We start from the raw sequence: 144179 nt of genomic DNA, 5'->3' as shown, positions 1-144179 counted from the left end.
TCTGTATCTAGCAAAATCTTATTGATAAATGTGAAGCCTGGCAGCTCACTTTCTCTGTTAAAAAACAAGTAGCTGGAGTGTCTCCTCTTGTATACGCAGATCTACTGGCAGTAAATGAAAGATTGCTGCTATGCTTATTATTATATCATAATATATTTAATATATTGTCTACTATATATTATATTTAATATATATGATATATAATCATTTGTACTTACATATCACTTTTCATCTAAGATTTTTAAGCTTTTTATAATTCTAACTCCATTTTACTGCATTGGTTCAAAAGCAATTATTAATAATATACTATTTTATAGACTGACAAGAGGAGAAACAGATAAGTTAAATGACTTGTGAAAAAATTCTCAGAATTCATCAGTCTTTAATATTGATTTAACTTAAGAGAGAAAAACAAAACCAAAAAAAGCAAACAACATATTTTGCAGTATTTAAATCTTTTAAACTTAGTTGCACTGTGAGAGGGGAAGACAACACTTTCTAAAAGTTTAGATCTTATCTACTTTGCACTGCCTATTTCAATTACAAAGACCAAATACTCACCTTTCCAAAGGTAATAAAATGCCCATCAAAGCCCTATCATCCGTGTTTATCAGAAAATCTATAGCTTTATAATTTACACAAAAATAAACCACAGTTTATGACGCTGTACTATCTGTAGTATCACTTATATTCTTATATCATGTACTTTATCTCAATTATTTTTTCATGGGATGTTTACATGGACAGAGGAAATATAGCTTATTCTAAAAAAGGTTGAATGTAACTCTTGTAATATCATTCTGAAAGTGGTGAGGAAGTGTAAGAATATGGCAATTTACCAAATTAATGTAACATAAATTCCAGATGCTTGTCATACGAAGAATCTTTTATGTCAACACACGTGTGACATTTTCCCTGGTTCACACAGATTCCACACTCTAGCTTGCATTTTTGGTTTTAAAATCAAAGACACAATTTAATGTGACCACAAATCTTTTGATGATGAATCAAATTAATAATTATTACCAGACCTGTTAAATGAGCAAATGGGCTAATAATACTGCTGTGCACAAGCATATGTAATTTTCTCAGATATTGTAAGAGTTATTTATGGTAAACCAAAAGCCAATTCCTGCTAAAAGATTTGACAAGTTAACTGATTAAGTGCACACAAAAGAAAAGCATGGAAAAAGCTTTCTACTGTATGTTTCCCAATAGAAAATTCACCTTTCCTTTGGACTTGTCTGATGGTTATACTTTCCTACTAATTTGGTTCTGTCCTAGAAAACCTCATCTCCACCATCGTATCAGCAACATCTCCATTCTTACGCTACAGAATCCCATTTTTATGGTCACAGAATCAAATACTAAGTTGTTGTTAATGGAGGTTTTGTCTAAGTGGGACCTCAGTGAGGCCAGGACTTTGGATATGGCCCAGTTTCTTTCAGTAATTAATAAAGTACTATAGCTACAATACTTATTTACAAAAAAAGTCAGCAGGCGTCAGCAGGCAGCTGTGTGGAAAAGAGGATGGGGGAGAATCAGTACTGGCAGTACTCATTTTCCATCTCTCTGGCCCTGATTCAGCAGAGCACTTAACCACATGTTTAATTTTAGGCACATGAGTAATCCCATCTCTGCAGAGCAAAGCGTGTGTTTTGTTCTCATTGACTTTAATGGGGCTGCTCATAGACCTGTCAAACCTCGCGTGCTGTGCGTGACACTTTCACAACTGCTTCCACCTTGCTCACCCCTGCAGCGTGGCCTTTGGTCTGAATCTTTGCAAAATGCCAGAGCGCCTCTTACTTTGCGAGCCCGTGAGCCTTAGGACCTTGGTCCACCTGATTGTGGTCTCGTAGCTGTATCTGGCACATGGGAAAACAGACTAGTAGTAACTGGGAACCATGTTATTTATGCAGAGCATTCCCAGAGCAACACCAACCACATATTATGATCCAGATTGTGGAGACACTTTGCTGAGTCAGGCTCCATCATCCTCATCAGCTGAGAGGATTTATAGCAAGAATATTCCTTCATCCATTAACTATCCCAAGGCTGAATATAAATATACAACATGTATTGCTGATGGACAGGATATCCCCTACTCAGGAAGGATCCTCAGAGCAAAATAGGTGGAACACCTAAGGGCCGGCTCCACAGATCTGTGAGTCCTATTTAAGAGTCTGATTCTGCACTCATGGAAGCTGGTGGATGCTTCCAATAAAAATGGGATCAAGGCAGTAGGCCCTCATTCAGCTAAACATTTAAGCAGATGCTTACTTTAAGCACAAGATTAAGTCTCTTTGAACTCACTGGGAATGAAGCACATGCTTAAGTACTTCAATGAGTCAGGGACCTATTCCAGCTTTGGATCTACAGCACTGGAAGGTACCAGCAGAAGTAGTCCAGAAAATTCCTATTGCTGCCTACATCTCTGCCTGTAGCTATGTTCTGCTTATTTTGATAAATACAGTAGTCTTCCCACTTCAGTAATTATTTTTTTCTTTAACATGCAGGGCACTATAAATATGTAATTTTTGCTGGACCAGTCATGTTTTGAATTGATTGTGTGCATGGAACCTGAAGCTGTTTTATTCTACTGCAGTCCTTCTTTAGATTTTTGCTCTGGCCCATTGATTGAATCATGACAAATGATTTCTTGAGCATGCTGACTGCATTCAGCTCCATTGACATTTCCAAAAGCCTGCCTGTGATGGCTGATTTCATTTTCAAAACTTGCAGGGGTTATTTATGGGAAAACAAAAGCCCTTTAACAGATACCTAACAATGCATTTGGCTAGTTAGTTCATTTACTGTGCAAAAGGGAAAAACACTCAGCAGCTCTTCCTGCGAATGTTCTCTTGTGAAATACTACATTTGGTTTTGAGTCATCTGCTTATCAATCTTTCATGCCAAATTGGCTTTAGAGGTAAAGACTAAAATCTTTACCACAGCTATTATGCAGTGCCAGTCAGGAAAGAGCCAGCATGGGATGCATAATTTGGCAGTCTGCTGCCACAGAAGGAAGCACTTTTCTCTCATCAGAATCAAAAGTAGACTTTTTGACTAGAGTCTGGGGGGCCCTTGAAATGTCCAGGATCAACAGTCACAAAAGCCACTCGCTGTTGGATCAAGCCCAGTGTGCATTATTCTAATGTCAGATGTATAGGAGTGCAAAACTGTACATAGTACATTGAAAAACTTTTCCTTGTGCACAGTGGGAGAATAGCCTGACATTGAAATTAGACCTCTTGATCAACATAAAAAATACTTGACATTTTGTTTGGAAAGTTATTGTGCATGGACATACACAAGAGACAATTGCTTAAAGTAAATACAAGTGACTTAAAGTCAATAACCAGTATTTTCAAGGCTGACAAGTCTCAAGTTTTGTAAGAGTAAAGCTGTCTACTAGGCATAGAAAAGGCACTAAAAATTAGGGATGGATGAGATCATTCTGTTTCATTTCAAGCACTGCATTTTTGGTTTGAAAGTTACAGTCTTCACAGGATTTCTCTTTCAGCTTATTAAAGTTTGTGGGTATAAAAGGAGCAGAGACTGGGAGAGATTAAGAAAATTACCCAAAAAAGTACATTGTGTACTGTATGTGCAGCCATACACTCATTCATGCCAGCCTAGCCAGGGCATATGGCCTCCTTTTAACACAACAGAAGTACATTTTATATAATGAAAGGGAGTTTTTCAGTAGAAACTTTCTTCCCCCCTAGAAAAATGTTTCAGCTCTGAGAGGAAAGTTTTATAAATGTAAACAAATTCTGCAAGCCTAATAATCCATCTGTGAGATTAGTTACAGTAAGAACAAACAAAACTATTCAAAATGCTTAAACATAAAAAAAGTTAACAACTGGTGGACAAACTTTTGGTAAATACAGGCAGTCTGTGAAAAAAAAGTTCACAACAACAAAACCAAGAGCCAAAACAGTATTTTCAGAACTAATATAAATTTGAGAACTTATTCACAAATTGCAGATATGCTTGTGTGTCTCATAGTCTGTGATATTAAAGGGCATTAGGCATCTGAACACTTCTAAAATATCATATAACATTTAAAGAGTCAGTGATATTGAAATGGCATTTAAATTATATTATATGGATGCTTCAAAATAAGAATTTCAGGTTCCTCTCTTATTCATTTAGGTGCCTTTTAATACAGTGTCTGATTAGTATTTTTATCCAAGGCATGTATTCTCACATAGATTTTATTCACTTTAACTGACTCGTATCTTCAATAAATACAGATGTTATCCTTTGTAAAGGTGCAAAAATGCCACATTTGTCCTTGTGAGATTCAGGGCCAGCTTTGGATATAAACAAAAAAGTCAGGTCCCTACTGCAATATTCACCCCTATTGTACCTTTGCTAGAGGGCATGCACTGGCTCTTCCAGAGGCACATGCAGCTCAGACCACCAGCCCACGCAGAATCTCTTTCTGCTTTTCCCTCCTCACCCCATTCCTCTGGGTCAGCAGTGGGAATAGGAAACCTAGTTGTCCAGGTACTTTGTTTCACAGTATCACAGTATGTTTGGGATTGGAAGGGACCTCAAAAGATCATCTAGTCCAATCCCCCTGCTGGAGCAGGAACGCCTAGGTGAGGTCACACAGGAATGTGTCCAGGTGGGTTTTGAATGTCTCCAGAGTAGGAGACTCCACAACCTCCCTGGGCAGCCTGTTCCAGTGCTCTGTCACCCTCACGGAGAAGAAGTTTTTTCTCAAATTTAAGTGGAACCTCTTGTGTTCCAACTTGATCCCATTACCCCTTGTCCTATCATTGTTTGCCACCGAGGAGAGCCTGGCTCCATCCTCGTGGCACTCACCCTTTATGTATTTATAAGCATTAATAAGGTCACCCCTCAGTCTCCTCCAAAGAGACCCAGCTCCCTCAGCCTTTCTTCTTCAGTGTTTTATTTGGGGCCAGAGAAGGCCGATGGTCTGAGGGTGAAAGTGTACTGTTGAAATGAATGGAGAAGGAAGAAATATCCCTGAAGGAAGGCCAGCTGGAGGACAGGGAGAGATCCACAGTTGTCCCCAAAGTGTCCTAGGATATCCCAAATCACCCTAACTGCTCCCCTCCCATGTCACTGCATATGCATGTCTGTGTCACTACACGTCATACATATGCTGAGCTCATTCTCAACTCACAGGCTTTGTTTAGAGAAAGCTGGCAGGACTGGGAATATCTTATTTTAAATTGTCTTGTGGTGGAGGATGATATAGTGTGAATACCAGAGGAGAGGGCTTTCCAAAAGTGCACTGAGTCAAGAGACACAGACATGTTGTCAAATACAAAGTTTTTTACTGTCTTGTTACAAAAAAAAAGCTGTTGGCAATATGCAGGACCTGAAAGCCGGACCAAAAATAACAATAATACATAGACCCTCTGGCCACAGAATACTCTGTGAAATATAGAGAATATAAATACCAGCATTCCAGCTTGGGCTAGTCGAAAAGCTGAAGGATATACAGGGAACATAAAGACAGCCCCTTTTGTTTTGCTCTTTAAAGTAACATGACAAATAAAAAGTGTGCTTAAAGCACTAGGATTTGTTTGGAAACAAAACAAGACTTAGTATGTGAATTTAGTTCACTGTGTCCTCTAGGGCAGGAATGAAGATTTAGGAATGAAGGCTGAACACCCTCTAAAACTTAGCCTTCAAAATCTAGGGCTTCAACTTCAGATTTTCAAACAATGGATACTTCCACACTTACCCCATCACTGTGGTGTGGGGCCCCTCAGTTTGGACATGCTTGCAGGAGCACAATATATGTGGCTGTTTAGAGTCTGTAGGTGCTGGATGGTGAGAATCTAGGGAGATGAGAAGAAAGCTAAGGAGTAATCCATCAGCACATGGAGGAGGTGTTGCAGGCCCTGTAGGAAGGACAGAAAGATGTAGTTCTAAAGATGCAGATATTCACAGTGTTAGTTGATCATTAACCTCTTGTGACAAGAACACGTGATGATCCTTGGTGAAATATACAGTACAGCAACTTGGCCCCTCCATCACAGAGTCTGCGTCCCATGGTGAAAGTTCTTAGAGCTCTCCCTCACTGCAGAATCTGGCATTTTCTGTCCTTCCTCTGAGACGTGGAGACAGATCCAGAGCAGGACTAAGAGGGGATCCCATGTGGAGCAGATTCTGAACAGCAAGTAAAGAACATGAGTCCACATTTGTAGACTCTTTAGAACTCCTAGTCTTTATAGAATATAGTCTGCTATCTGCTTCCCTTGAAGCCCTTCTTCTGGACAAGTTCCATTAATTGATATCCCTATTCTGAACACATTCATCCAGGAATTTGAAATCCAGCATTTGAAAGAAACATTTGTTTCCCGTGCAGATCTCTGCACATGCTGACTAGACAAGAAGAGTGGTGAGTTCTGATAAGAAGGGGCAGTGAATGATCTGTAGAATTTAGTACTTTGTCTGATGAAGGTGGTGTTGGATATTGATGGAAGTGGGAGAAGAAAGAAATATCAGGCTTTGTGCATACGGAGGAGTCATCCAGGCTGTCTCATTGCCATACTACTGATTGCTTATGGCCTCCATCATACTCCTGTGTCCAGAGCATGCAGCCAAGCAGGGCTTTGCCATATTTCTTAATTGTTGTAGTGCCAGAACAGCTATGGCACCTGCTTTTCCAGACCAGGCTGGGCGTACTCTCCTCATTCACAGTAAAGCTGCTCTGGCATTTTATGCCTTCAGCTCCCATGGTGTGAGAGCTGGGTGTGTTTTAATGAGTCTCAGTCTCGTTACAAGCTTTCAGGAACGTGCAGGAGCTAAAGTTCCTCCTACATGAAATATTTTCCTATGTCCCTGCCCAGGAGTGGGCGAACATCTGGATAGTGAAAGACAGTCTGTTCAATCAGATGTTGGGCTCTTGGGTCCTGTAATGAAGGGTGGAGAAAAAGGACCCTTCCAGCGTTGGCATAGAGCAATGATGGGAACTGACATTTTAGGGCATTTACATACTCAGTAAGGCCTTTCCCGGTCTCTTTTAGGCAGCTTCTTGTCAAGACTTCGTCCTTAGCTAGGCTGTCAGCTTCTCACAGAAGATGCTAGCATCTGTGCACCATCCTCCCATAGGAGAAACCTTCCTATCGGCTAAAAGACATGGAAGAAACCAATTAGGACAGGCCTGTGAGGGAACTAAGCAGGTGGACAGGTATGAGAGTCTGCCCTGGAGCCTGGGGATGAACATCTGCATGTCCAAGTTCTGTTAGATCTGAGGAAATAGCACAGGACTGCTATTGGTGCTGAGGATTGCATTACAGACTGAAAGTGTGAGACCAGCTGCTTCAACACATCACTTCTGCCTTACCACTGCAAGCACTCCAACTTGGCAGCAGCAAGGGCAGTGAAAGATGAAGCGGAGCTTTAGAGACAAGGAGCCCTATGGCAGTTTGCTCAGAGATAGTTCTAAAAACGTGCTCTAAAAAAATTCTACAATAAATTAAAAACCTTACAAAGTATTCCTATACTGACAATCCTGACTGGTAACAGAAGAATATCACTGGTTCTTCCAGTGAGATTCTTGCAGAACTGGGAAAGAGGATGAATCTGGTGGCCCTAACAGAAATGGCTGTAGGTAATGGCAGAGAAAGAAAATCCATGTCACTGCAGCTGGGGAAGGACAATACTCTAAAGGGTCAAGGACATTCCGGGTTCATCTGCAGGTGATTACTAGGCAGATATTTTTCATCCAGTAAATACAAATAATTGCTCAAGAAGGTGAATCCGCCTCAGGAGCTCACAGAAAGAGGCGAGGAGAGTCTTTAACTGTGCAAAAATTAGGCTGAGGCCTAATCACTGCAAGATACCTCCATCTGTACCCTTGCCTAAATAAGTCCACAAATAAGACCCTACAATAGAAATCCCTGTAAAACTAATGGTGGGTTTTAGGGGTAGGGAAAATGAATTAATCAGAAGTATTTTACTGATAGATTAAGCCTTTATATGATGCCAACCAACACCGTTGCCAATCAAGTAGGAATGTTATTAATTTGCTGTGTTTCATGATATAATGTGTAAGGTGTTATTGGTGTGACTTCAGAAGGCTGCAAGTGAGAAACACAGCCTAAATCCAGTAATGTGCAAACTAAAGTATAGAAAGGTATGCATTCAAAATGCTAATCAGGAGGCTCTGAGAACAGGGGACAAGGAAGAAAAGTCAAATGGAAAAGGAATAGTGTAATCCTTTACAATCTCACAGTGTACCATCAAGTCTAATACCCGCCAGGGACAGAAACAGCAAATAGCTGCAAGCCATGTGGAAGAGAGCTATATGAAATCATCTACCCTCCTAGAGTGAAACTGTCTGAAATAGCTCCCCACTAATTCACACAGGGCCTACAATGGTCACAGGTGCTCACATAGCATTTTCTTTGTCCAAACTGGTTTTGAGCTGGTTTTGACGGCAGCACCAAGAGCCTTTAGCAGCAAGCCTGAAGGCATGTTCTACAAATCCCCTTCAGCACTCAGTTGGTTTCCTGATGATCATGCCCCTAATCGGCCAAAATCAATAGATGCACAAAGCCAGTGCTTAACAGAAGTGCAGTTGGACACCTGTCTCCCTTTCCCCCCAGCCAAAGATGTTCAAATCACTGAAAAAGGAAGGCCAAAGTCCCCCAAGAGCAAAAAGACTTGAAGCTGAAACAGAAGAAGGGCTACAGCTACTATTATGGCTAGAAAACATGCAGGTAATGGATCATTATATGCTCAAATCCATTCTCAAGTTCTGAGGTTTCAGTACAGATATGATTCTGGGCCTGTGTCCTTCCTGAATAGCCTGGACACATACTCAGTGTATAATATGGAGGTTTCCTCACAGAGGTGTAACTGTGGCTTTGCAATATCTGGATAATGGGGAGTTTTGTAATGCCTCTGTGAAGCACTGACTTTCTAATGCTCTCTGAAGTTGCAGAGCTCTCCAGTACCTCTCACTGTAATTCTCTTCTCGGGAGAATAGTATTATTCTGTACTGCGTGACTTGCCTGAGGCTACGCAGACTGAAAATACAAGACTGCCCTTTGTGCAAAGAAAAACAGAAACGAAAGAAGAAATTTTTAAGACAGTTCTTTCACCGTGGATTCTCTTATAACAGTTTCTTGACAAACCATAACTGACCATGAATGTTGGAGACCTGAGATGTATGCATCTACACTGGCATCACAGATGAGACTGCAACATAAAATTGAGGTAGGCAAGTTAACTTAAAATTAAATAGCTCCACACAAATCCTTAGTCAAGAACCACCAGAGGCAGAAGAGGTTAGAATAAAATTAGCATAATGGACCAGTTTTGCATCTCAGTTGCTTTCCTTTATTATTTCTTCACATGTTACAGCTTTATATATGTAAAATAACATCTTCACTTTTACTCTTTGTTCTAAACCTCCAAATAAATAAGAATACTAATTTACATTCATTAGAGATGCTACCTGGTTTTCTAACCATTACTTTTCAAGCCAGCGGAGCTACTTCAGTGTATCTGAAGGACTGATTTTCAGGGGGACCAATGGGGCTAGCACCTGTGCCTCCAAAGCCCCATTTCTTGCTTCTTCGCCATGACATTATGACTGGGCCTTTACAGCTGCTTTCTTTAGTCCTAGAGAGGTACCATGCCAGGCCCATGCCTAGGGAAATCTGGTGGTCTGTAGCTGGAATCACCCAGTCATGGCTGGTACTGCAGTGTGGAGTCACAACATCAACTTTTGCCATCCATGTCAGATCAGCCTCTGACAATCCAGAGCAATGTCAGCCCTTGCTGTTTCATGGTTACTCCCATAACTAAGGCTTTTAACTGAGAACATAGAACAGGCTTGAACACTGAGAACAAAGCACATTTGTTTCATTATATATAAATAGTGTCATATGTAAGAATCAGGTAATGGGTATAACAATAACATGAATTTCATTTGAGAAATTAATTTTTCAGCCCAGCTGTGCACTTTGTACTAGCTCAGTTGCTTTACTAAATTCTTCTAGGATCATTGTTAATTTGTCATTTCTTAAGATGACTGCAATGACACAGGCGTGAGTATCTAGGTCAGGCGCAGGTCAGAGGAAACTTGTTGTCTTAGAGACTATGGGAAAGTGACTGCAGAGTCACACTTAGCAACTAATGCAGCCCATGGCTTCCAGAGACTGTATTAATAGTATAACTTCACTGAGGAAGATGTGAATTAATGTCTCAGACTGTTCACCACATGTTCAGAAAAGGATGATCCAAGCACCTTATCTAAGTTCAGCTTCTTGTCCTCCAGGATCACTATTCCATGTGGAAAGGGGCACATGGTCATAATTGCAGTTCCGCATATAATTTCCTTTCCTGCCATTGTTTAATACACCTGTGCTGTGTTCTGCTCCTCAGCTGGAAAGGGCTTGCTTCAGAAAATGTCTGAATATAGCCAAATAGAAACCAAAATGGGAGTGGAAATCAGGTCTATTTCAAGAAACTTTTCAGCTATTTTTCCTGTAGCTCATCAGCCTGACAACGAAAAATTTAGAATAAAGACCAAGTAACATAGTCAAAGAAACTATAAGGTCTATTAGTGCAGAAACTCGGTCAGATCTGCTGACATGAAACAGCTGGAGGTGCTGAAGCCCTTAATAAATGGACCCTCCTGATGAGATTTACAAGAGCTCTTGATCTGTCATCGTGCTGGTTGCATCTGTCATTTGCACCTGGTATGAATATCTTAGTTAGCTATCACATATCACTTTTATGTGGTCCAGCAGGACAGCTGGAATTAGTTCACCTTTGTGTCGAGGCCTTTAGTAGTAAAACATGTTTTATAAGATTCACTTGTGCCATTGCTAACATTGTTTAGGGCTGGATTCTCCTCAAACAACAGTAGGTCCACAGCATTCCCATTTGTTGTTGTTGCTCAGCTCACAACCAGCATTGTAAAATTGCTCTGTTTCTTTTATAGCCTGTCACATTCAGAACTGGATCTAGGAAAGAGGATCCTCTGTGGACCTATTTCAGCCATGGTCTGAAGCTTGTGTTTTGATTTAGAGAATTTTATTTGCACCTCTTTGTGGGCCAGTGGCATTTCACAGGAGTCTGTTCCCTTACAGATGTTAGGTTACATCAGCATATAACCTGAGATTTCCATTATATATTATCTCTTTCTTTATTCTGATGCTACTGTCACTACAAATGCATGATTGCTAAAGTGTTTCTATCACATATAACTACCCTGAAGCAAAAAAAATGCTTTGTTTCAAAACCATAGCTCAGCCTGTGTCAGCTTGGTCCCCTTCCTCAGTGACAGCTCTGTCTCCTAAAGGCTGTCAGTGTCTGTCTGAAAGTCAGAAGACTGATGAATTCCCTCTAGCTCAGGTATGCTACAAAAGGGAGCAGTACAGACAGATGGAGCTGTGTAACTTATGACCAGTAGTTAGCACTATCAGGGGAACTTTATGCACATGGGACAGCACACAACTGTCAACATGGTCCAAGATCTGGACTTCTGTTCAATGCTTCTACACTCTGTTTGAGTGGCTCTCCACAAACACAGTAGGATTGTCCAGCTTGTTATGTGGAACAATACTGTGAGCAGCTCACTTTAATTTAAGCAGATTTAAAACAGAAAAGCTTTAATTTCCACACGTAAAAATAACAGTATTCACCTTTAAATCATAATTTCTCACTGAAGTTATTTGCTGCAATGTATGATACAATTGATTTTTAACACTTGATGCAGATCCTCAAAAAAGAAACTTGTATAAATTTTTAGCAAGATTCCCAGTCTATGATTTTGGGAGAGTGACATTACCATCTCCCCAGATTTATGAAACACTTACAGCTTAACACAACAAAATTACCAGGCATGTCAGTTGCAATGGAGTAATCAATATGATTATCTATAAAGTACAAATGGTGGATCTAAATCACCTGCACATTTCTTCACTTTCCTTTGAAAATTATATTTCAGATATAATATTTACATCCTTGCAAAAATGCTATTGAAGCTCTTTATCTATAAATGTTCTCAGACAGATAATTTTTCCATAATGTGTTACTTACCAGATCTAAGTCTAATGGCAAAAGATTAAAGGCATTATTCTTCCAGGTGAATAGTGCCCTTATCATGTTCCCTTTTTCCATATTCATATGCCCTTAATAATATTCCTTTAAATTTACATTCCATCAACATGAATCCCTTATTCAGTCCTCCATGTAGTATTACACACCAGTCTGTGACAATGAAACACTGATTTTTTTACCCCTCATATTGAGGTTTTTCTCCTATTGCTTCCCAGTTTGAATTATTTCAGTGTCTCCCATCTTCCTGCATGGTGGATTAGTGAAGTCAGAAAAGGGATTCAGGGTTTTTTCTTTTGCTTCTGTCATGCCTTGTTCTAGCTTTCCTTGTTTTTTCCCTGTCTTTTTCTTCCTTTACTGTCTCTCATGCACATACATTCAGGTATTCACTTTTCAATCCTTTATTTTGCCAGGAGAAATGTAGAGAAGAGTTTGTGTCAATGAGAATAAAATCTTTGTTGAAAACAAAGCGCGGGTCAAACAAGAACGGGAGGAAGGAGAAACCAGCCTGAAGCAAAGGATGAGCTGTGAATGGAGACAGTGCTCTGCAGAGGTGATGGTGGACATGGGCCCAAGCAGAGCAAGGACAACCAGAAGGGGCAAACGTGGCGAAGGCTTGCTGGCTTCTGCTGCTCAAGATAAAAGTGGTAGTGGCTGGAGAGAGCCCAAGGAAAAAAGCAGGATAGTGGGAGGAGGTGGGAGAGGGAAGAGTGATGACATTGGGCACGAAAATCCTCTACTAAAGCTCTTGGCTGTGGAAGGGCCTGACTAACCCCTTCCATCTTCCCACTCACATGGGCTGATCCTGGCTCTATCCTCCAGCTGGCCTTTTGCATTGGCCCAAGGTTTTACTGAGATGAGTGGTCTGCAGCTTAAGCCTTTTCATGAGTAATTTAAATTTAATTTTCAAGATGCCTCCCCCTTATCTCTCTCCAAAGAACATCTGTGAAACAGTGAACAAACTCTTTGATGTACATTTCATTAGGAAACTTACTCACCTCACAGTCAACATCAAAGGAAAACATCCATAAAAATACCAATGCCAGTGTAATGAGGCCCAACTAAAGTGCACCGAATAAGACAGGTTGGGCCATAGGTGAACTAAAGAAGGAAAAAAGAAGAGAGGGAGATGTAATAAAGCACTCAAGCATCCATAGGAAATGTGCAGCTCAAGAACCTGCACACGATAACTCTTCAGAAAAGGGATATTGTGCAGCACTACTGAGCTCTTCTAAAGCATTTGGATATGATACATGATGAAACAGAAAGGAGAAAGAGGCATCCACACTCAAAATGGTTATAAAACTGACTATGTTAGATCACTACAGTGTTGAGAACAGGAGGATAAGAAGTCAAAATAAAAGGAAATTTTTCGAAGAAGATATACTTAATCTGCCCGTGCCCAGTTTGAAAAAGAGCAAGAATTAGAATCATTTTCGTATCCAGGACCCAAGCAGGGTATCGTGGTAACCTGCAAGTTTATCTTGTGACTAACAAAAATTGTAGAAAAAGAAGAAACACATGACCCCAGAAAAACCTAAAGAAGAAACCTTAACAATGAAAAGTTATAAGAAATTAGGATGGCCACATGCTACATTTGAATAAAATAAGAGGTATCAATATCCTGCAAAGCCTAGTAAAAGATTATTAAACAGAGAGCCAGCTGTGAGGCTATTGTTTCCACAGTCACCTGTCTTTTTGGCATGTCACACTGAACTTCTCCAAAATGTATATACATCAGTTTTATATCCTTTTATTGAAAAGATGAAAATAGATAACAGGGTCACTTCTAAACTTTAGCTTTATGGCATTAATTTGTGGGGATCAAGCAAATGAAACAGAAGCATAGTTACAGACACATTTGAAATATTTTGAATAAGTCTGTATTGGAAAAATATGCAAAAACTGTTGTTACATGAGCGAAGTAACCCTTAAATTTTATTGACTGCATAAATTAGAAAGACTGTATCGGTCTCCATTACTTTGACCATGCTTGTATGTCACAACTCTTTTCTTCTAGCTCTTCATAATTTGAATTACTGTAGCTATCGCAACTGACAGAAGTTTTTCACATTAAAAACCTTAATACTGTATGAGATGTCTATGTGGCCAGTGTAAATAATAGTCACAAAAAGTAAGAGCAATAATTATTAAAAACTAGTTAATCTTTTAAAATTGAACAGAACTTTGCATTTGAGAGTCAAAAGACAAATAGTCATCACTTATTCAAGCAACAAGTTCAACAACTCTTGCTGAACTAGTAAGCCTGGCAAACTTTAAGAAAAGTATAATTTCCCAAACCCTCACAACTCCAGTTAATTTGTGAAAAAATGCTTTCTGTAAAACACATATAGCTCCTTATCAAAATGATTTCAAAGTGAACTTGTTCTCTGGAGCTTTCCTCAGTGTCTAAGTAGAAAAATACTTATAGTGTAAGAGATTCCAACTTAGTGTAAGAGATGCCAACTTAAGTCCCTTTATCCATGATTTCAGCTAGAGGATAAGAGCTCTTCTGTGTGCAATTTTCCTGCTATAGAAACTCAGTGATGAAACGTGATGGCAGGGAGTGTGGTTCTGTTGTGTCAGGAAAGATTAAAATGTGAAAAGCATAACTATCCTGAAGTCTTTTTAAATCTAGGTCTCTCTTAGGTTTCTTTTTACTATTGCCAGAAGGCACTTCCTCACTGAGTAGCTGGCTTTGGCATGGGATTCAAATGATGCTTTGGCTCATGTTTTTTAGGCCTAACACTAAATGTCGTGTAACTTCTCTTAGGGCGATACTTTTGAGAAATTCGTATAAAAACCTGAATTCTGTAAAGTACTGCATTTCAGCTTTAGAAGATTGCTGGCAGATTTGTTCACTGTTACAAGGAAAATATTGTTTACCAAATGCTGGCCCTATGGATAACCAGGCTTCCTGACAGTGGAGTCAACTTTTTCCAACCATGCCGTTTGGGCTGCTAGAAGGAAATAGGCACCTTCTGTGCCCCGTGGTTTGTTCTTTTTAATGACCTGTCTCCAAAGTGCTGTGAAGGGACTTGGTTTCATAGGACTTCAGGCCAAAAAAGGAAACTCCAGAACCATCTAGTCAAGTCTCCTTTGGATCTTCGATTTCACGTGCTTATCCCTGGGTCAAACCAAGCAACTGCAGCTTAACCCAAGCCTAACTTCCAGACACTGATTCCTCTTGTGTTTACTATTTCCATTTGCGTGTGGCTTGCTTCAGACCAAAAGAACCACAGAGTAAGAGTAGATTTCCATATGACTCTTGCCTCCCATTCGTAACTAGAAGAAAAAGTCATAAGGTGACAGTCATGTTGAAAACCACAGATGGAGAGACCATAATTTTTTAAATGTGGTTTAAGGAATTATCACTTCTAATTCTACTCACAGACTTGCCTAGTACTAAACCTACTTTTGTGGATCTGAATTAAAGCAGACTAAGTCCAGGGGCTTCATGGAATTCTTCCATAACAAAAGGGATTTGTTTTATATTTCATTTTACAGATGGGTTTTATAGTACAAATCAAAAAGAGAATAAATGCAAAAGATAGAAGCACTGTAGTGCATACAAAATTAGCACAAACATAGCCAACGAATTATTATCCTTGTGATTCTATGCCTCTATATAGGACTGGAGACATGACCTGAATATGCCCCATAGAAATAGACATGAAAGAAGTCTCCAACAAAACCAAAATCAGTTGACAACAAGGGTGCAAATAAAAGCCACAATCAATAAATAGTTGAATAAATAGCCACTGTTTTTAAACAAGTGAACATATAGATAAATAAGTCCCTTCCTTGTCTAATGCACATATTTAGTGTTGGCAAGAATACAGATTTTTTTTTCCCAAGGTCTAATGAACTGTAAGGGTTACAAGACTAGGTTCATACTGTTGTTCTGTTTGCCTTAAGTAGCTAGATCAAACAGAGGTTTCTCTGAGATATTTTCACTAGGGAAACAGACTCATAATGGATCCAGATACTTCTTTATAAGCAACAGCCAGTAGCAAGGAGCATGCTCTCACCCAGGTTTGTTCAACTTTATTTTTTTTTCTCTTCCAATTTTTCCCCAGAGCTCTGCACTTGAGCCTATTTCATCTTCAGATTTGACCTTCAACTATTATTTGGTAATTCCTCAGCTTTTTCTTCTCTTGTTCTCTCTCTCATCACAAAGACACAGGCAAATAAACACATGACAAACAGCTACACAGAGCTGTAATCAGTCCTGTGTCTCACCCTTCTCGCGCTTCTTGAATTCAGGCTCTCCTGAACCTGCCCAAAATAGTTTTTCATTGTATTTTCTTTCATTAGAAGAAAAAAGAGGCAGCTGTTGGGCCTCTCATTTACTCCTTCCTGAAGGTCTCGGCATGGTAATGTCCTGCCCAGCACTCCTCAGTGCTGAACGCATTGCTTCACTTCTGCAAGTTAGCTGTAACTTCAGGAATCTTAACCGCACTGCGGTTTCTGTCTGGTGCTAATTTATTAAAATTATAAAGAAAGTGTGCTATTAAAATAAGCCTTGTTATGTCTTTGAAACAAATACGTTTAATTTTACAGCGAAAGCTGGTTTAAGATAAAGATAATATGATAGAATTAAGATGAAGGTATTCCAGTTAAAAGGAACCAGAAACCACCATGTCCTTATCTTATGTAAATGCTACATTGTGAAAATCCTCTCAGGCTTAGTCTGACTTAGCCCGTGTAACGTTTCAGCTGTTATATTTCAACTGTAATAACAAGCAAAGTGTAATCTTAACAGATCTTATCAAATCACCACCATCTTTCCACATTCAAGGACAAAATAACTCCTCATCAATGTTACATACTCTATATGTAAGGGGTTCTTTTGGGGTTTGAGACTTCTGTCTTCCCTTTCCTCCCCTTTCTGAAGGAACAAGAAGAGTATTTGCAAAAAAATAGCCCAGTCTATGTTCCTAAGAGCCTAAGAACACTGTCTCCTTGTGGATTACAGCTGGCAGCTGTAAGGTGTAAAGTTTTACAATTTACAGTGCTGGGATTTCTTCTACTTTTTAATCTGTACTGCTCAAAAACCTTTCGTTTTCTTGGCGAGCTGTGAAACTTTAGATTGCTGGTTAAATGAAATGTTCTGCCTGCAAATATTATAATGCATATATATGGGCTAGAGGGAGGGTATAGTAAATGAATGCAGAATGCATTAATACTGTCTAGCACAGAGAGAAAGGGTGAAACTATAGGAAATTTTAAAAAGCTACAAGAACTGTCATAAGGATGAAGGATCATTTAAGATGTGAATTAACCTTTTTCTCTATATAGGGAAGTCCTGTTACAGTCAGTATAGAATTAGCATGCACTTTTTGCAGAATGGGCATATTGATCCATTAAATTCTTTATATTCATTTTAGATATCTTCAGAAATTATTTCCATACCCTTTTAAAATATTAATTTTGTCAGAAAGAGCAATTTAATTTCCATGTCATTCCACTGTATTTGTCCCATTGGTTTCATTATCATTATTTTTTAAAAATATGTTTTACAACAGCTGGATCACATCACCCCCTTCCATGCTACAATCCTGAGAAAAGAGTTCTAGAAGATGAAGACTCGATGAGGACCTCTTTGCAGAGACACTTGCTGGAGGGTGTTGATCTCTTCTCCCAAGTAGCAAGTGATAAGATAAGGGCAAATGGCCTCAAGTTGTGCCAGGGAAGGTTCAGATTGGATATTAGGAAAACATTCTTCATGGAAGGGGTTGTCAGTCATTGGAACAGGCTGCCCAGGGAAGTGATGGAGTCACCATCCCTGGAGGTGTTTAAAAGGCATTTAGACGAGGTTCTTAGGGACATGGTTTAGTGCTAGAGTTAGGTTATGGTTGGACTTAATGATCCTGAGGGTCTCTTCCAACTGAAATGATTCTATGATTCTATGTTCTCCCACTGAAGGGCCCAGTTTTCCCTCAGTCCAAAAAGGGTACTGCACTATTAATTCATTCAAACTCTTAAGCAGCTGACTTTGTCTATTCCTGCCTGCTTTGGCCTCAGGCAAGCCTTCTGGCTTATTGGCAACGTTGCTGTATTGTACCTGCGCTGTATGGGATTTCCTCTGGCTCTGCCTGACCCTAATAAAAGCCTGAAGAGGCAGAGAAGAAATAATAATGCCAGAACCCTAAAGCAATTGTGGCTAGAATGGATGCTTGCCATTTCCCTAAGCCCCATCCAATTCAGTTCTCCTTTAGCCTGTCCTATCTTTCCTTAATCCCCATCTAGGAACCATGTCTCCTCCTGTCAGTCCTGTCAGCAAATGAGAGTGTAGGACAACCTATCACTTAAAGAAGAAAACCTCTGTGTGGAGATCCCACATGCATACTATAGATGTCCAATCAGAGTTTTTCAGTGGAAAAACAGACGCATGCCCCCCCTTTCTTTGTTAGGAGAGGGATCCCACTAGCTAATTTCTACAAGTCTAAACTGATTGTTAACAGACTTTGCGCTGATCCCAGCTTTACTTTCATTTAAAGGAATGTTTCAGCAGCGTGCAACCTAGGGTTACCACAACGGCCAAACAAAAAACTTCCATAAATTAGCCATGGCTACAAATCTCAAAGCTAATCTATGTGTCTGTGCAACCGGTCCCACAAGGCTCCTTACTGACACGTACTTGGTCACTCCCTCTCCTTCAGCCTGACTGCTGGGCTTCTGCGCCGGTGTCAAAACACACAACATAACCTAAGGACAGAAACACAGCTGCACTTGCAATTTCCTCATCTTTATGAGATGGAGCCACATCTTGACTTCAGCTTAAGGCTAGGTCTTCTTTCATCTTATGCTTGTTTAAAAAACAAATGGAGAAGCCTCTTCAATGAAAAGACTTAGGAGACATTACATAAAAAACACTTCACCACAGTGTTTTCAGACAACATACCACTTGGACAACATAGTGTTAACATTCTCATGGTTATTGCACTGAAATTATTGAATCCTCCCACCCCCACAACATAATAAAACCAGTATATTGGACATCACTCCAGAACAACTGGTGTAATACCAAAATTGGTAACAATTACATAAGACTAAAGGAAATAAAGCACAGATACTATGATTTAATCTTTCTTTTCTACTCACTGCTTCTTAAAATTGCCAAACACATTTTACCTAATTTTAGGGGAAAAATTCTTTCTATGCTCAAACTTGGTAAAAGTTACCCAAAAGTGTTGATTATATGTTTCAGTCCATTTACATGGTACCACAAAAAATGTTCTAATGTTGAAATAATAACTCCGAAAGGAAAATAATAAAAGTTTGATACAAATGCATCATCCGTGCAAAGAATGAGGTTGAAATTGCAGTTCTGTTAATTCAATAAAGCTTCTATTTACTTCAGAGGAGCTTGAGATGCCATCCTATTCATTTCGTAAATTAACCTACATGCTTTTGCCATTGATGTGTGACCATATCAAAGCACAATTTACAATGTAAGGTATGAAGGCATGAATTTTCCCTATAATTTGTAGATATGGTTACTGTTGTCCTTAGCCTGAGAACATTTCTTCTGCAAACTCTCCATGGAAATACCCAAACACAGTTGAGTACATCATGGTATCAGCAGGGAGTTGTACACTGTTCACAAGGCAAGATACAATAGAAGACATTAATTTTAAACTTTGTGAGGGTATGATGTTCTAGTGAACATAGTTTACCCTATTCTTCACCAGCTGGACAGCTATACTTAGCATCATGCTAATTCATATATTATCTGTAATTGTGTTCAAGCATGGAGCTTGAGCTTTACTTCAGAGCTAAAATGAACATATTTGGATTTCACTTTGTTATTAATGAGTTTTAAAGGGCATTGATCAGTCATTTTACAATTTCTTTCAGAGGTAGTAGACAAATTACAGGGACTAGTATAGGATGACTAATTAAGCAGGATAGTTTTCAAAAAAGTTTTGAATTAATGGCAAGCATCTTGAAATGATTATTAATTATAACTACTGTATTAATTTTTCCTGAAGTCATCTATTTCTACAGCAGTTATAATGTTCCTCCCTCCATATGCGGTCACTTGCTGTCTAGAACTCGTGAAGTTTTAGATCAATTTGAGTCAAGTTTAAGGGAACTGATGCCCAGCCCAGTTCCCAACTTTAGCGTTGGATACTGGAGGAGCTTGATGCACAGTGACCTTTGCTGCTTCTGCAGTGCTATAGTCATAGAAGGCTCAACAAAAGTAGAGTACCGTGATAACTGTATGTGTTTCACTGTGGAAACACCAACAGTATACTTCTCCTGCAATTCTAGCTTGGACTGCTTTGGGATAGTCTCAAGTAACAAGCTGCACAATAAGCCACTTGAGTCTAGAAAAAACAGCGTATATCAAAGGGTGTGTGTCTCTTTTACAGATTTATAATGTTGCTATATAATTTCAGCTGAAACGTTATTTATTGTAACTCCAGATGTTTGGCTTCATCTACTATTTACCAGCATGAACATTGTGAATATTAATTTAAATATACTGTGTGTCATTTAATTTTGTGCAAAAAAAATTCATTTATCATTAATATCTGAACTATATATGCCAAGATTTAGCATACAATAAAATAAAGAAGCATGCCAGGAAGTATTTTTTATGTGCAAAATGTTATCAACACCTTAACAGCAACCCACAGATCCTCCATACAACCATCAGTCTCACATCACAATATTAGCATGGAAAGAAAATTGTATCAGTACAAAATTAGGACACCAAGGACTAATACAAAGCCTGACACAAAGTAAGGTGACTTGCTAGATCCATGACTTGTACTCACAAGTGTTCTGTTGCAAATTTCAGACTTATTATTTTTAAACCTGAAGTGACAGCTACATTACAAGATGGATGTACCCTAGTCAGTGTAAACAGTGCTACCATTTTCACCCTCTTCCTGGAACAAAAGATTTTCCCAGGCTTTCTTTTTTGCTGTCCAGTCAGTAAAATTTATATCCTTTCCCAGAAGGTATGATGCCAGCCAATGTTGGGCCAGACTAAGCAGCTGGTACTCTGACTTTTGTCTAGTATTCTTTGATAGATTCAAGATTAAAAATATCTTCTCACATGTTGTATCTCTTCCAGGCACCTTTGGCCTGGACAATGTCATTTGGTGTTATTAGAGGCCTAATAATAAAATAATTGAATAAAGTTTTGTTCTGATCAAAATATTGTGAAGAATTAATGTTGCCTTTACATTCCCAGCTTTGACACTTGCCAGCTCTCTTCTTCTACCTGTTCTTTTCCCCTTTTTAAGTGTCGAAACAGAAAACCAAGGGAGCCGGGGAAAGAAGGTGAAAAAAAGGAGAACATTTCTTAATCCTGACACTCCCAGCTTGGCTAAGAGCTTGAGGTACATGAATATTTCCACAACTTGGTTGCTGGTCAGTCCTTTGTCTGTGCTTTAACTCTGACCCTGTTTCATCTAATATAAGGTAATCTTTAGGGATTGTAATGAGATCACCTCAAGATTATTGTAAGACCCCAAAGGAGATTTCAAATGTGCAGCACCTATGAAGAGCTCACGAACGGTGTCTGGGACTCAGCTGCATCCCACAGATGATTCCAGGCTGCACCATGGTCCATGTGAAGACTGGCACAGAAGCCCTGGCCCTGTGTGTACTATGGCAGCCCCTGCTCAGACTGTGTGCGCTATGGCATAATGGAGACAACCAGGGTAGAGAGCACATAAAGACATGATTTCAAGGTAGGTAATATACCCAGAGTCTACTTGTGGCTATTTCTTGGTTGGTTGGTTTAAAACAAACCAAAACAAACCAAACAACAACAAAGAGAAAACAAACAAAAAACCTCAAAACACAAACAAACAAAAACAAAATCACACTCACAGTAGGACAGAGATAAGGAAATATTACCTTTAGAGAACCTGTAAGGTGGTTTTAGTGGAAGAAATGAGTGTTTTCGCAACACTTCTTTCAGCCCACAGATTGAGTATAGACAGGGTATATCACATTGTAAGAGGTATAGGGGAAAAAAGATACTGTGCTGGTACAGAGGTATAACTGGGAAGAAACTAGTCACATCAGGATACCCTCTGAGCAACAACTGCAAATGAAAACTGACCAATTAAACTTGTTTTATTCAAACCTATTACAGATGCACAGTATCACAACTAGAGAATAGATAGTTTAACCAGGATACTAAGCAAAATTGAGTATTATTGTAAAGCTTCTGTCTTTCGGAACACAAGTCAAAGTTCCTTAGGGCTTTCCAAGAGACATTGTAGAAGACACTGTAGTGTAGTTTAGAAGACACTGCGATTACTTTTGATTAATAGTCTGCTCTTAAACCAGGAAAAAAAAGCCCAAACAATTGTGGGAACATACAGTTATAATACAAGAGCTCATAGTTAAACTCAACAAAGAAATTTTCTTAAAGAGAATTGTAAGTCACTTTTTAAATATAATAGATTTTTAAATATTATTTTTTTTAAAAGGTAGCAAGACTGTTCCCGTTCAGCTTCCCACTCAGACTTTCTCATGCCTGCTACTGTCTAGGCAATGAATATTCATGAACATAAACATGATTTGTAACATCTGTATACCATTGGTAGAGTGTTAGCCAGATATTTACACTCATTTGTTTGGGATATATACATGTATACAAAAAGAGAAACTTTCCCTTGTGATCTTCTCCAGAGATGATTTCACAGTCCAAGGTCTGGCCTTAAAAAATTATAATGTATATCATATGATTCTGCAGTAACAAAAAGGGAAGCAGAATGTCTCTCAGCCCACAGCCAAACCTTTCTACCTTGCCAGAAAACAGAAATAAAAGTTTAGTCTGTGAATCCCTTTAGCAGCCCTCACTCTTCCTCCTCCTCCAAAATAAAAAAAAAAAAGGTGAAAAAAATGTAGACTGCATCTGGGTTTGTCAGTACATACAAAAAGTCATCTTCTGAGTTAAAATTCCCCTTTTATATGCCATTTCTTTATCCCCATTAGCCCAGTTGAGTTAGATGAGGTGGCAGGGCTTGTCACATGATAAAGTCATACTGATTTACCCAACCATCTCTCTTTTAAAAATCACTTGTAACCCATGTGAATTCTGTCATTTCAGCTTCCCACTTGTTTTGGTTTGTCTTAAATTAACTCCAAATTGTGAACTTAATTCAGCCTTTTAAATTAACACCTACCCTTTTGTGACAGGTCCCACGGGTTTAAATTTGTACTTTCAGTTAAGCTGAAAGTTCATCTAAATGGAAAGTTCCTCAAGGTAAAAATCAAATGTAAACTAATTAGTTAAAAATCACTAGGAAAGGTGGTGCAACATTTCACAGTGTGAGGTGTGTTCTGTGATGTTCTAATAAAGACTAAGAAAACAACCACCTGTGACCTCATGACAGTATCTTTCTGGGCATCTGGTTCCCAGCTAAACCTCTTAGAAGGTTCTGTCAGGTAGGTAATATCCTCCCCAAATGTAGGTGTGCATACATGCACCTGGACATCTCATCTGCTGATGAGTTATCTAAAGCTACCTGTCCAGAATAGCAAAACAGCATCTTGCTCAGTAGCATCTACACACTTTGTAACATGTAGGTCACCCAGCAGTGCAAAAGAAGCTCGAATTTGTCTATTGACTTTTAGCAGTTCAATTGCTAACGTGAAGTGAGTTGGTAATTATAGGTCAGTCACTCAGCCGGCAATCTTTCCAGACTCAGAAGTGAGAGAGAACTCACAAATGCAGGATTCATTGAAACTGAAATGTATGGAGATATAAAGAACTGATGGCAGAAGGCACAAAATTACACAGTAGTTAAACACTTATCACTTGCCTGCATAGAATGAAATACAGTCTGTGATGCACCAAAAAGGCTTCCATGGCAGATTTGGAGTTTTACTGCAAATATATTTCCATGAGATAAAAAGCAGTCTTCCTGCGGGTGTTTTGTTTGATTTTTTCAAATGTGATTCTGCAGTCAGCACACCCAGTAGTCTATCCAGTTTCTTTGCAAGGAGAATTCTTTATTGAGCCTTAATCTTTAATTGGTATCTGAAGCAATTATCTTCTGGGATGTGGGCTGTTGCAAATGTGCTGAAAAACGCCATTAAAAATTTCATCTGTCATACTCCTAAATCTTAATCTGAGAAACTGTCACATTCAGACTTCTCAGTCAGCATGAAAACAGTCCATCTCAGCCTCTGTATAGATAAGATAGGTAGGCTTGAGTGGAACATTATGTCTTTTTCTGGTCCTTAAGTGTTGCTACATACAAAATACAGATTCTTTGCTAGATATAACTACATGCTATGAACAGTCAAATGGCTCCAGTTATCCTACTGTGTCCACACTTCAAACTGACTCAAACCTTCTCTTCTGGAAAGCCTGTAAAAGAAAGATGAATGGCAAATAGGAAGCTTTAGAAAATGTAGACATCTGGAAGTAAAGATATCATAATGGTGTAAGCCATGGTGGAATAAAAACATTTGTTTAATTCAACCTTTAGTCTCTAAAGCCAGTAAATAGGGAAAGAGAGCCAACAATTTAATGGCACACATTTGTTTATGTAAGGTCTGCTGTGCAGAAGAGCATCCAATTTAGTTTGCAAGCTCTCCAAAACAGCAGGTGCTGGGTGTGCTGAGCTGTCAGAGCACCCATTTACGAGGGGTAAATAGACATCATCGCTCGCAGAATCCTTGAACCTCTTCTGTTTGGCTGATGATCTCCATCACCTGCACCAGCCCCTTCTTGCTCAGCCTCTTGCAGCAATGCAGGGCCAGAGAGGGGCAGGAAGGAAACCAGCAGCACCAGTTCCATAGGGATGGCCCACATCTACCTCTGCTCAACACAAATCCTACAGCATATCTCATCCGGATGTGCAGCTGCTGCACTATGGCAATAGCTGGCATAGGTTGCTGCAAAAAAAATCAAGTGTGGATACGCCATAATATTAACATAAAACGTTTTGAACATTTTAAGTTATTTTGCTGGTGATGTTTACATTGTACTGCTTTTAATTTCCCACTCAGCAGGATGAAATATTTTCTTCCAGACTGTCTTTCCCCTTCATCATATAAGTCTGTTTCTAATTAAAGCTGATATTAAAATAAAGTGATTTTTTTTCCTTAATGTCAGTTCATGCAGTGCATTAGTATTCTCAAACTACAGTAGCATTGTCAGTAGGTAACAGAACAGCTAGAAGGACAATATTTCTTAGCATCTTGATTTGCAACCAGTTTTGCACCATGAGAAGAATCTCCAGACTCATTTATACTCTGTGATCCTTTGGTGAAGAACAGAGGTACAGCTCAGTATTTTTTAGACTTTCTAAAAACAAAAAGACTTTATCTAGTAGATAACTTGGTAATAGAAAGTACATTAGACCATCAATAAATCACACTGACGGATGGAACCTTGTCAGCTACTAAATTTAACTTGTATTATAGTTAAATCCAATTTAACTGTGTGTTAAAGTTAAATCCAATTTAACTGTGTATATAGGCAAGGTTTGAGAGACCAGCTGTGAATTATCAAATACTGGTCACCGTTCTGTAATGCAGAGTGTCACCTCCATTTTCATTCGAGTCAATATAAGTCAAGAGGATTTAGCAGAACTGAATGACAAGATGAAGGATTATTCCATGAGGAAAGAAAATTAACTGTTTAAAACTCAGGAGTCTTTTTAAGAAGACTCAAGACCACCTTTCATTTTCGCTATAACCTCTTTGATTAGGACATATTCCTATATATATATATATATATATAAAATCTTTATTTACTGTCAGAGAAATAGAAAAACCTCTTTCCTAAATCCAAATCAGGGCTGAGGAACAGCAACTCTTTTAGCCATTGCTACTGAGTACTATAAGATTATGGATCAAAAGATTATGGCCATTCTGATATCCTTATATAAAGAAACAGAGAAGCAACTGTGGAGCATGTTGTGATAAAGGAGCCAAAAAATCTCTTAGCAAGGCATCTTTACCTACGTGAAAGACCACAGTAGAGTCTATTTCTTTTTGAGATGAAGACTGAAGAACTAATTTTGTCAAAAGTTTCCTCTTGCAAAAGGTGTGTGACACACAAACAAGCTTTTCTATTTGTATGAAATCCTAGAGCAGTCATGGAGCTCTAGCTCCAGTCTCACAAAGCCAATTGCAAGCTTATGATTAATTAAGCTAAACTGTAATGTGTATATTCAGGTTGGGTGGGAGAATGGGTACAAATATGCAAAAGAAGAAGGATGCAACAAAATTGTGTGAAAAGAATACCAGATGGGCAGCAATTTTCTAGCCTGAAGTTTGCAACATAAGTTAGCAAATTTCCAGTGTAAGCCGAAGAGTGCAATATAGACATAAAATCTCATTTCCTTTGTTCAGAATCCTCCAAGCTCATTTGACCTTTTTCCTCTTACTAATTTAATCAGAAGGAGAAAAAAATAGGCTACCCATAGCAATTAAACAGTTCAGCATCTTAACTAAGTTTTACTTTATCTGAGAGAATGAGATTTTTTTTTTTTGCTTGAGAATAATACTTGATTTCTGAATATAACATAAGAAGCAAGTGGCAAAAAATAACAAGGTTAAAAATGTATTAGGATGGACTGTAAAAGATTGATTATTTTACTTTGAGCAATGCCAGGTTTTTCAAATGCATTGAGAAATTCCCAGCAAATGAAAGCCAAGTATCATGTAAACTGAAATGAATGTGTCATAACTTATACCTCTCAGTTACTACATGCTTCAAACCATGAACGGAGGCAATTTAGTAGAATTTCACACTTACACTTCTAGGGTAGCACATGGTTAAATTATAAAATGTCTCAATGTTACCCATTTCTTTGAGAAACAGTGCTGGAAAGAATGTGATACATTTCCATTTTAAAGGCTCAAGAATCTCTTTGGTTTTTACTTTGCTGAAAGGACAGTCCTCACCCTCAAAGCAGGACTGTGAGACCTGGCCTACAAGGAACGAGTTGCTGTCTCTTCTGGTGTTAAGCAGTCAAAAATCTTCTGTTGGAAGGAAGTCAAAGGTACAATTGATAAACCAGATACTTTCATTATATTATCAGGATGTCAGTAGAAATGTTATTGCCAGTCTTCTCTGCTGAGTAAAAAGTCCGGTTTTATCTCCTCACACAAAGACATACTAAGTAGATTCTGTCCCCCACAAACGCATTTCTCACAGCTAAGACTGCTGTAAACTAAAAAAAGTAGTGAATACATTTAGAAATTACTTTTAAACTTCATTTTGCTTCATTCCCCTCCCCTTCTGTAACATTTCTATCTGCATAAAAGTCTTCCACCATCTCTTGAGAGCTATTCTTGGGCTTTATCATTCCAGAAGTGCTTATATCACATGCTAATTGGCTTAATTAACTACAAGTCATAGCTCCAACAAAAGCATTTCCTATCTAGTCAATGTGACCATTAAAAAGTGATTTGCATTACATTTGGAACAGCAGACACTTAGCTTGTGAAAGAGGCTAATGAAGCATGTGTTCTGGGCACACAAATCAGGTGCTAGAGGTGTAGAAAGCAATACACAGTTCCTTTGCAGGAGTAATTTAAAGAATTTTAACTACTGGTTTTCCAATAAAGACTGACATAATTTTTTTGTAATGATAAAATAATTAAGAGAAATGGAGAACATCTTCCTCAAGCAATTTGACAATTATAAGAAAAAACGCAATCTTTATTTGTAGTAGTTCACAGAAGTGATTCAGCACGTATTAGGCCAGAAATATATTCTGTAAATGTTATTTTGAAAACAGAATTTGGAAGGGCAAGTGCAGTGTTCAAGTGTTGCTAATGAGCTGCAGAGGCAAACCGGCACAAACACACGGCTCTGTTCTTATATGCAGGACAAAGCAGCACCACACGCACCAAAAAAGGACACCATTTCAAGTGAAATTTAGGTCACATATAAGTGCCAATATGCAAAAATATAATCCTGTAAATCTCCACACAGCTGCAAATAGACCTTGGACTTGCTTAAACTCTGTAGGCAATCTTCTTTTCAATACAGACTTTCCATCGATATCTGTAGCTCTTATTCTTGGCATGTGCATATATATTTCGTGTTGGCAGAGCTGAGCAGTGTTGCCTGCGGCTGGTGCTAGATCTAAATTAGATGAGAGGGATGGGATTTGGAGCCTCTGTCCTAGGTTCCAGCATGGGTCTGGGAGGCATTCTCAGAGCATATCTGTAAGGTATACACTCCACACAGCACACAGGTGAAGGGGGAAACCCCTTCAGAGTACGACCAGGAGAAAGAAGTGTTTGAATGTCTCCCTCTCCTTTTTATCTTTTGCCGTTTGGTTGTTATCGCAGCCCTGCAGATGTGAGGAAGGCTAGGCTGAATTCCATCCACCTCCTGAGGAACTCAGGCATTCTGGCCACTCACATTATAAACGGAGACTGCTGCATCTTCTTAATTTCAACTTTCATCTGACTTTGGCATTAGCTCTGCTTTAGGGTCAGACCTCCAGAGGTCCCTTCCAGCCTAAATTATTACATCATTATACCATCTGCTATTTGTGTTTCGAAAAAAACCTGAGTAGCCCTTGCTAATTTTCTGGAAGAAAAGCTGCAGACCTATTTTGTGAGGTGTGTCCAGAATGAAGAAGGGATAAGTATGAATAAAGAATAAGAAAGAAAGAATAAGGAAAGTAAATCCTGTCAGTGGAGTTTTCACACTTGTGAGCTGTAGATGGTTCTCTGTTCTTTATGGGTTCAGGCATTCCTTAACTTTCTCAGGTACTGCTTAGGCACCCGGACCTCCTAAATTCACTCATGACCCAAAATTTCAGTCCCTACAATTCAGATGTGACACCAACAGGATTGCCCCTGAGAAAAGGGAACTCCAACTCCAGATGCTCTGGTACCAGCTCATGCAAACTAGTTTCTCACAGATATCCATTACTCAACGAGTCCTTTCCTGATTTTGCTGAGAAAAGGGTCTGGTAGAGAGCTCTTTCACTTCTGCCCCATTTTGAGCCAAGCAGCAAGCCGTGAACCAAGTGCCCATGCCCAGAGGTTATGGTTCTGGTTATACAAGAGTTAACTGAAATTTTAATTCCTCACCTCTTTTCTTCCCCAGTTGAATGTAAACTGAAAGTCAACAACTGAAACTCATGTTAATGCAGCAGAAAACTTCAAACTGCTCCAGCCTATCTGTAAGCTATTAGCAGAGAGCAAATAGACTTGAGACCATGTCTGTATTAATAACCAGCAGTAAGAAGACAGAGGTTCAAGCCAAACTCTTAATGAAGCAGCTCTGGAGCAGTGTTGGACTGTGCGGTCATGGCTTCAGCTATTGTTCAGGGTGCCTGAGTGCTGTGGGTGCTGGGGCTCCCATCCCATCCCATCCCATCCCATCCCATCCCATCCCATCCCATCCCATCCCATCCCATCCCATCCCTATCCCACCACCCCAGCCAGAAACAGGGCAGCTGAGGGTAGCCCCATGCCCCTTCCCTCCATGTGGCTGAGGCCACAAAATGGATTCGTGGGTGGGCCCAGCTCAGCAGGGCCCATGGCTGGGCAGGCCAGGACTATGGGGAGCTGGAGACCAGCTCTTCTGCAGCATCAGTGGTGCAGGGGCTGACAGTCCTGGGGGGTTGACTTGAGATCCTGGGTCATGTGTGGGTGTGGGAATCTTTGGGAAGTGAGGGTCAGGACTGTGGTGCCCTCAGGACCCTGAGATAAGGCCATGGACCATTCCAAGTAGGAAAGGATGGATGAGTCTGGTTCTTTCGGAGCAGAAGTCAGCCTTGTGGCTACAGGCTTTGCAGACCTTCTTCTCCTGAGGCCTGAGCTCATCTTTTTCATTAGAATGAAAAATAAACAGACATAGTTGAGATATCATGTGGACATCTCCTGTGACAACAGCTGTTGCCTGTTGTAAAGTTTATCCTCTTATGCATATGTACAAATCACAGAACCATAGATTGCTTTGGTTGGAAAAGACCCTTAGCATCATCAAGTCCAACAGTTATCCTAGCACTGCCAAGTGATCTTCTCTTAATGATCTTTGAAAAACCCAAAGCACCTTAGGCCTGGGCCTTCTAATAGGTTTTAGAAGCCTTGGAAGGGGCTGTCTGTGTGCTTTATCATGTTCATTCCTTGCTTCTGTTCCTTATGCTCAATTTAAATTGGGAGGTTTTAGATCTGTATCTTTGGTACTGTCTGGAACAATACAAAGCTTCTGGTCTTCCTCATATGTTTGTTTCTGACAGCTAAGATGTCTTGCAGGGATCCCTAACAGTAAGCAGAGCTTCACTGGAGGTGTGAACTGTCAGTTCTGCCAGGCTTGGCACTTACTGCTTTGAGAAATACATTATCTCCTGGAAAGCATCCTTAAACTCTTCCTCAATATTTGTTTCTCTCAACAACGCATCTTCTCAAGAAGACCATTTGAAAAAAGGAAAAACTTTTTTTTTTTTTCTTTAATTATGAAGTTTCCAAGTTCCTTTTACCTATATACTTCATTTTCTTGCTTTCTTAATAGGGGAAAGATCACTCCTATAAAACTGTGAATCTAAACATCTTCTACTAACTGTGGGTTTTTTTCAGTGATATGATGATTTCTGGCAGCACACAGGCTTGTGCACCTGTGTCCAACTTAAAATGAATAAATGTTTCATTTGCTCTTGGCCTGGCGGTTAGTTCATCTTCTGCAATTATGTCCAAAAATCCCTCTTTCTTCATTCTCTCTTCAGACTCTCCTGGCACTGGTAAACTCTTAGAAAGTGATGTAACTACTTACAGTTTCTGCATTTTCTTCTGAAGGCCAGACACCGTCTTGTTTATTGCAATGCATGGAACTGTTTCATGTATGCTGATTTTCATTTCCACATGCTTTCCTTCCCTCATTGCAGTAATTCATCTTCTTTGCCATCTTCTGTGTCAAAATTGTCTTTGAGCCTTCATGTAGCTCGGCCCAGACTGGATAATAGATTTGCATGTTCTGTTGAAGTAAAAATCTAAGTATATTTTTTAAAGAGGTGAAACTGGATCTCCTATTAATTACTGTGTTCTAATTCAGATTTAAAACATGATTTGCTACACAGAAACTTAGCCTCCAAGATTTTAGGTGTTTCATTCCTCTGTAAGTCAGAAAGTTTTGTATCTTCTCCTTTCATTCACTTTCATTCTGTGATTAAGAACACCTCTCTCATTTCACCTAACGTGAAATGGAGCATTCCTCCATATCTGTGAAACAGTTTCAGAGCCTGCCTTCTCCACCCTGATGTTTGTGAAGACAGTCAAGTTCTGCTCAAACTACTTGACATTTCAGATAGTTTTAAATAATTCTATTTATTATTCAAGTTTTGTTTGGTGTATTTTTTTTTTTTTGTGGTTTTGTTTTGTTTGTTTTTTAGTTTGCTTCCCTCCTGGCATAATACATTGATCAGAAATTATAAGAACCAAAGTGCTTGACAAATGTCTGGTTTAGGCTGTAATATCCCAGTCATTAACACTCGATCAGTTGATTTCCAGATCAGCCACTAATGTATTTTTTAACTAGATCATGTGTGGGAACGCAAACACTGTTTCATAAAATTAAGGGCATGCAACATGGTGCTAAAGCTGTCTTTACATTGCAGGATTTTTGATCTTGCACTGTAGGCTCTAAACCTGACTTTAATGTGTAGTCAGACCATGACCTCAGCAGCTGAGTTGTTTGCTAACAGCACCGTGTAATGTGAGCCTCAGCAGAACACAATGTGTTCCCTGTGGCTTCTGCAAGAGTATCTGAAGTGTGTGACTCCCCACTAGTTTAGCTGAGTTACACAAAGGAACCATGGTCAAAGATGAAGGTGTGTAACAGTGTATTTTTGTCCACACACAATGCTATAGCACCTCTTGACTCTAAATCTAAATTTGTTGTTTTTTTTTTTTTAAATTTTCTAGGATGTTTCTCATTAGTCTGGCAGTTTTTTCCCTGCCTACACATTTCAGAATCCAGAATCATATCATCACATTGATCTGAAGGCCAATTTAAATAGATATTTAATGAATGTCAGCATATACGTAAATTGACTTTCAAACCCAAATAATTAAAATGATCTTTAGTTATTACCAATTTACTCTTTCCTGTGAGTTATGCCTTTAACTTATATTGTAGTTTTAATCTATGAAGTCCCTGTTGTAGATGGGGAGAAGATTGCAGGTTAGCCAAAGAACATTTTACTTCAGAAATCCTGTCATGAAAAGGTGAACATAATTGTCCTCAATGTGAGCAAGTGAATGTGTAGGAGGAGAGCATTTATATTTTTTTATCTCTTCTGCAGAGCACAGTTTACTATATTTGTCTCCATTCTCTCATTTACAAAACAGGTGTGGAAATGTATTTGAATATGCTTAGGGTGAGAATCTGGGAGGAAACACCTATGAGCACATTCTTTATGTCACTGTAATTCCAATACTAACCTCATTTTATAACTTGCAAAAGTCCTCAGTGGTTGACTGGCGGGCTGGGAATATTTGAAACCTGACATTCTGGAAATTGCTGCTTCCAACTTCGACAAGGAAAGTAACTTTTGGAAGATTATATGCTGGGTCAGAGACATAAAAATATGGATCTGATAAGGCTCTCAAGAGATCATATAGCCCATTTGTTTCCAGTGGGTGAAAGTCACCTATTAGATTGGATATGAAGCTTCTCCAGGCCTCTGTTGGCTCTGTGCCAACACATCACCTTCAGTGCCAGCATTTTTGCATAAGAGCATCTGAATGTGGTGGCGCCTGAGCGCTCTTGGATGCACAGGGAATAGATTCAGTGGGGGGTGAGGATGGAGGGGTGGCAGTCTCACGTGTGGAGGTAAAGCAGCAAGCAGGACGCAGAGACAACGCTGAACTGGAATAGGCTGAAGTGAGCTCTCGTCCTATATTAATGCCCATCTTCTCACTGGCTTTGTGCTCATTACTTTGTTCTTTGACAGGCCGCATGCTTTGAGTTGCTGTGGACAGGGCTGGATGACAGTCTTACAAAATAGGGGATGGGAGGTGTGGAACCCCATGCCTTTGGAGTCAGATTGTATAGAGAGACATGGGTAGCCTGGGGTTAGGTTAGAAAAAGCTGATTATCTATGATGATCAATCATCTACTGCACACATCACTATGAAAATCATTATTTCCATCCCTGTTAGATGGTCCAGTAACATCTCCCTTCCTTACCCTCACAGGAGAGCTCTGCAGATTTTCTCTGAACATTCACAGGTATTCTGCCTGGATTTGGGGGAGAAAATTTGTGGAAATGAACAGGAAACTTTCAGTTCTGAACTAAATCTATGTGCAAATGATAAAATTTATATTCTGTGGGAAGCTAAACGGATTTCTGAGGTCTGCAAGCTTAGAAGACTGGAAAATTGCCAGAACCCTGGCAAGGTGATGTTGTCATCATTCTTCAGTTACTGCGGTATAACATAACCTAAGTTTTCTTGAGGGGAAAACAATCCATATGGAGCTTGTACAATAAGCCGCTGTCAAGAACTTCCATTTTCGGCAAGCTACAGTGTGGACAGAGCTTTGAACCAGCGTAAGCCACGAGGTTAACAGAGGGCTTCGTGGAACCTGAGATCATAGTTGAAGAAATTCCAATGGACCAAAAGCAACCTCTCAAACATTTTGAATTCATAGTTTTCTTTTCCAGGAAGACTTTCAAAGCCCGGGTAGGACTTTGAAAATATATAATTATATCGCACATGGTTACATGTACATAAGCACAGAAGTGACGTCTAAAAGAAGGGAAAGCTAGCAGATAGAATCTAAGCTTTTCTTGGCAGATGTCAGGATTTTACCTATCTTTTAAGATAACTATAACATTCCTTAGTAATGTGAGGTGGCGACTTTAAAAGCTGATGACTTGAAGGCGTGATACTCTGACATTCAAAATTTGTTTTATCCAGTGAAAAAGATATTGTGCCTATAGGTTCATTTTCTTTATTCCACTTATTACTACAATAAAAGGATAATTTATATTAAAAAAAATCCTTAATTTAACTTCCTGTGAAAAATGTATGAGAACTAGACTGACTGTCGATATTTGTAAGAGAAAATGTGCTGGCATCTTTGCTACATGCCGTGTAAAAGGTATTAAGATGAGGAAATTTCCTCGTATTTTCCACTGAGTAAAGGAGTTTATAGGTCACACAGAGAAGAACTATGTCCTCATCACTTCACTTTTTCCTTTTGCTTAGGCTGTACAAGAGATCCTGGACAGCTAGGAAAACAGGTGAGAATGCTGATTATTTGGCTGGTGATTAATTTTCATACTAATAAAGGAAAATCTAAATATGTTTCAAGAAAACTCTAAAAAATTATTGAAGAAGAGTATGCACAAAGTACTACATGAAACATGTATCTTTCATAAGGTTCAGAAAATGTTCTTTCAGTAGTTACCTAATTTCAGGAAGAACCTGAATTTAGGAATTCAACCACTTATCTCTGTTTCCTAAAAAAAATGCAAAAATCTTTGTAACTGATCAAAACTTTGAAACTAATGTATATCCTTTGTGCATCCTTGGTAGAAGTGGTTAAAAAACATTATCACAAACATTCTTGTCTACAACTTGCTAACATGCAACACTTCATACATCAGGAAATTCAAGGTGACTTTCCTGGTACATGGAAGTTGTTTAGTGCAGGAGAAGATAAAGACAAAGACCTCATCAACTCCATCCCTTTCTTCCTCTGTCAGTATTTTCTGCTTTAAGGTGCAGCACAACGAAATCGCATTTGGTGGTTTTCCTTGAAATGCCAGTACTTGGAGTAAAGTGGTTACTAGAGAATCTCTTCTACTTTTTAACAAGTATTAACCTACTTAACAAGTGACTGAGCTGAACCATACAGGTCAGAAAGCAGAAGATGCATTAAAATAAACAAACAACCAAATGAATAAATAACATTTTTGTTCTCACCACCGAAAACATTGCATTCTGAACGCCTGATTGTCAGAGAGAGAGGGTAGGATGAAGCAGCCTCTGCTCAGATGTGAGTGGGAATAGCTCACATCCTTAGGTGTTTCACATTTTTAGTGCAGAAAGGCAATCCAAAAGGACTCTCTCATGCCCAATAAATACAAAAAACCATGCTCAGACACTAGCCATGGATGTGTCACAGGAGTTATTAGGAAAGAGAGCAGACAGAAAATACATTCTAAGAAAATTCAATAGACTTTCAACATTGCTCCTTCCCTGAGTGTTCCATATTAAAACAGGCTTGTGTAAGGGGATGGGAAATGGGAAGAAAAAGGCTCTTGGGGTTACTATGTAATGACTTTTAGATTCATATTAATGGTTGATATAATGGATTGAAACTGAGAAGATATTGCTCGCATGGCAGTATTAACTCATCTCATATTCAATAGAGAGCAGTGGGAATATTTACTAAAACAATACAAAAAGACAAGGTGACTCTCTTTTCCAGGAACGAAAAGATGAAATTGAAAATAGAGAAACATGGGGAAACTAAATAGAAACATTATTATGACTTTACCTAAATTGCAACTTTCACCAAATCCTGGCATATTTGTAAAAAATCGTGAAATATAAAACTCAACACAGTAGAATCAACGACAAATTCATCATTCTGTGCTGTTCAAAGCACCATGCTGCAAGGTATGTATTTATATACCGTGACAGTACAAGCACAATAATTTTTGCAAATCAAATAGTTATAATCAAGCAGAATTCAAACATGTTGCTTCACATCTTTAACGCCCACTGAGTTGGCTTAGAGTTTTCCCATTAGAGATAATCACTTATAAAACTTTGTGTGTGTCGAGCATACAATGTGTAAAAATAGATACGCTAACTGGAAACAATTCTCCTTTCCATTCTGTTCAATTATTTTGGTTTACATTTGCTATGTTCCAAGTGGTCAACATCTTTTTTTCATTAATTAATTAAATTGGTCTTGCTTTTGTTTTCTGTTCTAGCTAAACAAAGTCTAAAAAGTTTCCATTGTTTCCGTTGCTGTATTTCCAAAACATCCTGTGGTATGTCCGATTCACTACATATTTGGCTATTTTTTGTGTGCTTGCTTTGAACGTTCAGTCTGCATATCATGCAATGTTCTTTCTGGCATCAAACATCTGAATTTCCTTCCTAGCCTCTCTGTTATTGGTTCATGGCATACTAATTTGATCATTATATGAATATGAATATTAAATGTATACATTACACATACCCAATTTATCTTGCAGAGAAGTCTGTGGTAAATATGTTTCAGAAATGCTTACTATTACTATCAATTTGATTTTTAAAACATATTTCTTTGGCTTTGTTTTTGCCTATTTTGTGTACATGTTCCATAAATACTTTTATAAATGATCTTCATTAAATGAGTAGTTACAACTGCTAATTTTCATCAGATGCTCTAATAGTTGCCAGAAATGTAGTTCATAATTCATATTCTACCATTAATCCCCCCCGTCAATTTACCATTCTTGCTGCTCTAGCTCATGAACCTCTAAGATATTCCCCACATATTTTTACTGCGATGAAGTGCCTCATGACCTAAACAGGACTAGAGTAGTGAGGCTAAGCAGACGAGCCAGTGTCTGCAGAAACAGATCTTGCTTTGCTGCAGAAATTATCCCGTCAGAAAACAAAGCAGTGGAAAATGTAAATAATAATTCCATACCATTTGTGAACCATCTGCAGGCCAACAGTTATCCTCTGAAGAAACTAATTTATCTTTCAAGACAACAAATCTGAGAGATAAATATGATCTGCTAGTACGATTCACATCAAGGGGAATTCAGCCAAGCAATGAGACAGAATCAGGTAGGCATCTTGCAGGCTGATTCTTAGCTCTTCAAATAAGGTTTAAATTAGATGTAAGTAGTTCCCGTGTTTTACACCTAGGAGCAGAATTCACATAAACCAAGTAAAAAGTCAAATGAGCCAATTAATCTGTCACAATGTTTTTATGTTCTATGTAGCACATACACATTCAGTGAAAAATATTCTTTTTACAAAGAAAGATAACATTCAGTCCAGAAAATGAGAATGTTTTGTAGTATACTTCTGATACTGTTTACTGAAGCGCGCTTGTTTTGTTAAGGGAAGTAATTTATTACCTGTGTGCATTTTAGGGCATCTTCTTAAAAACTAATTGCAGAGCTAAAAATCCCTGTCATCTTAAGTTGGCAGCCAAATACAGAATTTTCATGAACTGAATGTAAACACCTCTAAGATCCCTTTTAAGAGAAGATACATAAAACTTCCTGTCTAGAATAATGTTCCTTCTTTTTTGGGAGAGTGGACCACTGGAATTCATAGTGCTCAGGACATCACTGTTTTGTTTTTGTAGGCCATACAAACTGCAAGAAGTGACTGCATATATTGGCATTGAACTTTTTAAGTCTAAAACCATTTGTAATAGGCACAGACGTTCTCAGCAAATACAAAACAAATTTCAGATTTCTGTATGAATGCTTATTCAGATTACTTGAAAAAATATGTTGCAAACTTCAACTGGAAAATGGTACTTTGCTCCCACACTCCATTATCACACAACTGAAGAAAATAAACCATAAGGAACAGGTGAAAAGTCCGTGAAAGATAAATATTAAAGATAAAAATGACATTTCTAATAGAAAACGATAGTTTCCCCAAGGAGATGTTTCAAGAATGAAGGTCAGTTTTTGAAAAGCACTTCAAATAACATTTCGTTTTGAAGAGGACTGTCAGAATGCAAATGCAGTGATAATGCAGATAGTGTACGTCCAAGGTGCTTTTCTGCCAACAAAGGGGGATGTTTATGATTTATCACATATAATAATACTCACCTGTCTGAACAGATATGGGTTTATTTTTTTATTTTTTGGTTCTTTTTAATAATGTCCTCTAGGCAATCTAGGAACAATAATATGCATTGCAGTGCTCACTGGCAAGCCTGTGAATTAGCTGTTCAAGGGAAGCACTCTAGTTCAATTAAAAAAACCCTCAGAACGACCTGGAATTGGATGCCCCACTATATTGCAAAGCAGCGTGTCACCTCTCCTAAAAGACAAAGCAAGTTCTGCAACAATATTATTGGGAAAGAAAAAGACAATTAGAGAAAATGAAAAAATTTCCATTATTTGCAGTGAAAACTTAGCAGATTTTAGACAGTATTCAGCTCCTAGAAGAGGTCCATGCATGTACTTTAGTTTTGATAATATGTGATACATTTACCTTTACAGAAAAACATTTGATTTAGCATACTGAGCTCCACATGTTGCTGCTGATATACAGTTGTGCTGATATCCTTCCCAGCCTTCCGTGAGAACAGTAAGTAGAAAACATATTAAGGAAGCAAGGAGAACTAATGAGAGACAGTGTCCAAAATGAAAACCGGAGTAAGGGCTCTTAGAGCCATATTTACCAATGGATACACCAAAGCATATGTATTCAAACTGAATCCCACCTACTTGTTCCAAGAAAAGAATTGTTTTCTGATATAACACATGATGCTTAGAACTGGAGTGTTCTAATTGAAGGTATTTTAGTAAGACAGGGAGCCTTTAGATCACCAGATTTTTTTTATTATAGCGCATTTGTGTTTCTGTCTACGGTGTTTAACTATTCTCTCACCAGCTGGACCCAATCACCTGTATGAATATAGTGAAAGTATAGAAAAGAAAACATTGTCAGGTGAGTATGTGAGATGCTCAACTTTCAGGACCTTAACATCCGCATGCCAAAAAATTCCTGGAGCTAACATACAGAAAACCCAAACTATCTTTAACATGAGCTAAGGATAGGCATAACTTGGAGAAGTTTGAAGTGGAAGATGAGAACAGTTCCCTGACTGACCGACCACTCTGTTGCATTGATAAGGCTACTTGCTGCAATGACTGCACAAGTCAGGTACAAATCAGGACAACTTCCACAACTGGAATTACCTGGCGTTTGGTAGCAGCATGACCCAGACACTAATTACATGAAACAGCTCTACAGGAGTCATGCTTGACCTGCTCATCAGCCACAGGCATCGTGCGAGCTGATCATTATTCCTCTTAGTAAGAGAAAGCTCTTAGCCCAAAGTGCTTGCAGACATAACACAAACAATGGAGGGGAGAACAGAAGTAATAAAGCTCTTCCTTCTTTATTCCTCTAGAGCAGGGGTGTTAAACATACCTTCAGCAGGGGCCACATCGCCTCGCGGTTGCCTTCAAAGGGTCAAACGTAATTTTAGGACTGTAGAAATGTAGGAGTACATGCTCCTGTCTTACGGCCTTTGACTTGAGGCTCAGAGGACACACCTGCTCCTCTCCTGTATGATGCAGGGGTACAGCCAAAACAGGGCAGCACTTCACCAGAGTCAACTGCAAAGCATAGAATTCATTTGTGGTAATGCCATACTAACAGGCTTATGTAGCTTCTGGGACGCAAGGTAACAATACTGCAGTTTTACATGGTGTAAAGCAGATCTATCTTTCCTTTTCTGAGACGGTGAATCGGAGTCTAAAGCTGGTCTCAAACCTTAACTGACTAAAAAGCAGTGAATTAAGTTGACATTAACTTCTGATGACAAACTGGTAAACAAACTAAGTGCTTACTATGAACTGTAATCTTCTCTTGCATGTATCCAGATTTGTTTTGGCAGGTGTTCTAATGGAGAAACACTAGATTATTTACCATACCACAACACTGCTATTCAATTCAATGAAATTGTAAACACTAATGCGCAAAAACACGAATGTTCCTAGATTTGCTCTTCCAGAAACTTACATACAGTTTGCCAAGGAAAAATAAATTAGCAACATGTGAAACTGCAATATTTCAATAATACACTAAAAGTGAATAATTGTGATACACTTTATGCTTAATTAATTTATGTTGCCTTAAACCTAAATGCTAAATCATAACAAACAGGAAAAATAATTGAAAATTATTCCCACTGACAAACTGAAATATTATTTTCATTCTTCACTGAGATCCTGCCTCCAGTTACACAATCTTCAAGTTCTGCTGGAAAATATTTTCAATAAAATCACATTTAAAAAAGGTTTTTCCATAGAAATCCATTCTGAAAATACATTTTTAAACATATTGCAAAAACGAAACAAAATTTATGTCACACAGTCTACATTTATAGGTTCTGTATTGAACTCATGGTCTGTGCAGTAAGAGTTATTAATTAGCATCACTTTCTTTAACACACAGTTCATGAATAAGGGATGCGCTCCCTGTAAAGTGCTGATAGAGGTGGTTAATTGGGGAAATGTACCATTTAAATAAATTCAGTTCTTTGTTTTACAATGTTCTATAAAATTTCTGCACAGAGAAAGGGAAGGAAGGGAAATATGAGTTAACGGTGAAGTCTTGCTATAAAGATATTCTGTAAAAGTACTGTAAAAAACGTTGCTTCTTGAAGAATTAAGGCTGAATCTTACTTTCCCTATTGATAAAATCAGTTACAATAGAGTTCATGGGAATTTTACCATTGGCTTCAGTGAAAGCACAGACTGTGACGCTTGACATATACTTAGGAACAAGTGTCATTTAACTATGTATTTCTGTAATCAGTGCTCCCACTGTTAAAGGACCGGCGAGTGGAGAAAAGAAAATCCTGAGAGTTTTAATGCATTAAAAACATATTATCTGAAATAAAAAATAAATAAAAACCATTTGAACCTTCTCTTACTATATGTCAGGAAGATTTCAGTGATGAACCAGAGTTCACGATAATTTCTATACTGTTCATCTTCAATATGTATAGATAAGGGAAGCATACACGATCTCTTTGCCTCCACAAATGTACATTTAGAACTGTCTTTGTACAAAAGATATTTGATCATCCACACTGTTTGTCTTCAGCAAATGCTTTTGTATCCAAGCCTGCTCCTATGGAAACAGCTGAAATTTGCCAGTGGCTCAAATGAAGGTGAGCCAGGTCTTCACTGCATCAGTGTATGTAATGGATTGTTTCACATCAATATCTGCTAATGTTTTATCTACGGATTTTTTGTATAATGACGAATGATTGGAATTGTCCTTCTTTTCTATACAGACAAAATACAATTATTCAAAGGATGCAGATGTCTTCAGAGAAGTGATGATTTCAATTTCAATGCTATTTAAATGTCTGATTTAGGAAATTATCTTTTCTCCATAACTCATGATTTCAATAACTTTTGTTTAGATAGATGACAATAAACTTGATTCATGTGATTAAATAGTACAAATGGAGTGGATATAAAAAAAAATCACCTCTTAGACACACTCGTTTTCTCTCACTTCTGCAATACTGTTTGAAGATAAGTACAGGAACAAAGTGGAGCTTCTCAGGTTTTTTTCTTTGAATACCTTCTTTTTCTAAATAAACTCGATTGAACTCTATTTATTAAAAAAAACAAATTCACCATCACTACAGAAGTGTGACTTTTTAAAAATAACTGTGATTCTTAAAAAAAAGCAAATGAGCATTTCTCTAAAGCTGTTGTTGGCCAGATATTTTTTATTTAAATCAAGAATCTGTCTAGGGGTAATCTTAATGGTACAGATTTTCACCACATGACTCTATAGCATTATTCTTACTCTCAAATTAAAACTGAAATTCCTGTGAAAGTAAGGGTATACATGTTTTTATTTGCTTTTATTCAAAATTCTTAATTAGAAACACCATAGAAACAATTTTGGTGAAATCACCTTTATAACCCTTGCAAGCTAATAACAGTTTGCCAATAAATAAACACTGTAGAGCTTAAAATGGATTAAACTTGGTTCGTATGCTGTCCATCGAGTATTTTGTGAGTTGTCGTCTTTGAATTGATACCCATGCCTTTGAGTATAAAAAGGTTAACAAATGGCACATTTATCCAATTAAAATACAGCTCCTACAGTTTTTAACATCTGTGTGTCCTCTTGATGACTTCAGCCTTTCTAAGACTAACAAGCGAATTTAGGATTTATAGTTGAGAAACAGCATGGCTGCTTCTGCTGTCAGTTTTTATTCGTTACTCTAATAATAGGAAGTGTAATAAACAACACAGATTTACAACTGTACATTTTAATTATCGCTTCTGAAGGTTTATGTAATCAAGAGAGGTGATCACTGCTCCTTCTTATTTGGAATTTTCTCTTTTGGTTCCAGACACTACTGAGTTATTCAGTAAGCAGACAGCTTTGCTCTTTTCATCAGTGATTCATGAAAGAGTTGACAGTTTGTGTGCTAAGGCAATCCGAGCTTCGGTCTAACAATCCGATTTGTTGGCTCAGTAGATTTACTGCTTCTTGATTTTCTTGATAAATTCCACGTGAAACCCAATATCAGCTGCACTGACAAAACCTTTATCTACATGAGCAAGTTCATATTGGTCCACATGCAAAGAGAAAGAGACATAGAGGTTGCACATGCAGATTTTTTAAATCCACAGATAAACTATAGTTAAATTTAGAAGTGATATTTTGCTTTTGGACAGCCTTTGTTAATTCCAAACAAACAAATTAAACACCTGTATCTTCTTAGCATGTGTTACATACAAAAGGAAATGGAAAGTCCTTGCTTACGATACATAGCCACTGTGACTGTAATTGTAAGAGACTGAAAAGAAATAATCTAATGATAAAATGTTTTTTTTTTAAGAGCAAGCATAGACCAAAACTATGGATCATAAAACAGGTAGGAAAGAAATTATAGAAAGTGGCTTGATTTCCTGGGTGAACAGTATATCAAATTGCTGCCCTAAAAAAATGTTTCAATTTTGCAGCTAGTTGGGCAAGTTCAAAATCTGAGTCTCCCGCTAACTTGTTGAAAGTTCATGCTTTCCTGTATTTCCATTGAACCACTGAATATGATAATTAAATTTCTTCCTACAGTTTATAAAGCATAGTTATACACTTTACGGTAACTGCAAATCTTTGAGATATTTTGTCCATATAATCTTGCCTATGTGTTTTGTATTTGTGAGTTTAACAAATTCTGGCCAACAGTGTGCCTCATCGTGTAACCTGTACATATACTGTGCTTTCCTACCCAAGAATACACTTATGTAATACAATTTCCATTTCTTCTAAATTTCACTGGCAATCTAGAAACCATTTTCTGATTTACTTCAAAGCCACAGTTCTGAGGAAATGACGGTATATAGTAGAATTCCACTCAGATAAAACAGCTCAAAATTACTGTAAAATAAAAAAATAAACATATTTAGGAGTAGCTCCCACTCATAGCAAATAGTTGAAGTCATTTACTCTTTCGATGAGTAAAAAACATGTATTATGACAAAGGTCCATCTGTGGGACATAAACCATAGGACAAAATTTTGTAGACATGTTAATGACAGTCAGTACTGACTGAAGTAAGTAGCAGACTGAACTGACGAAGTCTCGTAAATCAATAACAATATCTGGAGAAAACTTTGGATGTTGGACATACCCATTCTCAAAGTTCTGTTGCCTTTTGACACAGAGCAGAGAATAGTGTCATTGCCCTGCAGTTTTCATGAACAACATCACTGGGATGGTGAGAAACGTGTCTTTTCCTCTCTGGTTTGATACAGACAGTGCAGACAGCCTTGAGGAGGATGTAGGTGTATACTGGGAGGACTGGGGTACAGCAGCATGTTCTCACAGTTTGAGGCAGATCTTCATTATGTTGGTGGGTTTTCGTGGATGTTTGAGTTTAATGATAATGTGCACTTGAATTTCTGTGAAGAAAATGCCTCAGAGCTCTTGAATCAAAAAAGACTCCTTAAGAGAAGATATTGTACTTTTAAAACATTTTTTAATAACCTATGCTTCTCAGGCTGTCTGGTGCTTATTAATCTGTTTGATCATCAGGAAATAATTTCAAGGCTTTAAGGGAGAAAGCAACAAGAAACATAACTGCAGTGCAACTTCACTGAGGCTTCCTAAATCACAGAAGGATTTTACTTCTTTTCTGAGAGTACTCTGAAATATAGCATTGACAAAGATAACAACCAGACACAAGCAAATTCAAAGTAACCAACTTATTCGACAGTTACTTAGAGATAAAGAATATAGAGCCACCAAACTTAGCTGGTTATTATATTTCAGATGAACATGGTGAGGGAACTGCAGCTGGATCCCAGAGAATTAGGCCACACTCCTGCCTGGCAGGAAATATAGGAAACTTGGAAATATAGCAAATTTTCAATAGATCTCAGAAACCAAGGAAGCCAAAGTCACAGATCTAAGGGTCAGGTGTCCAATTTAAATGTCTGGGCAACCATACTTCAGTTCTGGTTTGATTACTGCCACTTAAATTTCTTCATGGTTCATAGCCTAGCATGTATTCCTCTCCTTTCAGAACACTAGGATATCAGCAAGATGGAGGACATATATATGGGTAAAAATGATAAAATGCATGGGATAAAGAGATGTAAAGATGCTAGTAAGGACTGAGTATTCAGCTGCTTCCCAGAGAAAAGGACGTCTGAAGCAGCATACTAAGCTGGCTGTTTCACATGTAAGCAAGGCAGACTTTCTTGGTGCTGGTCCTATTTTACTACTTGCCATTAGTTTTAGTGATCTCTGTAAATATTACACACTTAGGAAAAAAGTAAATCTGAACCAATAAGTAGTGACAGGAAAGAATACTCCAGTCATCAAAAAGATATATAGCTGCCCCCAAGCCAAATATGTTTGGCATACTTGCCCTGTGCAGATTTTAAGTCTTCATAGGATGTAGAGATTTTGAGTCTCAAGATTTTAATTCCATCATGACATTGCAAAAGCATTGTAACTCTTAGCACATAGTTGTTGTTTTAAAAGTAAATTTATGAATAATGTCAATGAAGAAGATAGTTTGTAATAAAAAAATACTTAATATTTAATCAGAAAAAGCATGTGAAACTAAAATCCCAGAAACTAAAACAGTGCCAAAAGTTTTTGTGGTGTGATGTTCCAAGGCATGAATCAGAACTGCAGAATTAAAGTTATTTTGTCACAAAAGCAGGCTTGGAGATCTTAGGGTTACAACATACTCTTGGATATTAAGGTTGCACACATACCCTGCATATACTCTCGTTCCTCCATCCAAGAGCGGGTTTCAGCCTTAAGGAAAATAAATAAAACACTCTGAATCTGCTACAGAATGCAAAGATGTGCCAGGAACAGTCGCAGGCAAACACCTGAGGCAAAGCAGGCATACCCACTATTCCTTAGGAAGCACATGAAGATAGATATCTCTCTGTCACACTGAAAGAAAATGGAGATTATTTTCTATCAAAAGACTTCATCATATTTAGGCTACGGTTTAGATTATGGAAGAACTTTTGGCAATAACCATGAAGAAAAATAGTTTTATTCATCTTGATTACTGTCAGGAAGTTTTCCATTATGTAAACAATAGCTCATAGGTATTCAGGCATCCAATGCTTCCACACAGCTTTGAGAGCAGACAGCAACTGACTCTGATGAGTGTAAAATCATCATATAAACATCTCGATAGATATTATTCTAAGAAGCACATTGCCTCTGTCCTTGCCTGCATAGACTACAAAGTGCGTGAAAAGTACTGAAAGAGCCTGAGAAGTTGCTGAAGGGGGGGAATACAAATTTATTCAAGCTACTTTGAATCAGTGAAAAAGCACTTGTGTTAGTCCTAGAGATGTGCTTGTTATTCTAAACTGTTGCAAATGTCCTCTTAAGATAGCAATAAGAATTTAACTTTGTATTTAGATAGCATTACACACATGAAAATATCACATGAAATTAGCAAGTCTGTATACCCTATGCAATTTCCACTGGCTTCAAAATAAACTATGTGGGGCTTGCTGAAACATATTTCTGGGCCATAACAGGGTACTTCTAAGCACTTGCTTTCAGTCATAAACTGTTCTTTCTTTGTTTGGACATCATACTTAGCCAGTTTTTAATATTTATTCTGAAAAAACAGAAGAATCAATTTGTGACATGAAAAAAGGCAATTTCATCCCCAAGTAAATTATTCCAGCAGCCCATAAGATTGGGGTGACAACACTCTAACATTTCACTAATAATTAGTCATCATGTCCCAGCAGAACATAACATAATAAAACCTAGTACTTTTGTTCACATTTTTTTCTTTTTTGACATCAGGTACTTTAGATTGCCTTTTTATATCCGATATTATTGGGGATTTTTCCTTCCAGATGCTTAGAGGTTAGGAGAGGATTTTATTTCTTCTGATTCCTCTCCCGGGAAAATAATCTACCAGCTTGTTAGTTTCCTCAGTACTCCCCATATAACAAAAAGGCGCACCTTTGAAGGGCCTCATTTTCTTTTCTTAGCTCTGCTCCAAAGACCCTGTGAGCACCTGCAACTTCTCTTAATTTTCTTGGGTATCGCAGGTGCTCAACAGCTCTAAGGATTGAATGTACTGGGACCAAAGAAATGTGAGAAGTTCATTCTGGATCCATAGAGCTAATAAGGACTCTGAGTCCTAAAATGACAGCAGTGAACTTTCACCACCAAAACCAAAAGTATTTCTTCCAAGTGGATATATCAAGAAAGATGTGACTTGTTTAAAAACATGCTTCTCTTTTCTTGAACGGCCATGTGCACAAGCTCTCGTATTTTGCCGACTGAAACAGAATAAGATTTATTCCTACTCACATCTGAATCTCAGTCTGATTCCCATAACTATTACTATCACTATTCAATAAATATATTTTCTGTTATTTTCATCTTCTGCCCACCAAAGCTGAATTCTCCCCTTTTCATAACACTGTATTTTATTATTTATTTGTTTTCCTTTTTTCTTTTTTTCTGTGCACTGGTAGTTAATTATATTTAATAGGCTGGAAAATTCTAATAAAAGTACCAAGACTTAGAATAGAAACTTTTTTTTTTTTGATTTATGGAAAATCTGCAAGTTTAATTAGGCAACCCATTGGGATAAATGCCTCAACAAATAAAATTCCCACTCATGAATGCAGTACAGCCAACAAGAAAGTGCCTAGCAAGTTTCAGTTCACTTGAGTACCAGAGTATTTATACCCAACACATTTGGGTCAGATAATAGCTTTCTGATAAAACCCAAGGATGACAGAGTGAACCCCAGCAGGGCAGCTGGCTCTTAAGCACTGGGAAATCTCTCGCTGGATTAGAGCACACACATATCTTCTTTCAGAGTGACAGGCGAACAAGTCCATGCCAGGAACATCTCTGAAGGAAAACAGGGTTAATACAAAACTGCTCTTTGCAGGTAGTTCCTATCTAGGCTCTTTTACGCTGCTGTATAAATAAGCTGGTCCTGATGACTTGGAGAACAGGGAAGCACAAAGATCCTGTTTAGTCTATGAACCTCTTGTTTACGGTGCAGGTTATTTTTTTGTTTAGACTATGTACCACCTGAATCCAGAAAAGAAAAAGGCGAGGCTGGTCTGAGACTGCTGATGCCAGCCACGGGTAAAAATTGAGAAGGTATAATCTTGTGATTAGAAACATCAAGAGAAAGGGTACTGACACATAGTAAAGTGCTTAAAAAGGAAGAAACTTAAAATTATTTTAAAAAAATAATCACATAATAGGGGTCATAACTTTTATAATAAAGCCAGATGTTCAACATTGTTTAATAACTGACATAATGAAGCAATGGTATTTAGAAAGAAGATACAACTCACTATTTATTTCTCATTATTCAAAAAGGCATGGCATTTTTTACTTTTGTAGCCGAAAAGCAAACAGTCAGTGTACTTGAGGAATCAATTAGAAATAACAATAAAAATGAGGAAACAGCAGTATCCGTTCAGAGCTTTCAACCTATCTGCAATTTGCTTCCACTTAAAAACATGACTGTTTCTTCAGAGCAATAACTGCATAGCATCTGGGGGATTTCACGGGATCAAATAACTTCACAAGTCCAGACCAGGCAATGTTGTCCTGTAAAATGATATATGATGGAAGTACATAAAAATGTGTTTGACCTAAAAGCTAAGATATGGTAATAGGTCCACATTTTGAAATATGAAATTGAAAAAAAAAATATCCTTAATGCAAAGCAGGAAAAACACTTATCTAACAAAGAAACCACAGAAAGTTTGTTGTGAAATAAAGGACACCTTCATCAGAACATATTTTAAAGTCATTAAATTATTTCTGGCGCTATCAAATGATAGCTTACCCACCCTCTTTATCAGTAAAGCTTTTTTTCAGTTGAACTAGAGCAAAGAAATTAAGGATCAAGTCTCATCCATTTTATGCAGCACATTCTACTACTGAAGCTAATTAACGGACTTTTCAAATGAATCAGGTCAGCTGGATCTGGCCTTCATGTTGCATATGGCTTTTATAATTTTTATATTTTCTTCCTAAGCACATTTTGTGAATCAACCAGTACAAGATTACATCAATGCATATATTACATTTAGAAAAGGTAAATTAATACTAAATGCAGCAAGTCTGATCTCCCGTCTCGGAAACCATACAGATCTCTATGGGATTTATAACTGGTTGGCATTTGAGAAAATACATCATTATTTAAATATTTCAAGTTGCCTTTCTGTAAAAATACAAGTTAGAACAAAAGCATACATTTACTACAACTCAGTTGTTCCAAGTGCACTATGGCAGAGATTAAAGTGAATTTTTACTTATGATAAAATGGAACTGTTAAAATGAAAGGTTTATGGTGGAAAAACGGAGTTATTCACATGAATGGGTTTAAAACTTATTTTAAAATTTTATTTTGACCATGGCCCAGAGCAGAAGCTGGAAGACACAACCATCTCCTCCTGGCAAATTATTATTTGTCAAAGAAATGTTTACTGGTGCAGAGAAAGTATGGCTGCTGCTTCTGTGTTAATTCGGCCAAGCTCAATATCAGCACTAGAAGAAACATTGTAACATCAATAATTATGGAGTAAATATAGTAGCATTTGATTATTATATCCCAGATCTATACTTGTAAAACATATCCAGGTTGTATGCTAGTCAAATGTACCTCAGTTGACCCATACAGCTGGAAAAAGTGCACCCTCTCTGATAATTGATCTTAATTAAGAAACAATAAAAAAAAACATAAACATTTTGGACCTAATTCAAAATTTCTTGAATTATATGTTCTAAAACATATTCATTGGGAGCTCTGGCATGTGCAGCACAATGTTTATTTAGCATTTCAAATATTCTTTTTAATTATTAAATATCTCAATATGTTGTATAAAATGAGATTTGTTGCATATTTAATTAATTTATTTTTACTGTCTATTGACTAGTAATTACCACACAATTAAAAGAACATAAACTTTACTGTTGCTGCGTTGCTGAAAATAAAAACATCTGCTGGGCATATGTTTATACTAAACAGAATGGATGCTTATACTTTTGCAAATATGATGAGAATAACAATTCTGCAACAGAGACTTTTGGTCTGCAAAGTAATAAATTGGCTGAAATAGTCTCTTTTCACTGATGTAGCCTTTAGGTATCATAAAATATTATGCAAAAATACCTGCTCCTTGAGGTAGCAAAGACGATCCAGAAGTATCAAAACTTCTATGCAGGGAGCCAGAACAACCTTCAGCTGAAAGAAAGATTAGATACTATAATGATTTTGGGAAAGACAGCCAATACACTTCCAAATGGCTACACTTCCACAGAACAATTCCAGGAAGGTCAGTCATTTGCTAGTGCTTCTGTTGTACAAATGTCACCTTGCCAATTTTCCCCGTGGGACGGACATCTTCAAAACAGATTATATTAAAGATCAAAAACACACGGAATGCCATAAAGCCAGGAAACTATGTTATTTATTTGGTCCAACAAGAAAATGATATTATATGAAGCAGAACAAGTTTAAAGAGGGAAATAATGAATTTTAATAAAAAGAATTTTTATGAAATAACTGCGTGGAGACCACTCTAGGTTTAAAAGGAGACTGACATTTCATTTTCCAGGGTAATAGTCCCTCTTGAAAAAGAATCTTCCACGTGTTTGCTTTATTATTTTACTGACACCTAATATAGTTTTGGAATAGGATACGCTCCAAAGTTTGGAAGGTGGAGCTGCTTTGTTTTTGTGATTGCATACCACAGTGTAAGACAGTCCACCTCCATATAAAACTTAACAGGACTTGGTTCTAGACTAGCACATACATACAAGGTAATAGTATTAATCCTATAACTTTTACCATATTAAATGCTTCAAGCTCATTCATTCTGTGCTTGTATTTTTCATAGTAATCCATTATACAGCTGTCTGGGATCTGCAAAGAATATAAAAAAATATATCAGAGTCAATCTAGTTACATTTTCAAGAGAACTTTAAAATGAAATATTTTTTTCCTAATTGAGAGTCACACTACAAAATCAAATTTCTGTTTTCTTTTTGAAATTAGCACTTCCCTACAGTTTATAATAATTTTCCAATGCCAGTTTCTTAGTTTTCATTTACAATAACTGTTCTTCAGTGAGCATTCTGCACTGACATGAAATACTGCATTCATTCATTATTTAGAAAGCTCCAGCCATTCTTAAATTAGTATTACACAGTAAAGTGGAGATAACATTCTCATTTCTTTTGCCATGTATCTTATCCCCTCCTCACCCCTGTACCCAAATAGCTGTGGAGTGGATTCTGGTGTGAGAGTAACAGGCTTCAGTCAGGACTTCCAGATAGTATTTCACATTACAAAACCTGCTATCAGATTCTGGAAATAATACTTCATTCCTTTGTGCCTCAAGTTACCCATCTTTAAACCAAATCTTTTTCCTGTTTACTTTGCACTACTCCATGTTCCCCTCTTCCCAATCACCTGATGCAACGTTGCCAGCACCGCCACTGATTGCAAATGCTGTGATTTGGGGCTAAATCTGATACAGAGGCAGTTCAAGAACCCTTCCCTTTTCAGCCCTTAGTGGCCACTGTCCCACCACAGGTAGCCAGAGCTATGGCATTCCTGTTCTTCACAAAGTGTGTTCTCTACAAGGCAGCCCGACCACAACATTCTCCAGTTTTTTAAGGTCATGATGTCTCTACTCTTCTGCTGTCCACAGTCCTGGATGCTAAATAAGATGGTTGAGCTGGGCACTTAAGAAACCTGCCAGAGGAGTGGGAAGCAGGTTTGCAATATTACTGGTGATGGAGGCTGCTGGAAAGAGCAGCGCTGGAAGACTGATATATTTCTGCAGTATTGAGAGTTTGCAATACAGCTACTCTGTTGTGGATATGGAAAGAGCTAGTCCACAACTTAGCAGAAAAATAATGGTATTGACAGAAGACTAGGAAAGCTGAAGTCTTTAATACATTTTTGCATACTTTTATTAGAAGAATCATCTGAGAGCAGGTGGCTAATCCAGTTGGAAAGAAGCAAAATCTCACCCTAGAATATGAAAACAAACTAGAAAACATTTCCATAACTTATAAGTTTTCAAACCAGGTATGTATTATGAACTTCATCCTACGACAGCCAAAAAGGGAATGAAGTGACCGCCGAACTAGTACTCATTGTCACTGAAAAGTTCTCAAAGATGTTATGTCAGACAGCTAGTAGATGTATGTCATTTATTATAGAGCAGTCAGTTCAAATTCAATGCGCTGGAAAAAAATGGAACAAATGAAGAATATAAAAGCACTAAAAGATAAACGGACAAGTAATAGCCAATATGAATTTGCCAAGAGCAAATTGCAGGTCAGTCTACTTTGTTTGTAAGGGGGGTGAAAGGATTTGCAACAGCAAAAAACAACTGTATGTAATATATTTTGATTTCAGCAAGATTGTTGACACCATTTCACATAACAATTTCATAAGCAAATTTAAGAAACAAGGTTTAGATTGAAGTATCATAAAGTGGGTGAAAACTGAATGGCCATAATCAGAGAGTACTTATTAATGAGCCTTTGAACAACTGAAAAGACCTGCTGACTGGAGGTCCATTACAAAATGCAGCGTTTCCATTAAGAACTCAGACAATAGAGCAGAAACCACATTAACTAAATCTGCAAATGTGCTACAGGAAGGCATTGCTGGAACTTAAAATAATTTTCAGAAATTGGAGCATGGCTTAGAAAAGAAGCCTGAAATGCTGTACAGAAAAGCAGAAGGGACTACACTCAGGCAGAAACGATCAGCTGTTCAGGATGGGGAACACCAAATGATGGTCTGGGAGATGCAGCGCCGTGTACGGGAGAGCAGCTGCAAAGCACAGGAAGCAATCCCTCAGCTCTGCTGGGCAGTGGCGAAGCTCTCGCTGGGACACTGCATCCATTTTGGGGCATTAGATTTCAAAGAAAGAAATGAACTGTCTGAAAAAGCCCTGCGAGAGAAAGATCGGAGATCTAGAAAACATGACCTACGAAGTAAGACTTGAGAGAAGCAGAAGGGATCAGGCTAAATTAGGGAAAACTGAGAGTGGGCATAATAACAGTTTTTACAAGGCTATTGCCAAGAAGCAGGGAACAGTTTGTTCACTGTGTCTGTGGTGGATAGGATAAAAACTCCTTGCAGCAAAAAAAAATTCAGCCAAAAACTTGAAGGAACTTTCTCTACTTGAGGTTAATTAAGAACTGGGGAGGTTTTCAGTCTCCATCACAAGCAGCTTTAAGGTTTGTCAAATATTTTTCAGGAATGATACAACATTCTCACTCTGTCTTAAAACAAGGGGATGGGTTAGAAAGAATTTTGCAGTCTTTCAGTCATATTTTTTTTTAATTTAGAAAGTACTTTTTTACAACTACAGAGGCAAAGTTGAGTAGCTCATCTGGCAGTACTAATGTGGACTAACAGGACTTTCTTGGTTTTGTTGCTATTTTATTTTCAGTAAGCTGTGTAAATATCTGAGTGGGTGCTTTTTTTCTTTTCTCCTCTAAAGAGTCAAACCAACTAAAATATATCAGTCATGAGATAAACAAAATAGTTTATTTAACTTCTGCCCTATAAGCTTTTCATTTCAACAGAGGATTAAAAGGGTTTTAGTATAATGGATTTTTGAAATTACAGGCTATTTGAAATTAAAATACAAAGACCTGTATTTGTAAAAATGCCATCATGAAACCTTTCTGCTTTTCCTTCTTTTATGTTTTTCATTATTCAACATGAAGCATTCAAATTAAAAGCAAACAAGCTGTGAAATGTTTGGCAAATAAAAAGCCGGGTCAAAAATGTCTCTTGGATGTTGCCATACTCGAGTACTGAGCCTTTTGCACTCTGTCCTTGCTTAATACACATTCCGACTGAATGCATCCTGCTGTCATGGATCGATTAGGCAGAATTCCAAACTGTGCCTCAGTTAAAAGTTTGGTGGGGGAACCAATTCAATGCAACAGCCCAGCTGGAAAAGAGAGAAGGCATTCACCAAAAAGCATTGATAGAAAAGGTCATGAAAAGGGTAACTGGTAGCTAGCTACATGGTCAATTTACTGGACAAAGACTAAAACACCAGCTTTCTCTGAAACTGCAGCAGCTTCAGTTCTTTAAAGGTACCCAACACAATCTTCAGCTGCCCTTCCCAGGTGAGGCAGGAGTGGATTATTGTTTGTTTTCAAGAACATGCAAAGCAAGCGCCATTTGGCCACTGGAGTTGTCTGTCCAATTGTTCGCTATGCAGGGTTGCCACGCATCTCTATACCCCAAAAAACCTCATGCACTGAACTTTTTTCTTACTTTATGATGTTGATACTATGAACTTATGGTCTGAGTGAAAATGCATGAAAAAAACCCAAATACATATATCAGGCACTTGTCTTAACAATGGTTCTGCACTCAAAGATCTAGTTTATGCTACTGATGTTCAAATAACCTTCAATACATACAAAGAGGGTTTGGCCAGTATTTCTTCGTTGATTTGGCTACAATATCTTCTGGTCTTTATTGCATTGAGAACAAAAGCATTTCGTCTCTTTGCACTGTGATGGTGGTACATGCCTCTTTTCAAACTCATTTATTTGTGGATTGAGGTGGTTGCTGAGGGGTGACCACATTAATGTTTATAAATATGTTAAGGGTGAGTGTCAGGAGGATGGAGCCAGGCTCTTCTCGGTGACAACCAATGATAGGACAAGGGGCAATGGGTACAAACTGGAATGTAGGAGGTTCCACTTAAGTATGAGAAGAAACTTCTTCTCTGTGAGGGTGACAGAGCACTGGAACAGGCTGCCCAGGGAGGTTGTGGAGTCTCCTTCTCTGGAGACATTCAAAACCCACCTGGATGCCTTCATGTGTAACCTCATCTAGGTGTTCCTGCTCCAGCAGGGGGATTGGACTAGATGATCTTTCAAGGTCCCTTCCAATCCCTAACATTCTGTGATTCTGTGATTCTATGATTCTGTGAAATAACTGAGACAACCAAGAGGAACTGGTGGACAGCAAGGTCTCCACTGACTTATAAATATACCATATGCTGGAGATGGCACTAAAAGTATACCATAGGCCAGACTCATCTGCCGTGAACACTAGGTGACTATCAACAGAGGCCTGAGAGCACAGGGGATACTACACACCTGAGCACACCCAGGTTAGACTGTGACCCCACAAACATGCGGAGTGAGCACGGGATGAAAAGAAAATATTAAGGTACAAGGTGTGTGGTAAGTAGTGATACCACACTTAACACGTCTCCAGAGAGTTTCAGAATTGTGTCTTTCCCTAGACTACAGTATTTTCACTGAATGGAAGTCTTTTATTGTCCAATGCTTCACATGCTCTGCAGAGGATAGACAGAGCCCAAGGATGCTGTTCCATGTCTGTTTAAACAGATATAATTCCTCTTTGCTGCCTCAAAGGGGCTGCTTTGCCCTGCACTGACTGCACATTTCCATGTTTCGTCTCTCTTCTGGTACCGGCATTATCATGAACATTAGCAAGAGTACAAGAAATCAGCAGGGCAACCCTTTTAGCAGAGCAGTTTGTGTTCAAAACACTTGGGAGACCCTACCATGCAGAAACTTCATACAATTTTCCCATGACTAAGGTAGTTAAAAATAATGTAATGTAATGTAATGTAATGTAATGTAATGTAATATAATGTAAAACAGATAACGGAATTACTGAGAAACTTAAGTTTATTTAAAACTTTGTGTAAAATGCATTTCAAATGAATACAATCTAGGTTATTTACACCTAATTGAAATAAAAGTCATATCTCTTAAGATTCTTTGTCAGACTAAAATATTACACTACCATAATTGGGGTAGCATTGTGCTTGTTTGAAGAACAATTATACTTGAAAACAGTAGTATGCACATACACTTTATAGGCTGTAATACCACCGTTAGCTGCGCCTTCATTCAGTTTTTTCCTAACTAACAAATGACTCAGGAACCTTTTAGCTGGAATTCCTTCTATTCAAGAAAACATTTAGAATGTCAACTCTTCAACAATTGTAAAATACATTAAGTGTGTAAATTCATTTAGTGCCTTCATTTTTTGACTGTTTAGACTCAGTTAATTGCCATGTTAGAATTCATGGGAAAGTGCAGAGTATTGTTTTGGCTTTGGCTCCATGTTTGCCCAACAGCTGTACAAAATAAAAAGCATCAAAATCAGAAATAATCTTAGCAAAGACCAAAGAGTTTGAGGTATTCACTGTCACTTAAAGATATCAACATTGAATTTGGTGCAGGGTAGACATTAAGATTATAAGAAATCTCAGGGTAAAAGTCCCTCTCAAAATTCTACTTTTTAGTTCCCAGTATAGTTGTATATATTCAGGTTAGTTCTCATGTTAACATATTATACAATTCCACTACTGACAGTTCTACAGTCTTAAGTGTTTTTTCAACACTTCTTAAGACACCAGTAAAATTAAGCCACACAGCAAGATTCTTCCTCTTACTTCCCTTTCTTTGCAGACTGCATTTTATGACACTCCACTAGTAATTGCTGAGGAGACGTTACGAGTCAAGGGACACTCACTGGTAAGTGAAGAGAAGCACATCTGCCTTTACCCAATGTCCTCTTCTCTGTCTTATTGAAATAAGTTGTTGTAAAGAATTGGACTCTATGAAACACTGACCAAAATGATATCTGCATTTTTTCCTCATTCAGCACATTAATCATTGGTTAACATTATTACATTATTCAAATTTTCAGGCAGCTGTGGAAACAGAATGGATTACATGATCTGCAGAAGCTCAGGAAGATCCAATGCAGATCCCACAGGACACACGGCACAATCTTATTGCATCACCAGTTACAAGTTCTATCTTTTTCTCTTTCATTATCACCCCAGGATGACTTCCTACAACTATTGTTGTTTGGGAGGATTAAAGTAGTGAGGGTTGTAACACATTAAGTCAAAGTGAGCATGTTCATAATAGAACACAGTGCAATGATGCTCTTGAAAGACACCGATACATTTCAAAGAAGGGGGGAAGGTGCTCTTAAATATTTTGTCATAGCAAAAGAGCCAGTCAGACTCTTTTCAGAGTAGCAGCAGTGTTGTCTACCTTAATAATATCTCACTTCCAAGAAAGTAGTTTCTTTCAATGCAATTCAGCTGACAGAAATGGAAAAAAAGAAAGACCATCACAAAAGCCACCAAGTTCTCAGAAAGCATTCTGGTGGCACTCAGCATTCTTTCAAGAAATCTATTTGAAAAGAAAACTGGTTTAGCCCACTGGTATCTCAAATAGCACACCACACTAAAACTTAAATTATGAATTTGCCAGTAGTAATCGTCTAGTTAAGACTCAATTTTCAGAAACTGAGAAACATTACAGATGAGAAATCAATAACATATTAAGCCATTTGAATTTAGGAAGCAAAATAAATCCAGTTAGTTAAAGAGTTCATATTGGTGCAGAAATTTAGCTTAGAAATTTTTCACTCAACTAATCCTTTGGGATTAGAGAACGCCACGCTGCTTTGGGCAAAATCTTGTAAGGTCAGTAAATCAGAAATTCATATGAAAAACTAGTTTTGCCTACAAAAATTTAAACAAATCATCACATTAAAGGTAGAAGAAGTAAAATCAATCTATCACTTTAGAATGTTCTCACATGACTGTGGAAACCTTATTAAGCATTTTCTAGGAAGGATGGAACTGCCTAAACACCTCATTTTAAAAAGTGAATCTTTAGAAAGATTGTAATGCAACTTATCCTGACAAGCTCCATAAGGACAGAAGCCTTTTATCTTGGCCCAGGCTCACCTGCTCATTTAATTAGATCATCACTTGCCAATGATGTGTACAGAGCACTCTGTCTCTTAATTATATGGTTTAAAATTGTGAAAAAACATGTGAAACATTCTGTTCAACATATTTTAACATAGCTTGTGGGCAATGAATCAGAAGAACATTAGAACATCTGAAGCACAGCCGGTGTAGGACCAGACTAGGAAATAAATGTGATAAATTACACATGGTTTTGTATGAGACACATGGATTTGAAAATGGGAAGGAATCTTCTCAAAGCCTGCTCACCATTACATGAGTAGAACATGATTAGGGACTAAAACCAGGACAGCTCATGACACAGGTCGGACTGAGAGCCAACATGGGGGGACAGGGGTTCCACGTGCATGTTCCTCATAGGGACTACAAAGTTTGTACAGGCTTCTCAGATGGCTCCTGGTTTGGTCCGGAAAGGGGGAAAATATGATCTCAGGGATAGATCCCAAGAAACTCAAGAGGTGTTTCCGAATATTTTTCCAGCCACTGACTGAAGTTATCTGAAATGTACTTTTACCACTTCATTTTCACAAAGGATTTATGGAATCAGGACACCTCAGTCTCTTAGCAGAAGTCCTTCAAAGCCTCATCTTTAAGTTTTTGGCTCTGCAGTGCTTTAACTAACGTGTTTCCATCTAATACAGTAGGAATCTGAACAAAGCAAATTGGAACTATTTTTGTATTAATTTAAAAAAGAGCAGTGTTATCACATAAATGAATGCAAGAAAGCACAGCGTAATTTATGTCTGCTGAAAATTTATTTAAGACTGAGCTCAATAAATTAAATATAGATTTAGCTAACGTGAATAACTGCTTCACCATAAAATAAGAGAAGGCACCTCCTTAATTCATGTTCACTCTGACATCTGAGTAATTATAAAAAAGAAACATATTAAAATTGCAGTTTGAAAACAGTGATAAATCATTGTAACCTGTAATACAACCAGTTATACTCCAAGTGTAAACCCAGTTATTTTTTAAATTAATAAAGCCTTCTTTTATTTAAAAAACAGAACCACTTATTTTTTTTATTGTCTTAAACTCTCCGACTTTTAACTTTACTTTTTACTTGAAAGTTATAGCACTGAGAGATCACTCAGCTCAGCTACTTAGTTTTCAGGCTTTACATGTATGCTAATGCTATTTGTAGGCATTTGTGTCATCAAGACGAAAGAAAAAAGTCTAATTTGCATGCTCTGGTGTTTTCTTAAAAAGTTTCACTGTTTTAAAAGAACACTACTCCTATATGAAACATATATCAACTATTCACACTAATTATACAAAAAGTGTCCAAAGACATATGAAAATAAAAAGTCTGACAAAAAATAACCAATTCACAAAAAAATATACATATTCTCACACTAATTTTGATTTCAGTATTACCTACCAGCTTTACCACTCAAAATTAAATAGTCTGGAGTTTGCAAAAAAACAAAGTCAATGTAGCAAAGGGAAGTAGTTGAGGAATTCCAGTAAAACTGAGCTAGTAAGCCAAATGTATATCAGTTACCTTTGGATTTATTTGATTATATTAAAAATGTAAGCATAATACAGGAAAAGGATTACTTTACAAATGAATTATATGTAATATTTTCAGAGATTCTTATAAGACAAAACTATATAAAATTAATTAATAATTATAAACAAACCTAAAAGTTTTTGTTATTGTAGAGAAAGCAAGCACTAACACACTTATTTAATTAGATATACTTGTAAATACTTAACCTTTGCAGAATATCCAAGACAATATGACTTATACCTAAATTTAGCTGCATATTTTGAGTCGAACATTGATAGACATAATGTATCAAATATCAAAGTTGTTTAAATTACTTATGATGATAAATGAGCTTTTTAGAGGACATGAGTTTCTCTTACTGTGTCATTAATGTCAATGCTACCGTGATGGGTAACAATGCCTCACAGAAGGGTCCAGTGCCCTTTACTGACCCACCAGTTGAGACCTGGCAGCTGCACATCTTTTTGGGTTGCTCTACCTGAAGCACAGGATCATAAGAAGACAAATAGGCAGCAGCTGTTTTCAAGAAGTCTGGTCAGGGTTAAAACAAATGGAGATGGTGGAAACTGAGCATTACCCATCTGTTTATTGTTGCAGATCTCATCTCAGGCTGTTAGATGGAGCACCAGCCAAATAAATGACTTTTTTTTGGTGGGGGAGGGCCCCAGCAACTTCAGGTTATGTGCAGACTCTTTCAAACTGAAATACACCAGTCATGGGAGACTTAGAAGCTCAGTTAAACAAAACCAAGTAAATTTGCAACAACACACGGGCAGGCACAGAAAGGTCTCTTTGTGTGTGAAAGCTTAAGGTGACCCTACCTCTGAAATTGCTATCGTATCTCCCCAGCATAAGCCTACATTTGAAAGGGTTAAGTGATTCATGAAGTATTTTGACTAAGACAAAGGAACTACCTTACATGCCATTAGCCCATAGCAGTAACTATAGTGTGAACATAGCAGGAGATGAAATCAAAGTGACTAATAGCTTTTCTTTGTGGATGTGTCAGGAGCGTTCCAGCCCTGTATATCTTCCTGCAATCGGAGGTGGCATTAAATAGCATTCTCTCCTTATTCCCAGACTGCACTTTACATGAATCCTGGCCAGCTTCTCTTTGTCCAACAGCTCCACCCATTGAGGCTCTCACTCACTCACCCACAGAAATGGATCTGAGCTGAGTCATGGATCACAAAGTTTGCCAGACATGCATCCAGGCCTCAGCCTTCTAAGCACTTTCTCCCTTAAATCACCTTAAAGCCAGGTCCTATGAAAGACCTTTTACTAATCTACTCCAAAAAGCACAGGACACCAGGCAATTTAAGAATGTTTAAGAAATCTATAAATACTTATACAAGGACTTTTTGCTGTGGAAATGCCATTTGTAGCACTTGTTGTCTTAAGCAGTAAACAAATATGCTCATAAATAGGTTTCATTTTAAATCCACCTGCAAGGCAGCTACAAATAGAGCTGGAACATGTTCTGCTGAAGAGGAAGGAGTGATTGCTCTTGCTGCTTGAGAGAAGCAAGGCTAAAAACTGATAGAGTGGCCAGCTTCTCTAGGAGAAAGAACAGGGATGAATGTTTCATTCTCTCAAGTGAGAGTCCCACAGTCAAATTAGTTAAAACGGTGAATGAAAAGGAAAATAAATCTTCTCATAGAATCATTTCAGTTGGAAGAGACCCTCAGGATCATCAAGTCCAACCATAACCTAACTCTAGCACTAAACCATGTCCCTAAGAACCTTGTCACTTGCTACTTGGCAGAAGAGACCAACGCCCTCCATGCTACAACCTCCTTTCAGGTAGCTGTAGACAGCGATCAGGTCTCCCCTCAGCCTCCTTTTCTCCAGGCTGAACAGCCCCAGTTCCCTCAGCTGCTCCTCATCAGACTTGTGCTCCAGACCCCTCACCAGCTTCACCACTCTCCTCTGAACACTCTCTAGTACCTCAATGTCCTTCTTATGATGAGGGGCCCAAAACTGAACACAGGATTCAAGGTGCGGCCTCACCAGTGCCGAGTACAGTGGCACGATTACTTCCTTAGTTCTGCTGGCCACACCATTCCTGATACATAGAAATAACTTCTCCCACATCTACTCGACACTGAACACTCTGCCCATATAACATGGAGTGTATAAGAACTGAGTGAGCTCTGACAAACAACCAGGAATAAAATATTGCCTGGGTGTAAATCCACACCAATGACTAAAGCCCTGTGCAGGTATCCATGGCCCACAAAGCAATTCCATCAGTTCTGAGGCCAGAAGCAATATAACCATACCTGTGAAGCATCAAGCTCACACTAAAAGACCTTCCTCTGCCCTCACAAAATGAGAACATTGTGTCAGACATTTAGTAGTCATGGTGTCAGTTTTATTACTGAGATGGAGAGACGTGCGAAAGGAATGATCCCATACTGAAAGGCAGAAAAAAATAATTCATTTGCATCTCCGTGTTTAATCTGGACTTGACAGGCTCTTCCACATTGAAAAGAAACACAATGGAGAAAATTATTTTTCTAAGGTAATAGGAAACTTCAGTCCCTGAACAGTAACTTGTAACAATGAATGGCCCTAGGTGACTGATAAATGCAATTTTTTGGTAGAAAAACTATTCTACTATTTTGTCTCACTCTAAGTCACTTCTGATTGAAAATTGTTACACAAAGGGTCTCGTTCTCATTTCAAATAAGCAAGAACTTATCTTTACTGAAAAACAATAGCAAAAATTAACTTACTGTTTGGATATCTATACCTGATAAAGGTCTTTGTCAGTTCTATATTTAGCAAAAGGCATAAATGAGTATCAAGGCAGGTTAGATGTCTTATGCGCTTCCTCTCGTTATCCTGCCTCCGCATTTGTCCAGACTGGAAAATGACTGGATTGCACCAGGGTTACCCCTTGATCAGAAAAGAGACGTTGCTGTGTATAAAGGAAGCAGCTGTGGAGCTCACCATGAACCACGAGTTTGGAAAGATCTTTATGTCCCACAGCCCAGATTCAGCCACAGTGACCAAAACCATCCATGACTTTACCATACATGCCAAGCTACCAAACCCTGGCAGTGACTCCTAAAAACTTAATGCCAGTACCCCTCTACTTCTCAGTATGTGTCATGCAGAGATTAAACTGTCTTCAGTTTTCTCATGAGCATAGTAAAAGACCTGTGACTCAGTTTTCAGACTTATCATTTAAAAAACCCCACATTTTTGCATATGTAATCCAGAGATTTGTATGCAAACATTTTTTTCTCATAGTTCTCTGTTTGTACTACACAGTGTTACTAACTTTTAGCTGTTTTTTTAACACCACCTAAATAAATGTATGCATGAAGACAATTATTACCTTTTTTTTTTTTTTGTGAATGACAGGCACATTTTTGATTATTCTGAAGTATCCTTCATATATGCTTACCCTTGCTTTGTATTCTTCCCAAGGCATCAGTATTTGGCCACTGTCAGAGTAGACATTTGGTCTGTGCAGTACAGCTGCTCTTTTGTTCATTTTTAAAAACAGAGCTTGAAAACAAATTCTGTATAAATTTCTCTTTGATTTTTGTTGTCTTTGAGAGCAAATGTTTAGGCTTCATCACATTTCTAGCTATGTAAGTATATTTTTTTTTCTGAAGAGAGGAATTTAACACATTCTCCAATATTGTGTAGATATAGTGCTGACTCCACCATGAAAACTGCGGTGTCAGAACCACTGTTGAGGGAAGAGTAACAACTTTCCTCTCAGTAGTATGAAAATAGAAACAGTTTTGTGCTGCTGCAAATTTCAACATAGCTGGGAAATAAGAAATAATATTGTTTAGGTCAGCATAAAATTCATTCTTCAGTATGCAGCCAGCTCTACATAAAAATAAGGAGAAATATAAGCAAAAATGAGCATTTACTTGAATCGGGTGTTTAGCAACCACACAAACATGCAGCTTGAAGCACTGTTGACAAGTATTTTTCTCTCAGGGCAACTTGCATTTATCCAGACACGTTGTAGCAGAAGGTGGTGTGTCTAAAAACAGACATACTGATACAAAGGTTCTGTGCTCACTGGTTTTAAAAAGAAGGTATAACACTTTACCAGCAGAGTTTAGTCATTGATATGGTGAACAGATTATTGCACAAACAATCCAATTGCTTTTGAGTGATTGTACACATAATGAGGAAGACACCACTTCAGTAGTTACTTTCAGCTGGGGTAAATGCATGATGTTAGTGGCTATTTATCCAGAAAATCATATGGGTAACTCAGTTTGCAAACAGAATTAAATATAATCATTTTAAAATACAGTGACCTTCATATACAAGTCTTTTTCCTAATGCTGTAAGCATGATTCAAATGTCATTTCCATTTATGTATTTATTTGTTTTTTATTTTTCTCCTAGTTCATGGTTTGGTGTGTCTGGTAAATGTGCAGTGATATGAGATTTTAACTACAGATGTTAAGCATTGTTTACTACTACAACATTTGCCTTAAGTATTTTACATCCTTGCCAGTCCCACTTTTTCATTTGCACTAAGCTTTTTAATAATCATTCTAATACTCCCCAGTGTCTCCATTGCTCGACTTCTTCTCACAGAGTGGTTGTGATCGTCCTACAGTTATATTCCATGCCTAATGCTTTGTTGCCATCTGTTGACCAATATAGCAGTTGTAGTACTAAGACAAGACACTTAACAACATAAAAAAATCTGTGGAAGATTTTATGATTGTAAATCTCAATTTGGTATTCACTTCTTTTTCTCTGGCTGGGAAAGTAATCTAAAAATCTTAATATTTATCCTTAACATTTATAAATTAAAATAAAAAGTATTAGGCTTTCAAGACTTCAAAGGCTACTTAAGGAGGGTGTCTAAAGGCTAAAATAAATTTGAAATACTTTGGGAACTAAATAGTAAGAGAAACATACTGGACAGAATCACCTATCTTGCTCTAATGTTACATTTTTCAGTTTCAAAAGGTGTCTAAAAGGATCAAGATAATATTGCTGCAGAAAAAAATGAAAATAAAAAGGGGTCAAAGTGTTTATTATGTGATTCATTATTCATGTTTTTTTGGATCACTTTCAGTTTAAACATATGTACAGACAAAAAAGTAGCATGTTTGTATAGGATAGTATTTCAGCTGGATTTAAAATGGTTCAAGAGTTACTTTTATCAGGATGTATAGTATCAGCACAGGCAAGTGGTCCTTCAGGACTGCTTCACTTGGCATCTAAAAAGTATATTTACCTCTAAATGACAGCGTGTATAAAATAGAGTATATATACATTTTTTTTGCTTCAAAGGAGATTTGTAGGATTAACTCCAGAAATACAGGAAAAGCTTAAAAAATTCTGATCATGAGCACGATGTATAAAAAAGGATTGTTTTTATATAAAGTGATTTTAAACCAAAGTATTTTAAATAATTCATACACAGAAGTCTATTAAAAAAAAAAAAAACAAAACAAACCAAACAACAACTTTTATATGTTTTTAAATACATAAAAACATGTATGGATTGGCTCTGTCAGTATTAATAAAAATGAGAATGCTTTGTATTCGTACATCAATACACAAACTAAAACTCAGTGGCTTAAACATTGAGTTGTGGTGCTGACTTCAAGAACTTACATGGATATAAGAATTTTATGCAGACTGTATTTAGTGACTCACCTTTGAATCATCCAGTTCCAGCTTTTTCAGAGACTTTCTGACATAGTCTATGAAGGAGGATGATTTGGAGAAAGTTTTACCAACATGTCGATCACTGTAAATACAACATTGAGATGCAGGCTTTTGTATATCCAGCAACTGAAATTTACACATTTTTTATTCCCTTTAATTAAATTTTTACTTCAGGAAAAAAAATGAGCTATGACTGCCAAGTTAGCAACAACTTTCCTTTCTCCCTCTTTTACTTAAAACAAGCTAGATAATATTTGAAGAAATGTCTAGATACAGCAACTGTACAATTGTACTATGGTTGTAGTACAGTTATTATTTTACCTAAAAATTGGAGAGTTCAAAGTTTCTTTTTAATTTCTCCCTAGCATTTTTATTTCCCTACATGAATGACAAAATTCTTGTTTCCACTGACAGACATTTCCTTCTATATTTCTATAATACTTCTGTAATGCCGCTGTAATTTATTTACTATCAACCTCTGGACTGAGCAAATGTCAAGTTGGAGTAAAATTTCACTGTGTTTGTTACATTGTGTTGTTATCCTCACTACTTTTATTTCACTAAGTGATGCTACAGTTTTCCCCTGTTTACAACTAAATGGCCTGCTTTTGAAGCCAGCAAAAATGTAGATTGTTTCAGAAAACATGATAAAATGATGCATGAAAACTAAAAAAACACATAGGAAGACTGAATCCTAACAGGCCACTTATATTTGTTCTCTGTGTTTAAAATATCTTGGAGAAACAAGACGTAACTTTATGTTAGTCTGAATTTGCTTTCTTGACTGTGTTTTAACTTAATTCCTCTTCCAGCTGTGCAGTGCAGGAGTTACTTTTTCAGCTACAGTAGCTGTTTGTGAGTATTCAATTACTTAAGAGGAAATACACTTTCTCCCTAGTGAAATACTAAATAGAAATATTGTGGGTAAAAATTTCCCCCCTCTTTATTCTCAGTAAAACTCCTTTCTCCTTATTTGAGCATCAGGATTAACATCTACTGACGTCAACAGAGACTTTTCCCCAGTGGCAACTCTAATCTCTTTAGCTGGCAGGGTTGCCCACTCACTGAGTATCAAAAGTCACATTTATTTTAAAGAAAGAATTAATTTCTCTAGTCATACTTAATATTCAGACGTACCTAAACATTCAGGCTGATGCAGTCTGAAAATCTGTTAATGATTATGCCATTATGTCATTCTTTAGAAGATCGGCATCTGCCTCCTAATCACAGGCTACTTGGGGGGATGGCATTGTCTGGGCCTGGATAGGATGGAGGTAACTTCATAGTCCTCTGTTTTGGATTTGTGACTAAACCAGGGCTGGTAACATACCGATGTTTAAGCTATTGCCGAACAGTGATTGTGCAGTTTTGAGGCCTTCTCTGTTTCTCCCTCTGCTCCCCAGGGAGCAGGCTGGGGGTACACAACTGGAGGGGTGGGTAGGTTGACAGGGAGTCTTTCCAAGGTAGCTATTGCTTTTATTTAAAAAGTAAGTGGGTGAAAGGTCTGGAGCACCAGTCTGATCAGGAGCAGCGGAGGGAACTGGGGCTGTATAGCCTGGAGAAAAGGAGGCTGAGGAGAGACCTTATCTGCAACTACCTGAAAGGAGGTTGTAGTGTGGAGGGTGTTGGTCTCTTCTCCCAAGTAGCAAGTGGTAGGACAAGAGCAAATGGCCTCAATTTGCTCCAGAGGAGGTTTAGATTGTATATTAGGAAAAAAATTTTCGCGGGAAGGGTTGTCAGGCATTGGAACAGGCTGCTCAGGGAAGTGGTGGAGTCACCATCCCTGGAGGTGTTTAAAAGATGCATAGGATGAGGTTCTTAGGGACACAGGTTAGTGCCAGTGTTGGGTTAATGGTTGAACTCGATGATTTTGAGGGTCTCTTCTAACCAAAATGTTTCTATGATTCTATAATCTTAATTACTTCCTCCAAATTATACTTCCTTTTACAAATGAAACGTATTATCATCTTCCTCACACTTTTTATTTTCTTTACAACTTAGTCGCCATTATTTTATATGCGATATTTTATACAATTTAAAAATAAACAAATCTATGTTCTTTCAGGAGTTTGACCTTCTGAAGGGTAAGCTGTCTGGCTCTATATCCAGCAAAAGATCTGGGAGTATCTGCATTAGCAGTTTTTTTAGATCAGGAGTATACTTCTGAAGATAATTCTCTGTTTTTCCCTACCCCTCATGCTTTGGCTGACACTGTGGAATAAGATCAGAGCTCAAAAAATGGGTTCTTTTCAAATTAAATTGAACTCCAAGGTGTACTTCTGGATATGCCCCAAGCACCCTGGATGCACTCCAAGAATTAACAAGCATACATCCCACAGAATAAGAGAAAATCTAATCCAAGTACAACTCCAGAAAAAGAAGATAGTGCAGAAGTCAGGTCCTCAGCACCGGCTCTCCAAATCCCACCCTATGAGGGCACAGTACTTGCCAGCATAGGCACAAGCAGTAAGTAGCTCTTCACAGACATGCTGGCCATTGGGTTTTTAGCAGTTTTTCTCGGGAAAATTGAAATGTCTGTTTGTCTTCTGCACTATTAAAGCTGCCAGAACCTCTGCATAACAGGGCAGCCCAGGACCAGGCTGACTTTTTAGTGAATTTGCAATGGGTTCTCTGGTGAAGATATGGTTTATACATGTTTCCAGTACAAAAGGATCTATTTCAGCTATGGGTAAAGGAAGGGCAATACATTTGAGATGTGGATTTAGGATGAATACATGTTTCATGCATTTTAATATCAATATGTATGTACAGACTGATTTTTACACTCTTCTGCTTTCTAAAAAACACTTTCTCTATAGAATAGAGGTGGCAGAGAATCAGAGCTTTAGTTTGTTACCTGTGAATTCAGAGCTTCTTACCTTTTGGAGACACCATACATTTCTTCTATAATAACCTGAAGAACAGCTCGATAAAACAATGATTCTGTGGGCAGCTGCAAAAAAATTTTACAGTAGCAAGGATTTAAAATTGGCATTGAAATGAATATCAGAGTAACAAAAAGAGTATTGGCATCCTCAGCCTCTTATTGGCTTGTATTCTTTACAATCAGTTATAACAGGTTTAAAAGTACAATTTACTAGTCTTTCTGCATCCAGTTAAAATTATGGTTTGGGGTCAGATTCTAACATAACCATGAATGAAAGAAAAACAATGAAACCCATACTCTGAAGTAAAAGTCTAAAGGTTGGCAGAGCGAAAAAGAACAGAGGAAAAATCTACTGATCATGATCCAAATTCTACTATGCAAAATAAATCTAACAATTTACTTAACCTGTTTTGAAGGCAAAATGCATAATTTCTCAGCTTAATCATCATACACTGTAGTCTGAACCATACAGAAGATACTATGCTCATAAAACTAGAATACACTGAAAACTTCATACGTTTCTGTATGAAAGATCTGTTTCATAAAAATAGTTAATGCTTGCCAATTAAAAATTCACAGTAAAAGGCATTTACAGTAAAAGGCTACTGGGGTCGGTGGACTTACATATGGAAATAAGAGGTCTCTCAGACTTGCCTTTTAAATATTTGCACAGTTGGTGTCCACCATCCCCGAAAGGATAACTTGCACACCAATAATTCAAAGTATTCACCGGGGAAAAATATAGAGGGATTAAAAATGAGAATGATGATGTTTCTAACAGGTTCAAGCCTTTGTCATAACAATTTCTATTTTTACATTAGTTGATAAAACACTGGGAGAGTGATCCAAACCAGGGATATCAGAAGGACGTTTGTACTGAATTTATGTATTAGCTTAAAGACAGCAAAAGACATTAAGAAGGGTAGTTTAATGCCTTAAACTGTGCTGTTTTTTTACAGACTTTTAATTGTCAAAAGAAAACAGATTCACTAAGTACAATCACAGCAATAAAAATGTGATTTCATGATGACACATGCTATCTATCAGGATTTGATATAGTATATGCTAGTATTTTAGATTCCAGAAATGCAGAAGTTCAATAAAAGGTCATGGATTAAAAGCATTCAAGGGGGGAAAACACATTTTATCTTAGAATGGCTAAAATAAACAATACTACTTACCATTTGGCCAACTGCAACTCGCTCCAAAGCCTTTAAGAGTGAAGGAATTAAATTGCTGATATGTTTATTCTTTATCAGAACATTTAATAAACACATTGTATAAAAGTCAGAGGAGATGACATTTTAAAAGATTAATAGTGTGACATAACATGATCTTGCACACTTTAAAGTGTTAATACCTTTAGGGACTCATAATCAGCTCACTCCTGTTACTTTGGTTTATTTATAGGAGAAGCAATGATAACCAACTGTATGGAAACAGATGCATGAAAAATTTGTTTGTTTTTCTTAGTATTGTAAAAGAATTGCAGAGGATTACTTTTTATGAAAGTGCTAAAAAGAAATGCATTTTCCTTGAGTCTGTTCCTACCAAAATATAACTAATTCACTTTGCATATTCAACCATGTCTTTAAACACTTTTAGTCCTTGGTATTCAGACAAACTGAGCTTCCATATGTAAAGTCAAATAAATACAAACTTCAGAGGGACTGCAATTTAAGACGCTTGTTCATTATCTTTCACTAGATTCTTTATACCATAAATCCTGATGTAGGTATGAGAGTACTTGATTTTTATGATCCATGGTGACAAAGAATGACAATTAGAAGTGTGAAATATTTTAACTACAGTTGAAAAGATACTGTACCTACAATAATTTCAACTGAGCATTAAAGATAGTAGTATAAATGAAGATAAAAATTCAATTATCTGACACTACAACAAATTAGATAGCAAACCAAAAATGCCTCGCCACTGATGGGTCTTCATCACCTTTATTCCCCAGACTCCACTACAGTCAACAGGACTGCTTGTCTCTGAATGACCCACTTCTCCTTCTCCTAGTTTTAGAACCGATCTTGTATTTCAGACTGATCCTCAGACATGGTCCAAGTAGTTGCAGTTCCACCATTTCATCACTTTTTGCCCAACCCTCAGATTTGATTTCTGCTGTAGAAGCTATAGCTCTCACACTAGCATATATCTGCTGCTGGTTAGAAGATGGATGTGAGTTCTAACATGTGCTGTAAGGGCCTGAAACTAAAACTCTTGTCCAGAACCTTTAGTCCTTGGAACTTTAAACAATTTGAATGATATGTACTAATGAACATCAGTAATAATGCTGAGTGTCATTGATCAGCAGACTCAGTTTGCCCTACTCAACCATTCCTGCTAGGAAGATGAGTGCCTGGCAGCACTGCGTTTTCTTCCTTGTGCCTCTGAGAAGGCAAGGAAAATCCTAGTCATGAAAAATGCAAAGAGAGGGTTACAAACATAAGAACAGTAGGTGTATCTGGTAACACAGGAGAACTCTGCCTTTCATGAATGTTTTAACTAAAAAAGTTTTTAACTGCCAATTTTCTGTGATTTCTCTGAAGCCTAAAATAGATGTATATGGCAACATCAGTACTGTCTCTTGGGGGTCATTTGCTTACAAAATTTATCTTCCTACCATTGCTGAAAAACAGCCTGAACTTTTCCTTTCCAAAAGAAATGGAATGGGAAAGGAAATAGCTAATGTGTCAGCTGAGGAAGAATTGGTGTTTTAAGACACTGACAAGAAAAAGAGAAAAGGCAAATCCCTTTTAGAAAGTACTTATGATAAGTTTTACAGCGACATCTCTAAAATGAACAATTTTTTTCTTGTACCTTGCCAAGGGTCACACCTTTCAGCCTTATGAATACTAAATAACTGGCGTCTTATACTTTCTCCTGACAGCATTTAATTATCATGTTGGTTCAAGTTTACATAACCTTGATGCATTAGCCTATACTGAGTCTTCAGTCTACACTATTCTCCATAATGAAGGTACAAAGGCAGCAGCAGGGGCTAGCCAGAACCTGATGTGATTCATCTTGATACCAGAAATTAAAAATTAATAGAGGAAAGGAATAGTGGTCTTCTAACTGAAACAGTGGATGAAATTTTCAGTACCTATCTGTTTTTTCCAATTAGACGCCAGTTCATCATCCTGCCTTGATGAGGTTAGGTCTTTAAAAGCACTTCATCTCTTGGTGCAATGTTAAAAAGATATTTCCAGGGCCTTAAGCCACATGGATATTAGAGCTCCTCTAGTTTTTGGAATAGGTAGGTTTGTTTAGGTTTTAAACAGTCAGAACATTCAATATTATGAATCATGAAGGTGTTGGGGGAGTTACTGATTGCAATCCTTCTACAATTACCTTGTTGCCCCCTAAATCCTTGGCTAGGAACTATTACCCTGAGGGGTTACCTTGTTTAGGATTTTACAAAGGTTTGGCCTTTCTGTCCACTCTTAAAATACGTTTCTGTCAATACTCATTTTTTCATGCCTTCAGCAAGTATAAAATATATAAAGCTGGAAGGTCAAGACTATTTTTTTTAGATATAATTCATCAGGCTTACAACATTAATGATGTTATTCTGTAGAGTCTTGGATTAAAGTCATGGCTTTAGGATTAGAAGCCAAAAACAATGAATCCTATAACATCTGGATAAAGCTCTTAGTAAGAAAAAGAAAAGAAAGGGAATCATACCAAGCACGCGGACATTCTAGCATTGCGACCACAGCACCAGCCTGTGTCCTTCAAGTACTGACACATGGGAAATCCCCACACTTCCTCTGGGCAATCTGCAAAATGAAGGAAAAAAAACAGTCACAGCTTTCAGGGGCTATTTTTCTCTTTCTTACAGAATACACAATGTATTGGGCAAGATGAACAGTAGTTAATGGTAGCAGAACTGCTTAAATGTTCTAGTCCAGTAACAAGAACTGTGGTAGTGTAATAAAAACATTTTTCCCCAGATGTTTTGTGTTTATGTTGAATTTCTGATAATTTCACATTTTCCAAAACATTTTTAAGTGAGTGCCTTTTATGAAAATCCACTGAAAAAATCTTCCAAGGGACAAGACAAGTTTCCAAATCCTCATGGCGCCCCATGTCATGCCATGAGTCACAAGATGTAAGCTGGGCAGCTGTTCAATATAGCAGGACTTCAGTATCACTTCTCATTGGGTTCTTCTTCTATCATAAACATCTTTTAAACATCACACAGAACAATGTGTATTTGTTTATTTCAGTTTTGAAGGCCTGTGCTTTGCTGCGAGGCAGAATGTTTGTTTTCCAGAAAAGAGCAGCTGCAAAGTCTCTTGCTGTTTCTTCCTAACACCAAGAAGCATTTGCATCACAATCTGCGCTTGGTTTGTTTCATTATCATTAATATTTTGAATAACAACACAATTCTTCATGTTTAACACTCATGTAAATGTGGAAAAACTAAAGTACGGGGATTACTTTATAGATGTTCATAATATCCAGTTTTCAAAGGAAGAAAAACTCTACAGTGTTTTGAACTTTCCTTAGCACATTTGTAAGCTGATTATTTAGAACACTGAATAAGAAGTTTAAAATAAAAAAAAAAAAAAAAAGAAACAAAACCAAATTGGCTAGCATCCTGGCTTTTTAACATAGAAAGATGAACTGAGGGTATTTCAAGATAAATCCATGTAACGGGGTTAAAGAAAGGACAGCAGAAATACGACTCTTCAAATTTACCAAAGGACTGAAATACACACATGTAAGTAGAATTCATTTCGTGAAAGCTAAGCAAAGAAAAACTATAAAGGATACGACCCTTCTCCCACAGCAAAAATGCTCGGTTTTCTATAGCAGTCCCCAGTCTTTGCTGCCCTCTAGACAGCAAGAGCAAGCAGGTCTTCCACAGACAACCTCCTGCTTTGCTCTCCTTTTAGCCCTGAGAAATGTCAGAGGCTCTTAGAGGATGAATACCGGTTTGAGGACCATGATTTAAGAGTAGGATTTTAATTTTGGCTAATTAGCAGAAAGAGAAAGAAAAGAAAATTCCTTTAGATATAAAGATAAAATTTGATAAAACATATTGCAACTGGCTTCAGCACTAGGAATGTACTAAGAATTAGTAAGTGCCTCATGACAAGCTCTGAAACTTTAATTAACTTCAAGTCTAATTATTGAGTACATGGAATAAAACTGAGTATTTCTACTGCAGGGATGGTAATAAGAATTCATTATTTTTTTTTTGCAAGTGAAACAATCAAAGGCCATGGTTTCTATTGTATGATTCACACTAATAAGTCTTTCTAATATATATGCTACAATATTTCAAAATAAAAATTTGCAGGCTGAGTTAGAAAGCTGAAATCATTGGTCTTTTCAAGTAATTCCTTCTAATTTACATCCTGTTCTCTAGGCAAACATCATCCATGCAAGTGAAAGTTGCTTCCTGCTGAGCTACAATCTCAATATTAGTGCACCGTACTCATGCATAATTCTGAGGAATTTATGATACCTTTGAAAAAGTACTGTCTTCATTTAAATTATTGAACCTGTAAAGTAGGAGAAAAAGAGAGGGAAACTAATATGTAGATTTTTTTGTGTATATCCAAAGCTGATCATGTATCTACAATACTGCCTTGAGTTCTATTTAGTTTTCCATATCCAGGCCACTCTCAATCATGCTGCTGATTATAAAAAAAGAAATTGTAGGATTAATATATGGCTATGAAGTTCATTTATTTATCAGCTATATTTAAAAAACTGGTAATTCTTTTAATGCCTGCAACCATTTTCAGATATGTTTAATATTATATAGATCACAAATTACCACATTGTGCTTCTATCTGACAACACAGCAGCTGTTCTGTATTGTATAAACCTCCAAAAACATTCCAGCAACATTTTAAGTATGGGTATTCTATGGAAGATTTGATAGCAAACAGCGTAAGTGTTCAACAGTGCATGAAGCAATCATGTTAGAATTCAATGCAGAGGAGCCAATCAGGCAGAATTCTCCTTTCCACAAAAAGTTAACAAAATGGGGAATTTTAGGTAATCATTTGATAAGCCGAACCAAAGCTATGCTTGGGTGTAGTCGTAGAATCTGTTAGTTAAATTGCTATGAACTTACTTCTAAACTAACCTCTTAAACAGACTATGTCACACATTTAATAAAATGAATTGCTGCAAATATTGCACCAAAACGAATCTTTGCAAAAAATAGTAATGCTGTTATGTTCTAGAACTAAATCTATTAATATAAACCAAACTGTAATATAAATGTGAATCATTTCAGAGGAAAAAAAGAGAGGAAACAGGATAGATTTAAAGTAGCATCAAGACCAACGTGAAAAGTTGTATCCTAGTTCAGCTTTGTGGAACAGGGTGGTTCATTGGAAACTTACGCAGATAAAATACTGATTAAGGTAGCTTGAAGATCTGTGCTGTTATTGTTTACTGTCCCCATAAACTGGATACATCTGATAGGAGCGAGAAAACATACCCATCAGAATCACTCAGTTACACACAGCAAGGTAAGACAAAGTGTAGATTACACAGAAATGTATAATGCTGAGTAAATCAGAAAAGAACAATTCCAGCCCTTAGCTGCCAAACAAATTCCTATCATTTCCCTCCGACTGACTTTAGTAACATTCATAGTTTCATGGAAGAGTTGTTTAAATGTATATATTTAAACAAATTATTCCTGTCCTTACCATTGTTTTTTTCATAGTAAAGAACATTTTTCTGGTAGCCATAACATCTCATCTCCTAGAAAAGGAATTTAATAGGAACTTTCAAAAATGTCACCGATTTTTTCCATTACCATTTTTTTATGTCTTTTGAAAAACAAAGGAACTTTACAGGTCTTTAAACATAGGCGGGAGAATCCTTTTAAATATTCACACACTTTAAGCAATCCTTCAATGGATTTACTAACTTGATGTGACCACATAGATGGGTCTCATGACTAACCCTTCAGCAGTTCATTTCTCACACTCCTCTAACATGCAGAAATGTTATGTTTTGAAGAGAATATACTATATGGAGAAGCTGTCTTTGGTTTATCACATACTGTGGAGGATATTAACACATTGAGAAATAAAGTTATTATGATATTAAAATGTTAATATTAAGAATTTGAAATGTATTTCAAAATGGTATGAGTCTTCTCAATAGTTCCTAATAATACCATTCAGCGAGTTATTATTGCAGCATAATATTGTCAGTTCTAAATGCCTAACTATATCTTTGTTTCTTATCACTTGAAATAAAAACACCTACTTCTACATTTATTTATGAAGTGTGATCCATATCAGCCCATGTAGAATATTGCATGGAGTGATGTAGTCAGTTAATGTAGAAGTACTCTTAAGAGAAATTAAATTTCCTTTTTATATATATATATTTTATTACATTAAAAGAGTCACAACTCCTACTCGTGCTATTATTTTGATATTAACATCTATTTCAGCTGATTCCTTCCTGATGCCTTAATGACTCATATTTGTTCATCCTTACAGTCTGTACCCCTAATTTCCAAAGTATTTTTGGAAGTATAATTGCCCAGCATGCTTCTCTACTTCAGTGCATGATTTAGATATTTATGATGGTAATTCCCACTGATTCATGGAGCTGATTTTCAAAGGTTTTCTTGATTTTTTTTTTTCATTTTCTTAATATCAAAGCACGAGAAACCTGGAGTTCAGACACTTGTTAATTAACTTCAGTTGCATTTTTGTACTTCACATCCAGTGCACTTGAGTATCTATGATCTCTTTCTGTGATCATGAAAGAAAAACAAAGTTGAAAATAAAAGGAATGCAAGACTATGTGAAGGATCCATTTTGAACCACTCCTTGGCAGCTAGAGAATACTCAAGGCAAAAATAAAAGGAGTGCCAATTGTACAGAAAAAGTACAACTGACTGAAGATCAGACACAGCTGTCAGTGTGAGGTAATTGTGCAAGGACTGCCAAGAACATTGAAAATTCTCTGTGTTAATCATATACCGGTTGGCCAACAATGCTTTGAGATTCTTGCCAAAGACAAGTAGATAACGGTAACATGACATGGCATCTAAAATCTGTACATGACTCAATCCACAAGGCTGCCACTAGGATCTGCTCTTCAGTTATTTAATTCAAAGAGCCATACTTGAGAGGTAACAACCATAGGAATCATGTCCTTGCTTGAGTAGTTCCTGGTGTATTGATGGTGAGATAAAAAACAAAAGCTGTAATAGACAGTGAGGGTCCCAAAACTGAACACAGTATTCGAGGTGTGGCCTCACCAGTGCCTAGTACAGGAGTATGATCAGTTCCATAATCCTGCTGACCACACTATTTGTTATGCTTTTATAAAATTAATCAGATTCCTTAAAAATATTCTTACTAAAATGTTCTTTGTAGAGGAAGGGATTTTTTGTATCTATTACTCCAAACATAATAACACATCCCCTCACTACAAGAAAGACATTGAGGTGCTGGAGCATGTCAAAGAAGGGCAATGAAGCTGGTGAGGGGTCTGGAGCACAAGTCTGATGAGGAGCAGCTGAGGGAACTGGGGCTGTTTAGCCTGGAGAAAAGGAGGCTGAGGGGAGACCTCTACAACTACCTGAAAGGAGGTTGTAGCATGGAGGGTGTTGGTCTCTTCTCCCAAGTAGAAAGTGATAGGATGAGAGGAAATGGCCTCAAGTTGCACCAGGGGAGGTTTAGGTTGGATATTAGGAAAAATTTTGTCACAGAAAGGGTTGTCAGGTATTGGAACAGGCTGTCCAGGCAAGTGGTGGAGTCATCATCTCTGGAGGTGTTTAAAAGACATGTAGATGAGGTTCTTAGGGACACAGGTTAGTGCCAGCATTAGGTTAATGGTTGGACTTGATGCTCTTGAGGGTCTCTTCCAACCAAAATGACTCAATGATTTTGTGATTAATAACAGAAACGTATTACTAAAACCTAAAAGGAAATCTTGAAGGGCAACACCAAGTGAAAGATGAATACATGGATAAATGGTAACTGACAGTTTTATGTCAGTACTGGAATTTCAGTAAGGGCCACAATAAGGTAGGGAGGGACCTCTCTTCTTCTAGACTTGTTCCTACTTGCAGGGCTTTGAATAACTTAAAATCCAGAGAAATCAAAGCAGTAGAGTGAGGATGGAGACATCAAGCTCAGTCTCAGAAGTAGCTCAGTGAAGAAGCCTGGCTCCCAGGAGAAAAGAGAGTTCATTGCAGTACTACCAACAAACCCAGAACTGCCATAAAAATTGAGGTTAGTAGCTGTGGCAGGAAATTAAAATAAATACTTTGCTAACACTGTATTAAAATATTGCTTTTGAGATCTGTCACCTTATTCTAGGAACTGGGTGCTAGTCATATTAAAAATCAACAGCAGAAGCACAGAACTCCAATTTGAACACCCAATGAATGAAAAATAAATATGGCCTTTGATTTGAAGATATATAGAGTATAACAAATACTATGCTATTTCCACTAATATGATGATTCAAGAGACAGTAGTCATTTTCCAAATGCACAAACCAAAATATTTACTAGTGAAAAGAACACTACATTCTGATACTCAAAATTGTAACTATAATATTAAAAGCTTTACATTTTTGTAAAGAGCTAATTATAAGTCTATTAACAGGAAAGGAAAATTAGCCCTAATTTTTAAGCTAAATTACCTGGAAAAAATCTCATCTTTATTGGTAACTATGCTGAATGTATAAAGTCTCTTTAGCGTAAAAATAGAATGGGATTATAGGATACAATATCTATACATTTTGAAAAAAAAATGTATAAGCTAAAGGAAGAGTGTCTTTATATAAACTCTTTATATGGTGATCAAATATTTTTCTCATTTTTCTTATAAAACATTATTTTCTTAGTCTGGACAATGGAATATCCTGCAGTTCCTTGTAATAAACTCAAAACAAAAGGGAGATGAATTTCAACACTGGCAAAGGCTGTTTTATACACTAGACTTGTCTACATCTTTCGGTTAGAGAAAACTCCCACTGAAGCCAATTACCGCCTCTTCATACTACCAGACATCTCTCATAGCACTCAGTTAGCAATGTGTGACACAAATTTTAAATATGAAAGAATTTGTATCTTAAATCAGACAAATCACATTTGCAAAGTAGAAAAAAGAGGTGTAACACATGCATAAACACAATACGTAGCTATCATATATATATATCTTTTAATGGAACTGGTAACATTAATGTGACTATATTTTATACCACATACTTCTAACTCTCCTCATCCCAGTCATCATTAGCTGGCAAATCTATGTCTTAGTGGAAACAGGTCTTCCATAACAAACATGAAATGTGCCTATGTAAGAACTGTAGTAGTGGTTATACCATTATTATAATACATCAGAAGTCTTCTGCACGTCAAACCCTGTAACAGCCAAGTTGGAATTAACACTCAAAGGTCACACTGTACATTAGATTTTTCTCATCAAGGCCTTGAAATTGCAATACTTAGTGTAGAATATTATGCTTAAAAGGAATCCTGCTGAAGTCGTTCAAATACTACAAAAGGTTTGGCCTACTTATATGCTGTAGACAGAAGGAGTGGAACAGATACAGTAGTATATTTATGTTGACATTATACTACAAAGATGTGTAAAAAGGTAATATCCTAAGACTTGTAAAAATCAATCATCATCACTAAAACTGTGGAAGATATATTAAATGACTCCACAGAAATTACATTTCAAGATGGGAAAAAGTTTTCTGAAGTTCTGTATTTGAAAATGGCCTTTGCTCTCAAAAGAAAGCTTTCTCTTGTTCTTATTTCAGTTTAAAAGATTTTTTCTAATTTGTTCTCCCTTGTCAGTTACGAAAATGTGTTTATTTGCCTAGTTTGGTGTAAAATGTACAATGTAAGCGATTTTATGTTGAAACAATCCATTTTTTTATGTTTCAAAAAAGGTAAATAGACAATTATTTGATACTTTATTTTTTCAAAAGACTACTATTACATTCCTGCAGATGTTACTGAAATAAGTGGTATATTGCACATGTGCAGTTCATCATTTTAATGATATTTTGTTTCCAGAGAATTCATGTTAGAGTCCTGAATGACTGCTGGAGAAACAGGCATTAGTTCACATACCATAAGCTCTTTGCTTCTGACAAACAAAGGCTGTCACTGTGCACAGACTCAATTCTTACACAAGTCCAGGAAGGAATTACCCTATTCAGACCAGCAGAAAATATACAGCGACATTATGCTTCAACATTGTTATAAATACTACCATCCAGACAGGAGAGTAAACACGCCTATCGAGGATTTACAGCTTTATAATTCTTCCCCCAGTATAATTAGTCTTTTTGTACTTGATCTCAATAACAGTCATTATAACGAAAAAGTGAAGGGATGTTTTTCTTTTTGGCTATGTAATTTTTCTTATGTTCTAAATATTCTGACTCCATTTCAGAGCATGAAATTGTTAGGCTATTATTCTGAATCTCCTTGAGAGAGCACAAGCTATTCAACTGTCCTCTGCACAGTGACAAGAAAACAGGTTATTAATAGATAACTTTCTTAGGTCAATAGTGTAATTGGCACAGGTAAAACAAAACATTTTTCTTTCAATGTTTATAAAAGTAAAAAATAATTCTGTATGTTCTTTCAATAACAATTTGTATGGACCTCAATTTTTCTTTAATCTCAAATCTCTTCAACCTTTTGCAGATATCAGAGTGTGTACAGACTTTCCTATAAATAAATAGTAGTTACAGGACTACCATTGTGACAAAACTCTAAAGGACTGGTCAGAGAAACAAAGCATGTAAGAAAAGCTAAATGCAGTTCTTAGGCCACAGTCCTGCTTCATAGAAAGAACTCATCAAATGACGTATCTAAAATTGAAGGATCCCTAGAAGAAGTTACAGAAAAACAGAAGTGGTAAACACAAAAAAAATTGCCAAGGCTATATTGCATTAATCCAAAAACTAAAACCAGGATGAAATTGCCAAACTGTAGTGCGCAGCTTCTTGATGAAAACTCTTTGGTTCTAGAGATCTGAAAACCAGGTAATGTAATATTAATGCTAATGAAGAGCTCAAGGCAAGGTCGAGGGAGCTTCCAAACGGGAAGCCGCACATTTATATGGAGAGAAGGTATTTTAAAGAATAGACTCATTGGATATATAAGCAAACACAACATATCTGGAAAGAGTCAATGTGACTTTCTTAAAGGCAAGAAGTCATATATCACAAACATTGGAATTTTTTTAAAGCTTCAAGTAACACTTGGACAAGAAAGATAGAGTGGGTTTCCAAATGGCATTCAACAAGACCATTAGAGAAACTATCAAAACACAGAACAAAATAGAAAGTTTTCCTATGGGTAAGTAATTGACAGAAACAAAGGATGGAAATAAAACATCATTTTTCACAGAGGACAGAGATCACCATCAAAGGCCTAAGGAGACTTGTGCTGGAACAGGTTGTTGATCAAATTCATAAATGATCTGGAAAAGTTTATGAAGAGTAGGACAAAGTTTGCTGATGATCTTAAGTGCAACAAAAAATAGTGCCATTTCTAATAAAAAATAGAGATGAAATGGCATCTAAAATTCAATGTAGATGAAAGTGAATCAAACTGGATAATATATTAACTTTAAACATACAGTGAATGGCTTTGAACTGAGAGCTGACAGTTCAATAAAAAGATGAGCCGAATACTAAGAAGAGGAAAAAAATATTAAGAATTATTAAGGAAAAAAACCCACCATTATGCTACTATATAAATACATGCTACTCTGAATCTTGAATACTGCATTTGGATTTATTTTTATCAGCTCTGATAACAAGTAATACCACCCAAAAAGGTGGAGAGAAGAGAAACAGGATTGTTACAAGTAAGGAACATTTCAATAACAGGAGCAAATAATACAAAAAATTCAAGCTGTGAAACAGAGGGAATGAAAAATCTGTAAAATCATGAATGGGATGGAGAAAATTAATAAGGACAGGGGTGTACTGTATTTTACACCCAAATTTAAGGAGTACAAAAAAGAAACTTACAGTTGGCAGCCCTAAAACACGTGAAAAGAAATGCTGCTTCATACAACAAGCAGTTGATTTCTTACTGTAGCAGGCTATAGATGCTAAAAGTTTACATACGTTCAAAGGTAATCTGAAGGATTCAAGGAATAAAAATCCATCAAGGGTTATTTAATGCAAATGTATCCCTTTGTTCCAAGAAGCTCATGACCCAAAACATACTGGAAGCATGAGAGTTTATTTGGAGGAAGGAAGTTCCTTACGATTTTATACATGCCTGCTATTGGCCTCTGTGCAAGACGAGATACTGGAATAGACGAACCTTTCATGTTAACGAATTCCATTATTTTCATGTCTCTGTTAAATAGAGGCTGAAGCCTGGCTCTCTATTTTGTATCTTCATTCTATTTTGTTATCAAAATAATATTTTAAACAAAAATGAATGTCTTCTTTCACATGCTGATGCCGCATCAGTCAAAAAAAGGTCTAAGAATGTGATGTAAACAATGTAGACATTCAAACTATACTCTAAGGTTTACCAATGTAGCAGACAGAGTGTGAAAGCAAGCTAATTCATTAACATATGAAATTATATTTTGACAGCAAAGCAAAGAATTACAGATATTCATCACCTGTATAACTGGAGACAAAGAAGTTTGCAAAATTCTCAGCTATTTCAAGTACTTGCAAATCTTGAAAAACCCAGGTAAAGATGCTTCTAATATAACATCAGGAATATGATTAAAGTTTGGTGTTTATTTGAAAATTTGGACTATCTCAGTGGATTTATGTCAATTTAATCAAAGATCTGTTTCATAGTGTGTTTCAATCATAAAAATAACATGGAAATTATGTCACTCAACCTCTTCATTCCTTTAACAAAATCTGTTAATATAATAAAATTACCACAAAACTGTATTCAAAAGTATTTAGCTTGGATCATAACCAAGGGACAATTAGCAATTTTGAAATCCTTGAGGATAAGTATTGCGAAGTGATACCAAAATCTTGTATGTATTTACCAGTGCTGGGACAGAGTAACTATTGAGTAAAGATTATTTAAGAAGAATAAGTAATTCTAAACAATGATAAAAATTTCTTGATAGTGTCTTCTGAGATTGTCATTAAATAGAATTAAATGTCATTTTTCCTTCCCCTGAGATTTTTCAGTGGAAAGTAATCTTTATTACCCTCATCAAAATCCTTCATGCACAGCCTACTTTATCTCCTCGTACACACTGCCAAACTCAGGCAAGGCACTACTGAAACACAAATAACTCTACCTGTCTTATTTTATCCATGGCATCTATCTTCCATAGCATAGTAGTATCTCAGTCTACTTCTAGGATTCCAAAGAAAGCAGAGGAACTACTTAAACTGCCATTTTCCTTCATGGGAAAGATTAAATCTTCCTTGACCAAAGACTTCACAGTTCCTTGAATTTGTACTATTTCTAAAAACCCCACCACTAAATGGGATTTTGTTGGGGAAGTGAGGGAGAAGAAAAATGTCACTCCATTTGAGGTAAGAGAATCAGTTGTCAGCAAAATAATTTAAAAACGCCATACATAGGGTACGTGTAGTTACTGTGCCTTATACAAACCTTGGCTTTCTCAATTATAATCTCTTACTCTGTACACACACAAATGTAAGATAGTTTCAGTTTTTAATGTATCTTTGCTACACTTACTCATGGAAAATACTTTAATAACTTAAATAGGTAGTGCTGTCATTTAACACCTGTAAGATTTACCTATTTAATATTTTTTTCAAGTTTCATATTTTTTTTCGGGATCAATTTTTATAGAAAACATCTGGGTTTTAGTGACTAGTTAGCTCTGTCACAAATCCATGGAAATGTGCCCTGTGCAGCAATGTCTAAAGATGCCTTGGGAAGGAAATCAAGCTTTTTGATCTTTTGCTTGGAAGTGTTTTCCTGTGTTGCCATGGTATCAGTGATAGCTATTTTAAGACATTGGCTATGGAATATCTTTGAAAATATACCTAGGCAACAGACAAATCACCTGTCCTGTAATACTTCTGAAACAGTGACTAATCTTTTCATATTTCCATGGAACAGAGTGATATGAAGCCATTATGTCGGTCTAAGGAATCCTTTAGGAAATCTAGTTTTGAAGCTTTTGTCCATGGAATCCACCTTATTCAAGGTTTTATTCAATTTTCACAAATGTGATAAAATTCTCTATGTGAATTTTGAGTAGCCTTTGCATCCCTTTCAGTTCTCTTAATTACGTTCATTAGCTTTAAAAAGTTAGATGATAACAAATGTGTCCAAAGTTTTTATTCAAATAACTTGACAGTCCAAGTCTCTCACTCTTCTGGAAAAAGTTTGCTGACTTCTTCCAAAGTGCCTTATCGACAAGATACTCTTCAGAGCTTCAAGATTAGAAGTTCTAGAGTGGCTCTAGAACTCCTCTAGCCAGCATATCTCTTCCTAGAACTGTGACCTGACATTCCAAATCCTTAAAAAAGCTGTAGTTCAAGATGGGCAATACTCAAGCTAACCTCAAAAAGGGTTTCTATCACGTAGCTGTCATTGAAACTACCTGTACAAACACACCTATGTCTTATTTCAAATTAGGAAATACTTACACATAGCTCCTTATCAATAGTAACGTTTATGTGCTTTTTCCTCAAAACAGAGAATATTAGACTGAAGAATTTTACTGCTTTCTAGGCCAGTGCTGACATGTTTAGTGGTACAGAGGATGGAGGGAAGAAAATCAGAATACAGAAACACATCAATTCCTTTTTAACGAAAGTCAAGTCCTTATGAAAATATCTTAAGTTTCCAGTTACTGTCTGTTATTATAGTCCAGCTGGTACATTGCCCCAGAAATGTATTAGCTGAATGTAAGATAAAAGAGCTCCCAGAAATCCTTATAATTGCTCCTGAATAGATGCTAAGAATTTGTTTTAAACTAAAAATCATTAGCTAACTGATTTTTTCCAGAAAAAATGCCATAATGGCTCACTGTGTAAATAGGTTTATGTAAAAAGTCTCTAATAAATAGTAATATCCTTACTATTCTGGTGTAATTGACTATCCAATGCAGTAACAGTGAAGAAAAACCCCAAAGGAATCAATTATACTAATGGCTAAGTGCATTTTATCCATAGAAGAATCTCTGTATAAACAGCCAATTCTCCTTAGAGAAAGCCAAAGTAAAACTACTTAGAATTTTCCAAGAGCTGTCATAATATTCCTTATTAACTGAAATTTAGTATTTGGTACTGCTCATAACAGCAGTGAAATTTAAAGACAGGGGTTAAAAGTCACTGGCTTCAAGTTTTTTTAATTGAATTGAAATCTGACATCACACAGCACCTCTTGGTTGTTGTAGTTACTAATAAATCAAAACAAAGGATTTCACAATCTTGAGACCAAAATTATTCCCAGCATAATTGGAAATGTGGTCCCATTACAAAAATTTCCAGATGAATTTAGCTTATTTATAGACACATAGAAGGACACTGCATACTGATTGTAATAGTCAAGACTGTGACTCCTGGCACCTACTTTCATCAGAAATGCTCCCAAAGTATTCACAGCAGGGCCAATGGCAAACTGAATCAGGCAATCTTTCAATATCTTTACTATTTTTAGAATATAAGAGAAATGTAAGGCATTATTCCTTGTAGTCAACTCCTCAGAGACAAAAAAAAACAACCTTGTGATAACCAAGGTGACTCAAGAGCCTGCCAAAAATAGCATAGCAATTATTTTTTGATATTTTGTCAACTCACCACCTCAGAATTATAAACGCTACATTAACCATCAAAACGAGTAAAATTTCTTCCCATCAATATAAATTAACCCCAGTTAATACAATATGAAAAAGCAATATTTCACTGCCCTCAAACAAGACTGATTTTAGTATTAAATAAAACACAAATGCCAAACAACATACAGCCTGGCCATCTCAAGTTATGGCAACCATCAGTCCACAGAAGCTTTTTTGTGAGCTAGCACATCTGCTTCAACTAGGCTTATGAGAACAACCATCTGCTTTTACATAAAAGAAAAAGAAGCAGCAAAGATAGAAAATGTTGTTACTTTGTGGGAAAGAGCTTTGAGGTGAACTTACCTCAACCTTGTCCTTAAGGGTGAGCTTTTAAACTAGGCAAACCAGGCAAACTAGGCAAAAGCTTAATATAAATATAAAATAAAGCAATCACATTTTTAAAATACATTTTTAAAATACTTTTTTTTAAAAATCTTCAAAGCCTTGAAGCTACTAAGTCAAGATAAAATAAGCATAAAATGCTTTATAACAGAACTTCCCACTGTGGCCTCACAGGTGAGCCCATGCTTACTGGACTGATCTCAAACATGTAAGTGATGTCCTGTGTTGCAGCAAATTCTCTCTGTATTTTAGGAAGATCTTCTATCCACCATTGTAAAGATTTGGCTCTCAGTCTGCATCCTAACACTCTAACTGGTCTCTCCACGTGAAGGCTTCTACAGGTCTCTGCAATCTCAGGTTGATGATTAGCCAGTAGCTTCCCTGAGTTTAGTGGTAGAGCCTGGGTGAGTGAAGGACTACCTACAGCAGAGATATTGATATTGGTTCAGGGACCACACAAGCAAACTGGAAATATTCAAGTGAGTGTGACCAGATGGGATGGATTTCAGTGAGCTGGGTGGTGTCACATGAAGATGACACTTTATAATATTTGACAGATTATGTCCATCAAGGGAAGTTCCTGATGACAGGAAAAAGGTAAACTACACCCATCCTCAGTTTAACCTCTCTTCTAAATAAGCTTATGGAGCAAATTTGCCTCGTGGCCATGCCCAGGCCCACAAAGACCAAGAAGAAGATCAAGGGACTGACAAAGTTTATTGCCTTCTGTGGTGCAGTGACTGGCTCCAGGAACTAGGGGAGAGCTGTAGTCACAGTTTACACTGACTTCAGCATGACTTTCAGCAAGGTTTCTTTAGTGCCTTCATAGCCAAGTTGTAAAGGTACTATTCAGACAGGTGCACTCCTAGGTGAGTAGAAAATGGATAGGACTTTGATGCTTAACAGTGAAGCCTGCAGTTTAAGAGATGTGTTTATTCTTCCTTTTTAGCACTTGTGAGAATGAGAGTATCTAGAGTGCTTCTTTGAGCTCTACAGCCCACCACGCTGACTTAGTGGAATGAGTTCAATGGTGGCAAGAAGACAGTGGAGCTACAAAGAAAGTCAAGGAGGGATCTAACTACTATCTTCAACTACCTAAAGGAAAGGAAACAGAAAAGATTAAGCCAGACTCTTCTTGGATGTGTACAGTGAAAATACAACAGATAATGCATGAAAGCTTCAAGTTCTGGATACAAAGAAAAAACTTTGTGGTGAGGGCAAACATTGGAATGGGCTGATGAATCTCTGCCCTTGGAAATATTCAAAAAATGGCTGGACAAGGCCCTGGACAACCTGATCTAAGTTGCCCTTGCCTTGTTCAGTGATCTTGACCAGATGACCTCCAGAGACAACTTCCAAGTCAAAATATTTCATCACAATTCTACGATTTGGCCCATTTTGGAAGCTGTACCAAAATTCACTTGCCTCAGGCAGCTGCAAGAGGAATTAGATTCCTTCTTGTCCATGAAAATTGTTGGATCCGTATAATCTGATTAGTTACAGAGTCCTCTAACATCCTCTAGAATGCTTTGTCAGTTTGAAATCCATAGCATAGGAAGTGTAGACACAAGCTATAGTCATAATTCTTTCCCATTTTCCCTTTGAAGAAATTTTAGCTCTGAGATAGTCAGTCCTTGTGCTCTTATCCTTCCACTGTGCATTTACAAACAATTCATAGAGCAGATGACTCTTCCAGGGGAATAGAACAGCATTATAGATTTTAGAATATGTACCCTTGCAGTACCACTAAGAAAAATAACTTTTTTTTAATATGTACTCTCATAGTAATAGTAAAAAAAACTTATTTTTGAACATCACTGAAACTACTTACACGTGTTTTCCCCCCAAAAAAACACTGTAACTTCCTTTTATTCTGCCTAAAGGTTCTTCTTTGAGAATAATTTTTATCCTCCAAGCTGAGAAAAATCAAACAGCTAGAAATTCCAACATGCGACTTGGCTTCATTTCCACACTGCTATGAAACTGCAGTATCTCTTACCACCATGCGTGTACATCTGTTTGTCTGAACTTAGATTTGTTGGTGCCGTCTGAGTAGCAATCATTTAGTAAAGCTTTATGCACTGGTCTGGAAAGAGTAATCCTACAGTTAGAACAGGAAGTCTTGTCCTCTTTGCAATAACAAGAAACAATGAAATGTTTCAGACACATAACCTTAATGACAAGTGTCTGAAAAGTTCATAATTTTTTAAAACTCTAATCACATTTCTACAATTTCCACTGTAGCTTCTTTTTCTTTGTTTTTGGGGTGATCTGAAATATTGTGAAACAACTGAAAGTAATACATTTCAAACACTCTTAAAATTGTTGCAGAGCAAGATAAAACCAACATGGACAGATCATTAAAGCAAGCAAGAGCCAGCACGTGTCGTGGTCAGTCTGGAGCTGTGCCTTAGCTGCCTGAGCAGCCAGCAGTTAAAGAGGAGCAGCTGGGTTCCACCTGTCCTTCTGTCCATGGAGTTCCCCAAAAGAGCTGAAATAAACTTTGCCAGTCCACCCCCTCTCAAATTTGGTGTATATGATGATCAGGTTCTAGGACTTTGGCAGACGGTCATCTAGATAGCTCAGTTACTTTCCTCAGGAAAGCCAGCTACTTAATGTTCTTTATTCTGTAGATTTTACCTTTAAAGTAAAGATACCAAGTTTCTATAAAAAATGAAAGAAACCCCACACTGGAAGGAAAATTTGCCTGTAGTGTGAATCCCCAAATAATTTTCAGGTTGTCTCCCCAAGAAAAAGTGTTAAATAGGGACTCTTCCACAATATTCTAAACTGGCAATGCCCCAGAGCATAGAACTCGGATGAGTGTTTTTGTGTTTTTGCGAGTAATAACTTACATTACAAGGACTTAGTTCTGCTCATAGTTGTATATGTACAACTCAACATAAATGGATGTTGCACGCAGACAGCCAAGGGCAAAATCTAGTACAAAATATTTCAAAAGGATGAAAACATTGGACTAAAAAAGCCCCACATTTTACAAGTGAAGTACTGGAATAAAACCAGCTGTATTCATAACCATATAAAAACATTCTGCATTAATGTCCTTAATTTCAGGAAGGATATTAGGAATAACAGATAAGCTACAGGGCATCTGGGAGTGAATGACCCACAGTGTAATTAAAACCAGCACTAAATAAACCACTGCAAAGCAACAAGCACAAGGAGGCTATTAATTAAAAGGTATAATACTCTCAATATGCAAATGGGCAGCTACAAGTTAGGCTCAGAAGAATTACCTTCTTGGTTTTCAAACTGTTCTGACAACAGATGGTAGCAGCAGCCTACACTGCAAACTGCCTTGATTTCAGGTTTGGCAGTAAAAATTCGTAGTGTATTTGCAGCAAGATCACCACACGTATGCAGACCCACTATCATACAGTCCTAAGGAGAAAAAGAAAAAAAAATAAGCAACAATAAAGCATTTCCCTCTTCAACTGAAAGAGCAAGAATAACAACAAGAAACTCTAAAACCCAAACTTGCTACAAATGGTTATTGAGCTGCAAGGTTTAAATACACAACTCAGTGAGGACTCCTGGTGCTCTATTCTGGAATTTTTCAGTGCATAATAAAAGCTCTTCAGTGCTAAGACAACAGGGTGCATTGCCTCTGGGGAGCACCAGACCATCCTTTGCTTTGCTCAGGTAAGGAACTACACGTCTCTGCACTTCACCTTCACCACCCAGGAGGAAGCAGAAGTTCAAGACTACAAATAGCAGCTGGGAACATCCATGTGGTGACTGGACATGGGCCACGTTCTTGTTTTTCTGAACTTTCCTGTTAGCAGTATTATTATTACAACCACTGCTACTTCCTTTTGTTCCTTCAGATTTACTGCCGTAGGTCCGGCTGGACCTACCTATGGCATTTCTGCTACTTTGAATTGCTACAATCAAAACAATTTCCTAAAGGGAAGTGTAGTACAAACAGCAGGCACTTCTCCATCTGTTTTGTTATTTCCAAAACTGCAGCACCACTGCAGTTTTGCAGTGTGCTTACTACTATTCAACAACAAATTACCCCTCTTCTCACCATTCAAAACAAGATTTTTCCTTCTAGCGTTATGAGTTGGAATACACCTGGTAAAATATGGTGTTGCTTTGAATTTCGGTTTCATTTATTAACAAGGTTATCAACAAGGAATTAGCGCAGGGACATGCCATTGTGACACTTTTCTATAATAATTCTGATTTTGCTTGCACATCTATTTTTGTTGCTCTATATTTAATGTTCGCACACATCTGTATTATATATCTATGTGTGAAACAGTAAAACCTCCCCTTCATTCCTATTTTGAATTCTTCGTGTTCCCCTTCACACCTTCCACCTTGTGCTACTTCTCTGTGCTTGCCCTCTCCTTGTCTTAGGAGCCAAAATTTTTAGATGCCAAAAGTTCAGTTTCAGTCCAGCTTAGTTTTCAATGACTTTTTTCCTATCAGTCAGCTTCAGCTCACCATTCCAAGAATTTTTTTTTTTCCACATGCAATTATAGAAATAGTGGAACAAGAGTAAAGTTTGGAAGGTAAGGGAAGATGTGCACTTACAAGAGCAGCGTTTAAACCCCAGGACAGAAAAAGTTGCAATTTTTTCAGGAGAAATGCAGTGGAAAATAGCTCTACAATAGCTCCACATGCAAGATACAGGAAGCTTCTGAACAATATCAGGGCAGTCTGTCTGTGTCAAGTACACTTTGGCACCATCATTGACTTCATTGGGGTTGCCTGGGCATAAGTGAAAGTACTTTCTGGATCATTGGCTTAAGTGCAGCAAAATTTAATCTCTCAATATTAGGCCTGGGCTATATACAAACATGCATTCTATACCCATATTTCATCAGTGAATTCATTTCAGAACTTACTGCATAAATCAGTAAATCCTAGTCTTCCCCATTCCCTATTTGTCTCCAGTTTAGGAAAAATTGAGAAAAAAAATCCATTTACGGTTAAAATAAAAACGTGTAAATGTTTACAAAACTATTTATAAAAAAAAAAATCCTAAAAAATCTCAAAATACTTTTAAAACATGTAAATGATTGCACATTTTATTTAAACACATTCACCACATGTCGTGTGAAGTTTGGTTATTACTATTTTTTAACACAATGAGGCTTTTACCTTTTCTGACAGTAATGGGGTTTTTTTGTTTGTTTTGTTTGTGTTTTGTTGTTGCTTTTTAATAAAGTTTGGGTTTTTTCGTTTGATTGTTTTTTTTTTTTTTTAATAAAAAAAGGCAGTGATACAGGACTTCTGCCTTTTACATCAAACAGATTGAATGCTAAGAGGATACAAAATCCAACTGTGCAAATGTAAAAGCACATGCTTCATCAACAAACCCTGCTGCTCAGGATGTCTTTTACAGACAGACATGAGTTTGCTCCACACATTCTCAGATACTCAGTCAGATTTATTAGCTCTAGTTACAAGGCCATCAGCATAAACCTATGGTCTTGAATCAGAGACTAATTATATACCTGAATATAATGGTTCAGTTACTACTGAACACAGGCATGTTTTTATCTTTCTATAAAAGACCAAATGTATCTACCCAATCAACGTGCATTAGCTCAGGAATAGAAACTGAACAGCTTCTAGACTTGTGTCACTGTCTTTGGGCAGCTGAGCTTGGATTTGGTTGTTTGAACACAACCCTTGCTAGCTAGTAAATTACTAAATGAAATCAAGGTAATCCTGAAAAGTCAAAATATAAAAAACATGCTTGGGAAATAGGGCTCTTTACAAACTCTCTATGTTGAGTACTATATTAAATAAATTCTCCTACGACTTCGAAGTTAAAATATATAACTTAAAAAATCAGAAATTTCAGGAAAATTGAAATTCCAGTGCTTAATACATCCATCTACCTGGTAATTGTAGCTCTTTTCATAATAATTAGATGTTATCTATAACCACAACAGTAAAATACCTGAATGTACTAATATATATGCTGTTAAGTTTGACAGCTGATTATTATCTACCCCATAAATTCTAAAGGCTGCTTTACATAATAAATATTTTCAAAATTATCCTAACACATATATTAAAAAAAGAAAAACAATCTGTATCTGCTAGACCTACTTCTGCTAACTGGTTGAAAAAAACATTATTGGGACAGAATATTCATTTTTACCACTGACAGCACTCCACATGAATATGGCAAGACAAAAACAATGGACAATCTACTTCAAATATTAGTAAAATAACCTCCAGATCTGTTATGATGTCACCGAGTTCTGTTTCTGCTGTGATGCAAGAGGTCAAAGGAAAATACAGGTTTGATTCACTTGACTTGCTTGCTTTAGCCTTGAGAGATGCCATTTTTCTTTGCGCCTTTTCCTCTTCACAGAGTTTCCCACAGTTACACTGAGATGAAGAAACTTCTACAGCATCAGCAGGCAGAACATTTAGAATAGCAAGAACCTCTTCAGAAAGTTTGCTTTCATCAGACTGTGTCCGATCCACCAAATCAACTTCAGTTTGTTTGGTGGTTTCAGATGTAGCTACTTCTGTGAAGCCACAAGAAGGAACTAAATCTTGGATAATCACTTGGTCCTGACTTTGAAGACTGCTATCATTATTTAAGGGTTTTTCAATGACTGCTTTACATTTAATTTCACTTTCCACTGGCCTGTCATTTGACTTTTCCAACATCTGGCTTTGGAGGTTTGCTCTTCCTCGACTCTGATATGCTCTCCAGTGTTTCTTCAATTTTCTGTTCCTTTCATGAGCACCATTTGTGTTGGTGTTTGAGGAGTCAATTCCATAAACTTTTAAGTTATATTGCATGGACAAAAATGAACTCAGGTAGCCTTTTCCAGAACCTATATCAATCACCTAGATAATAGAGGGAAAAAAATTGCTATATTAATGAGCAACGAGACACACTTCAATCAAACACAAAATAATTCCCTAAAAATGTAAGCATGGATTTCATAATTGCCTTATCAGCTAACCCTCCTAATACACTTAGTTCATTTGCTTTGTTGATCCACCTTCTGGCTTTAAAATATAGAATTAAGTCTTAACTGATTTGCTCCAGAAAACAGACACTGCGATGCTAATGTGATGCACATTTCCTGACACTTCTGCGAAAGACTTTCAGTAGATTTTTTGACACAGAACTCCCTTCTGCTGAAGAAAATAACAATAAACATCACCAACACTGCCTGCCCTTGCTAAACTAGGTCAGGACACAGAGTTGGCAAAGAAAGTATTCACAGTATTTAGCTTTAAGCAACTAGCTCCTGAACTGAGGAGTCTGTGTATCACTAGGTATATGGAAATCAGCATCTTCAGATTTGGTGCCTAACTTAACCACTTTGGATGTGACCTAAAGAGAGGTGATATTAATATCCTCCTTTATGTCAGAATGCTTATTTATACCACTTTCCCGTTCTGTGCAAACGATCCATATGGCTTTGATTAAAATAAGGATGCTTTTGTAATAAAACAAAGGAGATCAGTTATCAGATGTGCTTTCCACTGCTTGTTCTGGAGGAAGGAGAGAATAGAGGGGATAATGAGCTGATAGCTTTGTTTGTCTCTTAGCTAATAGTGTGTGCTACTTCAGTGAGTGATATACAACAGGAGGAAAAACACTATATAGAGTAGTAACAGAAAAGAGGCTAACCTGAGACCTTTAAGTACATAATCACAGCTTTATGTCATGTGTGTCTTAATTTGTAATAAATATGCAATTTGTAATAAATATGTCTTAATTTGTAATAAATATGTCTTAATTTGTAATAAATATGTAATAAAATATTTTACAAGAATAGGCAGAGTGATATTTCTTTAAGGAAAGAAAATTATAATGTTCATTTTCATTCAGATATCTACCAAGAATTATAATGACTTCTTTGTAGATGTTCCTGAAAGTGTTTGATTCAAGAACATCATGTCTTGTTCTTGGTCTGTCACACATTCATAAGAAAGCTTACACTGATATATGTAAGTCCAAATTTCTTGAATGGCATCAGCATAGGAGTGGATTTAGTGAAAGAGAATTGATATAATCTAAGCATACTTTTAAAAATGTCATTCATTTATTTATCACATTTATCACCAATATTCTCCTAGATTATTTAAAAATGAAGGAAAGAGAAGTGTGCAAGGAATAATTTTACCCACTATTTTATGCAACAGATACTACTGTTATGCAGAATATGCACATTTCCACTTTGCAAGGCTTTTGTTTCTGAGGAAGGCAGCATTTGGACACAGAGTAAACCGGTGAATTATTCCTCGCTCCTAAGTGTGACCTCTAGTGGCTATAAAGACAAACTGCCGTTTTGGTTTCTTTAGATGTTTCCAAGTAAAAAGAAAACAGTAATATATTGTTAAATTAGCACTGGGAGAATAGTTTTAAACCGAAAGGAAAATTTGACTAAAAAAAAGCAGGCAATGATCTTGTGCTAAACAAACAGACTGCATGAAATTAATCCCTGCTTTACATTCCCTTGATTACATAAGGAAAGGCAATCAGCAATCCATAGCGTATCTGCCAAGCATGAACTTTTAAAATGAAATTTCCATGATATAATGAACTCCAAAGGTCTTGTCCATAGTGAGTTGGGTACTATGCTTAAACACAGTTTCTGGCACAGCACAATCCAGAACTTTGTTTCTAGAAGAATTTCAACATTTCCCAGCACCAAATTACAAATTTAATGTGATGCTGAATGCAGAATTATATCATATTTACATTACACATTGCAACTCTTGTTGCACATGCTGAAATTTCTAAGGAAAACGTTCACAAATACATTAAAGAAAACAAATGTGCATTCAAAGAAAGAAAAATCACCACTAGCTTCTTCTCAGAGTTTAATCAGAACTTTTTTATAAAATAAAGTTCCACTTGTACCATGAGAACAATGCTTAAAAAGGCTGGTAAATAACTGAAAACCCCCTTTTAGTTACTTTCGTTTAATGTTTTAATTCAAATCACTAACCTAGAAGTAATTACGCTAGTAATATTTTTTCTTTTATTCTCATTTTATTATTCATTATACTACATTATAAAATAATACAAAAGAGTAATATCCTCTACCACCCATTACACATCATGGGATGGAGGTGAAATGGAGGGCTTTTTTCAAGCCGTCAGTGATCTGTAATATCTGAAAGAAACACCCTGAGGACACGTGCTGTTGTAAAGCATGTGTTGTGTTTTCATAGCTCTAGATCTTTTAATTAAGTGCTGTATATATTTTGTTTTGTGAGAAGAACAGAAAAAAAATCAATAAGAAAAAAGCTCTCCTAAAACTTTACAATTTCTATATCTTTTTAAGTTGAAAGGTAACCAAAACCAAAAGAGTCGCTTTTTTAATAACTAAAAGGAGGCCTTTTTTTTTTTTTTTAATGTAACTGGAAAGCTCTTTTCATATATTAGGGATTTGCAACTTTGCACAAATAAATTTTGTTATAGTGTATGGCTAAAATGGAAAAAAAATAATATAGAACAGTCAGCATTTCATATTCAGTGATATACTGCAATGATATTTTTCATTAAATGTTACAATTTTTTCAAAAAATAAACAGAAAATAATCCTTTGTCTAAAGACATTCCAAGCCATATGATAAAAGGGCATAATCACTGGATGAAATTGCAGCATATTGACAGATACTTAATGATTGGTTTGAGATTTTATTGGTAACCAGTTACAAGGGGACTTAGGCTAGGTCATTAAGGTGGCTCTACTTTTTTAGTGTCTGAATATGGGTTTTCCTTTCCTTTCATTCCTGAATCTCACAGGAACTATTTAAAATCTAAATGAAAATGCTATATGAAACACCACCTTCCAGCAAATGCAGGGAACATTTTGTATTGTATTATAAGCAAACTACACTCTCCAGCAGCTTTTTCAGTATGTGAAAGTCTTCAACACTTAAAGGACTAATACTTGCCTGAAGCAAAGGTAAGCAAGGCAAAAAAACCCGCTAATGATGGCAGAAACTACTTTCACAAATCTGCTGCTACTGGATTTTTATTCTTTACAGAGTGCATCCAACTTTACGGCTGTTGAGGGCACCCACACTTGTCACCGCGGGTGGCTCTTGAAACCTGTGGGAGAGATCGCCTTCCATTGTTGTAAGCCATCGCAGATGCTCACAAATCGATTGCATCTCATCCAATAATATTTGGCCTTAACTGCAGCTCTCTATTTACCTGGTAATCCTGGTCGTAAGGAGAAGACTGCCTAAAACTGTGCCTTCATCAGTTGTTCCTCACAAAACAGATGGTCAGGATTCAGAGTTTTGATCTCTGTTTCCAAGGATGCCATAGGTCTGACCTGAGCCTATCAAGAGTACTGCATCATTTATATTTTATCTAAATTAAACTCAGTCTGAGCCAAACAACTTCCAAATCAAGGCTCAGCTTCAGAAACTCAGAGCCAATTCCAAGTTTTGGGGCCTGACCTTCAGTCTATGGTGGCAGCAGCAGTATCTCGGGATGCTGCAGTTACACCCCTGGTACTAAACTGAACACAGCACAGCCACGTACTCCACCCCAGTGCAAAATTGGCCATACCATTAATTTTTAGCAACCCCTGTGGTGCAGGTATGAAGCAGGCCAATAAGCACCCTCCCACTGCAAAGGCCAGGCACAATTTAGGGAACAAAATATACCAGAGACCATAGTAATATGGAGCCAGCAAGCCCAACTGCAGCTGTATATCCTCCCTTACCCATGTCTGACATTTTAATTTTAAATCACATTCAGACATACTCAGGGAAAAAAAAAGGCTCAGAGGGAATATGTTTAGAATAAAATCTGTGCAGATACCTTATTAATCTTTGGTTTTAAACAAATGTAGTTTGTTCTCCACAAATCTTTGTGGGAATGAATATTAGGCTGGAGAAAACTGGTCTCCATTTATACTTACAGCCCTTTGTACAGAAAGCAAGTGCAGCTCAGATGTAAAAAGGAAGCCAATGAAGTGTCCAGAGCCACCAGCCATCCACAGTTTAAAGGGAGGATGAAGGTAGACTAGCCAGTTATTAGCATTACAGAGATTAAAATTATCCAACCAACTCAGTTCACCCAGATACTTGAAAATTTAGTCTTAGCACAACAAAGGTCTAAGATGTGGAATACAACAGAAAGTTTAACATTGAAAAAGCTTACAGAAAATTGCGTGTATGTAAACCAAAGAAATGGTATTGGTGTTACTTTTGTCACAGAGAATGTGAAATACAGTATTGTCGTGGTGCTTATGTTTTGGCAACAGATCCATAAGTAAACATCTACAAGGTTTTAATGCAACAGTGATCTAGTGCACTGTGCAATCATAAGTACCTGTAAAAACATGTAAGTTTGAGAAAGGAATCCTGCAATTCTTCATGATCCAAGGATGAACTTGCCATCTGATGTATGAAATGCCCGATTCATAATTGTTGGGTGTGTTACGGTGTTGGGTGCCCAGATCTCACATGTATTCTACCAAATATACTTCATGCACACCAAGCTACATGAATCTCTGCTTAATCTAGTCTCTCTTCAAACTGAAAAAGTCTTAACTGAATTCCTAACTGAAGATATCAATCCATGTTAAAGAAAGGTGGACAGCGTTAAACAACAGGAAACACTTTAAATCCCTTGTACCAGAAGAAATGCTTTCATCATTTCTCAGATTTTCTGCTTTTGTCTCTATGTGACAGCCCTTGACAGGAGAAGAGTGAAGTTTTACTCTGATGTCTATGGTAAATTGCCAGTAATATGATACTGATAAAAAAGGCAGTACCCATGCATAGCAGAAAGCAGTACAATTTTTAGCTGTTCAACATATAGAGGATGATTATAACTCATTAAAAGGCAGCTCCTTTGGAACGAGACATTTGTGCACAAAAAGGATCTTCAGCTTGGCCCTAAAGGCTCTTCTTAAGTTATAATTATTTCCAGGAAAAACAAGAACAGCAGTCACAGAATATCAAAATGGGGTATTCAAACATAGTAAGGAGAATAATATGGAAAGAACACAGTAACATAAAGTAAGAACTGCTTCCTTACCTGCTTTATACCACAATAATTTGCTATTTTGTCTACCAGCTCTGACATCATCTGCACTTCATGTGATTTCTTATTATTCATAAACTCATCAGTTTTGATACCTGTACCAGATTAACAAAATAAATACACATTAATGTAATAATAATAATAATTAATGTAATAATTATTAATGTAATAATAATAGAGATTCACAATCAATCAGAAAAAATGCCAGGCTAGAAACATGCAATAGCACTTTTCTATTTTAAAGATAGTAATTTTTAATTAAAAGCTCTCTAGATTATTACAAGATTAAACTTCTGAATTAGAGATGAATTAGTAACATTCAACACACTGTAAAACTTAGCACTGTGAGTTTTCTTAAATGCAGCATATCTAACACCAGACCAGATATTAGGCAACAGGTACTACTATAAAACTACAATTTCTTCTTGTTCATGAAAATATTTGTTTTCATGTTGTTTAGCTCATTTACTTTTACATATATGACGTATAAGTGCAGAGACAATTAATAATCACACTGTACATCTGTGTACAGCTGCAGATTTGCTCACAATATTAAATGGCAGATATCTCAATTAAAATTTATGAATGATCCTGGGGAAATTCAAAGGAAGATGAACATTCTTTTTCTCTTTATTTACTCTGTGGATGGGCATAGGAAACACATGGACCTGTTGGAGAGGGTCCAGAAAAAGGCCACCAAGATGATCAGAGGGCTGGAACAGCTCTGCTGTGAGGACAGGCTGAGTTGGGGTTGTTCAGCATGGAGAAGAGAATGCTCTGAGGAGACCTTATTGCAGCCTTTCAATACTTAAAAGGGGCCTATAAGCAAGATAGAGACAGACTTTTCAGAAGAGAATGTTATGACAGGACAAGGAATAATCGTTCTAAACTAGAAGAGAGGAGATTCAGGTTAGATAGGAGAAAGAAATTTTTTACAATGAGGGTGGCGAAACACTGGCCCAGGTTGCCCAGAGAGGTGGTAGATGCCCCATCCCTGGAGACATTCAGGGCCAGGCTGGACGGGGCTCTGAGCAACCTGATCTAGTTGAAGATGTCCCTGCTCATGGCAGGAGGGTTGGAATAGATGAGCTTTGAAGGTCCCTTCCAACCCAAACTATTCTATGATTCTATGGACTATAGAACCGCTACGTTTTTCCATTAGAAAATTACTGGAGAACGTGTTAACAAGATGGAGTCAGTCTCTATCACGGGTTTACTGCTCGTGGAGCACACCAGGCACCCACATGCTGATCGCTACATTCCCCAACCAAAGGAGGAGCTCAGAAGTTGCTCCCTTGTATGAAACCCACACAATTCTCTTAGGCCACCAACACTGCAGGACACTTGGCCCTGGCCAAATGGATGGAAATTTTTGTACATCTCAGTGAGGGTAAAAGAAACTAGACTGCTACAGATGAGCATGCTCCTAGAAAACTAGACTTTTTATTTTACATGACTAGGCAGATTAATATATTTTCCCATTCTCTGCTTTTTACGCAGTATGTGTTCATCTGTCCAGAAACTGATCATTAGGCAAAACGCATGTGCATTCCTTGATCAGATCATGCTGGGAACAGAGCCAAGCGCGTTACTTCTTTAAAAGAGAGTGGGGAATTGAACGGAGCTCATGAGAAACCTAGTGTTTTCTCTATTTTTTGCTAAACCCATAGGATCTCTCTGTTTCTTAAACATGTGAGTTTTTATAATAACCTGTCAGGACAATACTTAAAATCTAATATAGACTCTATGAACTAACAGAAGAAAAAAAAGACTAAAAGACTTCTAAACAAAACAAATAGCAGAAAAAAGTATTTGTCGTTTCATTAAAGAGTCTCCTTAATTTTAAAATGGTGAAGATCTCCACTGTCTCCTAAAAAAGTCCTCATTTGTAAGCATTTCAGATGAAAGAAGAAAACCTAGAAAACAATCAAAAAGTTCTCCTTGTTTGTTTCTACTTGAATATTTTTGTGTCTGGGTAGACTCACAAGGGAAAAAAAAAAGCACAATGGGAACAGGAAGAAATGGACACTTAACTTCTTGACAGAAATAAAAGTTACATGTGTTCTCCAAAGTAGCACTGCCACTTTGAACTGTCACGACACATCACACCTTTTAATCTTTGCTATAGTATGAACTCAAAAGACTGAATAGCATAATGCTGTTTGAAGTACCATTTCAGACAGCACCTAAGACAAATTCAGAATTTAAAACATGGAAGGAATTCACAAATCCAGTAACAAGACTCAACAGACAACTGCTGAGGTTCCAGGCAGAAGAAATAATAGTTTGCTTATATTAGATATGTATTTATCATCTTAGCTACTAATGTTTCTTTAGTATTTTAATTTCTTAACTATTTTTTCCTACTTTTTGCAGAATGAACGCTCCACTTACATTTCAGCTCAGGGAAAATTATGCTGTTTACAGAAAATTATGGATTTTTAATAAATTTTACTGTTGCTGCATTTTCTGTAAAATTCTGATAGTTCTTTTTACATTATTTTGAAAAACAAGCAGACATATTACAATCTAATAGAAAACCATATTTGAGGACTGGTTTATATTGCCAAGACAGCTGCAAATTTGAAAAAAAAAAAAAAAACCAAACTTATACTAGTTTTAAATAAACTGTGTAAATTGATTTTGCTATCACAAAATTATTTTATTGAAACAAGTAATTAGCATGCAGATTTCCTTATTATGTGTATAACCAATGCAAGTAGAACAAATACTAATTTCAAAAACTACAAGAAATTTAGAGATCCAGCTCCTTTTGAGATGGAAAAAGAAAGCAGGGTTCAAATACTTCACAGAAGTACCTGGATATAACAGAGGAAAACAAATCTTAATGTTACTAGTTTTAGCTAGTACTGAAATGTTCCTTTACATTGTGAACCCCTAGCACAGGTAGCTGTTTTCCCTTTGAAAAACTGCTTCAACTCTATAATGTCATTTATACCTACATCTTCAGTTGTGAAGCTGAACAGATTGAGGAGAGATTTTCATAGGGGGCTAATGCAGATTTGCCCAAGATCTCCTATGGTAGTATCACAGAATCATAGAATAGAATCATAGAATAGAATCATAGAATAGAATCATAGAATAGAATCATAGAATAGAATCATAGAATAGCTTGGGTTGGAAGGGACCTTCAAAGGTCATCTAGTCCAACACCCCTGCAATGAGCATCTTCAACTAGATCAGGTTGCTCAGAACCCTGTCCAGCCTGGCCTTGAATGTCTCCAGGGATGGGGCTTCTACCACCTCTCTGGGCAACATGTTCCAGTGCTTCACCAAGCTCAATGTAAAAAATTTTTTCCTCATGTCTGGTCTGAATCTCCCCTCTTCTAGTTAAAAACCATTACCCCTTGTCCTGTCGAAACAGGCCCTTCTGAAAAGTCTGTCCTCAGGCAGTATGCAGGGTTTTTACATCCCAACTACTTATGGAAATGCAGACACACCAGATAAAAAATGAAATTCACAGTTCACACCAGACACCACCACCTATATAGAAGTTGCGCTACTATGATTCAATTCCATAGGCCAGACTGAGGGACTGGGATAACCATACGCTAAAAAGAAAGCCATTGAGGAAGACTGATTCTGTCTGCCTCACATGTTCCAGTATGTGGAATTTAACAATGGGTTTATTAACAGTCACTGCATGACTATTATCTTGGCCATATACACACGGCTAAGGTAGACAGTAGTCTTAATCAAATACTCTAGCAGCCCTCACTTCCTATATCATACATGAACCCTGTAACAAGAAACTGTATGTGCTGGCTTCCTCCCCTTGGGCCAGGGTCTTCTGGATCCTTTGTAGCTCAGTGCAAGAAACCTGATGGTGCAGCAAGGACCACAGTGAACTTTGTCAGGAAACAATGGAGAAAGCCCTTTAGACTCAGAACTCCATTCTGAGCAGCTGCATCCACAATACACCTAAAATGTTTGTGCTTACCAATTATTCCAAGGAAGGAGAGCAATATGTCTACATGAAGATGGTGAAGAAGTCAGAGAAGTATGCAAGTACGCAAACTGTGGGAATAGGCTCAGAAGGATGTTTGTCTTAGAACAAGAAAATGAATTAAAACCATCTGAAACATAAACAGAACTATCCTGATGCATACTTTTCAGAATAAGAGCAAGGCCATCGTAAAGTTGCCTGTTTTCTCAGACTTACACTTCTCTTGACTTGCAAGCTTTAGTATGTAGGAAATAAATACATTTTCTGAAACACGCAATTAAGTCCAACATATCTGAAATAGCTTAAAGTTAAAAGATCACAACTCTTATTTGGCAACTTGCACATTATGAATCCATAATTTGGTATTTTACTTCTGCCAAATGATTACCAGAAACTTCAGTTAAGTTAGTTTAACTGATACTTACTGCCAATTCAACACAAAGGTTTTGAATTATAATACTGTTGTATACATTTGGAATACATTTTATTTTTTCTATGAAGTACGATTTAGAATTACTACATCACAAACCCAGGCCCCAGCTACCCAACCGAGCAGCACTCCTGCAAGACACAAATTAAATTATTTATCAACTGTCTTATTCCTCATGTTCCATTCTGCATGACAAAAAGATGAACGAATCCTTGCATTTTTGTCTAAGAAAGCTAATCAAGGTATGACCTCAACTACGAGTATAACAAGGTGTAACTACAGAATTACAGAAAATTAAGTGGGAATTGAGAGCATCATAAAAATGAAAAGAGCTAAAAAGCAAGCGAAAGAAAATCAGCATGCCATTTTCAAAAAAGACAAAAGGGCTTCAGATTAATTAATAGTAAAAGGAAAGAAGTCAGACAGTAAACTTATAGTTTTAGACCAATATAGAACCAACTATCAAAACTAGCTCAGCTATGGCATCTTAGCAATTCTGAAGAAATGGAAAACTGAGGAGTCAACCATGTAAAACAGGAAAATGAGAAAGGAATCGCTGTAGAAAATGGGAGCGAAAGTCAGAATTTTAACATATTAGAGAGAAAAAACACCCTAGAAAGCAAAGGCCAAGAGCTGTTCAGTCTGTCTCTGAAAAATTAATGAGGAATCTGAAAGACAATAACAAATTTATAATGACTGAGGACACCATGAGGAGCACATTTTCAGTGAAAATGACAGTAGTCAAAGTAGGCATAAATGCCAGTTTATCATCTGATACAAAAAATGTAAGAAGGGGCAAGACTTCCAAAGTCCAACTTGATGCCAACTTGAGAGTGTTTTAATGCAATTTCTTTAACTATAGAAAATGAAATCAATGTAGTTTTATGACATAATTTTTTTTGGAGACATCAAACACTTATTGGGCCACATTCAGCTAAATGCCAAAGCACATATTCATCATGAAACACAAGATGTAACAAAAATACCACTTGCTAGGTTTTAGGGTGAGACTTTTTTAAAAAAGCAAGAATAGCAGCCATGATTCCTGCTGCTCAGGGAGAAGGAAAACAAAGAGAATTAGCAAGCAAGCTCAAAAAATGATGTGTCTGCTTGCCTATCTCATCCCCTTTAAAACTGAATCTCAGGAAGAGTCTATAGGTAATGAATGCTGTGGCCCCTCTGCTCAAATTTCAGCAAGAAAATCCATTTTCTAAACAAAAGCAATGAAGAAACTATCTAGGAATACACGAAAATTGAAGTGAGAAGCATGTAGGGGGAAACAAACAAACAAACACACACAACACCCTCCAAAACCAAAACTCTGAAGGTCCTATAGTGAAAAAAAAAAAATTATATACAAATGTAAATATACCTGTTGTTCCTTGATTGTCTCCTCTCAGTGCTTCAAGCACGTCTTCTAATGGGGTACACACTCCAAGGTTAGAAAAAGAATAATACTGAGCAGCCAGGGCAAATAAATGTACATTGATAAGCTTCCCAGAGTTTTCACAAAACACATTGGAAAAAGTGTCATCATCTGTATGGAAAAGAAAATAATTTCTGTTAGCGGAGCTTAACATCTCTGTAATAGTGCTGACTCAGAAATATAAGCAATAAATACAGTGCATCAGACAGAAACAACCATTTATTTTGCTTGCACCAGTGGGAAAATTCATTATTTTTCGTCAGCTGTATTCCCTGATCAGAACTGAGGTCAAATTTTGCTCTCAGCTTAACCAGTGTAAATGTGGAAAAATCTATTATTTTCGCAGAGCTACTTTAGTATAATCGACAAGAGAATTCAGTCAACATTATCACTTCTCTTTGTTTGCAGACTTGCTCATTATATATTTCCTAGACACTCCCATCTGACAATATATACTACTAGAGATTTTAAGAAATACAGATGTTCAATATACGAAATGATTTGATTTACAATCGCTATATTCACATATTTTCCAAGCTGGTTTGTAACTCGTGAATCTGCCGGGAGAATCAAATTAACTTTTATTACCAAACAGGTGTGAGCCAAAGTTAGATTCCAATGCATATTTTGACTCGGGATGAAATGCATCAGTAAAATGTATTTTTAAGTGAAACATATTGGTATGAATAATTTATTCAATCTGAGATTGTTTTGCATTGTTTAATTCCTCCCAATTTTAGCTAAAACTATTGTGAATCCTAAACAGTTTTGCCAATAATTTTTAAATACTCGTAATTCTTTGAAAATACACAAAACCTAGCAAGTCCAGCAAACAAAATTGTTACAAAGATTTGGAAAATGTCTCCTGGTTTGCCTTGTGTCTCATGGGTAGATGTTGAGCAACTGGATACCTAGCACAGTCACTTTCCTGAACCTGTCCTACCCACCTGCATGGCAACAGACAGACATGTTAGTATTAACCTCACTTCTAATGCTCTTAATTTTCTTGCATGATCACTAGTACTGGTCATGCATATATTAGAATTTATTGAAAACAGTCCCAACAGTGTCAATGTATTAGATTTCATGGTATTACACTACAAAGGCGTGAGTCCAGCAAACAAATTTTGGACCTAAGAAAGAAAAAATATTGTCTAAGCTGTGGCCAGAATTAATATTGTTTCAGTGTGTGCATGGCACTTCTTATTGTACTTCCCTCTACTGCAAAACGAAAAAACAAAGGTAGCTTTCTTTACAAATGACTTATTTGAACTTCTGAACATACAGCAACTTTGATAGTGAACCTGCATGAATGATAAGGGTGTAACATGCTGCTAGAAAACAGAAGAGAAACACTAAACCAGAATAAAACTGCAAAGTTTTTGTGCAGAAGGGGTAATTTTGCTTTCCAGTGCCTCTATAAGATATGTTACAGAAAAACAAGAAATCTTATGTTTACATTTTGAAATGACTGAAGACAAATAAAATTCCTTTCTGAAAATACCTTCAAATCAAGCAAATAATAGACGAGATTAATATAATGGCATAAGGTAATCAAACGCTTTTGGACAGAATAGTAGAATTGCTTTTTTTTTTCCCAAAAAAATTTTCGACAATGATAAAAAAGAGGAGAATATCTACAAACACGGACTATTTTTGCCTTCTGCTGGGTAAATCATATGCAAGGAGTTCTTAAAAGAAACTGTTTCAGCTTGAGTTATTGCTGAAGAAGAAAAATTACAGTTTATTTTTAAGGGATGTACAATCATTTAACTTATTTTAGATTTTCTAGGAATGAACAGTGTTCCAGAAAATTTAGACATTCACAAAAGGAATGTGCCTGAATCAGTAAAAATACATAGAAATCTTTAGGTCTGATGCAGCAGGGACAAATCATTAATCTGTCAAGAAAAAGATCAAGGTTTAAGAAGAGACTCATCAAGCAAGTATGTGCCAATAATTACTGAGAAAGCGATAGAGATGAGACATTAAGTCAAAAGGGGCAGAGGGATAATTTGACCAGACACACATTCAGCAGTTTTGCCAGGTGAAGAAATCTAGTTTTCTTGATAAGAAGTTGTGCTCCACTTTGTTTCATGTATACCACAACCTCTCTGAATTAGTATTTAGTATAATACACTTCAGAAAAATTCAGCTCATTCAAATATACATTTATGTTGTTCTTTATCTCCAAATCTTATTTCCTCAGTGACCAGTATGTTGGTTTGAGGTGGTTTTTGTTTTGTTTTGTTTTGGTGGTTGGTTTGGTTTGTTTGTGGTTTTTGTTTGGTTGCTTTTTGTTATGTTTTGTTTGTTTTTTTGTTTTTGTTTTTGTTTTTTGTTTGTTTGTTTTTGGTGTGTGGGGGTTTGTTTTTTTTAATTTTCTTTTATTTTAGAAAATTGAGGCACATTACACTGAAACACAAAATATTTTTAGCAACTCGTACACATTTTTAAATATACTGGCCAATCCTGTATGACAAAACAAAACAAAAATCAGTCAAGTAAAAACCTTTTCCCAGGAATTAATTTATTTTCTTCATGACATGACATTATATGAAATAAAGGAGTTTTGAAAATACATCGGAATGTCATCCTTTTACAAAATATTTATTTAATCTAAGTGTAATGCAGGAGAAATATCCAAATAAAATTTATTTTCATAATTTTCATTTCCATACATGTATAGTGCATATCTATCAAATATATTTTGATTTCTAAGCAATATTTTTTCAAAATGTCTGGCTGGATATCACCTGTTTTTCATTGACCTTTATATTTTAAATACGCTGAACTGCACCACCATTGGACAAAAATATGCTTTCTATCATTACACTGACATCAGATACTCAAGGCTACAAGAAGAAATACTGTCGTTCTTCTTCCACATAACAGGATAGCAATAAAGTTCATGAAAACATGTCACATCACATAAGTCTATTAGAAGATAGTTTTGTTGATGAAAAGTGTATTAATATATGCATTCTTTCAGAAGAATTAAGCAGCTTAGAATTGTTTTAATGTAACCCTCATTGCAGTATTAGTAGAAACAAGCAGAAAAAACAAAGAAACCACCTGGAATATCATATAGATGTCACAAATACTACATTTATGTAGCCCACACAACTATATTAACAGGAGTGTCAAAATCCATGGACCTTCCATCCTCATCCCAAACCTCAAACTGTTTCTTCTGATTTTTCAAATTTCTCTCAAGGAAATCATGCAAGTGAAAACAACTGCCCCAATGCTTCAGAACGAACTCACATAATCATTTAAGAGAAATCAGTGTCAGTGAGATAAATTATTCCAAAGAACCAAAACCTTTCAGTTTTGAGTTTAAAGAGAGACAATTACATTTCTTCGGGATACAATCATGAACACTACTATTGAGAACTCTATTGGGTATTAAAACTGTGTACTCAGTAAATTGTTTTTATGGTGTAAAATAATATATCTATTGAGTTCACAATATTTAGCAACCCAATCTTCACCTTACTTCCTGCTCATCCCATTATACCACACAAATACAACTTACTTTGAAACCTCATAACTTTCCCAGGTTACAGACTGATTACTGAAATTCGGATTTTGCTGCTTCTTTTTCAGAACTCATTAAAAGCTTGTAAACCCAAAGCTTGCCTGCTTTCACTTTTTCATCACCTGACAGAGTAACTGATATTAACACTCCTTATAAATCTCATTTAAATAAAACGCAGTAATACCCACATTCTGTAACAACCCTGAATTCAGCTTTCTGATAGAAGAACACAAGCAGAACTAGTAGGATCTTGTGCAAGATCACTAGTATATCATCTGTAACAACACTCCCACCAAATTTAAATTGTTGTCACAGGTTGCTAACTAAAAGAGAAAAAACAACAACATTAAGGTAATCCAAAGCATGACTTCAAACTATGGAATGGCAGTTGCCTATGTATTATCTATTAATATTAAACATGTTAGTTTTCTCAAAATATTTCTACTTTGGTTGCTCGTAAGATGAAATCGTAAGATGAAATGTCTTTTAACCAGTCAGTCCATACAGTTGCAAATAAATTTTCAGAGGAAAGAAACATATGCAAAAAAATTGGAATTATATTACAAACAGTAATTTACAGTAAAATATGAAAATACTTAAACACAGATTTTTCTGTGCCTGTGTCCAATTTACAGCTATGACGTGATAAAGAAGATGCAATATGGCAAATGTCAGCTTTTTTATGTACATAAACATTAAACAGTTTTCTATATCTAAAAATGGATCTGAAACTTTTCTGTAGGGTACAACTGAAAACCAGGATTCCACCCTTTATATGGTCATTATGGTGAAACATCATCTGAGGAGCATCTGAAAATATTCTTTGAAACTGATTTACAGAACATGTAATGTTCTATAACATGCTTATCTTATTGTATATAATACTGTACAACCAAATAGTAATTTATTGCTTGCTGGCTTCTAAAACTACAGTTCAGTATGTGTATTTGTCAAAACCCCTATAGTAACATAAAATAGTGGGCAGAATAACAGTTTTGTGCCAATCTGCAATGTTATTTTTAAGTTTGCAGAACTATGTGAGCATGAACTGACAACTTCACATTTTCAGATAAATTCTGTCAAAAGTAGCTTATGTTTCCATATAATTCAATTTGGGATCCCTATTAGAACAGATTCTAGAAAACATTTCATAATAGTTTGGGGATTGTGCATGTATAAATGTAAAACTTCTCAAACTCTCAAGAAGCAAAGGTTTTGCCATGTGAAATCAAAATGTCATTTTACAAATATTTTGACTGAGGTATTTGGGGTACATGACCACAATGTCATTTGACCATGCAAAACAAATCTATTCTTATAGCCACACTCCAATAAAAGGCAGTTCTACTAATGACAGCATGTTATGGGAGCCTTTTAGCATCCATTTCAAGGTATACATAAATAACATTTAAATATCTGATAATTTTGAAGAACAAACACACATCCATGTAATATTTTAGGGGAATATAAGAAAGAGTGATTTCTGTTTATGCTGCATTTCAAGATCTTTAGTGGTTTCCGATCTCTGACGTTATTAAGTTGTACTAATGCACTCAAATAAGCTACAAAATTAAATTTCTCAATCCTAACTTTAATACAGATTAACAGTGCATTAATTTTCAAATATAGGTAGATGTTCACAGTCGCCTTCACTGAGAAACTCATATTCTACTATTTAGACAATGCACTTGCGTCATATGATTGGATGGACAGACACCATGAAGTCAAATGAGCCAGGCAGGAACCACCAAATCAGGAAGCGTATGCCCATTCCATTACAATGCCTTCAATTTTGTCATGATACTGGAGAAATTTTGAGAGTGTCTCAAAACCTACCAAATGTTAAATTGCATACTATAATTTTGAGGTTAGAAAGAAAGGACAATTATATATATATACATATATATATATATATATTTTTTTTTTTTCCAGTGAGGAGAAATAATCCCTGCAGAAATCAAGAAGAAATCTTATATTTCAGGCAGAGCACAAAGGTTTCGCACCCTTTTAAAACACTTTTCATTTTAGCCATATATCATGTCTTTTGTTCCAGGAATTTCTGTATCAGATTCTGCAATATACATTTTGAATAAAGATCATTAAATTATTTCCCAGTTTTAAAATCTACAAAACATTACTCTGCCTTCCTGATTCTCCTTCTGCTCTACAGGCCACAACTTCAGCATCCCATAGAAATAGGTAAGAACAGGGTAATTTTTTCTTTACTGTTTTTTTTTTAATGACTTCATCTAATAGTTCCAGCCCCTGTTTGCATTTAATTTTATGTCCCATTGCTCTGAATTGCTTCTGACTCTGACATTACCCATCAAAAACATTAAGTTTTTCCTCACTGCTTCCCAACACTTTTGCTTGCTGCCTGGACCATTGTCTTGTTTCCATCTGTCTCTCAAAGTTAATTGATAATCCAGTGTCTTTTACATATACAAATAAATTCTGGTGTTTTGTTGTGTTGTTGTTTTTGGTTTGGTTTGGTTTGGTTTTTTTTGGTTGGTTGGGTTTTGTTTTTTTTTTTTCCCCTAGATATCTCAACCCTTTAAAATGAGTCTCGCAGTTAATATTTTGGAGGTCTTTAGATCCAAGAAAGAAATGTTGCGAATGATGTAGCAATTCACAGTTCTTCAATCTCTTTCAAATCCAAATCATTATCTTAGCTTGCCTTCTATGCCAAAAAGTATACAGCTCCATATGATACTTTTTGTGGACCTTTCTGTTACACCCAACGAGCTTTTCTGTCTCACGTGTCATTTCTTGTGGTATTTCAGGGCTAAGGCTACACAAGAGCTATCTACGCTCCATAAGCTTTGGCATGATGCAGATTTTTCTCAGCTAAGTCCTTTTTCAGAGATATTACCTTTAGTTTTGAAACTGATCTCTTTGCTGGGGCTCAGTCCCCCCAAATAATGTACCTTTCAGATGCTTTATCTTCATTTTTGTGCTCTGCCTGAACGCATATTGCTGGTATGTTTCCCTTCTACTTGGACTGCAGTAAATTCAGTAATACAGTTTCATAGCTGGCTTCCTCCTGAGTTACTCAGAAATAACTAAAAATATGAAGTGCTTCTTAAATAGGTCTTGTCAGAAATAAAACTGCTTTCTGTCTTCCTTTGCCAGACATTCATTATTACAGACATATAGGAAAGTGGTGTTTAAGCCTTTTCCAGCTGTCCTCCACATTTCCAGAGGTTTAACATTTGGAGGACTTTTAACTATTACCTCTTTCCAACTCATGCGGAGGGTTTTTTTTTGGTTAATTTTACTTCTGCTCTTCAGAAATTAGTCACAGCAAAGGAGTTTGACAGTTAGGAGCTTAATTTCATTTCTAAACGAACAGGACGAAATTTAAAAAATGAGACCATTTGCACAGTTGTCAGTACCAAGACCCTCCTGAAGTGCAATTCCTCCCACCATGGCTATACTTCATCTGAACCATGACGGTTCCAAACACACCCCATCACCCTGCAGAAGATGAGCGCTTCGGGGGCAGACACAGGCATGAAAAAGAAGAAGTGGCTTCAGCTGAAGCAGACGAATGGAATGAGAACGTGGGAATGGCTGCGGAAAGGCAGCGGGTAAAGGCGCAGGGGGAAAAAAAAGCAGCTCAGCAAAGTGGTGTGAAATTCTCTTGTTTTATTAAAGGAAAATAATTTTAAACGTAGAATCATAGAATGTCCTGAGTTGGAAGGGACCCACAAGGATCGAGTCCAACTTCTGTCCCTGCACAGGACAACCCCACAGTTCACACCATGTGTCTGAGGGCTTGTCCAGTCTCTTCTTGAACACTGTCAGGCTTGGGGCTGTGACACCTCCCTGGGGAGCCTGTTCCAGTGCTCCACCACCCTCTGGGGGAAGAACCTTTTCCTAATGTCCAACCTAAACCTCTCCTGGCACATCTTCCTGACATTCCCTTGGGTTCTGTCATTGGTCACCAGAGAGAAGACAGGCTGAGAGGGGATGTCATAAATATTTATAAATATCTCAAGGGTGGGTGTCAAAAGAATGGGACCAGACTCCTTTCAGTGGTGCCCGACAATAGGACGGGGCCACGGGCACAGACTGAAGCACATGAGGTTCCATCTGAATATGAGGAAAAACTTCTTTACTCTGAGGGTGACAGAGCACTGGAACGGGCTGCCCAGAGAGGTTGTGGAGTCTCCTTCTCTGGAGACATTCAAAACCCCCCTGGACACATTCCTGTGTGATCTGCTCTGGGTGAACTTGCTTTAGCAGTTGGGTTGGACTAGATGATCTCCAGAGGTCCCTTCTAACTCCAACCATTTTGTGATTCTGTGAAGAGGAAGGAGGACTCCAGAGTGAGAAAAGAAGCCGCTGCCATGAGGAGGGTCCCCCCCCGCCCCGCTCAGGTCCCTCCCGCGGTGCCCCTGACCCCCCGCCCCGCCCCGACTCACCCCACAGCGCCGCCGGGGCGCCGGAGGCCTCCGCCAGGGGGCGCCGCAGCGCCAGCGGCCCGCGCGCGCGCAGCGCCTCGAGCACGGCGGCGGGGGGCGGCGCCACGAGCCGCTGCCACAGCCCGCGCGTGTAGAACTCCACCGTGTGCGCGCGGCACAGCGGCAGCGCGCGCCCCAGGAAGCGCGCCACGCGCCGCAGCGTCTCCGCCGCCGCCGCCGGCGACAGCTGGGGCGGCACCGCGCCGGGCGGCCGCGACATGGCGCCGCGAGGGGCTGGGCTCCGCGCTCGGCTGGTCGGGGCTGCCGGCCGAGCCGCCGCCGGCATATACGAAGGAGGGTGAATCGAGCGCCGAGTGCCGGCGGCGCAGCTCGGTGACGTTGTCTGGCTGCGCGGCGACGGGATAGTGATGGCGGCGGCGCGACAGGGCGGGCCGGGACCGGCTGCGGAAAATGTGTCTGCCACGGGCCGCGGTCCCCGCCGAAAGCGGCCGTGGAGGCCGTTCTTGCTGCGCAACGTCGTAGGCAGCCTGCAGGAGGGTGAGTCGGGCGGGGAAAGCTGCGACTGGACCCAGCAGGGCTGAGTTGGCGTCGTTTTGGGAGAGACGGCGGCGAAGAAGGCCCGGCCCGGCCCTCGGGCTCTCAGCGGCCGCTCAGGTGGCTCCGCTCTGGCTGCCCGGCTGGGGCCAGACCTGCTGCCTTAGTGCGGGGCTACGTGTCGCCTGGAGACCCCTCCTGCCAGCTACCCGAGGAGCGGTTAAACACCTATAGAGTCACAAAATGGTTGGGGTTGGAGTAGAGTCACAGAATGGTTGGGGTTGGAAGGAACCTCTGGAGATCATCTAGTCCAACACACCTGCTAAATAAAGCGTGTTCACCAGAGCAGATTGTACAGGAATGTGTCCAGGCAGGTGTTGAATGTCTCCAGAGAAGGAGACTCTACAATCTCTCTGGGTAGCCTGTTCCAGTGCTCTGGCACTCTCAAAGTAGAGAGTCCTCATATTTGGGTGGAACCTCCTATGCTTCATTCTATAAAGTGGTCTGTCATTGGCAAAGTGGCTCTGTGGTGGGTCAGGGTTGGTGGCTGCAGGGTTGGTTGGTGGCAGCCTGTGTCCAGCTGCAGCTCCTGGACCTCGGCATTGCAGAGACTGCTCTTTGGTGGCGTGCTCAGGCCAGGTAGTGATGAGCCATGAGGATGGAGCCAGGCTCTTCTCGGTGACAACCAATGATAGGACAAGGGGCAGCAGGTACAAACTGGAACACAGGAGGTTCCACTTAAATATCAGAAGAAACTTCTTCACAGTGAAGGTGACAGAACACTGGAACAGGCTGCCCAGGGGGATTGTGGAGTCTCCTTCTCTGGAGACATTCAAAACCCGCCTGGACACATTCCTGTGTAACCTCATCTAGTTGTTCCTGTTCCGGCAGGGGGGTTGGACTAGATGATCCTTCGAGGTGCCTTCCAATCCATAACAATCTGAGATTCTGTGAGTTCTCTGTTTTAGGACTCACTTTTAGTTTTCTGTGAAGCTGTATATTTAAAACAAAAATGTATCTGGAAAAAGGTTCAGCTTACTGACAGATAGTTATGCAAATGTAAAAATAAACAGATAGAAACAAGAGCATTGGCTCTTGCAGCACTCTTCTGAAATTTCAACTTTGGAGAAAGAATCAAAGGAAAATTTGGGACCAATTTGGATTTACTGTTTTTAGGAAGTGTTTTATTAATGAATATTGTCAAAGTCAGTAGCTGTTAAGACTAATGCAATAAAAATAATATATTAGGACAAAACCATGCGTAACTCCTGTGTAGCCTCATCTAAGTGTTCCTGCTCTGGCAGAGGGATTGGACTAGATGATATTTTGAGGTCCCTTCCAATCCCTAACATTCTGTGATTCTGTGATAAGCTGTTATATAATGACTGAGGCTGAAACAACCATTATTTGGTGTTTTCTTTAAGGCTGAATCATGCTATGGTGTAGTACACTTCTGAAGTTCTAGAAAAGCTCTTCCTGGACAGGCGTAGGAAGAAGGTAGTAGCAACAAAAATGCTATTTGTTTGAAAAGCTATGATGGAATAATTGTATAGTATAATAAAACAATTTAGCAAGTCTTCCCTGTGTCACTGCAGCTGCAGAATACTTAAGCAACTGGTACTACTATTATCAGTGTGTTCTTGAGACTGTTCAGGAATCTATTTTGATGTTTATGAAGCTGTTAAAAGTAGGAGAGAAGTGAAATGTTAATACATCTTTTAATTGGATTCGAAAGGCATTGACAAAGGTATATAATGCTGAGTGTGCATTAAGTAGTCTGTTTGCAATGACGTGTTCTCTTCATGGTTTAGGTGATAATTGTCAGGAAACCTGTACAAGCTGCAATGCGACTGTCGGGAGCAGATTTATAACAGTGTTTTTTCCTTGAGTTTTTGTCTGGCCCTTATTAAAACTAGCACAAATAGTGTTTGTTTTTATTTTGGAGAGAAAATGGATTAAAATGGTCCTGGCAACAGATAAACATTTTGGTACTACTTCAGTGCAGGTGTGTTTAACCTTTTTCCCTATGTTTTCAGGACGAGGATTTGCATTTCGGAGAAAACAACAGATTGAAAGACAATACAGGAAATTATTGAAAAAAAGAAAAGTCCCTTCACAACAGGATGATCAATTTACTGATACTTACCCAGAGCACTTGAAGCATCTTTACTTGGCTGAGGAAGAAATGCTTAAGAAACGGCGCAGGGCTCCAGATGCTGCAGTTTTATCAGAAGAAAAACTTAATAAAGCAGAGGAGTAAGTTTTTGAAATAGGTTTTGAAAATCAAGTAATGGTTTCCATCATTAAGGAAATATTTGAGCTCTTATAGTTTACATGGACTTCAGTTTGGTGATTTGCTTTACTAACCTATACCACTAGTTCTTAAATGTTTTTTCTAACTGTTAAAATATTTAAACACACAGCTTTGTGTTGCATCAAAATCAGAAAGCAAAATTGGTAATGTTTAGGGCTTGATTCCATTAAATAATATGACAGTTACTATCGTACTTTAAGGATGGGGTTCAGCCCAAGAGTGACCAATTTCTTACCATATTTATAAAGAGAAGAACCTGCTTTTCATGTAGTGTGCTTTTGAGTCTACAGAGCGTTCTTTTGAATGAATTCCAGTATTTTTAAATTAATGTCACTGTTCAGAAACATTTTGTGCATTATCTTTCTGTTCCCAGTTTGACAAGGTGTTGTCTTGTCTCACTTTTTTACTACGGGAATGAGTGATACTGTGTGTAGTTAACTTTTTGTAGTATGGCTAGTTTGGGGGGAATTTTAACTATGTACTTTAAAAAAAATGAAATGGAGGATGTAGTAAAATGCTACGGCAGTGATGTGTTCTTGATCAAAGTAATAATAATAATAATAATAATAATAATAATAATAATAGAAATGTTGCAATAGTTTGTTGGTGGCGTTTGGGATTTTTTTGTTTGTTTGTTTTGAATTTGATTGTAATAACTGTAAGAAGTTAAATTGAGTCTCTCACTTGTGGTCTAACAAATGTCAGACAACTGAAACCATGTGACAGTAATTCCCCCTGAAATTTTGGTTAGGTATGTCAGTAAAATGAAAAGCCTAGTTACTGTCACTGTCATGGCAGAATTTTATAAAGAGCATTCAAGTACGATGATTTGAGATAATGTCCTTCTGTCCTCAGTAGAAGGAGTGTCACACATCTTTGAATTCCAAGATGTGTCTACATGTAACTTTCCTGGGAAGAACATTCAGGAGACTGGGAAAGGCAGTCAGGTCTAAGCCTACCACTGGGAGAAAAGTACAGTTTTGTCTGGAATGGAAAGTTAATTCATGGGGGTGTCTGAAATAGGACTGATGTTTTCCTTTAAACCAAAGGGGTTTTTATTTTTGTTTAAACTATGGTCATTGTGATTGTAATGCAGAATTAGTAATTCTGCAAAAATGTGACTGGTAATCTGTGAGGTGGTGTGATGCTTAGATGCACTTCAGTGTTGTATGGGAATGTAAAACAAGATTTTGGTTAGATAATTCTCTTTTTAGCATGCATTGCAATTGAAGTAGTTTTGTACTTGAGATAGTGTGTCATTACACAGTATTGCCACAAGATGGAGATGAGAATAAAGCAAAGATCTTTTTTTTCATAAAAGAGTGGTATTTCTGAATGAAAGTATGAGCAATTACCTTATCTTTCCTTTTTGATCATCTGTCTGAAATCACCCAGATGATGATGGCTAGTTTTCAACTTTTTGTAGTGTGGGTAATAGAGTAATCAGAAACTTATTTTGTGAACAGTTATCAAATATATAACAAGGCTTATATTTTTCAAATATGGAGTGGTTTTGCTATTGCACTGTTTATGTAATGGCTTTATGGTGAATCAGAAAAACCAATAATTTAGAGCTAAATAACCAGAAAAATCCACTCAAAGTAGTGTGACAGTAAATGGCACTCATGTTCTTATACTGTTTTTGTGGTGAAAGATAACTGGGCAGTTTTTTATACTGAAATTTGGAAAGAACATCATTTCAGTTCCTAATTTCAAAACATTAAGGACAGTAATATTACCTCTCCTTCAAGAAGAAACTTTTGGAAAGGCTTTGTTACTACTTACCTTTTTCACCTTGCTGTGTCAGGCTGACTTCTGTGGCAGGCAGTCTGCTAGCAGCTGCCTGCCTTCCTGTCTCTGCAGTTGCATCCATATGTCAGAACTAGAAAGAGATAATACAGCTCTAAGCTAGTGGTTCAGTTTTTCTAGCTCTGAAGAGCTCAGATGGTGGGGAAAAAAAACCTCTTTTAGGCATTCTTTAAACTTCATGAAACATCATCCGTGTGAAGATCCAGCAGATAAGGTGTATATGTTGCTGAAAGTTGTGTACAGTCCAGTCTTCAGTATGCTCAGCATTGGAGGAGTTTAGTTTGCTATGTTTTCAAGCGAGCTGCTCACTACATTACGTGTGATGGTGTTGGCTATCATGTAAGAGTGGGTATCCATTCAATGCAGAAGGACAAGCCTTTTGAAATCTGTATTTCTAATTAACTTCCACAAATATATGAAAAACAGTAGAAGAGTGGAAGACTACGCTCCGATTCTGCAGTGGCTGAGGGATGGATGGTTATGTTGGCTTGATGACAGTCCATATCTGAAGTACATGTACTTTTTCTTACAGGTCGGTTATAACTGAAGGGAGGTCTAAGAAGAAAACGTCCAATCAGAAGGCAAAAGAAGAGTATGAGAAAATACAGGCTGAGCGTGCTAGAAAGAAAGAGGTAAATCTTAAATGGAGATCTTTCTTGATTGTAGATGAAGACTAGATTAATATCATTTTTATCTGTCAGTCCCAAATAGGACCATAGGAGGGGAACACAGGTGTTGGTTATTCTTTTTCAACTTGACAGTGATATTCAGACATGCAGGTGTTCAGAGTTATCATTCTCTTTGTTCTTACTGTTTTGTTTTGCAGTGACTGTTAGCGGGATTTTTTTATGTTGGTACATCAAGAAAAGCTTTGAGCTTGATCTGTGTATCCAGTGGATTATACTAGACTTCTTAATATTGTAGAAGGGGATGGAATAACAATACCATAATCTTGTGATGAAAAATGAAATATCTATCCTATTTTTTTATGATGGTACCATAATGCAGTCTTCATTTTACCTTTTATCTGCTTTGACCAACAGTGAAACAATTAAATGTAATTGTATCCATGACCAAAATCTTTAGTAATTTTTTCCCTTGTTCTAATTTAAACGGACTTCTTCTTATAGAGTGTATCCTAATGTTATAATTGTTGAATAACTCAGTTGAGTTATTCCCTTAAAACATCCTGATTTAACTAATTTTGTTATCTCCCAATGCATTGTTCTTTGCATTGTAAAATTACACATGTAACATTGTAGAAATTGTGTAACTTGCTGCTGACAAACTAAATTTCACTAACTACTGTATAAATATTGCATAAACTTATAGCTGGTTAAAACATATTTTTTCTTCGGTATGCAAGCTGATCCATGACTCTGGGTGAATTACATTGTTGTTCAGCTGGGAGCTGCTTTTTTGAATATTAGATACAGATCATGCTAACAGAAATGGATGTAATGGCCATCTTATTTAGAGGAAATAGAAACAAACAATAACCCAGCAAGACTGCAAGGATTTTTTGTTTAGCAGCATGTAAAAGTTGCCTGAAACTTCTTTGGTCTTATTGAAGATATTTAGGCAAAACAAGCAGTAGCTCAGTGCCACAATAACAGTAATCATTCATGTGGAATACTGGTATGATGACGACCTACCTTACCGTCATATATGTTAGCAAACACTGGATTTGCTGTTATATATTTTGGGTAAAGAAATAGGTTGAAAGGCACAGTTTTGGCCTCCACACTGTATAAAAAAAACTAAGACTTAGTAGAGATCAGAAGAAATACAAATGTTAAGTAACAACTGCCTAAGTAAGATGAATGTTCTTGCTTTCAGTAAGCTTTTGATTGGTAGCTTAAGTGGATGTTTGCAACAGTACGCTGAACAGCAATATAATTATTACATACGATCAGGTAGTGAGGTGGACTGTGAGCTGGCTGAAGGAAAGAAGCCAGAGGGTCGTGGTCAATGGGATGGAGTCTAGTTGGAGGCCTGTATCTGGTGGAGTGTCTCAAGGGTCGGTATTGGGACCAGTACTATTCAATATATTAATCAATGACTTGGATGAGGAAATAAAGCGTACTATCAGCAAGTTTGCTGATGACACCAAACTGGGAGGAGTGGCTGACACGCCAGAAGGCTGTGCTGCCATCCAGCGAGACCTGGACAGGCTGGAGAGTTGGTCAGGGAAAAATTTAATGAAATATAACAGGGGCAAGTGTAAAGTCTTGCGTCTGGGTAGGAACAACCCCAGGTTCCAGTATAAGCTGGGGAATGGCCTATTAGAGAACAGCATAGGGGAAAGGGACCTGGGGGTCCTGGTGGGCAGCAGGATGACCATGAGCCAGCACTGTGCCTTTGTGGCCAAGAAGGCCAATGGCATCCTGGGGTGTATTAGAAGGGCAGTGGTTAGTAGGTCAAGAGAGGTTCTCCTTCCCCTCTCCTTTGGCCTGGTGAGACCATATCTGGAATATTGTGTCCAGTTCTGGGCCCTTCAGTTCAAGAAGGACAGGGAACTGCTGGAGAGAGTCCAGCACAGGGGAACAAAGATGATTAACGGAGTGGAGCATCTCCCTTATGAGGAAAGGCTGAGGGAGCTGGGGCTCTTTAGCTTAGAGGAGACTAAGGGGTGACCTCATTAATATTTATAAACATGTAAAGGGTGAGCGTAGTGAGGATGGAGCCAGGCTCTTCTTGGTGACAACCAGTGATAGGACAAGGGGCATTGGGTGCAAACCGGAACACAGGAGATTGCACTTATAAATATGAGAAGAAACTTCTTCACAGTGAAGGTGACAGAACACTGGAACAGGCTGCCCAGAGATGTTGTGAAATCTTCTTCTCTGGAGACATTCAAAACCTGCCTGGACACCTTCCTGTGTAACCTCATCTAAGTGTTCTGGCTCTGGCAGGGGGATTGGACTAAATGATCTTTGAAGCTCCCTTCCAATCCCTGACATTCTGTGATAGGAAGTGAATTACAGGTAGGTTAGAGTTGATGCTACTCTGATTAAAAACAAACAAACAAACAAACACACACACACAAAAAAAAAAAAAAGAAACAAACAACAACCACAAAAAACAAAACCAAACCAAAACAAAAAAATGAACAAGCAAAAAACACTCCAAAAGAACAAAAAAAAGTACGGATTATATTAATTATCATTATGGTAAAATGGTAAAACACGTGAAGCATTCTGAACGGAGAGATGTTTTTTTTGTAGGCTTGTTTTCTCCCCTGCTTTCTACTTATTTTGACTTATTTTCTTATGTTATTTCTGGTTAATTTTATTTTTTACATTATGGAGTATTTTTACTTATTTTTGTACATCATAGAAGCTGTCCATGCCATGGAAACAAAAACGTAATTGATAAATTATCCTCTCTCCAGGCATTCTGCAGAAACATATGCCTTTGTGGTCAGCATGGCCCAGCATTTCAGATAATAAGTTATGCAAATAAATCATCCAACTGGATAAATCATCCTTCAGTCTGATTTGTGATGTCTCACATTTTTTGATAGGACATAATACAAGTGAATCAAGCTAGTTAGCTTTCTTGTTGTGGATGTTTGCCCAAATTACTTACTAAAATTACAATACTAGAGAAGGGGCTGTAAGCTGTTTGATTAAAATTTGAACATGGTATCATGATCATTATTCATATAGTGCAAATGCCTCCATTAGTGTTTTGGTTGCATGTGTGTTGTCCCCTCAACATGGAAAGTTCATACAGTTGAAAATTTGGTAAGTTTTTTTTTTTTTTTTTTTTTTTTTTTCTCTTAGTAAATACATCAGTCTGTGTTGCTTTGAAGGGTATGGGTTACTAATAGTTTGGTCCTGATTAAGTTGCCTTGGGTAATGCTGCTTGTGATGCTGCCCTCATATCACAAACCTGTGCAACTTCCAGCTCCAGATAAGTCCCATATCCTGTCTGCTAGTCCCATGCAGATGTGGCCAGTATTTTAGCATATCTGGATTAGCAAGACATTTACATGGGAGCTGCTGGATCAGACTCTTTCTCTCTTTCTTGCATTGGAGGAGAAAGTGGGAATTTTTTGCCACTTATTTAAGGAAAAAAGTCAAGGAGCTCATTTCACAGAAAGGAAGTAGTACACATTTTAGTGACAAACATTATTGCAAGGTGTTCTTCTGAAGAAAACTTCGCTCTTCTCTTGGAGCTTTAGGCAATATATGTTTTGATTGCTGAAACAGAGTCCTGACTAAGCTTTTAGGAGTAATAGTGTTTCTAGTGTCAGTACAATACCTAATTGCCAGTATCTTTACAAAAAGAAATTCTGCTGCTTATAGATAGCTTCATAGTTGTATGAAGTGTGTAATTATTTCTTAATCATATCTATTTGTTTAATTTCAGGAAGCAGAAAAAAGAAAACAACAAAGGGAAGAAGCTCAGCGGTTGTACAAACAAAAGAAAATGGAAGCTTATAAAATATTCAGTAAGAAGACAAAAAAAGGACAGCCAAATCTAAACTTACAAATGGAGTTTCTTCTACAGAAAATACAGCAAAATACATAAACATCTGCATACATCTTAATTACAGATTTTGAGTCACCTGTGCACATTTTATTAAATGACTTTTAATAGATAATGTCTCTTTGCTTCTTTATGACTTTTGTCACTGGCTTCATTTATGTCGTCAATCCAATAGTGGAGGATATTCATCCTGAAAATATGTATTGAATGCTGAGAGTGAGAGAGATCTGGTACTTTAAAAACATCCTGAATTCCAAATCATTAGAGCCTAGTACCAACTGAACATGAATCTACATAGTGTAGAGCATTTGCTTTTTAGCTCTAACACTTCTGCTATTGTGACTACTAAAATTATGCTTACTTGAGTAAAATACATTATATATGCAATGTAATGGATATCTCATGAACTGCCAAGGATAGGAGTATATTTTGTGTGCTGTTGGGTAGGGTTTGGCACATGAAAACAAAGAACATAAACTATACTTGGATGGTTTTTATTTATCATTCTCCACAAAGAAGAAAATTTAACAAGGGTTCAAAAATGGTTTGAATGTAAAGATCGTGTGATTTATACTTTGCTGATGTATTTTGCTCATAAACTAAGTGTGACTTTCTAGCTATGATGGTTCAGGTAGATGGGTTGAAGTTTTGGTATGCTGAGTACATGTGGTTTCTTATTTTTGTTCTTTGGAGCATCTTTAGAAAAATAATTATTCTAAACCTTGTTATGGAGATGGCATTTGTGATCTTTGGCCTAATAAAATGAAGGCATTCTTAGTAAAACTGAAAGTTTGCAGTAAAGCAAGTTAACTATTTTCCTTAAGTTTATACAGGAGAATACTATTGTGCTTTTGCCTCAGTCTGCTTTGGCAGCCAAGAAATAATACTGAGCTTTTTTCTGCATGTAATAAAGTCTATTTAGGCATCAAAGTAAGGAATGTCTTGGAATAAATTTCTCCGGACAATGCAGTATTAAGTTACTTACAGTATTAAATTATCTCATTTAGAAGTTGATGTCAACTGCAAAAAATGCCTTATTTGAAATACATAAGAAAAATAAACAGTTTTAAATTGTGTGACAAGCGCTGTTAAATGAGGAATAGTTTAGGAGTTTGAGTTAGCTAAAGTGTTTCTTCTGTCAATATCCTGAGGCTTCTTCTACCTCATCTTTTTATGCTTTTTGCAAGGATTTGAATTCTTGTGCTGTGAAGTCATTTAGGAAAAACTGAACACAAATCAGAGGGCAGTGCACCATCAGAAAATGTGGGAGCTTTGCTTGAATTGGGCAGGTCCATTCTAGGAGAGAAACGGAGTGTGAATTTGACATGCTTATTTGATTTTCCACTTTTCCTTCAATGTTATTTTTCTGATAATTGCTGTAATTGCCAATTTTGAATGGCTCCACACTGAAATGCTGCAGGAATCTGCAAAGTGCCCAGAAAGTGGGAAAGCAAGTTTTGGCATTCACAGTATTTTTCGATTCTTGTCATTCTTGGCTGTCAGCTCTCATTTAAAAAATGAAAACTGCACTATTTGCAATTATTATTTTTCTGTCACTAGTGCAAGAGACTTAAAACATTAGCTTCATGTAACTTGTGAATAACATGAAACCATTTCCATTGTTAATACACGATTGAGGTGCTTTAGTTTTTTGTTTATGTCTGTCTTTTACTCTATATGATCTTTTATTGTCTTTGGTTAAGGAAATTATAGATGCAAGTATTCTGAATAGTCATCTTAAAAAGATACCTTCTCAGTTTGACATTAGTTCATTTATAAACCTGCTGGGCAGATGTTTGTCATGATATCAGCTGGCTGGAAAAATTTCAGAAAACTGTTCATCTTAAACCAGTAATTCCATTGGTCAGTGGCCATTCTGGATTACTGCTGCCACTATAGGTACGGGTATAGTCTAAATCCCAGTGGACTTTGAGATATGGGATTTGTCTGCAAAGCTTGAATGATGCATTTGAAATCCAGATTTTCTTGTGTTAAATGTTAAACTGAGTGAAAATTTACTATCAAGATATTCTGTATGCTTGATTCTTCCTGGAGAATAGGGTAGGTAAAATGCACTAGTAAGTTAATCTTTGTGGGGTTTGGGTTTTTTTTTTTAGGACTTATGGTATAATTTTTCTGTATAAGTTGTTTTGCAAATTGACTCTAAACATACATATGTATCATGTAACCAGTTAGCATTCTTAGTACACTCAAGCCATTTAGTGGTTTTGTATCATTCCTCCTTAGCAACAAGAAGTCTCAGTCATTAATTAGTGAAAGAACATAATTCTGCTCTGAATTTTATTTATTTATATTTTTTTTTCCTGGCATTATTCTCTGGTTTTAAGAATTAGAATTTTGAGAGAAGTTTGGGATTCATAGTATCTGTTCCACAGTATTGGTCATGAACATTAAATCTTACCTCATTCTGACTGTAATTGTTGACCTTTTCTTTAGTCTGTTTATTCCATGATCTTGGTGGTAGCTAATATGAAACAGACCAGGTTTGTCTGAAAATGCCTCTCTTTTTCCCCAGTGCTTCAGCAAACCTCACCAGGCAGAGCACTGGATCAGAAACCAGTGTGCTGTTTCTCTCCGTTGTCCCCGTCACTTTTTGTCCTCCATCGCTTTGTTTGATTTGGAGACAAAAAGGAGGCCATGACCAAGCCCAGCTTCTCACTGACTTTTTTTCCTCCCCACCAGAAGTTAATTCTTGATGTAAGAGTTCTGAAGAGGAAGAAGTTAAAATTACACATTTCTTCATGCTGTGCTTTGCTAGTTATGATGAAGGAGCAGCCCAGGACAGCAGGAGAAGCCTCTGCGCTCCAGCATCTCAGCTGCTGCCTGAGCCCACGCTCCTGCCCCGTCAAACCTGACATTAATTCAGCGCCACTGGATGGCAGTGACAGGGCAGCGATGGGTGGCTCAAGGTCATCCAGGCAAAGGGAATTGAACCTTTCATTTACAGAGTAGCACTGTAACAGTTGACCCATCAGCTTTTCATTGTGAAAACTGTGGAGTCTGACCTTTGCATTTACGTCCTGTGCTTATATTTATTGTGACCATAGTGACTAAACCCTTTTCTTCCTGAGAACAATGCAGCAGCTAGAAATTTTTAGCAATAAAAGTGACCCGTGTCACAAAATCATGCAGCTCATTTTTCAAATTGGGAAGTGCACAGAAGTGCACAGAAAGGAACCACTCTGTTTAATCAGATGTGACTTCGGGCAACACTGAAGATGATAGAAACTACAAAATGGGCATGAGTAAGTGTAGTGATCCTGTAGCTACCAGCAGGATTTCACTTTGAAGTAGCTGTCACTAATAATTTGGGAAGCAGTGAACAAATACAAGCATTATGGAAATAAATGCAGGTATGTTCATTCAGGAACTATGGATGCTAATTCTCCTGTAATACCCATAAACAGTCCAAGTGTTGAGACATGTGGCATACAGGAGCCACGTGCTGTGTTCTGCATTGAAGATTTAATTCCATGGGAGCTCTTCAAAACAACACTAAGGTGCAGTATGGATGTGGATTGCCCTGTGATACTGATGCACTTTTTCATTCTTCCTGTGTTACTTGGAAAAAAAAACATAAGGGAACTACAAGAGTGTTGTTTACGACTTTTGTGTACTTTAGAGATCACAGTTTTACAGCTGCTGACCCTGCCATGTAGTGAAAGGTGTTCCGAGACATGAGATGTAGGAAGTAAAAACAACGGTCAGGGAGTTCCTGAAATGTTTTTAAACAAACTGAAGTTAGTTTTATTTGTCCTGTTTTAAGAATATATATGTAACAATCCAACTCTAGTGTTCTTAAGGTTTTCTGCAGTCAATGAGGATATCATCAAGGGTCAAATAATCTTATCTGAACGCAAGTGACAGGTATTGCTCCTAGAGATACATACCTATCCCTAGGGAGCTTGTGTTGCCGAGTTCTAATATCTAGACTTCTAGAGGTAGGCGAGATGAATCCTATCTTGGTTTTTGAAGAAGCCTTTGCAAGGGTCATCTGGCAACAATGCTTAATTAGAAGTCTGTGATTCACAGAGGAGTTCTGTTGAAATTCAGACATGGAGATAATGCTTTCTGAGCAACAGAACAGTAAACCAACCCTGAATGTATCTCACACAGCTGACCGGGACAGGGCAGCAGGGTACTGTGTTCCTCAGATCCCTTTCAGCAGGGAGCTCTTCATTTTGTGACATTAGATTCTCTCTTTGTCCCTGGATTTATTTTTGTTAGACAGTAATGATTTGCTACAAGGTAGTTGTGTTGTTTTGGTTTGCTTTGTGTTTTTTTTGTGTGTGTGTTTGTTTCTGGGTTCTTTTGTATTATTTTGTTTGTTGTTGTTTTGTTTTAAAATTTAATTTTTTACTTTCTATTTTTATTTCCTTCTGTGATATAATAGAGTACCAGGACTTAAATAACTGCCTATAGCAGATGGAAAGTACATGTTCTACAATTGCTGACACGTCATCCTAATCTAGAAGTCAAAGACATACTGACATGAAACGAGAAATAATTCTCCTTTTTAACATTTAAAAAAATTAATATTGTACTTTAAGACATAGCGTATTTTAGGTCAATGGCCAACCCAAATCAGTTACAGATGTGGTTTACATTGCTTTAAGGAGACCCAGGCAGTGAAACGCATACGGTAGCAAGTTAATGCTAGATTATGGTAAAGCCTTGATGTTCAGTTTTTAATATTTATGTCCAATTTCTTTTATTGTCCAGTTAAGTTAGATCAAATATAAAGTAAATGAAATATATATATATATATATATTTTCAGAATAGAATCCTAAATTGAATATTTAATAATGAGTTTTTTAGTTTGTTCTCAGTTTCAAGGGCTGACTGTAGTTTTGTATGTAAAAGTATCCACCAGACTAATCAGGCTGGCGCTGCTAAGTGTTCTTTCCCCATACACCACATACACCGAGTGTTTATGATTAAAACAGTCTTCAGGCTGATACAATTTATGCTTCCTACCTACACCAGTTTTTGGTTTGCCCCCTGATGATGGGACTGCTGTATTTTTCTGGAGGATTTTCCAGGGAGGAATGGGAGTAGCTGCCCTCTACAGATGGCTGTCTCGTTGGCAGGAAATTCATCTGGTCTGGGCATTTAGGATTTACTGTGCACACACAAAGTCTGCATTCCTTGCACACATAGCATGTCTGATCCGGTGCAGACTCATCAGATTTATGGCGGGAAGCTTTACAGCTGATCTCTACAGATATTGAGCATTTGAAGCTTCTAGGAAATTTACTTCATGTTTACATACATGTCACAACACTGCTTTGCTCAGCATTCCTGACAGATGGCAACACAGTGTTCAAGTCTGCCTCCACCCCACTGGGTATTTAGAAGTTATGTGAAAATATTAGGTCATGAAACTTCATCAGACAACATTATTGGATACAAAACCCCCACTAACATCAAATATTTCATAATCCTTTCTGTTAAGAAATTGAAGCCAGGCTTTTATTTTTTTCATAACTGTGGTTGCTTTTGTGTGTCCTTTTCCAGTTTTGCATCATATTTTCTGGTGATAGCTTAAAAAAAAAAGAAAAGCAACATTCTGCACTTAGGATCATGGAGCATAAATCTACTGCACATAGGACATCTCCTCTCAGATTTAAAGCTGTAATATATGATATTTTATATTCTGCTATCATCATTTATGTGCAGTTTTGTCATCTCGGATAAATACCCTGTAATATAATTTCTGTTCTTGAGTACAACACATACATTTCATTTTCTAAAGACAATGCAGTGAAAGCTTTTTAATGTACTGTTTTGATTTCTCCAAATAATGGCCCGTCTGTAGAAATTATAGATATAAAAAGAACTAATTCTTATTGTGTTACAGTTTCTACTGATGTTTATGATTTTTTCTGCTCCTTTTTTTCTATTTTTTTTTTCTCCTTCTAGATAGTATAAATAAAACTGGTGCCCTCGGTGGAAAAAGGTATTTGAGTTTAATGAGGTAGACAGAGTTCCTTTTAAAATAATCTGGTATGCGTTAAAATACATTTTGCGCTTGACAAACCAATACACATTAAAATATCAATTTATTCAAAGTGTGATTTTTATAATTGTCATGTAGGTGTCAACATGTTCAATTGCACTGCAGATTTGAAAACACGAAACAGTATTTCATGTGCACGGTGCTTAAGATTAAAGCAAAGGAAAAGGGATATAAATTACACATCTATACCCACACACAGCTACCTGTAAACACAGGTCTGATTTTCAGGCAATTCCTTAAGATGGCCATTTTTTTATTTTAAAACTATGCCTTGTTGTCCAGGTAGTAGTGATTGCTATTGTCAGTGTTATTTTTAAAACAAATTATGTATATAATTTTGTGGCAATTTCACTTTCCCAACCTGTAAGTATAGGAGCTGTTGCCCCTCAATCCTTTTTTAAAGTATTCTGCTCTGAAGGCAATCATCTGCTCTTAGATGAATGGAGATAATGTATGGAGGCACACTGATAAATTGCCTTTGCTCTAAGAGCAATAAATCGTGCCAAAAATGACAAATACTTTGTAGTTAACAGATACTTTTCATTGGGAGTACACAGAGAGGACAAAACACAGTTGAAACGGGCAGGGGAAAATCTTCCACTTGTCAAAATTCCAGTTGTGTAAGTGGTGGCAGGACAGATCTTCCAGCTCATGTCCTCAGTTCCCATCTCTGCTCAGAACAAGCACACGTAGGAATGGGTTTAATCTTAAATCGGTGGGGCTTAAGCACATGCTTGAAGTTAATCATACGACGTAAGAGAAACTGAAAAAGAAAAGAAAAGGCTACCTTGTCCATCCTCTGACCTCTTCCGTTTCGGTTTGTTATTATTGTGTGTGTTGTTTGTTGTTTGGTTTTTTGTTGTTGTTGTTTTGTTGGTTGTTTGGGGTTTTTTTGTGTTGTTTTTGTTTGCTTGTTTGTTTTGGTTTTTCCTGAAGTTGGAACCTTAGTCTTACAATTTGTATTTATTTCTGATAGTACTTTTCATTACATCATACCTGAGTGCTCCAGAAAAGCAAATGAGCAGTTACACAGTGGCAGCAGCAGCACAGCAGGAGCTCATTAAGAACAGTACTATGTTGGAAGCTTTCTGAAACTCCAGATTTTTGAGGCATTGTCAGAATTAAGCATATTTCTGTGGGAAGCCTGAGCTAGAACAGGCAGTAACTAGGGAGGAATTTTTCACGAATGTTTTACATTTTAAGTAAATTCTGAATATTGCCTGTACCTTCAGCCTTTACAACTGATGAAATCTTAAGGCTTTTTGAATAGAAAATGGACTTAGGTTTAATGCCCTGTATATGGTGATAATGAAGATTGTTTGCCAGTTTCCTTGGTTCTGAAAGGTAGAGGTATTTTGCAAAAGTAACATATTGGCCCAATTTTCCCAGTAGCACCCCTAATTTTAAAATATTTTTAACTTTCTGAAGATTCTTGGCTGTATTGTAAACTCTTTTACAAGTCATCACCTCCCTGGGATTTAGATTCTCAAAGCAAAAATATGGGTATGATGAAGTTTGAATGCCTACTATTAAAGGAAAAACCTGTAACTGAAAGGCAAAAAAAAAGGGAAAAGAAGTATTCAGAAGTGAGCTTAACCTGAAACTATAATGTGCAGGTAAGACTGTCATAGTTTTCTATTTAGAATGTTATTTGGCAAATATGAAATTAAACCACCCCAGAGCTTAGTAAAGAAAAATCCCACAACACCACAAAAAAACCCACAACACCACAAAACAATGAAAAACCCTGAAAAGTGGGGCCAACTGGAAGTCTTACTGTCAGTCCGTTTGCTCCAGGTGTCTCTCAGAAAGATGTGGTATCCTAAAAATTATGAAGTTGATACAGAAATGATTCTTTGACCTGTGCTATAAAAAAGTCAGAACAGATGATTAGTGTATGACTTGTTTGCAGTTTGAATTACTATCTAATATGTTTGGGGTATTATTCTTCCTCCATCAAAATCTCATTCGTGCTGAAGATTGCAGACTTTTGCATCTCTTAACAGTTGCAGATTAATTACAGGCTGAAAAGCTTTTCATTATCCTTTAATTTCATTGTTTTATAGTTTCAGTTCTATGGTAGTATTACTAAATCATAAACAATTATTTGCAGACAGTCACAGGGTTCTTCTATGTGAAAGAAGAGATTTATTCTGAAGTGGTTTTGATATTATATGTAAGGAAGGTGCTGTCATTAAAGTAATGGGGGGATCAGAGGAGTGTGTTTTCTACTTCTCTAACCAGCATGGAAGAAGAGATCTTGTTCTTCTTCATGGCTTGGGACAAAAGCATTTCCCTAAATAATGTTTTTTTCTTTGATACATTAAGAATTCAATTCCTCATCAGCCTGTGTGTTTTGATGGAAGTGACACATCACAGTAAAGTTGGGGGCCCCACAGCGATGACAGGTGAAGACAGATGACAGAACTGATAACAACTATGTGTGTTTCTTAACCCTAACAATGTTCAGAATCCAGGTTCAGATGAACCACTGTTTTATAAAACCAGTGCATATATGTCATAAAATAACTCGCATAATTTAACAAATAAATACACATTTAGATAACTTATTTTATCGTAAGCATTTCAGGGTATATATCCAGGATATTTCTTTCAGTTTAAAACAGGGATGCCATTGCAAGTGGCTAAATAATCCCAAAGAAAAAATTGTAGAAAATACTTTCCTTTAGTTTGAGTGAGGAAAATAGGTACTACAAAGCAAAGGGTTATTTATTACCAAAAGCCAACGTTGCATTCTGTTCTGTATTTGTTTTAATACATGGAATTAATTTGGGGTTCTTAGGTTAAAAGTAAATAAATAAAACAAAAAAACCCCACCAAACTCTGAAATTTCCACAGTGCCAACTGGATTTGGATGTTTCCCAATGACTGTTTCTATAGCAACAGCAAACATATTATGAAGATAATTTTAAAGCGTTTTTAAACATCTCACATTTGTGGTTATCTAGCTTCAGAAGGTAATACTTGTCTACATTGCGGCTGAGCCACTCACAGAAAAGATGGAGCAAAATAATTTGCAGCACCAATCCTTCTACTGGCAAAGCATGTGTGCAAGCACCTTTCAGGTGCTCTTTTTGTTCTTGGTTAAGAGAAGTCCACTGGGTGGAGATATGGAGCTGAATTTCATCAGGAGACTGCAATTCATGGATTAATAGAAGTGAAAAGAAAGGAAGGAACATCAGGATCGAAATCTGGTAAATGTTTTTGCTGAAGGCTGTAAGAACAGGTCATTATTTGAAGCTGGGTGGCCCTTCCTTAAAACCCACCAACTGTAATTTGAAATAATTTCTGTCACTAGAGGATTCATGGAAAACTTTTGTGAACTGCTCAGATGTATCCCTTATTTTAAATTTTATGCTGTCCAGTTGCAATTTTGGCCATATCCTGCTCTAGCTTCGCTGGTTACATAAACAATACTGTACCAGTTACATATGTAATTACATTTCCTAATCTACATAGAAGGAAGCATTGAATTCTTGCAGTATAGAATCTACTTTAGTAATTTTTTGGCTCTTCTGAGAGCTGATTGTGAGTTTATTAACATTTTTCTCTTAACAGGGGCACCAAAGCTGAGCAAGGCTCACTGTTCACAGAATCACAGAATCACACAATGTTAGGTATTGGAAGGGACCTCGGAAGATCATCTAGTCCAATGCCCCTGCCGGAGCAGGAACACCTAGATGAGGTTACACAGGAAGGTGTCAAGCCATTGTTGGTTGCACAGCACCCTGATTTCCACTACATTTTGAACTTATCCCATGCTAAATAATAGACTTGGCCACAACCCTTCAGTCTCTCATCTGAACTTGCTGCCTGGCTAATAGTATCAACAGCCAACCCTTCTTGCAGCAGAGACCGGGAGCAGTAGCAAATGGTAACTACAACTCCGCAGCTTCCCTGGGCTCAGCTTTCTCCTGCAGGTGTTGCTAGCTGTGGCTGCACATTCTGGTGGCCCCAGTGTCACAGGCAGCTCAAGTACTCTCAGCCAGGTGACCATCTGCTTCTGGTGACCAACCTGTACTGACACAGAAGGTGCGCCTGCATCCTCCTGCAGCAGTTCGGCTGGAGACCTCACAGACAGAACCGGGGTGGAAAGCCAGAAGCCGTTTACTGACATCCATTTCATACATATACAGGGACTTTTAACAGAATGCTGTGAGGTGCTGGGATTTGCTAATCTCTGCCTAATCTACTTTCTGGAGCCTTGGACACAGCTTCAGCCCAGGACCTCTGTCTGTCAGCTAAAATAATAGTGACAGCTGCCATTGACTGTTTCTCTGTTGATGTATCTCAAAGCAACTTTGTATGAGGTTTTCTCTGTGGAACTGTGTGGGAAGAAAAAACAAAGTCAAATGAGACCTAGTTAGAGGCTTGACAAATATCCTCATAGTCAGCTCTAACTAATAAAGGCAAAAGTACCACAAGGTCAGGCTTTGTAATTTTGCCTTTAGATGCCTATTCTGTGTTCTTTCTTCCTGGAAAATGCTTAGAGAAGGTCTCCAGAGGAATTCCAATTAGCAAGTGGAGTCTTAGCAAATATTGACCCATCTGTGAGACAAGTCAGTGTCCCAAGGTTAACCCAAGTGACTGTTGTGCTGCTGCAGTGTTGTTATGGCTCTTCTTTGGGTTCACACATCTTCAACCAGGCACAAAGGCATTCTGCAGTCAGGATATACTTTAAAGTACAAACCAAAAATGTATTGGTTAGCATATAAGATGTCTGGGAGTTAATGAGCTGTTAGTCTAAGCATCGGTGTGCCCACCACAAGTATAAAGAGTCTTTGCTGAGAGGCTGGCATCAGTCACACAGAGGCTCATTGCTTCAAGTTGCCATCTGCCACGAGCTGCGAGCTGCATCAGCCCTGATGACACTGGCAATTTGACCCAGTGCTTCATATCTTGTTGCCAACTGAACAAATCAGCCTGACTAACCTTCTTGCTTTTTTTTTTTTCTTTTTTTTTCCCATTAGGACTTTAAGCTTTTCCATTCTGATGTTTCCTCTCTTGTCTCTTTGAACTACTAATGGTGCTGTCTCAACAATCCTACCCCTGGGTGAGACTTTTTTCTGTCTCTTTACAGAGCTTCTCACAGAATTTTCACAGTACTTTGAGCCCAGGTTATTCTGCTGTGTCACATGAGACCTGAGTCTTTGAGTCGCAGTCCACTGGGGAGAGTGGGCTCAGCCTTGGGATGGGGTTACGGAGGAAGGGTTCCAGCCTGTGCACTGACCCAGGGAAAGGTGGACAGGAGTCCATTCCTCCGAAGAATTCTACCCTACTGCTGCTTTTCACAGCCTGGCGTAAACCGCAAACAGACCGGGAATTTCTTGTTGCTTGAAGTCACTCTGGATTATGGAAGCAGCATTTTCATCCAGGTGAGGGTGCTCTGCCTTCAAGTTCGGGGGTGAATCCTATGGTGTGGTATGAGGTTCTCCCAGTCCGGGTCTAGGACTCCCATTTGCTCTCGCCCCAAACATTCCTATTTGCCCATTCCTCTGGCCTGCCAAGGTCTGAATCACAGCCCTGCCTTACAGTGTGTCAGTTGGTATCCCCAGTTTGATGTCCAGGTCCCTAATAAAGATGTTAGATGTGACAGGTGCCAGGACCAACCCTTGTGGTACTCGTCACTGGCTCCAGGTAGCATCCCACAACTCTCTGAATGCAGTTATCCAGCAGCTTTTTACCCTTCTAGTAACTTGTTTAATAATCATTTTTTGAATGGGAAATATGCAATACATATCTCACGTTGCTTTTTCCCCAAGTAGAGAGTAGAAATATTTATTGAAAATTTGGCCCCTTTATGATTTTTTTTTTTCATTTTGTTCCTGAAATAACATGGGTAGGATTTCTTTTGTCCTAAATAGAGCTTCCTTTTTATCCTTTAATTTTCTCTATTGATTTTCTACAATTTCTTATTGATATTCATTTCACTATCCTTCTTTTTTTCTGCTCTCTTGAACATAAAAAGGATTTTTTTATTAATCTGTACAACTCTGTGATGCATACATGCAATAAAAATGAAAATGTAGTACTAATTTATGTGCATAAATTCTGCTCATTTAGTATTACTGAAAATAATGAGCATCATAAAAGAGGCAGTGATACTCCACATAAAAATAGTAATAGCTGTTATGCTTGTAACGCCTAACAATCCTGAAGTACAAGAATATTTTCAAGACTGTTTTTTACTGTTTTCTAAAATCCACTATGTCACCCTGGAGAGCTCTAAACGTCTACTATATAGGGAAGAAGGAGGCCTTTCCACTGAAGATTTTAAAGCCAATGTTATCTACTGTACCAAGATTATTCTAAAAATCTTATAGAATTATTTTGGAAATAATTTCATTCAGCTCTGTAATATTAGTTCTTATCCTTCATCCTGACAGATGACGCATAAGATCACAGAATTACACATTTTTGTAGCTTAGTTCCAGTGATCATGACTTGGTTATATTTGTTATGTGCAAAATATAGTACTTTAATAGATATGGTACTACCCTGGCATACACTTCCTACTCAGGGATCTTTCAATTCTAGCAAAATAATATAAGGTTACTACAATATAAGACTGTAAAAAAGCTAGATAACTTATGTATGATATCTGCTACTTTTATCTTGTAGATTTATGATGAATGAAGCCAATCCAGAAATTTACAAGAAAAAGTGCTCTTGTGAATTTAGGCAGATTTTTCCTGACTGTTCTCCTGAGACATAATGTATATTACATGTAAATTGTGGCAATTTACAAATTTGATTTTTCTCATGAGTTTTATGGGTAAATGGATGTTTCCCAAGTGAACTCATCACCAAGAGCTTGTTTACATGATGTGATTGACAAACACTTCAGTACATTTGCTTATACACCATGGAAAAAGTCCTGGAGAAAAAACATAATTGAAGGGATTATTTTGTTTTCTGGAGCTCTAGCAGTATTCTAACAACAGCAGTGTATGTACAACAGGGAATGCTTTACATAAAGGCAAGTGATTTTAAAAGATCACGTTCCATTCCAGCTGGTTTTTGAAAACACAGTCCTGGTGGACCATTGAATTTGAATTCCAGGGGCTGCAGTTTCTTTGACACCCACTCAGGATAGTTATGCTTATTTGTGGTTGGAATCTGTAGGCTAGAGCCTCACCTGAGGATGTGCAGCAGCAATTCATGCAGAGCCAGCACGAGGGAGGGTGAGAGGCGCCCACCCAACCTGGTGGCAAAGTGTCTGTCACGTGAGACTTGATGGGTCATGTCGGTTTGAACAGAGGAGAAGGTGAGGTGGTCTCCATCTCAGCTCCTTTCTGTAAACTTACAGATACTACCCACCTGCTAGCTTTAAGGCAAAGGTGTCAAACTCATTTTTTTCTGGGGGCCACATCAGCCTCACAGTTGCTTTCAAAGGGCTGAATGCAATTTTAGGACTGTGTAAATATGACTACTCCTACATTTATACTGTCCTAAAATTACATTCGGCCCTTTGAAGGAGAGCGGTGAGGCCGATGTGGCCCACGGCAAAAATGAGCTTGGTACCCCTGCATTAAGTGGTGAACATAACAGGTAAGAATGATGCTGGCTTGGCACCGCTCCCTCCTACATGGTGTAGATGCTCCTTCTGTCTTTGAACAGCATCCAGCAGAACCAGTCTATTGGTGGGCAGCAGGGGAGAACGAGGCAAATAATGACTGACTCTCCTCTTCTCTGTTCTATCAATCAGTTGTTCATCACTGCTTACCAAATGCTTTGTGGAAGCACAATTCAGCCTGCACATTATGCACATCTTCTTCTATTCGTGGTGCAATTGGATCTGATGGTATGTATTTCTATTCTGATTGCTCTACCAAAACATTTTAAATAGCAGAATGATTGATAAGTAGTAGGTAGCAATGTATTCTTTCTTCATTTTTTTTTTTTTTTTTTTTCCTGGCATACCTTTGTAAAATGAATATGAGTATTTTAGAACTGTCTGTAGCATTACACGTTCTGGAGCCTTCAATATCTCTGCAGTTTTGGCCAGCAGAGGAGAGAGTGCGCAACTAAAAAGACAGTGCATGTGTGTGTACATGTTTAAAATGTGAAGATGTTACATACTCAGCACTGTGACGTACCTTCAGCTGTCTGATTTTACACTGGATCCATAAAGTAATTAATCTGTTTTAAGAATGATTAGTTCCAGGGAAGTAATCGTGTTCTTTACACAAAGGCATAAAATAAATTTTTAAAACAGATATTAAGAAACTGTAATAGAGTTGAAACCATACCATCGAAGTTCTTGGTCTTCTTATTCACCCATCTGCTTTGAAGGATGTTCTTATTTTTGCTGCACTACTCGATACTAATAATGTTCAGCTACTTTTCCTTTTCCTCTAATATTATATTGTTTCACTACCTGAAAATTAGAAGCAAGATTACTGCAGCAGGGCTTGTCATCACCTGGAATTGTTGTGCTGGAAATCAGGAAAACTGATGTTTAAGACTGAAGATACTCTGGGAATCATATGAAGAACTACTTTGAACTTTTTCTTAGCCTGTCTCAGAGGAAAAGTGACTGTCAAACAAAGGCTAGCCCCTGGGGAACAGAAAAAGGAACCAATAACCTTATGTGGTGTTTCTGGTAGCTGGCCAATTTTCTTGAGTGAATAGAGTATTCTTTCCAAGTCAATATCTTGATTATGCTCCTCTATTTGGGGTTTTACCAGCCTCCAAGGTAAAACAGAAGGAACACCATCTTTTTCTACTTTTCTTATTAACGGCACTTTACTACAGAGCTTTGCTACAGTATTTTCCCCAGAGAGCCTTAAAACAATACATCTTCTAGAGACTGAAGAGCTTTTCTCTTGGTTCCTCTTCAAGTCAGCAAAGCCTGCTTTCTTGGCCTCTGCTGTTTTTCAACATGGCATAAAGAGAAATCTCTAATGAAGCAGACTCATTTGAAATCGATCCCTGTTACAATTTTAGCTTTGCAATTTACTGGTGTGCAGCCTGTCTCTTAAAAAAAGAGACTGAAGAAACAGTGCTGTTTCCACTGCTGAATCTGCCAATGCTCCTTTTTGGACACAGGTGGATCAAGAGAGGAGTCTGGTGGCTGTAGTCTCAATATAGATCAGGCCATTACTTGTAATGGGTAGATTTCAAATACCATAAAAATCATACTAGGTAGCAATGCTGTGTGCACATGGCATCTTGTTTATCACATTATATGTTGACATGATCTAACAATTATGATACCTCCCAGGAAAAAAAATGTTTTAAAAAAATTCCCTTGTTCTTAAACTCACTAGAACTATTCTAATGACAGAACACATTTTTTTTTTTCAGTTTATTTTCTCAAAGAAAATTAAATTTGTCACAAGACATATCTGCGAAGTGTCTGTCACATAGAAGCAGAAGTAGTAGAAGTAGTAGTACTAGTAGTAGTAATAGTAAAATTATTCAGATACTTAAATATTTAAAAAATAGGCATACATAGGTGTGATGACTAGTCATAATTGAAGCAGCTTGTGTTAACTTTACTGTATTTAATTGGTTCATGGAGTAAAATTTAGCTCTATTGAAGGCAATTGAATTTTGTTTGAAACACAACCTTGTGTTTCCAGCATGCCAAATTTTCTCCCCTCTGTTTCTTTTGTTAACCTTTTTTGCCCCCATTCCAGCCTTTCATTTCTTGAAATGATAGAGTTCAAAGATCTGATCACAAGACCTGATAGATCTTGTGGACCACAGCCTTTAATTTTATGTGTCAGTACTTTTCAAGCTGCAAACGCAAGCTTGCTAGATCTCCAGATGAACATGTTTTATTTCTTCTTACTAGTGTCTGAGGATAGTAACACCAACACAGTGCCTCAAGATCTTGCTGTCTCTGTGATAAAGAACACACAGACTTTTACGACCCTAAAGAAAAATGCAGTCAATTCATGTTGAACCACTGATTTCTCACTATTCCACCCCTCCTTTTCAAATAGCTACAGCTAGAGACTTCTCTGCTTGGAAATACCAGGTATCAGCACACAGGGAGTAGTGCATCCTGTAACACACATAAGTCACCTTCCCTCTGGTGTTGAGGAACAAATGCCTCATCTCAGGTGCGCACCCAGGGCCATGTCTTTGAAAAACAAATCTGTTTGGTGGTGTGACAGTGGTACAGGAAAACATTTTGTAGAACCTGCTTCTTTCATGCTGCATGTAGAGGGCATTTCAAGGCATTTCAGAAGGAAATCAAGTTCCAACAGCTCCTAGTTTTGATGCTTTCAGTTCACTTTAGGGGGAGATGTATGAAATATTCTTGTATCCTTCACAGAAATTATAAAATACAAGCTTAGCAGAAATAGTATGGTTCCAGATTTCTTTTGCTCATCCCAAACGTTTCCTTGAGAGCAAGACAAAATGTCATTTCAAAGCACTGTTAACAAATGTATCATCTGAATAAACCTATGTCTGTACATTCAACCAGTAGGTCAATAAAAGATTTACAAAACTCAGTTTAAAAACAAACTTCAAACTTCTGCACAGAAAGCTCAATAATTATGTAGTTACTATTTTTACTACTTCATGGGTTTAAATTCACCGATGGGTTTCATGCTGGTGCAAAATGAAGCATAACTTCAGTCTGAAATAATAATATGTCTAGGTTATTTGTATCTTGTAATGACATCAGGTTTTATTTATTACATTCCTACTATAGCATACTGTTGCATTATGGGGAGAGTGTGTTTCTGTGTCCAGTTGTGGGCACATGAATTTTTCCAGTGATGGTGTAGAATATTTTAGAAAAGAACCACAGACACACAGATCGCTGCATAACAATACATGGCCCTGCTTTTTTTTAAAGTCATGTTTTGTTAGTTCCCTAGAAGCAGTTAATTGAGCCTCAGGAATGGGTGGATTGCAAACCAAAAAAATGACCTTTACTATTAAGCAATCCTCATAAATGAGGCCTGGATGCTAAAGTCAATTTAAAAGCAACAGAGGGTTGAAAACCAGCAGCTACAAATCACATTCAGGAAGGAGGAAGAATAAAAAGTCAGGGCAGTATATCAGACTTTTAGCTACATCTTTTGACTAGAAGTCTTTCCAGACGGATCCTTTTTAAATCAACATTTTCTTAATGCAGTGGTTCCATAAACAACATCTTTCCCTAATATAGTAGGCAGAATTTTCTGAGGAGAGGAGATTCAGGTCACCTAGAGTAGGGACAGTCACTTCCAGGTAAGAAGAGATATTTATGGGCATTCGCATGAGTATGATAAGGAACAGAATTTTAAACCTTGCTGTGCCACTATGTGATACTTGACACCTTCTCTCTTTTGGTGAAGCTTTTGATTTCTTTTTTTCTGGCATCTCGCTAAAACTTCTGGGATATCTGGAAACACAAAATGTGGATGAATTTAGCTTTAACAGACCTGAACTTCTGTGTAACTAATCTGGTTTTATTCTAAACTAGGAAATGCAGGCAACATCATAAGCAACACATTTACTGCTCAACAATGGTATCAGGCTTTCAGCATTTCTAAAGTTGTCATAATAAAGCTGTCTTCTTGTCATAAAAAGGATTGTTCAGTAATGATATATGAAGAGTGTGAAGACTATAACAATTTCCTACAAGATCTGATTCCATCAGGATCATAGCTAGTGTGACCTTTAAAACCCATGGAAGAGTTTGTTTGAAACCAAATCCTGAAACTGGATATTAATGTATTATGGTATTGCATTTTGAATGGTGATAATACCAAGAAGTGTTGCTTCTGAAAGGATTTTCTGCTTACATTTCGTAATTCAAATATTCACATTGGTTTATGTTTTCTCTTTCCTTGCCTGCATGTAGAGCATTTGGAGAGCTAGTGAAAAATGTAGAAGGCATGCTGTATTCTTGACTGTAATATTACCCTTCCTCAGAGGGCATTTTTCCAGTGATAGAACTAGGTTTTTAACAAAGAAAACCTGTTTTACTATCTGTATTTTTATAATAAGCTTGATTTGGGCCTTATTTAGACAATTACTTTCCTTTATGTGAATTCCTCAAATATAATGCATAGGAATAAACAACCCTTAAGAACAATTCTTAACAAAACTCGAGACCTTGCTTAGTAGTGAAAGGTTGCATTTTTAAAAGGTTTTATTTCCTAACATAATGACAGTTCACACATGACTGAGATCAACAGTTCTTTCCTTCCCTGACTGGGGGACTGCAGAGTTCTTCTGGATGTTGTGTTTTTGGCAGAGAAAATATAAAACCAATTATTCCTGACCTCACAAGTATTTTTTTTTAGTGAGAGTTCAAATTATGTCAGATTTTGCCATGGAAAAACAATAGAAGAAGTATTAGTAACATAAGTCAGTGAGTTGGGAGTGGAGAAAGAACCAATGTAAAGCTCAGTAAGTGTCCTTCACAAAATATATCGTTTCCAAAGAGGGGCTTCACTTTAATTATTTTTGCTTCAGATTTCATCCATTGAATTATGAATTTCTTAGAAGAGACTTAAAAAAAAAAGTATTTCACTTCTCCAGAGAAAACAGCAAACTGCCTCAAATAATGAGCTGCTGGATTTGTGGAATTGCCTCCTTTGTTGTCATGGAAACTAGAGTTATGAGAAATTGAATGAAAGAAGCTGATGATGCCTCCCATAGTTTTCCTATAACTCTTGGAGTTGTTAATGTTCCTTAACAAAGACAATTATTTGTAAAAACTTCAGAGCAAAGGATGGAACAATATGGAGTTTTGTTGAAGAGTAACTGAGTATTTACATGCATAATTGGAGCATACTAATGCTTGTTAATAAATATCCTACAGAAGAATATTACAAATTATAATCCCAGTCAAGGCAGTCAAAATTTACCAGTGAAAGCAGTAAGAACAGAATTTGGTCCAAGTAATGAGGAATTATTGTTCCACAAACCCCAAGGGTTTCCACCATTTGGAACTGATCTCTTTCTAAAGGTTAACTGACAGTTATTCTAAGACTGAAACATTCTTCAACTTTTGTTTCCACAAGGTTAGTGTGTAAAAATCTTAAAAAAAAAAAAACAATTCACTGTCTCCTACCAGAATAAAATCAAATATGTATTTTGTTTAAAAGAGCCATCTTGTGGGATCAGCCCAGCAAAATCCTCTGTAAATTAGCCGTTTTACAGCTATGGTGTTAAATATATCTATAAATGGCTTTCGAAAAAAAAACCCTGCACTTTAGGCTACTCCCACAGTTCATTAACGTGAGTGTTGTATGTTGCTAATCATCTAGATCAACTTCTTTATTAAGAAAGTATTTTGTATCACCAGGGAAGCAGCCAAGTCAGATGTACTTTACATCTGATAGTTGGGCATCAGCCCAAATCCTGACTTTGGTTTATCTTTCCTTGTTGATTTGACAAGTAATTATTCACTTTTGTTGGTCACAGGAAATTTTGTAAGTGAACACTGGACATGCCAGTTCTGTTTCCAGTCCCCAACTCTAATTGACTTCTCACCAAGACTACCGCAAAATCTAGTTTATTACAATTGCTGTTTAAATAACTTTAATGGATCTTGGAGTTATCCATAGATTCTTTACAATTATTCTAAAACCTACTACTTAACTAGACACCTACAGCCCCACCAAAATGACAGAAAGGAAGGAAGAAAGAGAAGGAATTGAAGTCCAGGCACAAGTACTGGCTTTCTGAAATTTGTAGTGATGGTAGTTCTTTCAACCATTCGACAAATTTAATGTTACTTGTTTTCACTGTCCTAGAAAACAATACAGTTACTGCTACTTAAAAATTAGTCATGATGAATTTTTCCTTTTACAACATACCACCATGTGATTTGCTTTTGAATATAATAAATCAATGCTTAGAGCATTGGATATATAGCTAACATCTTGAGTTAATTAAAATCTAAACTAAGATACATTCTGTGCAAGTCATTTAATACCTTCTTTAGATGCTGGGTGAAAATATCCTCCAGCTTCTTTGTTGAAGCTTTGCATTCTGCAGCAATTAACTTATTCTTCTCTTAATAATAAATGGACAGCAGGACCATGATGGACCATAATGGTTTGGGTGTTCTCGTGTGAATGAGTAATTAAAAATATTTACCCTCTGCTCCTATGACTGATCGCACTTCTCATTAAGAGGATTTTGAATATATGGCAGAAGCATTTCTGAGAGGAGGACTCTAGCCAAAAGTCACAGCTCTGTTTTCTGGTTGCTGTGCTGGAGTCTGTGCCTTCTGCCTCCTGATCTGTCTTGCTTGCTGGCAAGATTGCGCTGACCATCTCAGGTGTCTGACTTCTCCCAGCAACTATTCTAGTACTTAACATAATAACTGTTTAATGTACCTAAATCTTCTATTGAATCTGATACTTATTTTTTTCTGCATTTTTTCTGTTAAGTGATATTACTGTTATATTTCACTGCTATTGTTCACAAAGATGCTGTTAGAAAAAGCCTATAACGTGAGTTACTCAGGTACTAAATTAATGACTGCCATAAAAATGAAGTAGATAAGAATAGATATAATACAATAAATCACTTCAATTTACGAATCTTAAAAATAACTTCCATAAACTAAAAATCCATTAGAAGGTAGTCTCATGCAGTTCATAAGAATAGTATTTCATTAGAAAATACAAATGGCATTATTAGCAGATAAAATATAGGAACAATGGTGCCAAAATAAAACTGTTCCATTCATTCTTTATAAAAAAAGGCTAGGTTATTTAGAAATGAATAAAAAATATACCAGTGCACAGGAAAAATCAATTAATATCAATAAGAGTTTTGTTCTGCTTTCAGAGAAGTCAGGATTTTGCCTTGTAATGTTCTTCTTTGACTTTACTTTTACTTTATTCTGAGTTGTTCATCCTGATTCAAATCGTGCTCAACTTTAACTCTTTGTCATTGAAACCTAAAAGCAGGATTACTTGAAGGACATGTTTGAGTGCTTTCCTAAATCACACCTTTGCCAAATCTGTGGCTTAAATGCATTGCTTTTCCAGAGCCATCTCCTGACTTTGTGTAGTTAAGTAAGAGTTTCAGCTGCAAGGTTTTTCTGTGTGTCTTCTTTGTTATGCGTCCTGTCTTTATAGAAGCAGATAAAAACTACAAAATATGATTTAAAAAGCCCATAAAGGCACACATTCCAGAAAACAAATAAAAATAACATCAAAGGGTCCTTTTTATAGCTGTTCTTTGTGACCTAGCCTCTTGGAGGTTATACCTGCAGTGATATAGGATCAAAATCGCAAGACACATGTAGGAAACAACTACGTAATTCAAGACACATAATTTTGTCTCAGTGAAAGGAAACAAAAAGTTCCCCAAGTCTTGCATATGAATGTGTTTTTTTTCATTATAAAAGCAAGAAAACAAGACTTTTGTTTAATCTTAGGAAGAATGGATATATGAAAAGTGCTAACATAGGTTACATCCTGTATGTAATTTGCACTTTCCAGGCAATTTACTAAGGCAGCAGATTTTAAAACCTATTTTTTTACCATTGGCAGTCTGTTTATCCACAAACCAAAATGTGCTTTATTTATGGCCACATATAATTCATTTTAACAGGATAATAATATCACTACTATGATAATTTAATAAAAAAAGGTTGGATGGCTTGTAAATCTTACATTTTTCAGAGATAAAAGGTACAAGGTAGGCTTTTAAACACTAAGTTGTTTGTTATGATCATTCTACACACAACATTAAATGTAATTCCCACAAGACTAACCTTCTACTCTCCCGTGTTTCATCTTTCATTGACATAATTTTTTTCCACTGTTCTGGGGTGAAATTAAATTAAATATATACCTATACACCTAAACACAAACATATCTCAGAAATTTCAGCATATCTCAGATCAGATGAGGAAACTACATTTAACAACTGGAAGATTTTACAAAAACTCATTCTCCACCATTGTGTTTCCAGGAGGAAAAAGCTCACTGAAAGAACTGCTTCTTAGCTCTGTATCTAATACATTTTTCAATACCTGGAATTCTGATTCAGCACTTATTAACATTTTGAATTCAAGATTTTTTAAAAAATGTATTCTGTCTTTCAAGTACTACTATGTGATAAGATGGAAAAATTAATTAAACCCTGTGGACTGTTAGCGCAGTTCTGAAAATTGGAGGTGATTAATCTCATTTGACTTTTAATTTCTTAATTTTAGGCACCTTGTCTAAGTTAATTGTTTAGGATCCCTCTATCTCCCATGAATAAAATAGGCAGCACCAGCCACTGGATCGTCCTTCTGTAAAAGGGGTGTCTAAGGCAGGACTGTTGAATGCCTCCCCTTCTCTCCCGTGATTGTCCCTAGTGGTGTCTGGATGATGAGCATTAGGCAGATGATACCTAAGTTTTTATTAGTAAAATGAAGGACAATGAGTTGTGTTCTGTAATGAAGTTCTCATCGCCATAGTATTTCAACAGCAGGAAATTCATATTCTGCAGAGGAGAAAATATGGAAGGGCCAAGAGAAAAGTTGAAGGAAAAAAGTCTAAAGGGATATAGAGGAAGAGGAAAAGGACAGCTGCAGCAGAAGAAACAAAATACGGGACTTATTTGTGTATGCATAAAACCAAGATAATATATGAAGAACCATGGAGGAAGAGGCTGTTGGAACAAAGAAGGAGATATAATTCAGATTTTATTTTTATTATGAACCTGAGATGTCTTCGAACAGCTTGACTCGTGAATAGTTAAACTGAATCTCTTGAATAACATATAGAGTGACATTTGTTTCCATAAATCATTCTCTGAATACCTACAAATAACAAACTCATTTGTTACAACTGGCTTTCAAACAAAAAAAGGGTGAAATTTTCAATACATTATTCAAACAGCTGGAGTTCAGATATGTTTTTATGTATGACAGCCGCAAATACACTTGAGGTGTTATTAGATGGCAAGTGTGATAAACTGGGCATTTCCTTTGCATCAAATGCTATTGATTGCTGAGCTCAGAGAGCCATTGTCTACTGAAAATGTGGAGTATTTGAGCTTTTGCCAGTTTCTTGTTGCTGAGCAACGGCATTTGTCCCTTCCAGTTTCTTGTGTGTATGTAGCTTGTACATATGGATTAAACTGAATGTAGAATGAAAACTCTCTTAACTGTTTAATGACCACATAAAATATCTCCTCTGTTTAAAAATAAGAGCTGCCAAGCAGTAAATTTTCTGGATTTTGCTGCACAGCTTGGGCCAGGGAGAGGACATGGCTGTCAAGGAACAGCCAGAGCAGGGATGGGGAGCGAGGAGCCCAGGAGTCCCTGTGCCAGCTGGGCAGGGTATTGAATCTAGGGTTCAGCCCCACAGCTGAACAAGGGAGTGGGGCAGACCCAGACATCATAGCCCAGGCCAACCAAGGGCCCAGATGATAAGACAGGATTAAGGTGAGGAGTTGGATCCAAGGCCCAGCCAGGACATCAGGTCAAGGCTGGCATGGCCCCAGGATGGTTGGGCAAGGCCATGGGGGTGGTGAGGAGCTAAGGCCAGGCTGGGACGCGGAGCCATGGGTTGGCCCAGCTCAGTGGGGCCCATGGCCAGTCAGGGCAGGGCTGTGAGGAGCTGGAGACCGGACTTCCTGCAGCATCACTGGGAGGGGGGCTGATGGCTCTGGGGGGCTGAAATGGGGTCCTGGGGTGTAGGCAGGCTGAGGGATCCCCTGTCTCCACAAGTCCCTGACAATGGAGTTGTTAAGCATCTTTAGTGAGAGTCATGTGTTCTCACTTCTGTGTCTGGATTGTTTTATAATACTGAATTTCTGCACAAAAAGTGAAAGACTTTCTATTACACTTTATGCAATGTCAGTATTTTTTCACTCCATAATAACTGTGCAAGCAAAAAAAATCAGTGTTAATTAACAATGAACATGTTCTCCAAAGCTTGGACTATCAGCAGCATCTCATCACCGCAAGAAAATGAGAGCATTTTTGTGAGATCCACAGATAGGTAGAAGTGAGGTTCATGTAACAGTGCTAAAGATTATTTTGACCTTTTCATCAGTCACTTTGAAATGTCAGATGTTTTTAGCTGACTCCACACAGCACCTTTAGCTCCATTAAGCACCTGTTTTCAATCTGATATTTTAAATTTTAATAATCAGTTCAAATAGCTGTGTGTTAATTAACACAAAAAAAGTTATTTCCCTGTATTTCCAAAAAGGAAACCTATAGGTAAACTCAAGTTCACTTATGTTCGAGTATGAAGTCATCAGTGAACCCACCTTCCAACTCTTGTATACATAGTAGCTCATATGAGGTCCACAGTGCTTAATTAAAGCATTTTCGTGACTCACTGATTAAAGTCAACAGCAAACATCCTAAGTGTGATGAGAAGCAGTCATGCTGGACTGAGTTACTCATATTTGGTAGTGTTTTGGTCAGACTCTAATTCACTTTCTTTATTCTAGAAGTTCCAACTGGAGTATTACTGGTGTTAGCAATGTGACTTTTGCCTGCCAGCTACAAAAGTAATTATTATTAGTAATACAGCAGATGAAGACTTTTTCTAGAATATATCTGATTTGATAATTAAAGAGAAACATTGGCTTAAACTGAAATACTGAAGAGTTATTACAAATTTCCATTAAGAGTAAAGGCTGACCCAGGAAATGCTGGCCATCATTTTCTCTCTACATTCAGTGTTGTCTGCATCAGTATCTAACTGGTGGCTGCTGTTGCCTTCAAGAGTAGTGTTATGTGTACAAGAAATGCAACCATACAGGATGACTGTCACAGTAAGTGAAGCAGGAGAAGAAATATAGTCAGCTCTAAGGTTTTTCTATGAAAAAGCCTTTTCAGGATCACAAGAAGAGTTTGTAAATGATAGGTATAAAGCAGTGTTTAAACAAA

At 37.3% G+C, this 144179-nt stretch overlaps 2 protein-coding genes across 2 annotated transcripts; one reads left to right on the top strand and one right to left on the bottom strand.

Annotated features, from left to right (window-relative positions):
• Window positions 1-47577: 47577 nt before the first annotated feature.
• On the bottom strand, window positions 47578-110468 carry METTL25 (methyltransferase like 25). Its single transcript, XM_065041625.1, has 12 exons — window positions 110144-110468; window positions 102122-102286; window positions 96347-96447; window positions 90538-91167; window positions 87576-87720; window positions 70862-70956; window positions 68347-68376; window positions 67158-67231; window positions 64267-64360; window positions 50111-50185; window positions 49433-49504; window positions 47578-47862 (listed from the first exon to the last, which is right to left on the bottom strand). Exons 1-12 carry the CDS (start codon window positions 110466-110468, stop codon window positions 47764-47766), a joined length of 1905 nt encoding a protein of 634 aa, XP_064897697.1. The 3' UTR covers window positions 47578-47763.
• Window positions 110469-110494: 26 nt separating this feature from the next.
• CCDC59 (coiled-coil domain containing 59) lies at window positions 110495-121735 on the top strand. The gene is made up of 4 exons (XM_065041635.1): window positions 110495-110680; window positions 112714-112933; window positions 115333-115432; window positions 119178-121735. The coding sequence occupies exons 1-4, from the start codon at window positions 110551-110553 to the stop codon at window positions 119337-119339; spliced, it is 612 nt and encodes a 203-aa protein (XP_064897707.1). The 5' UTR covers window positions 110495-110550; the 3' UTR covers window positions 119340-121735.
• The last annotated feature ends 22444 nt before the right edge of the window (window positions 121736-144179 follow it).

This window comes from Columba livia, chromosome 1 (genome assembly GCF_036013475.1).
Source record: "Columba livia isolate bColLiv1 breed racing homer chromosome 1, bColLiv1.pat.W.v2, whole genome shotgun sequence".
In the NCBI taxonomy this organism is placed as follows: Eukaryota; Metazoa; Chordata; class Aves; order Columbiformes; family Columbidae; genus Columba; species Columba livia.
Note: the sequence above shows the minus strand (reverse complement) of the source record. Positions and strands in the feature narration are given on the sequence as shown.

Coding starts and splice junctions, on each gene's coding strand:
- CCDC59 (XM_065041635.1), top strand. CDS start 110,551: ATGGCGGCGGCGCGACAGGGCGGGCCGGGACCGGCTGCGGAAAATGTG. Junction 110,681..112,713: donor CGTAGGCAGCCTGCAGGAGG/GTGAGTCGGGCG, acceptor CTATGTTTTCAG/GACGAGGATTTGCATTTCGG. Junction 115,433..119,177: donor AGCGTGCTAGAAAGAAAGAG/GTAAATCTTAAA, acceptor GTTTAATTTCAG/GAAGCAGAAAAAAGAAAACA.
- METTL25 (XM_065041625.1), bottom strand. CDS start 110,468: ATGCCGGCGGCGGCTCGGCCGGCAGCCCCGACCAGCCGAGCGCGGAGC. Junction 96,448..102,121: donor AGACAATCAAGGAACAACAG/GTATATTTACAT, acceptor AATCTGGTACAG/GTATCAAAACTGATGAGTTT. Junction 68,377..70,861: donor CTAGAATGTCCGCGTGCTTG/GTATGATTCCCT, acceptor TCACTCTTAAAG/GCTTTGGAGCGAGTTGCAGT.